Source organism: Ictidomys tridecemlineatus, chromosome 9, assembly GCF_052094955.1.
Source record: "Ictidomys tridecemlineatus isolate mIctTri1 chromosome 9, mIctTri1.hap1, whole genome shotgun sequence".
NCBI lineage: Eukaryota > Metazoa > Chordata > Mammalia > Rodentia > Sciuridae > Ictidomys > Ictidomys tridecemlineatus.
Window position 1 is genome coordinate 19,269,583 of NC_135485.1, and position 139,591 is coordinate 19,409,173.

General features: G+C 38.7%; 1 protein-coding gene, 2 non-coding genes and 1 pseudogene across 4 annotated transcripts; 3 read left to right on the plus strand and 1 right to left on the minus strand.

Moving 5' to 3' along the window:
* Positions 1–9,470: 9,470 nt before the first annotated feature.
* LOC120892453 (U6 spliceosomal RNA) lies at positions 9,471–9,577 on the minus strand. Its single transcript, XR_005737177.1, has one exon. It is a non-coding gene; the product is annotated as a U6 spliceosomal RNA (small nuclear RNA).
* Positions 9,578–15,361: 5,784 nt separating this feature from the next.
* Positions 15,362–110,475, plus strand: Rbpj (recombination signal binding protein for immunoglobulin kappa J region). Of its 2 annotated transcripts, none has more exons than XM_021722041.3 (11): positions 15,362–15,986; positions 71,733–71,771; positions 81,503–81,598; positions 88,390–88,555; positions 91,900–92,074; positions 96,344–96,481; positions 96,615–96,727; positions 104,076–104,216; positions 105,321–105,476; positions 106,004–106,107; positions 106,250–110,475. In XM_021722041.3, exons 1-11 carry the CDS (start codon positions 15,769–15,771, stop codon positions 106,563–106,565), a joined length of 1,662 nt encoding a protein of 553 aa, XP_021577716.2. In that variant the 5' UTR covers positions 15,362–15,768; the 3' UTR covers positions 106,566–110,475. The 2 variants fall into 2 exon arrangements, with proteins under 2 accessions (XP_021577716.2, XP_005318966.1); XM_005318909.3 differs by having other exon boundaries at positions 15,973–16,219.
* LOC120892484 (small nucleolar RNA SNORA51) lies at positions 54,985–55,115 on the plus strand. Its single transcript, XR_005737200.1, has one exon. It is a non-coding gene; the product is annotated as a small nucleolar RNA SNORA51 (small nucleolar RNA).
* LOC101957583 (ribosome biogenesis regulatory protein homolog) lies at positions 100,235–104,059 on the plus strand (annotated as a pseudogene).
* Positions 110,476–139,591: the final 29,116 nt, after the last annotated feature.

The following is a 139,591-nucleotide window of genomic DNA, read 5'->3' on the forward strand; positions in this document are numbered from 1 at the left end:
GGCAAAATGAAGTGGAAGTCATATTGGACTTTCACCAGCGCTAAAGCATTCACGCTAAACTTAACACACCCAACTCTGATTGCAGTATTTATTTATGTTTTTAATGTAAACCTTTTAATGAAGAAGTAAGACTATTAGAGAAGTGAAAGTGGCACAAAATTGTAGGCTAACTGATACAAGTAAAAAGGCTCTAGACTCAGGTAGAAAGATGGCTTCCAGTCTGGGGGTATTCACTTTTGTGTTTTGGGTGGTGCAGAGGGTTGAATCCAGGGACTCACATGTGCTAGCTCCTGCTGTACCCCTGAGCTCCATTCCCAGGCCCACTCTGTCTGCTTCTGACCTGGCTATCCTCGGGCAAATCATTTGACATTTAGGACTCATTTTTTGCCTTTAAAATAGGGATGAAAAATAAAATAAAAGAGGGATTAAAAATAACCAATTTACAGATTAGGGTGTGAATATTGGATTGGGGTGAGGGGTTAGTAATTGATATCAGTCATTGTCCTTTTATATTTGGCAGCCAGAATCTCAATGCCCATCACATTTCTGATCCCACATAAGCCTCCCCTCCAAAAAAAAAAGGTAGAAATATCCAACTCTGTAGTTCTCAGAGTCCCTTATTTCAACACAGTGCTAGAGTCTAGCAAGTGAACTTAAAATTGCATAGATTGTTGGTACTCCATTCATCTTGTTTGAAAACCTTCCTTTAAGAAATGCAACTTCAAAGTCATTTGGGCAGCTTAAGAAAATGGAATTTACTATTCAGTAAAGGGAATTTTCTAAAGAGTTGACCTACATAAAATCAGCTTCCTTCCCTCACTACATCTATTTCTCCTGTTTAACCTCTTACATAGATCTTATCATTATTAAAACATCTTACTTATTTGTTACCCTTTTATTATCTGACTTCTTACTTGAATTTTTGAATGAAAGCCCCCTGAGGGCAGTGACCTCAGCCTCTTGTTCAGCTGTCTTCCCAGAGCCTAGCACAATACCTGGCTCATAGTGAGTGTTTAGCAAGTATTTATTTTTGAATTGATGGATGTCAGAAAAAAATCCCATAAGATGAAAGGAGGACACTAAAATGTGATTTTAAATAAATATCTTATAGATATAGAGTGATTGAATTCATTTGAGTTTAAATAACCAATGCAAAGTAAAGCAAATCTACCTAACCAAAAAAAAAAAAAAAATGTGAAAGAGGGAGAGGGTGAATGAAACCATCAGGTTCTTGAATGATAGAAGGATTTGACAGAGTAGAAACTATAAGGAGACAATGTAACTACCCGCTGGCAAATTTAGAAGGTTACACTAGGACAGCTTCAGCCTATCAGGCCTGTGATTGTAGGCAGAGGTCTATACAATTAACTTCTTAAGAAAGTTACAAATGAATACTCTAAAGTATCCAAACAGGAAGGGACTTCTGATCCAAGGACTACCTCATGCCAGGCCTTTTGCAATGAGTGTTACATGTGTTACTTGTTATTCACTACCAACAGATGAGGTGAAAATTAATATTTTTTATCCTCCTTTTGCGAATGGTCTTAGAAGTTAAGGAACATATGAATTTGCTATAGACAGATCTGATTGCCTGCATTACTTGACCTCCATTAACACTTATAAATCCAGATAGAACCATGGTATCATTTTATTTTCAGATTCTACTTTGTTCTGGGACAGATAACTTTGATTGCTGTTTAAAAAAAAAAAAAAAAAAAAAAAAAAAGGTTGTTTCTAAAATATTCCTGGAATGATACTCAAAAACCTAGTAATAGGATTTTAGGATTTTATTTGGAGAGGGCTACTGGGTCCCTTGGGGAGATCATGGCCAAGGGGAGTCTTATTTTTCTGTACATATAGGGTCATCAGAAAAATATAAGATTACATTTTAATTTCAGATAAGCAATAAATAAGTTTTAGTATAAAAATGTCAAGTGCTTCATGGGACAAACGGGGAAGCTTTGTTTCAGGACACTTAAAATGGACTCTTAATCAGATCTGACTTGTTTGCAGTGGAACTTTTGAAATGAGCTTCAGGCACACCCAGACTAGATTCTAGTTGACCTTTGAGACATTGTTAAACTCTGCTGACCTTCTGTACAACCGACCCCTTTCCCCAAAACTACCCAGAGACAGAAACCAGACCTAATCTCTTCCTTAGAAGATAGCTTAACTCTTGTCAGCACTAATCAAAAATCCTGACCAACAAATGATTTCATTAATAACTCTCTCGTGGCTTAAAGCTATCAATACAGCCACCATTTTTGCAAAACCTCAGAGCATATATTTAAGTCAGTTAGAATCTGTGCCTTTCTGCATTGCAATCTGACTATTCCCAAATAAAAGTAATTTTTTTGTTGTTGCTGTTCTCAACTAGGTTGATTTTATTCTAGATTGGCAATACTAGAAGCGTCTTTGTATGAAATTCAAATGTAACTGGGTGTTCTGTACTTTTATTTGCAAATCTGGCAAGTCTATGTATAGTCCCTTCTATAAATTTCAGATTTTGTTCCATGTACTTGTATTACCCATTTTAAAAATACTAGAAATTTTTAAAATAAAGCTGTTTCTGTAATTCATCACATTTTTAGGAGGAGTTTTGGTTAAAAGGACTGGAATGAAACGTAAGTTAAAAGTTAAAATATAAGCCTTAAGGATAATTTTGACAAATAACTATAAAAGGACTACATTTTCAAAGATGATTTTGAAGGTGTGCATGTGGGGGAAGGGTGCAGGTGAAGGGGTAGGTGGGAATCTGAAAACACTTGCTGGTGGAATTGTGGTCACTGGAGATTGGAGCTTTAAAAAAGATACCGTAACCATGGGTTCTGGGACAAGGCTAAGTCAGGAAAGCCAGAAAAAGTTTCTGAATTCCAGGTTGTCTTCAGCTGGGGGTGGGGGGTGGATGAGTGGGTGGGGGTGGGGGGGTGGATGGGTGAGTGGGTGGGGTTTTAAATAGATGGACCATTAGAGTTGGAAGAAAAGAAACTTTGAGGCATTCTTTCAATTTTTTCATCCTTTCTTTCACATTTAAAAAAAAAAAAAAGGTTCAGTTTTCAACTCTGTTCCTTCCCCCATTCCCAGCCCCAGGATCACCAGCTCTCTGGAGTAGTCTAGAAGTGGTGTCCCGTTTCTTAGGTCCTCAGGAAACCTTAGCACACTTATCTAATTGTCCTTCAAGTGCCCCCTGCCTGAGGCCTTAGGGCTCTAAGTCATACTGGTAAACAGGGAGAGCATCAAGCAGGTTATAGAGACAAACCCCAGCAGTACACAGTGCAGCTGAATCTGTAGCTGTGTGGATTTAGGAAAGCTACTTAATTCTTCGGGACTTCCAGAGAAATTCCTTCCTTCCTTATTTTCTCTGGGCCGTAACTTCCTTTAAAATGGGAATAGGTCAGGATGTATGGTGGCACATGCTTATAATCCAGGGACTCTGGAAGGAAGATCACAGGTTTGAAGCTAGCCTGGACGATTTAGTCAGACCCTGTCTCAATAAAGTGAAAAGGGCTGGGGATGTACCTCAGTGGTGGAGCTAGAGCACTCGACTAGCACTCGCTAGGCCTTGTGTTAATTCCCAGGCCTGGAGGTGGGGTGATCAGTGGAAGGCCTATTCAGGGTGAAGAAAGATCCAAAAACTCGGGTCCTTTGAAGTCACTTGGATTAAGTTGCTGCATAATAATTCCTGCTATTATTTTTATCTTAAAATAAGATAATTTCACTCCTAAAACCTTAAGGAATCTAATCCTTGTCAGAAATATAATCTCAAATTTATCATGAAGTTAGTGAGTGAATCAATTAACAAAGTGTCCTGTGGAGTTCATTTTATTATTTAGTTGCCCCTACTTGGACATTTATATCAGCCTATGATCTATGATGCTAAAGTTCATGATCAGTTCTTTATTGACATACACTTCACAACCACGTAATTCAATCATTTAAAGTTCACATTCAGGGCAGGGGATGTAGCTCAAGCGGTAGCGCGCTTGCCTGGCATGCGTGCGGCCCGGGTTTGATCCTCAGCACCACATACAAACAAAGATGTTGTGTCCGTCAAAACTAAAAAAATAAATAAATAAATATTAAAAAAAATTAAAATAAATAAAGTTCACATTCAGTATTTTATAGTATATTCACAGAATTGTGCAACCATCATCACATTTTAGAACATATTTATTACTCCAAACGAAGACCTGTGCCCTTTAGCAGTTACTTTGCACACACTCATCCATTAGCCCCGTATAATCACTAATCAACTATTTCTATAGATTTGCCTTTTCTGAATATAGGTATAAACTGAATGATAGAATACAGTATCTTTTTGTGGTTTGTTTCTTTCGTTTAGCATATTGTCAAGGTTTCGTAATGTCTATCAGTACTTCATTTCTTTTTATGGCTTAATAATATTCCATTTTATAGATATACCACATTGAATTTAACCATTCATTATTTGGTGGACATTTGCATTGTTTCTTATTTTTGGCTATTATGAATAATGCTGCCTTGAATGTTCATATTTTTGTATGGGCATATGTTTCACATGTTTTCAGTTTTTATGGTTATATACCTAACAGTAAAATTGCTGAGTCATATAAACAGTGTTTTTCAAAATGGCTGCATCATTTTTAAGAAATGTCTTCTTTTAAAAAATGTCTTTTGCCAATTAAAAAATTTTATTTTCAGTCCTGGGGATTGAATCCAGGGCCTCATGCCTGCCAGGTAAGCCCTTTGCTTCTGAGTGGCGCCTCCAGCTCCCTTTGCCCATTTTTAAATTGATCTCTTTGTCTTTTTTTTTTTTCAGTTTTAAGAATCCTTTATATATTTATCTACTAGACCTTTATCAAATATATGTTTTACAAATATTTTATTCCTTTCTGTGGGTTATCTTTTCCATAGTTTTTTTTTTTTTTTTTTTTTGTGTGTGTGTGTGTGTGTGTGATGCTGGGGATCATACCCAGGGCCTTGTGTATGTAGGTAAGCATGTACCTAGCCCTTTTTCACTTTCCTGATAGTGTCTTTTGAAGCACAAAAGTTTTTAATTTTGATGAAATTAAGTTATCTATTTTTCTTCTGTTGCTTGTGCTTTTTGTGTCATATATAAGAACCCATTGCTAATCTAAGATCATGAAGACATACCCTTATGCTCTTTTCTATAAATGTTATAATTTTGGTTTTTAAGTTTAAGCATGATCTATATTTTAAGGTAGTTTTTATGTATGTTGTGAAGTGTGGACCCAATTTCATTCTTCTGCATATGATTATCCAGTTGTTCTTGAGCCATTTGTTGAAAACACTATTCTTTCCCCACTGAATTCTTTTGGCACCATTTCCAAAAATCAAATGGCCATAAATATGAGGGCTTTTTAAAGATTCTTAGATCTATTCCATTGATCTACATGTCTGTCTTTAATCCAGTACCACACAATCTTCATTAATGCAGTTTTGTAGAGAATTCAAAGTGAAGAAATGTCAGTCTTCTTTTTAAGATTGGCTATTTGAGCTTCCTCTAATTTCCATATAAATTTTACTGAATCAATCTGTGAATCAATTTGTAGGAGGCTGTCACCTAAATAAAAGTACCTTTTGATCCACAAAGGATGTCTGTCCATTTATTTAGATCTTCTGAAATTTCTTTCAATAATGTTTTGTAGTTTTCAGAGCATAAATCTTGCAGTTCTTTTAAAAATTTGTTCCTAAGTATTTTATTCTTTTTGATGCTATTATAAATGGAATTGTTTTCTAAATTTCATTTTGACATCAGGCACAAGGTGCACACCTGTAACCCCAAATGCTCAGGAAGGTGGGACAGGAGAATCACAAGTTCAAGGCCAGCCTGAGCAATTTATAGTGAGACCCTATATCAAAATAACATTAAAAGGCTAGTAGTGTAGCTAAGTGGTAGAGTGATTGCTCAGCATGCATGAGACCCTGGGTTCAACATTCAATACAAAAAATAAGAAGATAATTTTCAGTATATTTATTGCAAAGAAAAAGAATTCAATTGACTTTTGTATCTTGATCTTGTATCCTACAACTTTGCTGAATTTGAATATTAGTTGCAATTGTTTTTAGTGAAGCCTGTAGAATTTTCTATATATAAGCTAATGTTATCTGCAAAAGAGATGTTTTTACTTTCTCCTTTACAATCTGATGTTTTTTATTTAGTTTCCTTCTCTAATTGTCCTGGTTAGAACAATTAGTAAAATGTTGAATAGAAATGGTGACAGTAGACATCCTTGCCTCTTCCAGCAGTTGATGGGAAAAGCACAAGTCACACCTTTAATTATACTGTTAGTCACACCTTTAAATAAGCAATTGACTGTGGGTGTCTCATAGAGGCCCTTCATTGGATTGAAGAAGAACCATTCTATACCTAGTTTATTGGGCTTTTGTTTAGGATTTTGTATAGGGCTGTTGTTAAGGATTTTTGTATCTAAAAGAGGTATATTGAGTCTATGGTCTTCTCCTGTTACAATCTTTTTGGTGAATTTTTTTTTTTTTTAAATAATAGACAAGGTAAAAACCAAATGAGTATTAGTTTTCATCTTGGCTGGGCTAATCATCTTCATCCACTCCCTGTTACCAAGTCATATAGTTTTAATTTTTTAAATATTACAGCTATTTAAAATGAATCTTTCCTGCATGTCTTACCATGTATACTTTTGTACTTAACTTATTAAAATTATCTGATACTCTGAGTACTTGACATAAAATATCCTTTATTAGTTCAAATTTCTATAGCCAAAAAACAAAGAACTTGCTGTCAATCATAAGTCCCACTTCTAGGTGTAAATAAATAAATAAATCCCACTTCATTTGTAAAAATAGGGAGGAATCCTCAGCATTGTCCTAAGGATGGACTGAGATGATTGATATCCCAGAGAGGGTTTGAAACACTGTAAACTCAATCACATTTATTGTTACTTCACAAATTATATATCACAGCATTTTCTTGAATAGAAAGTTACTCCATGGCATGCAACCTCTTGAAAAGCTTCTATTGCATAAAGACTAAATGCCTTTTATAATCTGTTTTTAGCAGTTATTTTTCAGTTCTTTTATCTTTTTCTTTCTTTTTTCTTTTTCTATTTTTTTTTTTTTTTTTGCCTAGATTCTGTGAGTTGTTTCTTATTTTGGAAACTTGGAAAGTACCATGCAAATACAGATATAGCTATGCTAGTTAAAAATAAAATACTTAGAGTTTGTTGGTGAAGGAAAATATGATGCTATGTAGGTATAACTGCTTGATGAAAATCAGATTTGCATTTCAGAAGAACATTTCTGGAGAAATTTAGATGAATTGAAAAGCTGGAGCCAAATACTTCTCCCAGATGATAGTTTATAACTCTCATTGAAGTCAAAAGTAATTCTGAGGGTAGAATTTGGGCCACGTGTTTGGAAAGTTTGAAGGAAAAAAAAAGGCAGCATGCATAAATTTCCAAAACTTTTCAAAGTAGTTAGATGAGAGGCTATTTGTAGTTATGAATTTGGGAAATGTTTCCTCCACTGGCAAAATATTCATAAAACTTTAATTTCCACAGGATGCTAGTCATGATAGAATTTAGTAAAATAATCACTTAAGTAGTGAAAACTACATCCAGGATAGTACCAGTTATATTACCTAACATAAGAATTTATTTAAATTGTTTATCTAATGCATTATTTCAAATGAAATATATCATTTTTAGATTGAGATAAAACTTTTCAAGAATACCTATTTCATATCAATAAGTCCATATTTAGTATCTATTAATAGCTTATCAGAAATTACCATAGAGCTTTTTTCTTGCAGTAATTTCACAAGAGTTCCTTTTTCAAATTCCACATGTTGACATCATGACAATTAAAAATTTTAAATTAATTAAAATTAAAAATGGACAGAATGACAATTTTTATAAGAGGTATTGTACAACTTTGATTATGATGTTCAAAAGGGTTATAGGTTAGTTAGCTGTCTTTGACAGAGTTAAGTCTTATTTCATGAAAATTGTTTTATATCTTAGTATGCATCAGAGTAGAGGTGGCAAGTCTTTAGTCTATTTTGGACAAGGGTACTAGCCACAAAGGTCATATCTATACGTTGATACTTATCATTACACCATCTATGACACAAACAATACAGATGCAAAGAGTGAAACCTACATGACAGGCTTTCTTTGAAAAAGTGATTAAGACTATCTTTATCAAGGTACAAGGTTAAGAGGCCAGAGAAGAACTGCAGGGATATTTTTTTTCTGTTCTAATGATTTGCTATATAACCACAATCAACCTTTTAAAAATAAAGATAATATGTCAGCCATATATTAAACACCAATACCTTACTCAAACACAATTCATTCCTTTTAATTATCCACTTTGTTATCTAATTTTATCCATGTAACAAAGCTCTAAGGCAGGTGGTATTAGACTATCCAACAGATAAGAAAAGTGATAGGTAGCAGAATTTCCTAAGGGAAATAACAATTTACTTAGTACCTATTGTGTGCTTAGTATTTCATGTAATATTTCAATTAATTCTCAAAAGGACCTTCTGCAATGAGATTATATTACCCATTTGCAAATAATTGTTCAAAGTTGACCTGCTAGTTAGTGGTGGAGGCCCAAGGACTTGGTAAAAGAGCTAGTCCCAGTGTTTTTTTCACTCAGATCCCAGTTGTTGTTGTTTAATGGTAGGCATTTAACACTGGCTTTACACTGCTGCAATATACAATACATGACAAAGTACAAAAAGTCTAGGAAATAAGTAGGGAAAGTTTAGGGAATCAAAATTTAAAATTATTGATTATAAACAGAGAACTGGAATTTTATGATTCACATGGTGTTGTCATTTGTGTAGCTAGTGATAACTCTCTTTATTTTTTCACATTACAAAAAGAATGAAATAGATCAATCACACATGGAAACACTTTCTTTCAATTATATTTGCAATGAAAACTTCTGACAAATTACTAGATTTGTACACATGCCTCTCAACAAATGTGCATATGATTCCATTCACATTCCATATCACTAGGGTAAACGGCCTGTTCATTTTCTTGTTTTACCTTCTGGAACTGCAGCACATGTTAGCAAGCTAAGCAAAGCTTAACTCTGGCCTGCATAAACATCAAATTGCCAGGGCCAAAGAATCCTGGAAAAAAAAAATCAAACACAATTGAAAGGAAAGGGTGAATATTTATTTTTTGTTTCTCAAGTCCACCTGAAACCCACTCAGTGACTCATTTTCAGTTCTCATTATTTCTTTTAATCCTGGAGTTAGAGCTTATTTGCCTTGTAGAATTGCACAATCTGGAGGAATCCTTGTTGGCATTCTTTCAATCTCTTGTGTATTTTACTAACCTTGGCTAACAAATAGTAGAAAAAGATAATGTTATGAACACACAGGAGGGAAAAAGATGAACGAAAACTAGTTTAGAAATGTCTGTGCAGCACAGGGCTCCTAATCTATCTATCTTTCTTTTTTTTCAAGTTGTAAAAGTATGGAATGCTTTGTGAATTTATGTATCACCCTTGCACAGGGGACATGCTGATTTTCTCTGTATCATTCCAATTTTAGTATATATGCTGCTGATGTGAACACCAGGGCTCCTAATTTCTAACGTGAGTTATCAGTGAGGCTTTCTTAGATGCACCATCGGATCATGTTCATATCCTCAGAGGCTCCCATCGCCATTTACAGCAGGTTTCTCATACTTTTTGGATATGTGAGCCTGTAAATAATAATAAAGATATTGTCACTCTGTATGGGATGTACCAAAGACATGAATTAAATCATTCTATTTGGCCTTTATATGTTTGACTTTTGAAGTGCAAAGGATCTTTTGACATGTTTCTTAAGGATTTTGATGAGATAAATGCAAGTTATAATGAATAATAACAGCTGGCTGTGGTGGCTTGGGAGGCTGAGGTAGGAGGATCACAAGTTCAAAGCCAGGTTCAGCAACTTAGGGAAGCCCTAAGCAATTTAGCAAGATCCTACTGTAGCAATTATATTACAGTATTGTCCTATGTCCTTTAAATGTAGTAACATTTTGAATCTCCACAGCACCCCTATGAAATTTATACTATTGTCTTCACTTTACAGGTGAGGAAACTGCCCTCTAAATCACTTGCTTAAGGTCTTACAGCTGGAAACCCATTTGCAATGTGGCACTAGAGCCAGTGTTGAACTGTGTCACATGTTTCAGAAAATAGTAATGACCCCCTAACTAGCTTGAACTGCTTCTTGCCCACTGAAGACACAGTCAGGGTCTCCCAAATTCATCATTTTTACTACTTAAATATTTCACTTATTGAATTGAAAAAAAAAAAGGACCTATATGCCATTACTCTCTGGATTAAAACAAACAAACAAAACCCCTGGAGTTAAGTTGTACTCAAGTTTTATAACATGATTCTCAAAGCATAATTCATGAACAAAATATCCATCAGAATCCCTGACACACCTATTACCCCTGCCTCTTCTTCAGCACTCATTTAGAGTCTTGGAGAGTGGGACCCAGGTGGTTTTGGTGTCCGTTAACTTTTGAGGACACAATTCTATCAGGTCCTTCTTAGATGCCTGCACCTCTTCATATGCACCAATCCCCCACCTGGGCTTCCTCTGAATGTAAGGGGTGCTTTCACACCTCTGAGTCTGTGCTGGCAGTTTCCTGTGCTTATCAAGTTTCCTCCTCTTACTGTCAGTTGAACTCCCACTCCAGTCAGAGTCAGCTCAAGAGTCATCTCTGCAAAGGCTTTCCTGGGTCTACCAGGCAAGAAGAGTTAGCCGCTTTTTCCATTGTATTCCAATGCCATTGATTCAGACCTCAGTTCTAGCAGAGTGATTCTGCAACTGGTCTGTGCACTTTGGTAACCAGGGAGTCCCCAGGGGTTAGGGTCTTTGTGTCTATCTTTGTCAAACACTGAAGATGCCTGACCTGAAGTGGTAGATACAATAAACATGCCGATTGAAAGGACCACGAATTCAGTTCTGCCATTTTAATTGCACTGAGATAACAGACCATGTCTGTAACTTTTATTAGAAAATAATTCCTCTAGAGTAGAAGAAAGGAAAAAATTTTGACTGTTTTTTTTTTTGCTTATTTCACATTTATTCCACTTTTTTTTTCTATTTTCCCCTCTTTTTCTTATGTTTTATATTTTGAGTGGGCAATACATACACATGTACAGAGTTCAAAGAATCCAAGAAAATAGAGAAAAGAAAGTAGAAAGTGAGAAAATTTAACTTCTCACCTACATTTGCCAACAGTTGAGCCTCTTGTGGGGAGGTAGTCACTGTTATTTTTTAATGTATTCTTCCAGAACTATTTCAGACACATATACGCAAATATTAATATATGTATCTATCACTATTTTGCATGCTTTTTAAACTTTATGATCCATTCATGTAACTTATAAGCAGTCTCTGAATATGAATGGACCCATATTATTCCATTCTATGAATTTATTGTGATTTTAAAAAATAAGCCATCTCTTGGATGGAATAACTACTCAGCAGCAGAGCACCTGCTGAGCTATATTCAAGGCTCTGAATTCAGCCCAAGACATACCTTATTGACATTTAGGTTGTTACCAGTATTTTTTTTTTACCTTCAATAATAATGCAATACATAGGTAATTTCACACATGTGTGAGTGCATTTGTAGGATTAAACTTCTAAACATGGACTTGTAGGATTCATAGGTAGTGATAAATATGGCAAAGTGGTTTCCATAAAGATTACATTCATTTCCACATCCACTAGCAAGTCATCAAAATAGCTAGTTCTTCATCTCCTGCTAAGTGTTTTCTTTCCTGAGGTTCTAAAATGAGAGTACAATAAACTCTTTATTAAAGGAAGTGTAACCTCATCTACTGATCTCAGAAGTAAAGACTAGTTTCTTTCTTTTTATTCTTTAGGAAGCTCCATACACTTTTTTTCCTTCCTGGGTAGGCTGATACTGGGGTGGTCATTGTTGGTGTGACCCCAATATTGGTTTTGAACCAGGAGGCCTAGTGAGTTTTCAGAATCATTTCTACTATGCCCTAAAGTGGGATACACCCTATTTCTCCTATTCCTGAAAACTTACCATGTACCAGGCATTGTTCCAGAGGCTGAGGCTTGAACAATGAATTAGACAGGCAAAAGTCTCTGCCCTCATGAAAGATACATTATAATGGGAGGAGGCAGACAGAGAACACAACACAGGAGTATGAGCTATGGTGTTTCTTTGTGATGAATGTCATGAGCAAAATGAAGAAAGAAGAGGGTGAGGACAATGAGAGCCATTCTAGTGAAGGATGGTCAGGGAAGACCTCATGAGAAGGTGACATTTGAGTTAAGACCAAAGGAGGGAGCCATAAGGTGTCTAAGTGAATGGCATTCTGGGTAGAGAAAAGAACCAAAGCCTGGGGTTGAGAGTGTGCCTGGTGCGTCCCAGGAGCCGCAAGGAAGAAGGGTGGTTGGTGCTTAACAAGTGAGGTGAAGTCATAGAGGTGAGATGGCAGGCTGGGTTGCAGCGGTCTTCACAGTGAGATGGTAAGACCTTTGTACAGTTCTAGAGGTTATCTCAGAACGGCCCACAGAGAACAGACTGAGGGAAGGTAAGAATGGAAGAATGGAGCACTAAACAGGAAGCTTATGGTGAACCAGGTGGGAAATGAGATGGATTAAACTAGACTGGTGTTAGGACAGTGGGTATGTTTTGAAGGTGAAGTACTATGGTTTGGATATGGATGAAGGGTATTCCTTCAAGGTTCATGTGTTAGAATCTTGGTCCCTGAGGTGATGATGTGAGATGGCCCATGGCGAATTACTTAGGTTGTTGAGGGTACTGCCTTCTGAAGGAACTAATGCTGGTCTCATGGAGTGAACAAAAGTAAGTTGTTAAAAATGAAGACAGCTTGGTGAGGTGGGCTTCTGTAATCTCAGTGACTCAGGAGGCTGAGTCAGAAGGATTGCAAGTTTGAGACCAGCCTCAGAAACTTAGTGAGACCCTGTCTCAACATAAAAAATAAAAAGGGCTGGGGATATAGCTCAGTAGTAAAGTGCACCTGGGTTTAAAAAAGAAGAAAAAGTGAAGAAGACTAAGTTCCTTTCCAGTCTCTGGTTTTCTCTCACCCCATGCAAGTGATCTCTGTTACCCATGTGTTCTTACCATTTTGACAACATTTGCCATTAAGTCCTTACTAGAGTCAAGTAGGCATTTTGTTATAGTAACAGAAAATGGATTAATACATGCAAACAGCATGTTTTCCTGCATGATTGGATTTCAGGTGTGAGAGACAAGCAAGAATGTCTCCAGGATTCTTAGCTGAAGTGGAAGGAAGGAGTTGCCATTTATTGAGATGGGGAAAGGTTGTGAGTGGAACTGTTTCAGGGTGAAGGTGAGGTGTTACGATTAGATTTGTGGTTACAATGGCTTTCTGAGTTTTCTGGGACTCTCAGGTGGCCTTGGTTCCAAATCAGATCATGGCCTGTCCTAGATCATGGCTGAAATGCCTTTTTGGATGAAGGTTTCAAGGAATGTATCCAAGGATACTGTCCTTTCTTGAGCTCTTCTTTTCCAAATCAAACTTGCAATGATATATTGTATTAAATGTTGTTACATTTCCTCTTTCTGTGCCAAGTATATAATCAAAAGAAATAGTCAAATACAAATACACAGAAAACCTTGAAAACAACTAAAAAATTTGATTTCCCTGCCACTATATAATCAGCAGAACTCGGGCCTCTATTAGAGGATTCAGTGTTCCAAATATAAAAATTAAATTCAATTCTATATTTGCAGATCCCTGATATCAGCAAAGCACTAGTTCCTGAACAATGCCAGGCTAGGCTGGTTGGAAACCACACCAGGTCAATCTGAAAAGCAGCTGACTGGAGAATGTAATCGGGAACTCATTAGACATTATCCAAAAAGAAGTGATGCACTTAAAACGATAGTCACTAAAGAACTTAATGATTCCTAAAACGGGGCTGTTTATTACAACCACTACAACAAAAGCATGGAAAGGGGAAGGAAAGCAAAACCATTACTTTAAGCCACATTAGTGGGACAAAAAAAGAACATAGTGATTACTTTATAAGGCTAGGAAGAAACTGAAGGAAAGAAAGAAAAAATTAGTGTCCTTTTTATACCAGGCAACAATGTGAGAGTGCTGGATCAGATTTTCTGCGCCCCCCCCCCCCCATTTACACCACGGCCAGCAGGAAGATCAGAAAACCATGCACTGCTAAAGAAGAACATTTGCTAAAGGAATATGAACTTGTTTTAAAGCAAGTGAAGTGGTGGCCAGACTAGGTGACTCAGAGGCATGACTCAAACCCGACACTTGGGGGCTGTCTGTCAGCTCCTGGAGGCTGGGGGCGCGACGTCTAACACGTTTCAGGAAAGTACCAGGCTCGTGGAGGGCGACAGGAAACCTCCCGGGAGTCTGGGCTGGGGCTCCTGCAGCCCTAGAACATAACCTCTCACTCTCCGCTTCTGGGGAAGTTCCTAATCTCCAGGCTCCCCCACCCACCCATTTTTTTCCATCAAGTCTCCCAGGGAGTGTGTGTGTTTGTGCGCTAGACCTCGGGCCTCCGTCCCCCGCCCCTTGCTCCCGGCCACGCGCCCACTCGCCCCGCCTCCGCAGCAAGCCGCTCCCTTCCCACCCCGGCAGCGCCCGCCGCCCGGGCACGCGCGGCACGAACAGCGCCTGGAGCTGCTTAAGACACCTGTCCAGCCTGGGCTCCGCGAGATTTGACGCGAAAGCATAGGCAACAGGGGGGCACGTTCTCGCGAGGCTTAGAAAATTTCCCACGGCCTATGTTGTGTCTGAGCGGAGTAGTGGAAGGCGGTAGGAAGGCGGTGTAGCGTGAGACTGGACTGCCCGCATTAGGCACATGCGCATTGTCGTTTGCGCGTGCCGCGCCAATCCTGCAGCGCCTTCAGCAGATTTCAGGCTGCGGATTCCAGTTCTCCGGGTTTTGGGGCTCCCTGTTGGAGGCCGTGCTCAATCTGGGAATCTCTAGGAAAGAAAAGGGCGAGGGAGGGGGAAACCAGGTGCTGCAGGTAGGGGGGATAAGGGGCGGGGTTCCGGCCCTGCACCTTGCCATTAAATGCCTAGCCGGCCTCGTTTGCTGGGGCTTTCGGACTTAGGCCGCCTGAAGAAAGTTTCGGGCTGCATGCAGTGTCCTCGGCTGCGTGAGGCCCACGAGAGCATCCGTCTTCTGTGCATCTCCATAAACTCCTGGGCTCACAGGCAGCTGGAGGCTCCGATGTGCTCCTAGAGAGGCTCCCACTGCAGGCAGCTCATCTCTCTGCTCCGTTCATCAGGAGCTTTAAGCAGGTCTGATTCAAGGGTGACAGAGCGTGGCTTTCAATTCCAGCTCAGGTTTCACTTCTGGAAATAGCTACTCAGCAATCTGGTGTGTGTCTGTGAGGTGGACGTTAGGGGTACTTTTGCCAGAGGCCTCCGGCTGACATTTTGCACCCAAGAAGAAGGAGCGAAGGCGACAGAGCTCAATTGCAAAAGTTTCCCATCTACAGAGCTCTGGAAGGGTTGGACCACTTTGTAATCATGCCCGTCTCCCCAGTTGCATGGGGGTCGAATGAATGAAGGTAGTTCCTGGTATGTCACTCTTCTGAGCCCCAGTCTTATAGCTCCTGCATCTATCGCTGAGATTAGTATAAAGGAGATGTCCAACGGACGTCTGAATGAATGAAAAGGGCTGGGAATCCAGAGTGAGCGGGAAGCCACAAGGAAAACACCCACTTGAGGAGGTGTTTCATCTAGGCCTGTGAAATGCGGCACATTTTCCCAGGACCCCTCCTCCCTACCCCTCGGCCCCGCCTCCTGACCCTTCCATTCCCTGTCCCCGTAGTAATCCCCTCCGGTTTTCCTCAGTCTCCACGTACGTCCCTGAGGGCGCGTCCCAAAACCCGGATAACCGGAGCGCTCCCCATGGACCACACGGAGGGCTCGCCTGCGGAGGAGCCGCCTGCGCATGCTCCATCGCTTGGGTAGGTTTCCAAGGAAGGCAGAGAGCAGGATCCCCTACTCCGCGGGCGGCGCGAGGCGTCTGGCTCTTCGCGGCGGCTGCTAGGGGAAAAGGAGCGCGGGGGCTGGGTGGAATCAAGGAGTGAGGAAAGAGGGAAGGGGCGGGGGAGAGGGACCTGGGAAGGCGTCAGGGGGAATCTCGCGAGGGTTGGAGTTTTGGCGAGAGTTTGTGGAAGATGGCGCCTGTTGTGACAGGGTAAGTCTGGGGGAACCGAGCGCTGGGAACCGGGAAAGTTGCAGGCGTCTGGCAGCCCGTGGAGGGCGGCGGGTTAGAGGGCCGCGGCGCGCCTGGACGCCGGGGGCCGCGGGAGTGGCGACGCGTGTGCCGAGCGCGGCGGCGTGTGGCTGTGCGCTGCCCGCTCTGCGCCGCCGTGGCTCGGGCTCCGGCGCGTGAGGGCGGGCGGCGGCGGCGGCGGCGAGGCCGGGGGGTGCGGGCGTGAGTGCCGCCGGGCGCGCGGGGCCCGCGGGCGCCGTGCCCGCCGCGCGCCTCCCGCACCGCCGCCCGCGGGCCCTGCCTCGGGGCCCCGCGCAGCTTTGTTCCTCGCGGCGGTCGTCGCCTCCTCGCCCCTCCGGTGCCCCGGGCCCCGGGCGCTTTGTCTTTCCGCGCTGTCCCCCCGCGACTCTCTACCCCCGGCCCTTTGTTTCGCTGCCTTGGGCGCTTTGTCTGCCCCGCCGCGCCCCGCATCCCTTCTCCATCTCTTTCCCTCCGCTGTCCTTCCTCCTGTGCCCCTTTGTTGTGTTCCTCTCTTCTTGGTGGCCCAGTGACCTGCCACAGCCCAGGCACCAGATTCCTGTTTTTATTTTTCTTTGTCTTTCTCGTGTGTCTCCCCTCTCACCTTTCTCTTTGGCCTGGGATCACCCCCAGAGGCTTTGTCTCCCTCATATAGTGGCTTATTTTCCCAGTACCCCCCTTAGCCTCCCATCTTCGTGTGATTTGTCCGCTGCCTACCGTGTTTGTCTGCTGAACTGTCTCAGCCCCGGGGACTCCATCTGGTGCTTCTAAGTGCGGACAGACTCTAGGGCTTGTTGTTTTGTGAGTCTGAAGGATGCTTGGGGATACTTAGTTTCTTCCACCGCCCCCTCCTCTCCTCTGCACCCCTTTCTCTCGGGGCTATATGTACCCCCCTCGGGGAGGGGGTGGTGGTTAAGGAGATTCCGGTTTTCATTGCCATCTCTTTGGGTTCGTGGTTGTGCTTGGAAACAGTAGCCCTGGAAAAAGATCTAGTCTCTTGATGGTTATCCCCCGCCTCTCTGCCCCTTGGTGTTTCTGATGGCGTTGGCCAAGGGCAGCTGTCGTAGCTTTGCATCTGGTTTACCTGCTGCTGGGTGGCCGGGTATTGCAGAACGAATAGAAGTAGGCGAAAGGTGGCTCTCTGCTCCCCCCCACCCCGCCTCTATCCTACCGATGTTTGAGAATAGTTTCAGATATCCATGATGGAAATTCATTTGGTATGTAAATAGGAATTGAGCGAATTTCAGTATTAAAACCTTGTGAATGTTGGGGTGGACAATTTGAGCATTTTCCAGAATCTAGTTGTACAGTTTATTTTGCCAATAACTCTTGCTTCATAAAGCGAGTTGTCCTGCTTGGAAACTTGATAAAAATGATTTGCTTTTTCTTAATCATGAGAGTTCACATTTTACAATCGTTGTAATTTGCAGTTATTGTTTACAATTTGTGCTTTTTGCATCTTCTGTCCCATCATTGGGATTAAACGCTGAAGAGTGCAGTTTCTGGTTGATGAATACTGCTGTTAGAATCTTTGTGGAATATGTTAATCACATGTACTCAAAAGATATAGAAGTAATAGCTTTAAGTGAGGTTATCTTAAAGGCAGTTCCTGATGTTAAAGGAGTATTAAGTTGTTCTCAGCTCTTATTGTTACAATAATGTTAAAAGCTTGGGATTATATCTGTGGGGGTGTGGTGTATTGTAAATAAGTGGCCTGAATTATTCTTGTGCTAGGAATAAAAAGTATTAGGTTTACCAGGATTATTATTTTTTTCTACTAGTTGATCACTACTTTTAGAAGATACATTACTGGTAAAATCTTTTGGAATGTCATTTGATTTATGCACTGAGGTTCCACACAAAGTGGTCCTGATAGAGGATATGCAAGATCTGCTAAAAGGAATCCTGGCACAGTGGAAAGCTTTTGTTATTGTTGTTGTTTGTTAAGACAGTGATTAGAATTAATAGGTTGACTTCTGATTGAAGGAAAACCATACTTTCATGATTGATACCTGAGGTGTTTGTGAGAATTTGCAATCTCAGTTCATGAATTATTTTTATCAATAACTATTGTCTCTCTGCTTGTTCTTAGTATGTAATCTTTTGAAGATAAAATCATGAGCATACTGGTTCTGACTGTAAATAAAGTATAAATACTATGTAATAATAGAAAATATTTTGCTCTGATTTGTGCATCTAAGAATGATTACATAGTTATCATAAAGTCACTTTTACAGTTTGAGTTGTGTAGTTTCTAAATACTGTTAAGAATTTTATGTCATAACCAAATAAAACAATGCCTTTAATTTATGTCAAACAGCAACATATATGGAAATATATAGGATAAGTTATGTTTGGGAAACTTTCATTTCAAATATTGACTATCAAAACTTTGAATTATTATCTGTAAATATTACAATGAGACTGCAAGGAGTATATTTTTAGAAGATAATATCAGGCTCATTTGCAGTATGTTCAGATCTGTTCTAATATATGTTTCTAGGCATTAAATTTTTAAAAGTTTGTTAAAAAGTTACTTCTTGTTACCAACAGATGTTTACCAATGTCTTTTAAATGGGTAAGATAAATTTTTTTTTTTTGTGGGGGGAAGCCACTCTTGGCAGATGTAATTGATTAAGTAATCTTTCTTTGGAATCTTGGATGAGTAAAGCATTCAGAAAAGATGACTTTGTTTGAAAGTTCTTATAGATCTTAATTCTGGTGTTCAGTCATTTTTAGAATTAAGACTTGGCTTTAAAGCATTATTTTGCATTTTGCTTCTTCCTAATACTAAATTCCATGTTATTTCAACTAGGGGCAGTATTTTCTCATGGATTGACTAAAAGTTGTTATTTTTGGCATCTGGCTTTGTGATTATTTCCAAGTTATTTTACTTCCCCTGGGCCAGTTTCCTAACTCTGTAGTAAAATGGGGATTGTAATAACTTGCCACATCTGCACAGGATTGCTGTGCCTTAAGATTTATAGAGCGCATCCTCGGATGAAAGGTGTGGTTAACGTCTACGAATTGTTACTGAAATAAGCTAATGTGAAGTAGGTCATATTTTATAGGAAGTCAAGTAGGAGGTTATGAACTAAATTCTTGGCAAGTTACAGCAATGATAGTAGGATTAAAAAAAAAGTCCAAATATGTATTTTAGTTTGGGTAATGAAACAGATACTCTGCCCCCTCCCCCAATTTAAGGGAGAGTGTGGACAAGCAAAACAAATTACAGAGTGGTCGTTGTGTTTTGTAAGAGACTAAAGATCTATCAAACTCAAATGTAATAATACATTATAAAATTATGGGATGCCTTCTGTTGATTTTTTTTTCCTGCCTGTAGTAATATTTTAAAAAGATAGCATGAAATGTTTTCGCCTGTTAATAGTAATGACAAATTTTGCATGTGTCTTAGTATTATATATTATATTTGTCATTTGTTCTCAAAAATATTTTCTAGTCACCAGAACTATAATTTCAGACTTGATACTTTGTTATAGGAAAGTGGTTTTTGGAGGACACTGTAGATATTTACTGAAGGAATGAAGCCTATTGCTTCTGTATTTCTGGTGGTGATATTGGATTGATTGTCATCTAGTTCCCCAGGCCAGGATTTTGGTTTCATGTCTCATTAAACCTTTACTTCACTACCATAGTTCATGCTCTTGTCATATCTCACCTGGATTATAGCAGATGTATAGACAGCCTCTTTCTGCTTCTAGATCCACACCCATTTTCCATCTTACACATGGCTGCAGAACATTTGTTTCTGTAGAACAAATCTGATCACTCCACTCTTTAGTTTAAAAACCTTTCAATGGCTCCCCCTAGCAGCCGTCATTTAAAAGAGGCAACAGAATGGAGAGTTTTGAGCTTATATTTAGGATTTAATCTGCTCTGATTTCATTTGTCTCTGCCTCTTCAAACCTCAATAGCATTGTCAAATTATCCTATCTTTACCTCTTTCGTCACTTGCAGGATAATTATTCCTAATTTAAAGAGTTGTTTTGAAGATTAAATTAGATAATGCATGAAAACATTTAGTAAAATTCTTGGTACATAGTAAGTGCATATAAAAATGTTTGCTGGCATGGCTTATAGGTTCCTCGGAATGTATTTTGTTGACATCTTCAGCTAAATTGTTTGCCTTTTTCTCTTTCTTTTATTCATATTTAAGAATTTGGAGTTCTCTATATAGGCCCAGAACTTTAATGCATAAGGATTTATCAAAAGTACTGGTCTTTACTAGGTTATTATTCAACAGTAAGATCAGGATATTCTATACAGATCCAAGAGACTAGGTATGGTGTTCCTGCTGTGTGTTATTAAAGGACTGGTGTAATTCTTTGGAAATGTCTTATTAAATTGTAATTATCATATTCAAATGCTGTTCATTACTTGGTGGCATATACCATTTTTTTTCTTAATCATTTATGTATTCTTAGAAAAGTGCCAGCACATGATAGGACTTCAAAGAAAATATGATTATATAGGCAGAATTTGAGATATATCTACTTATAGGTGTTTTGTATTTAATTTTGATTATGTAAAGGAAAAATTCCTGAAATACCTGGAGGTATAATTTTCAGCCATAGATAGTGTCATTGCACCTGAGAAAGTTATAGTAAGGCTCTTGGGGAAAAGTACTTTTTTTTTTTTTTTGAGTTATAATTTTTTTTAATTGTTGGTCGTTCAAAACATTACATAGTTTTTAATATATCATATTTCACAGTTTGATTCAGGTGGGTTATGAACTCCCAATTTTACCCCGTATACAGATTACTGTATCACATCAGTTACACTTCCATTGATTTACATATTGCCATTCTAGTGTCTGATGTATTCTGCTGTCTATCCTATTCTCTACTATCCCCCCTCCCCTCCACTCCCCTCCCCTCCCCTTTTCTCTCTCTACCCCCTCTACTGTAAATCATTTCTTCCACTTGTATTATTCTTCTCTTACCCCTCCTTTCCTCTTATATGTAATTTTGTATAACCCTGAGGATCACCTTCCATTTCCATGCGATTTCCCTTCTCACTCCCTTTCCCTCCCACCTCTCATCCCTATTTAATGTTAATCTTCTTCTCAAGCTCTTCGTCCCTACCCTGTCCTTGGTTACTCCCCTTATATCAAAGGAGTCATAGAATTTGGAGGGAAATGGATGGCATTAGAGCAGATTATGCTAAGTGAAGCTAGCCAATCCTTAAAAAGTACTTTTTTTGATGGGGGGATTACCAGGGATTGATCTCAGGGGCACTCGGCCACTAAGCTAAATCCCCATCACTATTTTGTATTTTTTATTTAGAGACAGGGTCTCACTTGAGTTGCTTAGCACCTTGCTTTTGCTAAGGCTGATTTTGAACTCTATCCTCCTGCCTTAGCCTCCTCAGCAGCTGGGATTACAGACATGTACCACTGTGCCAGGCAAAATTTTATTAGAATGCTACATTTTATTGTATGTACAAAACAGGCAAGCTTAACTTTCACATTTTGCTTATTATGTGGTTGACTGTCAAATATTTCTCAAAAGATTTCATGTTTAAAAAAGTGTTTTAAGTACTTCTAGATGCATAAACCTTAGGGCACTACAGACAGCATTTTTGGGGATCCATGTCATAAAATCACTTAAGAAATTTATGATCTAGAGGAAGACTCAGGTTGTGTGGACAGATTGTATTTATGTACCAGGCACATTGTGACTATTATGTCAGGTAAAGTATGTGCAGTTATAATTAGAAAGGTCAAATAAAACAGGTGTGGTAGGTGTGATTTATAAATCATAAAGCACTTTATACAGATATATTAATTATCATAACAGTTTCTTCTGGTACCCTTTCATGGGCAGGGTTCAAGATGGACTTTTTTATACTGCAGCCTGTGGTTTGTGGGTCATGTTTTAGAAAAGCAGCATTGTATTTAGTACAGAGGACCGCAACCTTGGAAATATGTGCTTTGGCATTTTAAACAGACATATTTGGTAAATTACTGCTTTACCACAGATGTTGTCATTGAGTCACCCCCAACTTTTTGGGGTCTACTTCTTACAGCTCTTTTCTCTGCTTGGACAGCCATAAAAATGTAGGAATGTTGAATGCCCAGCTGCTACCATCTCTCAGACACTTACCATGATCATAGTTCTGGAGGCCTCTTAGGCCTGGCACAGCATCATGGTGTTGCTTATGCCTCATTAGGTCTGCTTTTGCTTCAGGGGCTGAAATGATATCCCAGTGCACTTCTCCAACATATCAAACTTACTTAAGGGCATGGGGGAGGGGCATACATCGGCGGTAGTGTAAGTTATAGTAATTACCTGTGTGTATAAATATTTGTGTAAGTTTGTTTTGTTGACGAAGTGCATGGAAATAAGCATGACAGCTTTTCAGTCAGATTGGTGAAGGTCATGGTAGTCTTGGAAATATTTACACTCTCTTAACTTTACCAAGGGGAAAAAAAAAAGAAAGTTGCTTCTTTGGCATTCTAAGTTGCAAAAGCCTTGCAATGAAAGTGCCACAGCTGAGGGATAAGAGATGAAATGCACTAGAAAATCAAGTTGACTGTTGCTTTTTAATTCCTCTCCCCAAGTTTCTTTTCTGTATTGAAATCTTAACTTGATTGTAGAGCGAATGTACACTGTTAATTAGATGATAATAATAAGTGTAAGAGTAGTTTCTCATAAAAAGTTTATATAACCAGCAAAAGTGTTTGTCATTCTATAAAACTTTTATAAATGTGGTAAAGCATTATAGAAGTTCAGTATTGCCGTATGAACTATAGAACCAGTGTGTAGGGTATTTAATTATTATGAACAACTTATTTTGGGGTATAACCTGATATGCTATAGAACATACTAATTTTAGACTAGTTTGCATCATTGAAACAAAAGTATTTGTTTCTTTTTTTTTTTTCTGAAAACTGAAAACCTATTAAGATCTTTCCTTATTTTGCAAGCATACCTTTTCAAATAATATTTCTGGTTTGAGTGTGAGAAAATTTTTCATGCAAAAATATTATATAATTCTGTACAAAGTTCCTAATTACACCAACTGGAATAAGCAAAAACATTCAAGGTTGTCCCAAGATTCAAGGGAATGATTATGACCATGCTTTAGTGGCATATATGATAATATGTAATAAATCCAATAAATAAAATACATAATAAATATATTGTTTTAATAACAACATATATTATAGTCTTATTAGGTATAAAACTGCTTTGTGCCTGCCCTGTACAGATGAATATGTGTGATTTGGTATATGACTTAGTGGAAAGTATATGGATAATTAATATTTAAGGGAAATTATTGTAAGTGCCGTGACAGATGTAGAGTGTTGATAATGGAAACAGGTGTGAATGATTGTGTCAGGTGTGTGTGTGGGGGAGTTCATAGAAATGGTTAGAGTTGGCATTTTAAATTAAACTGGAAAGTGTTTGGAGGTCTTTTGGAGGACCTTGAGTCCTAAGCTAAATATTTGAATATCAATCAGGGATGCAGAGGAAAGGGGTAGGACATTGGATGACTTAGATGAGGTGAACTTGGATGTAAATAGTAGGAAATGGATTGAAATTTGTGGCTACTATATAAGAGAAACATGGTCTTAAAGATAGACCTAGGATAGAAAGGCAAAAAAAAAAAAAAAGGCTTTTTTTGAGGCATCGTGGTATGGGGATATAGGGAAATTTGTAATCAGTGTACTGTCATCCAAATATTATTGTCTGTGGCAATTAAGAATGTCAGTTAATCTAAATCTTTTCCCCTTATCTAGAAAATGGAAAAATACTTTATAGTATTGATGCTAGGATTAAATAAGGGATATAAAATTATTAGCTCAGTTTAGGAGTAGTAGGTGTTCAATAAGTAGATTCTTCTTTCCTTTTCTGAAGTGTGGAATTGAAAAGAGAAAATGGGAGGAGGGATACAGCAAGGAAGGTAGGAAAAAACCTCCAACTAATTGAAACCTGGGTGATGTAATAATTAGAAATGGAAAAGTCTGAGCGAGGTGAACAGGTTTAAGAGAACCTATTTAACAGTATTTTGTATTTTAGGTTAATAATAAATATTGGATACTTATTTTTGCATATCTCTGTTGTAACACCTAACATTGTTCTACTGTCTATAAATTTATCTATACTGATTATCTACCTGTCTCTGTATTTAATCTCTCAGTGAAAAGGACAGGACCAGTGTTTTACTTGCATAATTATGGAGCAATTACCATCTGCCAGATGCTACTTGCAGGATAAATGAATATGACCTGAATGGATTTGGTAGTGTATAACACTTACCACTAGGTGGCACTTAGTCTAAATGATAAGGCTGACATTCAGTATAGATTTTTTTTTTCCTACTTTAGAAACTGACACCTGCCCCCTGGATTATGGTCACTCTTATTCCTTTTGTGGACTATACTTTTTGAAGTGTTGTATGAAACCTATACTAGATTGAAAACTCCAACTCTTAAAAAAATAGAAAAATGTAACTGTATTAGAATATGTTCTCTAGAAAGAAGCTAAAGGGAAGTTCAATGAAATTTGCAAGTTGACCAAATTCTTCATTTCTGAATGTGCTTGAAATGAAGCCTGGTGGTTGGATTTTAGGCAGTATTGTTTGTTGATAACACTTTGTGGATTGCTTTAAAGGCGGAGACTAGGAATTGGTTTCTTAGATGAAAGATGATCAAGTGTGGTCTGTACTGATACTGAAGTATGATTCTGTACTCCCAATCCCCCTGCCCTTTGTTCTCTTGATTTATATTCTATGTGTTGAAGAATTACATGTAGCATAGTATCCTTTATGACATCCTATATAAATTATTATATAAATTATTAAATCCATTAGATTCAGGAAATTTCAGAGCTAGGAAAGGCGTTATTATATATTCTGAACATTTAAATATAGACAAAGGCAGGTTAGATTATTTATAAGCCAGCTCCTTGTTTTTTGGCAGGGCGCAGGAGGTGAGGCATATGCTGGTCTTTTTACTCTTTTCTATTTATACTGCTTGGTGCCTTTTAACGTTTATGCACTCACCCCTTCCTGTATTCCCTTTTTGCTACAGTATGCATGGACCAAGAATGCAAATCCTTCAGCTTCCAAGCACGGTTGGGAAAGTGCTACTGCCATTGTTGTTTCATAAATGTTGGGCTTGGAGTTACTTCTTCTTTCTGTCTTTACTTTCTTCCAGTTGTTGCTGCTTATGATCTTTGTCTTCTGTTTTTAACTGGTCAGGCTGGCCTCTTTAGAAACATAGTTGCCCTCGTTGCTCACCTTTAATGCCTTCTCACCACTCTGGTTTAATTACTCCTACTCAGGAACTGGCTAGGTGCCTTTAGCTCATGACAGTCTTTGCCTCTTGTGTCTCTAGCCTCTTGATTCTGCCACTTGCACTAATTATGGTTGGTTGTTTCCAGAGCCTCTGGAGGAAAAGAAAGGCCATCTCCAAGGAAGAGAAGCCACAAATTGAAATTTTATACTGTAAAATGGACTTATGAACTTGTTGATGAACATACAGTGATTTTTGTAGTGTATTCATCAAGACAATATTAACTCCCTTGACTACAGAGTTCATTAAATCTGTTGTATCTGTCATCTATGCTCATACATATGTCAAGGAAATGAATTAAATCCTTTTCAGCCTTCCAAAGATGGGAGTTATATTATTTTGTAATTCACAGCTTATAATAATGTGTGCCATTAAATGGTTAGCATTGAATTAGTGGGAGTTGAGGATTGACTATTATAATATTTAAAAAAAAAAAAAACAACTTGAATGGATAGCTGTAGCTTTCGAAGGTTACTTCATGATTATTGGTAAGTAAGCCTTCTTTGCCTTGGTCTTTCCCTGCTGTATTTAATGTGATACAGGATTTATTTATGTCATTTACTTAAATAGGTAGTTAATTAGTTGTAACTCCTGAAAATTATAAGTTAATAATGAATTAAGTATTTTTAAAATTACGTTAGAATTTAAACATACATCTACATGGTAGGTGCAAAGTTTTTTGTTTTTCATAGTTATTTCTGGGAAGTAACTGTCTTGATGTGGACATTTTTCTTTTGCCTGCCTGCCTCTCTGTGTGCCTGGATTAAATCCAGGGGCCTTAAACATGTGGATATTTCTTTCCTTTTTTTTCTCTTTTCTTTTTCTGTGATTGGTCCGAGGGTCTCAGGAATGTCCATTTTTCTTTTCTTTCTCTTTCTTTCATCTCTTGGCTTCATTCTTTCCTTCTCTTCCTTCCTTCTTCCATCCATCAAATGCAGGACCTTGAGTATACTAGTTGAGTATACTACTACTAAGCTGCTCCCCAGCCCTGGAAATTTTTCTCATCTGCATATGGTCATTTTGATTTTTTTTTCTAATTAGAAATGTTTATCGTAAGAAATTAAGAAGTTATTTAAATATCACATAAAGTGAACCACTGTAGTCCTACAGCAAGAATAATTACTGTTAAGAATTGGGCTTTCACTCAACCCTGCGGCATCAACAGAATGGGCAAGTGACAAGGTCTTCATACTGCCAGGAAGCTCCATAGTCAATGAAGGGACCAGAAGTGACATGATAAACAATACAAGAAAGCCCATTTGGGCACAAGCCTGAAGACCAACCCTTTTGGAGGTACTTCCCATGCAAAGGGAATTGTGCTAGAAAAAGTAGGGGTTGAAGCCAAACAGCCAAATTCTGCCATCAAGAAGTTTGTTTTCAGGGTCCAGGTGATCAAGAATGGCAAGAAAATCACAGCTTTTGTACCAATGATGATTGCATGAACTTTATTGAGGAAAATGGTGAATTTCTGGTTGCTAGATTTGGTCGAAAAGGTCATGCTGTTGGTGACATTCCTGGAGTCTACTTTAAGGTTGTCATTTCTCCCTTTTGGTCCTATACACAAAGGAGAGGTCAAGATCATTAATTTTGCTGATGAAAACAATAGTAATAAATTTTTATATTACAGAAAAAAAGAATTGGGAGTATATTCCTCAATTTTTTTTAATGGAAATGCTTACACTCTATTAATGTTAAAAATATCAAAATGTTAGTAAACAGTATTAAGGGGATCAGGTAACTGACATTTTGACATTTTGAGGGAGATGGTATCTCCTTTTACAGAAGTCTGAAGGTTGGGTATTTTAGTAACTTAACTTAAATCCATACAGTTTTACTTCTGCTTTTGCCTTTGATTCCCTACCCTATACTGATGGTCTTGTGTTTGTCTTTCACTTCAAACACTTCAAAGTTAATTACTGGGTGGCAAAACAGTTCCAGATATAAGTGTGGTAGAAGTTTTTAAGGAAAAGAAGATTATAGTCTTTTCTATTAGATTACTTTAAAAGTAAATTATGTTTTCTAGAAGTGCAAAGTTAGATTTGATTAGACTAGTCTTTGAACACAAAAGATTATCTGAAGTAACATTATTTACCTTTTAGTTAACTTTTTTGTTTGTTTGTTTTTTAAAGACTGGAGTCTTACTACTTGCTTCTCAGGCTGGTCTTGAACTCCTGGGCTCCATTCTTTTGCCTTAGTCCCTTGAGTAGCTGGGATTACATTTGCATACCACCACTCCAAGCTTCTATTTAACTTTAAAAATAATATTGTCAGAACTCTGGCAGTATTGTCATTGTTAATTTTCTTTTTCTGCTACATATTTTTATTTTTTTTCTTTCTAAAAGAACATACATACAAATGCTTTCATAATCTTATGGTGAGAAATGGTTATAACCAAAACACAGAATCAAAGGAAGATAACAAATTTGACTTCATAAAAATTTTAACTCTTGGGCTGGGGATATGGCTCAAGCGGTAGCACGCTCGCCTGGCATGCAATGTGTTCGGCCTGGGTTCAATCCTCAGCACCACATACAAACAAAGATGTTGTGTCCGCCAATAACTAAAAAAATAAATATTAAAATTCTCTCTCTCTCCCTCTCTCACTCTGTCTTTAAAAAAAAAAAATTAACTCTTCAGGAGGCTGAGACAGGACAATCACAAGTTCAAAGACAGCCTCAACAAAAGGAGGCACTAAGCGACTCAGTGAGACCCTGTCTCTAAATAAAATACAAAGTCGGGCTGGGGATGTAGCTCAGTAGCCAAGTCCCCTGAATTCAATCCCTGGTATGCAAAAGAAAAAAATATATTTTTAAACTTCTATGTAACAAAAACAAACAAAACTGAGTAAGTGAAAAGCTAAGAGAAAATAAGGTATTTAATATCAAGAATTGACAAAAGGTAATATGTGGAAAATAAAAGTTCATTACACAAAATAAGATGTATTTCATTAGAAAAATATGGATAAAGAATAACTCATAAGGAAAATGAAAATGGGCAATAAATTGATGTACAAAACAGACTATACTTCAAAATGTCTGAAGTTTTCACATTATCAGAGTTGCCGGATGTATCTTGGGCAGCAACATAAATAATAAGAGAAACACTTTCAAAACGGCCACTAAGAATAATAGGGAGCCATACCTATTGATACCCACAGTCATAGATGAAATGCTATTTAAAAACCCAAGCAAGTAGAAGAAAATACTGTTTAATTAATATAGGCCAATTTATGTGAGGAATGTTCTGTTCTGTTCTTTCTGATTTGAAATGCTACTTTTACCATGATGTGTTATAATGGTCTTAACAGATTCCTGGTGTGAATTCATATTTACCTGATGTGTTTTCAGTTTATTCTGTTACCCGAATGTAGTGTTTGGTAGCTCAAGAGATCTTTTGTTGCATTTAGACATTGGCATAGTCTGGTGAGGAAGTTAGTATTGTGATGTTTTACAGAAACATAACCAAGTTCACCTGCCAGCTGGTGGAAGAGTCAAACCCATATCTCTGGATTTTAATTTTATTGCCATTTTGTAGTATGAATATCTTGTAGTGATATATAATTTAGCATTTGATGCTGCTACTGGGTTCAGTCTTCTTTTTCTCTCCCCTGAGCATGGTTAACTCTTAGTCATCATAAAACACATGACTGGCTATACTCACTAAGCACAGGAACTTCTCCCTTAGTACAGGCAGAGAATAAATTGAGGCAGGAGGGTAAAACTGTGTAGAGAATTGATTTGTGTGGAGCTTTTTTTTTTTTCCCCCTTCATTTCAGTATGATTTTGGGAAAAAGGTTTGTGGAAAGAATATAGACTGGTGGCTGTGAAACACATCTATTGTCTACTAATTTGGTGATTATCTCTGCTTTGATTTTTTTTCAAGCATAAATGATATCTCTGGCATGGCAGGGAGCTTAGAAAATGATCCTAGCACCATGTAAATGAAAGGTATTACTATGAAGAGTGACTTAAGATTCTTATGGTTTGGTAGTCTAAGTACTGTTAATTCTTTCTGTTATACTGGACTATTTTTAATTTTATTTTATATAAAACTGTTCCATAAATGTCATTTAAAAATCTTTAATGTCAAAATTTGTTGTTTTTCTATCTAAGAGAGCAGCTGTGGATGTGGCTTAAAAACTGATGAGTATTTACAATGATGAGCCTTTATGGAGCAATGAAAGACTGCTTACAAATTGTAGTCACAGTTGGGATGAATTCTGTGTTTGTTATTTCTGAAACCCTATGGGTGAATGTTTTTTGAAGGGGAGTGAATTTGTGTGGTACAATTCTGAGTGTTTGTATTCTAGTAATCTTAGCTTTTGCTCTTTCCCTCTTTTAACTTTGAGGGAATTTAGAATATTTTCACATGACTGTTTAATGATTTTTTTCCTCCAAACACATTATTTGGATAAGTGTAAAGGTAAATTGTAAATTTAAGATGTTTTATGGACATGATTTTTGACATCAAATAGTTTATAATAGCTTTATGGATGACACTTTACCTCCTTCTACTGTGTAAAACTATAGATGTTGGGTGGTTTGAAGCCAAGTATTTTTTGTTTGATATATTTAGTTTATACATTTGAATAGTTTTTGGCCACAGTGCCTGTATCCACTTTTATTTAAAAAGAAAGTGGTTTTAAGTTGGGCATGGTGATCATGCCTATATTCCCAGTGGCTCCAGAGGTTGAGACAGGAGGATAGCAAGTTTAAAAGCAGCCTCAGCAGCTTAGCAAGACACTGTCTCAAAATAAAATGATAATAATAGGACTGGGGATGTGGCTCTGTGGTTGAGAGCCTCTGATTTTAATCCCTGGTACCATAAGAAAAGAAATAAAATTAGTTTTAATATGTTATTGAGACAAATAATAACTGTAATTATTTAAAGTTGTTTTACTCTGAGGTGCTAAAAATAACATCTGGAGTTGAACTACAAAAACAAAGGGAGTTGTGATATGTTCTGTCAAAATATTTTTTATATTTCTTTATTTGATAACTTAAACTTATAGTTTATAATATACTACTACTTTTATTTTATTATATTAAAATATTTAGAAGATTTTCAAAGAATCTTACAAAAATCTTATCTTAAAAAGGGTTAGGGTAAGGTGGTGCATGTTTGTAATCCCAGCGGTTTGGGAGGCTGAGGCAGGAGGATTGCAGGTTCAAAGCCTGCCCCAGCAAAAGCGAGGTGCTAATAAACAACTAAGTGAGACCCTGTCTCTAAATAAAATACAAAATAGGGCTGGGATGTGACTCAGTGGTCCAGTGCACCTGAGTTCGATTCCCGGTACCCACCTAACCCCCCTCCCCACAAGAAGAGTAGGGTAGCAATAGATGAAAAAAATGAGGATTCCCTGGCCAAAAGGAAAAAAAAGAAACTGGGGAACCCACTAAATATTTGAGATTATGGTCAATATATCTGAAGATCTTATACTATATTTGCAAATATCTTCACTACTTTTATATATTTAAATAATCATAATTTTACTTTCTTTGGAAAGTCAATGTTTAACATACTTCCTGATCATAAAATATTGAGTACTGAAGATGTTAAAAATACAGGTTGAATGTACAGGTTTATTGGTTGTTACTTTATAATTAATTAATTTATTTTTCACAATGTTGGGGATGGAATCCAGAGCCTCACACATGCTAGTCAAGCACTCTGCCACTGAGATATACTCCCAGCCTTTAAATTTAAAAAATCTTGTTAAATTTAGTTTCATTCTTCCTAGTGGTTAAAGGAATTTAAACTGTGACAGTAACATCTGTTCTTTTATTGTGTGGATCATGTTTTCAGGAGGATTTTTATGCACATTAAAAATAACAATTTTTGTGAATTGTAGTTATTATCCACAGTCACTTTTAGATATAAAAACATACCCAGTGAGTTATTTCTGATTCATAACCAAATTTTAGAAGAGCAGATGTATACTACCAATGGAATAATTAGCCAAAAAATATTAGGGGTTTAGAGATCCTTTGTGTAACATTTAACATTAATTTCTTGGCTAGTTTATCTGATTAATTAAAGTTTTGAAGCAGTTAGAATTTCTTTTCTTCTCTTGGGACTTCATAGTTGTCACGGGTAGCTGTAATCACTAGGGAAGTAGAAATATTATTTCCATCAAACAGATGGCTTTCCTAGCACTGGTCCTTAACAGTGCCTAGTAAGGTTCATGTATATGTTGGCTGATTTCCCAATCACACCAACTCAATGTACTTTTGAAAGATTGCACTTGGTAACAGATGACATTGTAGATATTAAAATGACTTAGTGAACTATACATATTTCCAACTTTGGGAAATGCTTTAGTTAACCATGCCTCAAGGGAACAGTCTGCTCCAATGAGAGGAAATCACTTATTGTTGAATACTTCGTTTCACTGATCCCTGGATATTCTTTTGTTCAGCTGTCCCCTCAGGAATTCCTTTCCTACCTTTTCAACTTTTTGACTTTCAATAACTGCCATTAATGTGCCATTTTCTTCTCTGCATAGTCAGATGACTACCTCCATCCAATACTTTGAATCATTGAAAAGCTTACAATTACAACATTGTATCTTTTTTTTTTCTTTTTTTTGGTATTGAAGCTATGGTGGTGACTTTGTTAATGGGCTACTTTCCCTTTTTAAATGTATCTGTTTTCCTGCTCCCATTAGAAATTTAAAAAAAACAATTGGATATCTGCATATGTATTTATGCTCCTGAAATTTACAAAAGAGTCATCTATTAAGATTCTAAAAATTTTGTAGGTTGTATTACTCTGTAGTTTTTTTTTTAAACAGTCAATTTGAAATTTATTTTTTTTAAGAGAGAGAGAGAGAGAGAGAATTTTTTAGTATTTATTTTTCAGTTCTTGGCAGACACAACATCTTTGTATGTGGTGCTGAGGATCGAACCTGGGCCGCACGCATGCCAGGCGAGCGCACTACCGCTTGAGCCACATCCCCAGCCCAACTCTGTAGTTTAAGTAGTAAGAAATGTTTAGTCTGTTTTTAAAATCATAATAATACCTAAAATGACTGACATTTTGAAATATGTGAAGGCAGGTTACCATTGGGAAGAGAGGGTATAGCATTATTTCTCTAATACAGCTATTTGGGCAAACCCCAAGAGTGAATAAAAGTCATAGAATTTTGCCATGAAGGGAAGAATTCGGATGCTTTACACATATTACCCGCAGAACAGTAGTTCATTTGTTGAGATGGCACAGAGATAAGTGGATGGGAGAGGAGTTAGGTTAGTATACTAATGCACTGAAGTTAGGTTAGTGTCGGGAATTTTGTGTTAGCCAAAAACTTTAGTTGAGTTTGAGGCCCTTGTGAGAGAGGTAGATATATGTGGCCTGTTATAAAATATACTTGAAGACTATTAGGTGGTAACTGGAACCTTGAGAAGCAGAGACAGACCTCTGGAAAGCATCAACATTTAAGGAATGAGTCTAGTGCCACAAAAATGGAAACATAATTCTAGAAGGGAGGAAGCTTGTCAGTTGTGTCAGACACTGCAAAGAGAGCAGGTTAGATAAAACCAAATGTTGATTAGATTTAAGACATCAAAGATCTGGCAAGAGCAATTTTCATGGACTGGTTGGAGTTGTAAAATGGTTTGTCACAAGTTGAAGAGTTAGAAGTAAGGAAATAGAAACATCTTTGAAGAGTAGTGGCTCTGAACTTATTGTGGGAGGATGTGGTTGGTGCAGTGGAGCTTTAAAGGATGAATAGGCTTGGCTTTTTTATTAGATGCTTATTGGAAAGAATACATCAAGAGGGTGAGGTGGCGCATGCCTGTAATCCCAGCAACTCTGTATGCTCTGAGGCAAGTTCAAAGCCAGCTTTAGCAACTTGGCAAGACCCTACGCAACTTGGCGAGATCCTGTCTCAAAATTCAGAACAAAACAAAACAAAAAGTCTGGAGTGTATGTAGCTCAATGGTAAAACATCTCTGGGTTCAATCCTTGGTACCAAAAAAAAAAAAAGAAACTCAAGAAGAAACTCAAGGTGGTTTTTTTTTTTTTTTTTTTTTTTTTTTTTGTGTGTGTGTGTGTGTGTGTGTGTATGCGCGCGCGCGCTATGGATAGAATACACGTCCTCATTAATGCTGCCACTGAGCTACATACCCTGCCTCTGGTTAATTCCTGTGGTTCTCCCCCGCCCCCAAATAAAGCAAATAAAGATACTTTTAATAGTCATTGGTAGAAACCCAGTTTATCTTCGCAAGTAATTTTTAGTAAGAGCAATGTTTTTGAGTATCAGTTGCTTTCTCTATCTTTCTTTCTTTCTTTTTTTTTGGTTTGCCTCTGTCCATATACTGCAAGAGCTTTGTGACACATAGAGCATTTTTTTTCCCTCCTTCCTTTTCTCCTTTCCTTCCTTCCTGTCCTAGATTTTTGATTGCATATTCTTATTAGCAGAAGGTTAACATGTATCCTAATACATATGAGTGTGTTAATTACAGTTAAATATTGTACTGTACTAATGAACAGAAGTGTATATGTCTGTATATGTATATATACATATGTATGTGAATTATATATGTATATTTGTATATATACATATAAATGTAAATTTGAAATTTTGAAAGATATTGTGGTAAAGATAAAGCAAATAAAGATACTTTTAATAGTCATTGGTAGAAGCCCAGTTTCTGTTCACAAGTAATTTTTAGTGAGAGCTGTGTTTGAATATCAATTGCTTTCTCTCTCTCTCTCTCTTTTTTTTTTTGGTTATGCGGAGAATTGAACCCAGGGCTTTGTGCATGCTAGGCAAGGGCTCTATCTCTCAGCAATATCCCCACCTTCATTTAAAAAAAGAAAATTGTGGTAAATTGTAGTATAATACACTTTTTTTTTTAAAATTTTGGTGAATAATTTGTGATGGAGTCATCCAAAGACTAGTTCCAAGTTCATTATTAAAATATAAATCAAATAATTTTTATAGCTGAAAATTTACTGTTTAATATTTACTCTAAATGTTTTGATTTACAAAAATAGGGCTGGGAGTTTAGCTCACTGGTAGTGTGTTCTTAGCATATCAAAGAATCTTTGATTTTGATCCCTAGCACCACCCAAAACACAAAAATTACCTGCATAGTATATGAATCTGCTTGTCTTCTTTGTATGAAAAGTAATCAATTTAGGGGAGCTCTTTTTATAGAGAAAATAAGTAACTTGTCAATGTTCACAACCTTCAAGTACTTTGCCACTTGGTAAACAGCAAACCTTTATGAGGTATGACAGAGTTTATTTTTCCCTGTCTGGTGAAGATGGGTTGTTTCATAACACTAACCTTATCTGTGATATCTGGTAGTACTTTGTGCCTTCTGTCTTGAGTTTCTTAGGTTGCTAATGAAAGAATAAATGAAGGTCTTGTGTGGTTGGAATCTCACAAGCTTTCCTCAAAAATCTCATCTTATTTCTGCTGAAGCAGCCACGCTTTGTGGTAGATAATGCTTACTGTTTTTTCATAAAATGTTTTTATTACAGAAATCAAAGACATCCCTCCATGAAGATTGAGAACTTGTCTTTTGGGGGTTTTGTTTTGTTTTTGGTACCAGGGATTGAACCCAGGGGCGCTTAACCACTGAGCCACATCCTTGGCCCTTTTTTGTATTTTATTTAGAAACAGAGTCTTGCTAAAGTTGCTTAGGCCTCACTAAGTTGCCTTGACTGACTTGGGTTCCTCCTGCCTCAGCCTCCCAAATGATGGGAATACAGCCATGGACCACCACATCTGGTGGCTTTATCTTTTTATTCAGTGTTTTGTCCCTCTCACCTAGAAGAGTGCCTGTTTGATAAAAGACACTCAAACCAGGTAAGGTAGCGCATGCCTATAATCCCAGCAGCTTGGGAGGCTGAGACAGGAGGATCATGAGTTCAGTAACAGCTTCAGCAATTTATCAAGATCCTAAGCAACAGTGAGTGAGATCCTGTCTCAAATAAAAAGGAGAGAGGGTACTAGAGAGATAGCTCAGTGGTAAAGTGCCCTGGGTTCAATATCCAATACCAAAAAAACCCCAAAATAATAAATATTAAACTGCAGAATAAATTTACTGTTAAAAATGTTTTCTTAGAAAAATTTGCATTTTATTATGAAGCCAACAAAAGCTATATAAAGGTAGAGTATATTAGAAAAACCAACTGTACTATCAACTTTATGGAAAATTTCCCACACTAGGTAAGTTTTCTAATACGAGTCTTCCCGTGCTGGTGATCTTCAACAGTATTTTCTATGCATATTTATATAATAATTTACTAAAAGAGAAATTCATCTTAGTTTATGTTCATATTTTTTTGCCAAGCCATACTTTACACACACACACACACACACACACACAGTGATGGAAAGAACAAGTCTTTTCTCATGGTATTTGGCTTCTTATCAGACACTATTAATATAAGAAACCTCAAAAGAGGCACATAAACAAATGTAGTTAAATTCAGTGAAATTTTCCAAAGTACTGAATTGAAAATCAGGACTTTAAGCCTTGCTGGTGGAAAAAAACCGTAAAACTTTTAGAGATAGTGATACACGTTTTAGGTACTTAGTTTTTAAGTATCTTGCTAGTATAATAACCTAATATTGTCATATGCTAATCTTTTAGGGTCTAATTTGTATGTAAAAAGAGGTCCTTAATAGATGTGAATCTGTGTTTTTAAACAGACATTTTGTTACTTCTGTCATCTTGATTGTTTTGCTTTATCTGATTAAACATTGCTTTTGCTTGGTAAAGAGGGAATAAATACTTGGAGGAAGTGGAGGCACACTTATGCTATTTATCTAGTGTGCTTAAATTATTAATATTATCTCTCATCACCTGTTTTCTTTATGCAGAAAGCCTTCACTTGCTTTTGAGGGTTCAGGACACTAAACTAGGTTATATCTATAAAACTAATTAGGCACATATTTTATGAGACTTGCTGAAACAAATCCAAAAGAGCACCATTATTAACTCTTCACATTGTGGAGCATTTCCTCTTCACTTCAGGTAATGATCATCTAGCAGGATTGAATGAGCCCTCGCCATAGATTCATATATTTTTGAGCACCAACTCTGTTCTAGCCATTAGGATACAATTACGAAAAAGCAGATCAAACCGTACCCTTCCCCCAAAAAATGTGTAGTTATTTTCTTGTGAAAATTACTTTTAGACTAACCCAGTGGAAAGTGTTGCAATTTCTAAAGCCACTAAGTCAATCACTACTTAGAACAAAACACCTTGAAAGTTACATTTTAGTGGGTGACATAGACTAAAAACAAATAAAATAGTAATTGAGATAAAGGCTTTCAGAGAAAAAGTTGGAAATACTACAGGGAATATCAGTAAAGTTGTGCCTTTAAAGTATTTATGGAAGTTTGCATTGAGATGGTGACTATTGAGCAAGGAATCTTAAAGAGTGATTTGGGGAAGTATGTGTAAGTAAAGGGAAAGAACATGCCAGGTGGAAGAAACAGCAGATATAAAGACCCACAGGCACAGGGTTCCTGGATTAGATGGCATATGAAATAAAGACAAGAATCAGAGATGTTGCCATAGTTGTTGGCCTGGATAATGTTAATTACAGGGTTTCCATCATTTGATAAAAGAAACAGGTTTGAGATATGATTGTGAGATGAACATGTATGCAAATGAACAATATGCTTTTATGGACTCTGGATTTGGGGGAGCTGACAGATTAAAAAATTTTAGGCTGGTGGCGGGGATGTAGCTCATGGGTCAGATGCTTGCCTAGCATGCCCAAGGTACTGGGTTCAATCCCCAGTACCACAAAAAAATGAAAAACAAAAAAATCTTTGGCTAGTCAACTCTTAATAAGAAACATGGTTTTGAATAACTCTCCATTGCTTTCTTTCCTGAGTCATATTGGTAGCCATCATTCTTTCTTTTGCTGTAGACTTGACTATACCAGGTACCTTATATAAGTAGAGTCATACAATATTTGTCTTTTTGTGATTGGCTTATTTCACAGGGTTCATCCATGTATAGCATTTGTAGGTATTTCCTTCCCTTTAAAGTCAGAATTGTACTCCATTGTGTATGTGTGCCCCATTTTTTTTTAAAAGAGAGAGAGAGAGAGAGAGAGAGAGAGATAGATATTGATTTAATACTTATTTTTTAGTTATCGGCGGACACAACACCTTTGTTTGTATGTGGTGCTGAGGATCGAACCCGGGCTGCACGCACACCAGGCGAGCGCGCTACCGCTTGAGCCACATCCCCAGTCCCTGTGTGACCCATTTTTAAAGTCCATTTATCTCTTGTGGAGATTTGCATTGCTTATGCTCAGTTTTTTGTTTGTGAGGGGGAGTCTTAATCATTTTTAAAGATTATAGAGTTAATTGTTTAATGAAGAGTAAATAGATGAAATTAAGTTTAATAGAATTCTTATATAGGTCTGTTGTTGGATAATAGTGTTTGTTGCCACCAGAATAACTGTAGAAACACTTATATTATTCAACTTAAATGTATTTGGACTATAGGAAAAATGGCCTAAAAGGGTATCTTATTAGTAGTGGTAGAAACTGTAATGGCAAAAAGTATAGTATTAAGTAACTGGACTTAGAAAGCCTAAGATTTTGAATATACGATTGTTGGATTTATTGTGAAAATTAAGTAATATATTCAAAATTAAGTGTCTGAAACAAAGTATAATACATTATCTGGTTGAAGAACTGATTGAAAATAATTGTGTTGTTGAATTAATTAAATAAAACAGTCCCTGCATCTGATGATTTACCTTAAGTGATAGCAATATCATAAAATAGGGATTAGTGAGTTTGTTATTGAGGTAGTATTATTTACCACTTGTGAAACTGTCTCAAATTCTGATAACTTCATAGCAGAACATTTCTAATTTCAGTTCAAATGAGACCAATAACGTGAGAATAAGCATACAAGGAAGTTTCTCTTTTTGAAATTTCTTGTTACCTAGAAAACATTGACTTTCTAAGTTCTCTATAGTCAGTGACTATCTAGCAGAGTTGTAATTGTAGTCCTAAAGCCTGAAATTGTGATTTCTATTAGTATATTTTGACACAATTTCATCTCAGCAGAATGTGTTTTGGTTTGGAACACATCAACATAAGATTTTCCTTGGTATTCCTTTCTTATTAGAATATACACATAAAGTAGCACTTTAAACTTTTACAGCAGTTGGTGCATTGGAAAATGGAAAAGCATTAATACAAAATTATGAAGGTTAATATAAAATCAAAACAGATCATAAGAAGACCCTTGGTGACTTGTTCTTTCTAGGACAGCTCTTTACCTTTATTTATTTCTTTTTCTCCATCTTACCTTAAAAGAAGAACTAATAGAAGGTACCTGGTAATTTAAATGAGATGCTTAGCCTGTGAAAAGCACTATATAAGTGTTATTTGTTAAATTTAATTTATTATTTCTGATCTGTATGTTTGAAATGTAGAGACATTTGATTATGTTTTTAGCTGAAGTTGCCTTTTTGTTTTACCTCTACAATGTTTGACTATAGGATGATAATATTAAATTACTCTCTAGGAGTTAGTGGAAAATCAAACTCAGTTTCTCTTATTATGCACTTACTATATAGGTTACTTTTGCGATCCCAAAGCTTGTGGGATTTCTTCCCACAAGCAAATAAGCAATTGATTCTATAGCAGACCCCATCTGGCATCTTCCAGTTCAGTTCTGAAGATAGCATCAGATCCCATGGTTTGAAGTGTCAGTCTCCAAGGATGCCCCCAACTGTTCAGATTCTTTTTGGTCCCTCTTTGCAGCATTTCTTCCTCCTGGGTATGCACTCTCTCTGAAATGGAAGACTTATGATCTATTAGCCAAAGTAGGTCATAGAACTTCTTTATAGCCAACTCTGAGACAAATGTGGGAGAAGATCAGCCTATGACCACATTGGGGAAGAGAAATTCTAGCATCTATGACTTGTCTTGGTGAAGGAGCAGGTGGAAGGGTGGCTGAGGTTAGAGAGAGTTTGTTTTCTGAGACCTACTTCTTAGGCCTAAAGCACCCCAACATTATAACAAAAGACTTGATTTTTCACCATTATGTCTCCGAAGCTGCTTCAGGAATTGAGGATAAAAAGCTAAACCTTATCAGCTTGCTTCCAAGTAATTGATGGACAAAGTTTATGTAAAATTCAAGTATTTGCAGGATGCAGAGGTGCATGCCTATAATTCCAGCTACTCAAAAGGCTGAGGCAGGAGAATGGAAAGTTTTAAGGCCAGCCTGGGCAACTTAGTAGTGAGACCTTGTCTAAATAAATAATAAATAGGTAAATTTCAGATGTTTGTATATAAATGATAGTATCTGGTGTAATTCATTAATTCAATATTCAGTATTTTCTTTTGAGTTTTTTGTATATCTTATGCATATAAAAATTCATGTTAAATGCCTACTTAGCATAAATAATGTTTTATGGGCATTTAATATGTCCTATTTTATTTTTCATGTATATTCATCTATTTCATTTTTATCCTTTATTCTTGTATTATACTTTTAATTATTATCATGTTACGTTAACTGTATTTTACCCACTGCTCCTACAGTTTAGAAATGGGGTGGAGGGAAAATAGTATATGCAAAGGCCCAGAGGTCTGAAACACTGTGGTTTACTCTGAGAGAGATACATAGTTCTTATGTGATTGAGGCATACACTGTATTAGTGTAGAAGAGAGCTGGATCAGAAAAAATCTTATGAGAATTAAGTTGAAATTACACCAAACCCCCAACTTGTACTCTTTTATGTCTTTGCTCTTGTCAAAAAATTAATTTCTTTAAGAGGAAGTCATCCTAGGTATATATTTAAAATTGCCAGATTTTCTGTTATATCTTTAAACCATCTGTTTTATACTGAAATTTCTGGTGGTTTAAGATTAAAGAATAAGATTCAGAAAAGAATAAAATAAAATTAGAAACGTGTGACAGATTAAAGCCTTGTTTAGTGTTTTTTGATTTTTATATTTTTTAATTGCTAAGCTTTCTTGCCCCTTGATAAGAATAATATGATTGAAGAAAAAAAATTAAGAAGTTATTTATCACTTAGAAAGTGATAATTGTAAAATCATGTTAGCAGGTTATGATCTGTATTTAGGAAAACTCATGACATAGAAAAGCTTGTATTTACATATATTGAATAGCTTATGTCTGCATAAATATGTACTATGTTATAATGTATACACACATATACACAAAACCTGCTATGTGTTGTTGTAAGCAAAGTTTGAAAAACCCTGTTTCATATTTCTGTATGCTTATTGACATTCTGTATATATTTTAGATAGTCTAGTCATTTATTCTTGGTATTTGAAGAGCCACTGCCTTGTCTCCTCCCTTCCTGTCCAATTCTTTGGGTCATCACTATGCCAGAGACTGTTCTGTTTTGTATTTATTGATATTTTTTTTCCTACCATCATGTGAATGTTATTTTTGTCCCAGTTTTTCAAAAGGAGAAGATAAAGTACCCAGAAGTTAACTAAATACCTGGAGGTTAATTGTCTTGTCTGAAGTCACAGAACTCTTAAGGGGTAGATCAGGGAATCAGATTCAGGAAGTCTTCTCTTTTAGAGTTCATTCTTATAACCACCAAGCATGACTGCCATTCTGCCACCTGTGTCAAGGCACTGTGATAAGGGCTAGAGGTACAGAAGTATATATATCTTAAATAGTTCTTGATTGCCTGGAACTTAATGCATTTATAAAACTTAACAAATGTATTTATAGTTTTTTGTCTTGGTTAAAATATGTAAATATATGTGCACAGAAATATGTAATGTGTAAAAACACTATACAACTAACTAAACACATGTAATCAGCATATCGTCATATTCTTGATTTCAATATTATTTGATGACTGCTTCCATCATATGGATGTGCCATAATTTAATTATTGTCCTGTTATTGGAAAGAAATATGTAGGCATTCCTTGTGAACATTATAATACATTTATTATTGTCATTTCAGATTACTATGTGACACTGGATAAATGCATAAAAGTATAAAGTTGTTAACATGTTTCTAATTATATTCCTAAAGCTAATAATGCTTTAGGTGTAGTTTGCAGTAGGGCTTTTCTTACATCTTCATAAATACTGGGCATAATAATTTCAGTAATCAAACCAAACAAAATATAGTTGTCCCTTAGTGTCCCTATGGGTAGGTTTCAGGACCTACCTAGGATATCAAAATTTATGGTTGCTCAAGTCCCTTGTATATTCAGGTGTGATGTTTTTGTGTAATCTGTACACACTGTATACTTTAAATCTCTAGGTTACTTGGATAATTTCTAATACAATAGAAATGCTGTGTAAATAGTTATTATACTATATTCTTTAGGAAATAACGATGAGGGAGCGAGGAGGGAAAGGAAAAAGTCTGTCTATATGTTAAGTACAGCCATAATTTGTTTTCCAAATATTTTAAAACCTAAACAGTTAGTTCTAATCTATAGATTTGGAGCTGACAGATCAACTGTAATCAAAGTATAATAATTAAAAAATGGTGTCTAGTTGTTAATTTAAAATCATCTTCCTTCAAAAGTTTTACAGTCCTTCGTACGATCATCATGATGCATTTTTAGAGTATTTTGAGGAATATATATAAAGTTGTTAATTGCACATGTAAGTTTCAGTACAATATCAATATAATTCCTCAAATAGGTTAACTTTAAGAATGGAAAGTTGGGTTTAGCAAATATCATTTTTAGATTCTTAACCTATTAAAATCCAGAGTTTTTAGTTCTGTGACTGTTTCAAAGAAATTGATACAGGTGCATTCAAATATGTTGGAAATCATAATCTATAACTTTTATATAAATATTCATTGTTATATTTATAGTTAATTTTTATTATATTATCTATAATTACATAATACATTATATTTAGGTTTTTATAGGTTTTCTGCCTCTGGGATGAAGGGAAAAAATAAGTTAATATCTTTTCATAGTGTTTTTTTTTTTCCTATTTCTCCTGAAAGAGTCATATGAAATATTTACTTTGACTTATGTTCAAGCAATACTGATGTGCCTACTATTTTTTAGAGCACATCATCCATGCCTGCCATCAGTTCTTTATGTGTAGCTGTCACTTGTGTATTGAGAGTGTGTGTGTAACATTTTTACTTATTTAGTAGTCATTATTCCTTCTGTATTCCAGACTTTGGTGGTGAAATACTAGGTTTACAAAAGACAAGTTCTGCTCTTTAGACTTCACAGTATAGTGAAGGAGGCTGTAATAACTGGAATGGAAATGTATTTGTTTCTTCTATAAAAAGAACAAGATGAAGTGTTTTATACACATTTGTGTAAGATTTTTAATAATTAATTTTGCAACTAAAAGAGGTAGTTGGGTGTCACAATTTTTGATGGATTTTTTTTGTTATAGTCCACTATTTGAATATTATGCTTTTATGGTGAATTATGCAAAAGACTTATGCTGATCATTTGAGTTTCTTAAGGTATCAGATTTTGAACCCTCAGTATAGTAATTCTGCAAGATTGTTTCAGCAATTTAAAAAATGGTGTCAAATGGTTTCTTGTTCAATTCATCTAACTTGTTAGGAAACATTGGCATTCTAGTTCAGTTTATCACTTCTGCAATTAATTTTGGAACGCAGTGTTACTGAATGGTTTCCATTCAAGTCTTAAAGATGCTTAGGAGCTTCCTGTCCTTAATTTGGGGGATTTTTGTCAGTGCCTTTTATTATTCTTTTAGTCATTATTTGAAACATTGTTAAGAGCTATCCATTGGCTATTGTGTATTATCACTGCTAATCTGACTGCATGCCTTCAGCCTCCCTCAGTTAATAAATGATTTCTCTTCATTTGAGGATAAGACTTGTAGCAGTCCAGGGAACAAGATGTAGCTGAGAAAATAGACATTGTACCCTTTTAAGGAAAATATCTTTTATGGTCATCTTCTTTTGTCAACTGAAATTTTAATTGATAACTACCATAATTTAGGTCACCTTAAAAGATTGAGAAGTGCATAACTTTATGGATTTAATTTGTAGAAATAAAATGAAGTTTCAAAATATTATTCTGATCTTCCATGGTGGCTTTTAATAAATGTGCATGTAGTTCCTTACTAAAACATAGACAACAAAGTGTTTATGTAGTTATAAATTACAAAACAGAGTAGGTTTTTTGTGAGGAATTTACATAATTAGATTATTTCCATTTCAGCCATGCTTGAAAAATAAATTTATGTATTTGACTTGATTTTTTTTCTAGTTGCTTCTGAAAGAAAGATTGATATAACTGTGTGAATGGGTTTTGCATTTAAACATTGTGAAATTAGATACTTGTCCTCTCACTTTCATCTCTTAACTGTGATGTTGAGCACTTGGCTTAAATCTCTCTGATCCTTAATCTCTTTATCTGTAAAAGGAAGGTAGATCAGGATGAAGTAAAATGCCATGAAGTCTTTAGCATGGTATGTGGTACATTATTAACAAATGTTAACACCAGTACCATTCCCTTCCCCCAAATACATTCTACAACAGTGTAGCTGTAGGAAAAAGAAATGCAGAAATTCCAATTGAAGATCCAGATTTAAGTCTTAATTCTTTTATTTTACTATATATGTTTTCTTGGGTCAGACATTTTTTGGGTTGTACTTTAAGTACAGTCTGCTTTACCTATAAAATAGGGTTCTGAAAATTAAATGAGGTAATGAGTAAGTCTTTCTGACCTACTTTCCAGTGGTTAACCTTTTTTTTTTTTTCCCTTGTGCAGGGGAGGAACTGTGTTTCAGGAGCATGAACCTGGTAGTTGTGTGTAGGTTACAGTACACACACATACAGCACCATTAACTGATTTTAAGTAGGAGCAGGCAGGAGCCAGAGGATTTCACTAATGTGGTGAAATTATCAGTTTAAAAAGATGGCTGAAACTGCAGACAGGAATTTCCTTGGACCAGGTTCTTTGTTCTTTTTCTTCATTAGTTTATTTCTACTTTGGTCAGCTTTTTTCCCACACGTGATTCTGCCACCATTGTTAGCTTTCTGAAGCATGGTCTACATTTTGTAATCTGCATTCCCCATAATCTGTAATCAATCTAAATCTTAAAAACATAATGTTTTCCCCCCTGACACTGGACTTGAAAGTTTTTCATGAGCTGACTCTATCTTTTCAAGGAGGAAATAGTTTCACTTTCTGCTTAGCATGTGTTCTTTGCCCTAGCTGGGAAACTTTGTCATCTTTGTGTATTGACCTTTACACCAGTTGTTCCATATGCCTAGAATATTAACAGAAACTTTCTCATCTTCTTTCTTTTTTTTCTGGAAAGCCATCTTTATGGCTTAGCTTTTTAAAAGATTTCCTGATGGATCATCCTAAAGTAATTTTCATTGCTTTATGACAGTAAATTCATGTATTTATTGATAAGATTAATCAGTTCGACTTTCTTTGCATAACTCAAGTATTCTTTTTGGTAACTGGATAGTATTAAACTTGCAGCAGAAACAGTGAATTCTTAGTAGATTTAAAATGATGCATAAAGCCAGGTGTAGTGCTGAAAGCCTGTAATCCCAGTAGTTGAGGAGGCCAAGGCAGGAAGATTACAAGTTCAAGGCCAGCCTGGGCAACTTAGTGAGACCCTAATAAATTAAAAGAAAGGGCTGAGAGTGCTACTTAGTGGTAGAGTGCTCCTGAGTTTGCTATGTAGTACTGGGAGAAAAAATGTGATGCACATACTTCTTACTATACCTTAATAATGGAATAATAATGTTTTGATGTAAGAGAGGTGGGTTGTGGTGAACAGGAAAGAGGGACACGGATACCTGCCAGAGCAGTCAGGCAGTAAAACTTGATGGATAGCCATTCTATAGAAAGTAATTTTTCCTCTGCTGTCATTCCATAGCAATTAACACAGAAGACTTCTTGTGATCAAATCAAATGTGTGTAGGGTTTTTCCCCACACATGGAACAGATAAACACAGTACAACAGACAAACACAGTACTCCAGTGGATACCATCTGTCTGTCCTCCAGTTCAGTTCAGTTCTGACACTTATCTACCTGGAGATAACATCAGATCCCAAAGGTCTAGGGCTTTGTCCTGGAGACTGCCCCTCCCACATGCCTAGCACAAGTCCCAGGTGGTTTTTTCTATTCTTTTTTTTTTTAAGAGAATTTTTTTTTTGAGAGGAGAGAGAGAGAGAGAGAGAGAGAGAGAGAGAGAGAGAGAGAGAGAGAGAGGGAGGGAGGGAGGAGAGAGAATTTTTAATATTTATTTTTTTTAGTTCTCGGCGGACACAACATCTTTGTTGGTATGTGGTGCTGAGGATCGAACCCGGGCCGCACGCATGCCAGGCGAGCGCGCTACCGCTTGAGCCACATCCCCAGCCCCTTCTATTCTTTTTTGATAGACTGCTCTGAACAGGACTGCTTCAACTCCATCTTTGAGTTCCATTAATTTGCCAGACTAGCTCACAGGACTCTGAGTAACAGCTACGTTTACTGGTTTATTATAAAGGATAATAAAAAGGTGGCGAGGTAACTAGGGCAAGGTATAGGAGAAGGGGCTAAGAGGTTCCATGGGGCATACTACACCCTCCAGGAACCTCTGAGTGTTCACCTATCTGGAAGTACTCTGAACGCTGTCCCTTTGTGTTTTTAGGGAGGCTTCATTACATAGACCTGATTAATTAAAACGTTGGTCATTTAAGGTTAAATCTACTTAACCTTCAGCCCCTCCCCTTCCTAGAAGTTGTAAGTAAGGGGTAAAGTCCCAAGCCTCTAATCCTGCCCTTATCTTTCTGGTGGCCAGCCCACATCCAGAGTCTACAAGGGGGCTGCTTGCCTTCAGTAAACTCATTAGCATACAGAACCACACTTATCACTTTGAAGATTCCAAGGATTTTAGGAGTTATATGCCAGGAAACAGGGATGAAAACCAAATTGTATTTCATGGTATTAGAGTCAACTATCTGTTCATTTATATGCATTCTGTTAGAAATAAGCTTTAGAAACTGGTACTCTTTTCCATTTAATGACTACTTTGCAGTAAGTGATTCAGTAATATTTACATCAGGACATTGTTTGAAGGAAATCCTGTCACTTAACCAGTTCCCTTTAGTACAGTGGTGTAGGTGATTTCCAGTTCTCAGTCAACTATTCTATTCTCAGTCAAGAATAGAGTAGTAGTTATTTGCAAGTGTACCTGGTTCCTCGCAAGTCTTCAGACATGTTTTTTAGTTATTTTCATTCCTTGAGAAGAAACTGAAGAAGTAATTGGGGTAAAGGGATTTGTGGGACTCACTAGAAAGATCTCTAAAACAATGGCTAACACCTGGTGCTTCTCATTCATACAAGGGTTCACATTAAAAATTACAGTGTTACATGGTACTAGCAGCACCCTTTGTTTTTGTAGTCATGGCAGCTTAACACAGCACCTTAGTGGCTTAACATACAAACACTTAAGTCCTTATTTTTTGTTTTTGTTTTTAAGTCATTGAAATTATGAGACTATCATTCAAATGGAAGCATTATAGTTCTTCGGAACCATTATGATCTCAAAAGGAAAGGAGAATGCTAAAGATACACTGGCTGAGGTGTTTTGAGGTGCACCGAAGTGTTCCAAGCTGTCTGTGACTTACCTTAACATGTTCTTGAAGTACCATGGCGTGGATTAAAAGGTATGCTTTAGAAATTTCCCAGTGACCCCAGGGTCATGGGTAGAATGAATGCTCAGATTCTATATCTTATTATTGTATATTTTAATATTTAGATTGCAAGTGGTTATAGATTTATAGTGCTATTTTTGTAAAAAATATTGAAATTTTTATGATTGATTTTTTTTTTTTTCCTTTTTGAGATAAGGTTATGGAAGACATGAGGGTAGATATTTTCCTTCAGTTTTAATAGTAATAGTGTAGAAATAAGCTATAATTTATTTTACCACATAGTTTAGGGATTATTCAGTGTTAGTCTGTAATTATCTTTCGGTTTACATCATAGAATAGTTCTCTTCAGTGCCGTCATTTCATGGTAGCCTGAATAGGGTAAATTCTTCAGATAGAGTACTAATTTGGCCACACAAAACTGTTCTATTTAGGCCATTTATAGTAGAGTTTTGTCTTTTGCACAGAATTTTCATTTAGAGGCAAATGAATGAGTTTTAAACTATTTCTTAACTGATATTAAAAAAATTTTTGTACTATATGGCTGCTACTAATTTTGCTTTTTTTTTTGAAGAGTGGTACAATTGAACCAACTTAGCGAGAATGCTGAATTTATTAATATTATATCAGATTCAGCATTCTTAACCTATTAGTTAATAAAGGAAACTATGTTTGGAAGAGAGGTATAAGTCATAGATAGAAAACATGAACAGAAATACATTGGTAGAGTCCACAACTTTTGGCAGGTTACCTTGTGCTATAAGATCCTTTTGGTATGTCAACAGTTAAATTCTTTTTTTTTTTTTTTTTTTACTTGGGATTGAACCTAGGGGCACATAACCACCGAACCACATCCCCAGCCCTTTTTTATGTTTTATTTAGAAACAGAGTCTTTCTGAGTTGCTTAGGGCCTACCTGAGTTGCTTAGAGTGGCTTTGAACTCGGGATTCTTCTGCCTCAGCTTCCTGAGCCACTGGATTATAAGCGTGCACCACCATGCCTGGCCAAAAGTTAAATTCCTAATGGAATTTAATTATTAAAACTACACAAAACTTTTATAATAAAATATCCCTAGTGGTAGTGATCTAATCATATTCCAAGGTAGTCATGTGCTTAATTAGCCAAAGTAGTCATTCATTTCAACTTGGCATTTTATATGTAATGGCATACAATAGTGTCTATCCTACAGAAAGATATTTTGGAACATAATGGTTTTTAATGTATTGTTTACAAAATATATTTCTCTATAATACTTGCTACTTAAAGTGTAAAATTTCTTCTGGGTTAGCACATGGTCCTCCATTTGTTTCCTTTGAACTTCAGAGGGATTTTGATGCATAGCCAGAGTTGGCAACTTCTCTTCTTACCCTAAAAGTTTATAGGTTTTTGTTTATGAGCTTAGGGATCAACTGACCTGTGTTTCACATCTAATGCTTACTTTGTTATCTTGATAGGTTGTGAGAATGATCTGGAAAAAATATGAATTTATGTATAAAAAATATAGACATAAGCATATTATTATATAAATCTGCAATATCATTTTATGTATTTGCTATACATAGATAATTGTAAACATATACTTATGCAGGGTTGGGCACATGGGACAAAATGGCAGATCAGCTGTGATAGCGATGATTTTTACATGCCAAATCAGGATTTGTGTGTGTGTGCATGCACATTCTTTTCTTTTTTTTTTTTTTTCTGCCCTGATTCTTTTTTACTTTGTCCTGTAGAGTAAATCAATCGTCATTATTTGGGTTTTTTTTTTGTTACCAGGGATTGAAACCAGGGGCGCTTAACTACTAAGCTACATCTCTATCCCGTTTTTATATTTTATTTAGAGACAGGGTCTTACCGAGTTGCTTAGGGCTTTGCTAAGTTTCTGAGGCTGGGTTCGAACTCCTGAGCTACTAGGATTACAGGTACAGGTGTGTGCCACTGCACCCAGCGGTTGGTTTTGTTTTGTTTGTTTTATCAGTGAAAGAAGGTAGCCACTAGAGACTGGTAATTTATCTATGGTTCTATTACTCTGCTAGGATGATTTTTGTGTTCTCTGAAGCTTTGTTTTTCAAATTGTTGGTTTCATCCCATTTATTAGTGGATTAAGAAAACATTTTAGTGGTTTGTGACCAGCATCAGAGCATATTTCAGAATAGGAATGTGTCAATGCACTGGATGTAGAAAAGAATGCATTGCTTTTTTTTTTTTAAAGCTTATTCTTCAATTTTTAAAGCAGTTGAAATGAACAAAATCTATGCATATCTAGTAAGTGTACATTGATTAGTTACGTTTTTGTTCTAGTAAGTGTATGCCTCCTATAGGCACAGAGTTCCTCAGAAATACTATTAGCTTTATATTGTTTTGCTTTGTTGAAAAAAAAATGACCAGGATACATTTTAGTCTGTGGTGAAAGAGAATATGGTGTGCATATTCTTCCTGTACATCATCTTCAAAGGTCACTCTTTTATCTTTTTTGTTTGAAGTAAAGGTTATAACAGGAGAATAGGGAGTAGAAGAAAAAATGAGAATAAAACAATACTAGCTTTAGAGTGGTATTAACCAAGGCTATTTTATCAAGTAGAGTAATATTGTATTCTGCCTCTTGGCATACATTTTGGTGTTTATCAATTCATAGACCAGTGTTTTTCATACACGTTCTGAAATTAATTCGTTAAGTTTCTGCCCCCCACCCCTTACAGAAACAGAATAGAACAGAAAGTTTCATGAATGTATCACCTGATATAGTTTTTTAAAACTCTGTCAAGGGTAGGCATTGGTACTGGATTGGACAGATGTTCTTGTAATGAGTAACTGGAAAGCTGTGTGGAACTCAGGTCTTATAAATCCATGTTTATAAATCCATGTTGCCAAACTGATGTCGGCTACAAAAGCCTGTAGATAGCCATCACAAGTATTACCAAATCAGTGGTCTTATTTCTGATGGTAGGGAATAGTTAATTAGCTATGAAACCTATGTTTTATTATTTTGTGAGTATGTGTGTATTGTTTGTTTGCCCTGGTAAACATGTAAAGGTTTATAATTAAGAATTTACAATAATCCAGCCAGGCATATGCCATAATCCCAGCAATTTGGAGGCTGAGGCAGAAAAATCACAAATTCAAGCCCAGCCTTAGCAATTTATTAATGTCCTAAGCAGTTTGGACCTTGTCTCAAAATAAAAAAAGATCTGGGGATGTGGCTCAGTTGTAATGTGCCTCTGGGTTCAATACCAAAGGGGAAAAAATGAAAAAGAAAGAAAGAATTTATAGTATTTCCTTAGTTGTGATTTACTCTTACTTTGTATTGATGTAAATGATTGCTATAGTTAGAAAAAAACCCTGATGATACATCTTAAAATTCACTAAATTTATTTTATGTGTTAGGATTTGTTCCTTTAACAGGCAACTCTTTAATTCAGAAGATAAATATAAAGCTATAGAAATTCAGCATACATCAGATATATATTACAAATATTTAAGGTGGTCAGATGTTTAAATGTAGAATTTCTGTGTGTGAGGATTTTGATAATATTTAAACTTTTATTTTTCTTGAATTAGTGCATTTCCTCTTACAGTGGCCTTGTAACAGCAGTTATTTATAGATCTGTTGAAGATAATCACAGTATCTGGTGAATATTTTTTAATAAATAAGGTAGGGCAGTATCATCATATGCACATGTGTTTTAAGATTATGTCAGAAATACTATTTTTTTTTTGTCTTCAGAAAACAGAAGATGAAGACTTTTTCTGGTAAATTGTTTCATTACAATGGAATTTGTACATTAGTTTTCTACACTTGGGAGTTGAAAAAACGGAATAATTCTTGCCAGAAGAGGAGGGCAAAAAATAAAAGCTTGTTTTATCTTTCTCTTCAAGTTCTTGGAAATCTTGTTAAAGTACATAGTTTCTTTTCCAAACTGGATATGACATACTCCTTAGAAATTGTGTTTTGAAATATAGGAAGTAAAGCCTGCTAGTCATGGATTAACTGCATGATGGTAGTTGCTAGTCTTTGTACAGAAGTGTGCAGGCATACACTGTTAGTGGCAGAGCCCTTGGATGAAGCTTCAGCTCTGTTGGTCCAAACAGACCAGGCTATGTCACCTGTCCCAGTATGCCAATTAAAGAGACAGCAGTGATGAAGGGCAGGAAAGGAGCTTTTCACATGCCGTGATCAACTATGTCTCAAGGAACTGACAGAAACTTTGAGGTTTTATAGAAAAGAGCACAAAGGCGGGTTGTATGGCTCAGAAGCTTGTATAGCTCCTGAGAGTAAATCATTTTGGTCAGACTATGATGGGGATGGGTTCTGTGAGGCTTTGGGACATCCTCATCACCTGAGGGCATGATTTGGTTCCTCACCTGAGTTATTGCCCCAGGTTTTGTTGTGGGCGATTTTTCTTTCTTGGGGGTGGATCTCACCTTGGGTTATCTGTTCTGCTTGCAATTGCTTGGGGGTAATTTCAGTCCCTTGTTATAAAGATGCTTATCAATCAAGATTGTAGTTCCTGGAATCCAAGGTAGCTGCAGGAGAATGTGACTCAGAATGAAGGAGGAAAAAGAATGAGAGAGGGGGGAGGGATGGGGCAGGCAGGCAGATGGAGTCAGAAAGGGACAATATGGAGTGTTAGGTCAGCGACTTAGTCCTCTTTCACTAAGAGATTCTGAATGTGAAGTATGGAAGAATTAAAATTCCTTTATTCTGTTGCTTTGCTTCCCAAAATTCTCTCCATCTCTCAACTGCTTCTGGTCTTACCCAGTTCTTCCTACTCTATTTGGGTAGGTAGCCCTGTTTGGCTTTTCATCATTAAGATCATTGATTCTTTTTCTCAATCATGTTTCCCAATCACTTCCAGCTTCACCATATCTTACTTTATCTTGGTCATCTGTCAGGAGCTATGAGTTTTCATGTTGTCTTCTTGTGGCATTTGTTTCTTCAGATCTGTGTCCCTTTTCTCTGGTTATCATAAATGCATGATACCAGCTTATAGTCTTTTTCTTTGGTGCTTTTTTGTTTGTTTCTAGGTAATAGTTGAGAAGGAAACTAAACTATATTCTAGTTTAGTTGTCTCCAACCTGATATGAGTAGCTAGAGATGCACCCCAACTCCATATCTAGATTTAGAAGAAAGAGCATATCATGAATTCTGTATTCATTATTGGATATTATTTCAGCTGATTTTTGGTTATAAAAAATAAGTTAGAATCACCTTTCAAAGATTAAGATGAGCTGCTGTGAGTCTATATTTAAAATGATGTTTTAGCTTCTGAAGATAACAAAACTTAAAAATGTTTTGAGTAAATGGGGTATTATTGTTAGCATTAAATATGTTCTCAAAACTAATTGATACCATCTCTCATTACTTTGAAAAACAGTACTATTTTGAATGTGGTATCTGGGGTATCTCTTCAAAGAGTACTTTATAATTCATTTCAAGTATGAACCTTATTGAAAAAGTGAAATATACTGTGTTAGTACATGTCAGAAAAATCAGGGAATCAGAAAAACATCTGTTTGAAAAATACAATGAAGCTACTTTTTCTTGAACTGTGGAACTGCTGGGCATTATAAGGAAAGCATGTAGATGAACAGGAAGATGTGTGTGTGTGTTCTTTCTTCAAAATGCCAAACTTACTGTTTAAACATGGAGCACAGTTTTCATTAGTGGTGTAATTAGGCTCACATAGGTGAGAGTTAGTGAGCAAGTGAGTCCCTCCCTCCAGGAGGAACCCACAGTAAGATCAAGCTGACCTTCTTCACTGGTCTTTGGGCCTTGCTTTATCAACTGTATGTCAGCATATTATCTTTAGAAATAATGACTGTAAATGTGCTACTTTGGAGGAAGGACAACTGTCTCCTTTTGTCCTCCTACCCTTAATTGTTATAAGGAATCCTGGGGTAGGACTGTTGATGCAGAGGTAAGATAGAACACTTTGGAAAAAGTACTTACTTTGAGGGCCTTTGTGTTTTGTTGATACCAGTACTGTGATAGTAGTGATGAGTGTGATTGAGTATGTGTTTCTCTGTGTGAATGTATATACACGCATATATAAGAGTTAGTGGTAGCAGCTAAGCAACTAGATTAGTAAAATGTGCATTAAATTTAGCTTTATCAGGACTCCTTTGTTGTTGAAATATCTGTGGAAAAACTAACCTGTCAGTGAAAATTCTAGCAGAGGCATGGAACATGGGTGCATATATAAAGCAAGGAGGGTTTGGAATAAGTAGGATCCACTGAGAGCATTCACCTTTGAAGTACATGCTGACATTTCCTCTGCAGAGAAACAATTTTCAATCTTTGCTATAGTTCTGAAACCTATTCTTTACCACCATTAACTGATTTTGTTTATTTTGTTGGTACTGTATCCCTGGCCCCTGGGACAGTGAATAGTCACAGCAGGTTCTCCGTAAATATTTGTCAAATGAATACAATTTGGATAACCCTAGATTGGGGGGGGGTGCTTGTTGCTTTGTTTTGGTGCTGGAAATTGAACCTATGGGTACTTGATCATTGAGTTATATCCTATCCCTTTTTATTTTGAGACAGGGTCTTGCTAAATTGCTGAAGGCTTCACTAAGTTGGTTTGGCTGGACTGGAACTTGTAATTTTCCTGCCTCAGTTTCCCAAGTTGCTGAAATTACAGATGTGTGCCCACTGTACCTGGCAACACTAAGTTTTTAGATTTACATCTATCCTGTCATGGCATAACAAGCCTTTCTCTTATTAATCATCTCTTAATTTACAAGTGGAGAGAAGACCAGGTATCTTATTGGTGAACCTCTAAATTTACAAATGGAGAGAATGACCAGATATTTAAAGAAGTAATTTTATTTTGAAATGATCTTAGTTTCAGTATATATTTATCACTAAATTCTTGTAAGTTTGGTGGTGGGTCTGAAGACAGAAAAGTCTCAATTGTGTTATTATACTGACATTTAACAAATATTGTGCTTGAGGTGTTCCACGCCAAGCATTTTGCATTTATTAGCTCATGCTTCACAACAGATCTCCAGTATTCCCATTTCACTGACATGGAGAATGAAGCTCTGCAATACCTATGAAAGCATTGAAGTGGGGGTTGTTTTGTTGTTGTTGTTATTTGTTTTTGGTCAAAAGGCAGGCTTTGGGGAAGCAAAACTTGGAAATAGTGTACATAATAATTGAACAGATCTTTCTTGCCATGGATAGATGTGCAAGCGTGAGGTTATTTATAGGGAAAGCCAGATTGTGATCTGTGCTCATGTTTCACAGAAGAAAGGCTCTGTATTCCAACTAAAACATTTCCATATTTGGGACTGACCAGATTTGGTCTGTTAGGAGGTGGACAATTGCCCTTTTATGGCCACCCAGATCCTCCATTGCTGTCTTGTTTCTCTTTGACTTGGTGGCTCTGACACTCCCTCAAGCAGTCTTGTTCTCCTCTGTCTTTTGTTACTGCTCTCTTGGCTCCAGTGTTCTCTGTCTCCTTTGCTCTCTATCCGCTCTTTGTACTCCACAGCTCCCTTCTCTCTTCCTTTCCTCCCTCCCAACTCATTACTTGCAACTTGAGCAAACAAAAGAATTTCCTCTGCATTCTGACTATAAAAGAATAATAATGTGAACATTGAATAAAGTCAACTTTTGAGTCACAGAACCAGGCAGGCCAAGTGAGAAAGTGATCTGGCCAACAAAGGTCAGTTAGGAGGATGCTATAAAAATAGCATAAATCTTAGATCCTAGGAGGCTGTCCAAAGTTAAAAGAACTGACCCAGGACAAGTAGTATTTTGTTTTCAGAATAAAGAGCTTGTTGACCTCCTGGTGCTTACCACAGGCTGTGTTTTTATGCTGAGTATATACAAAAGGGAGGCAGAGAAAACCTATCCTATAGACACCCCAGCCCAGGCCTCCTGCCTGGACTGTATTGTGAATGGGGGCTATGGAGTTGAGGGAAATGAGCTTCTTGAGCACAGTGACCAGACCAGTACACCCAGGTTTAGTTCTTGAGGACTATTAGAATCAAACCAAGACATTCGCAGCTGTCTTAATCCACTTTGTACTGCTGTAACAAAATACCACAGACTGGGTAGTGAATGAAAATAGTATATATCTTATTGTTCTGGAGGTTGAGAAGATTACCATTGAGGGGCCACATCTGGTGAGGTCCTTGCCTGCAACATTGTAACATGGCAGAAGGTATAAGGTGGGCAAGAGGTTATGCAAAGGAAAGGGAGGGCAAGAAGAGGCTAAACCCAACTTTATAACAAATCCTCTCCCACAATGACAATCCATTTATGAAGACAGAGCCCTTGGGATCGAAACAACTCCCATAAGGACCCGTCTCCGAACACTGATGCATTGGGGATTGAATTTCCAACATAAACTTTGGAGGATATATTTAGACTATAGCAGTAGATAAAAGGTGAACATTAAAAAATAACTTCCTTTCAACTTTTTTTTTCTCCCTTTCAATTTTGAGTTTCATCCCAAAGTTCTAATTTATACTTAGAATGAAGGATCTTTTCAATCTGATATTTCTCTTCATACCTAAAACTACTAACATTTTTAAATAACAGGAAGCTAATTAATCAACCAAATTATTATTGGCTTAAACATTGTGGCATATTAGATATTAGATTATTATTACAGTAAAGAAATTACCTTTGGTGAAATTGCTGGAGACCTACACATTATATATGCAAGTTTTTCTATCAGTTGGTTTTAAGCAACAAAACTAAATGAAGGAACTAATAAGGTGTATACTGAGAGCCCCAATTAGATCTGGATGGAACTTCATAGAATCTTTCAAAAGTTCGGTATTTTGAAGTGTCAACATGCTTCATAAAGAATGGCTTTGTTGAGCCAGGCGCCGTGACACACACCTGTAATCCCAGCAGCTTGGGAGGCTGAGACAAGGGGATCCCAAGTTTAAAGCCAGCCTTAGCAACAGCAAGGTACAAAGCAAATCAGTGAGACCCTATCTAAATAAAATAGGGCTGGGGATGTGGCTCAGTGGTTGAGTGTCCCTGAGTTCAGTTCCTGGTACCAAAAAAAAAAAAAAAGAATGACTTTGTTGAGCAAGTGACAGTAACCTATAACATTGTATTTGGGGGGAATTCTCATAGGGAAAATAGTTTTATTAAGATGAGAAATTAATCATTATTTTTAGCTATTTGAACTTGGTGAAACGTTCTCTTCTCATTGAAAGATTTATAAAGTTAATATGAGCTCATTCATAATTTTTTTCTCCATTATAGAAACAAACTTCAGAGGCATTTCTTATCAGTTTGTTTATAATCCTTATTTAATTCAGAAATGGTTTGTCTAAATAATGTGGTTTAAGAGCTACAGTTCCATAATAATTTTTTGTTGCTTTTTCTTTAACAGATGATTTGCTATTATTATTGTTCATTCACTTAGTAAGCACCACTGTGTACAGAGTTGTATTTGAGAACTTGATGTTTACTATTGCATGCATTTAAGTCAACCTAAATGTGAATCATACGAATTTATTACTTTGGCCATATGTCTCCAATGTGTGTGCCTGCAGTAAACAAACAAAATTGGCTAGCATAAAATATACAGCTTAAAATAACCATGGTGCGTGTCCAGTTTATTATGGAAAAAGCTTGGCTTTTTTTTTTTTTTAATTGCTAGGTTACTTTAATTCTTTAAAAAGCTTGGATTTGATTAATCCCTAGAGCTGGTAACACAATTAGATTTTTCTAGTTTATTTAACTTTACAGCATTCTTTATATTCTCTGTTTGGATTACTACAATGTATAATCCTCCGGATTTGGCAGTTTTAATTTGCTGAAAAATAGTTTATAGGTAAATAAAATGATTTTGTGAAACATTAAATAAGTTTTTATATGACACTTTTTTAAAAAAAAATATGAAAAACAAATGGTCATCATCAGTGAGTTTTAAGAGGAAAAGTCCTCTTGGGGGAAAGGCAAGAAAGATGAGTGGTTTGTGCACCAGAGTATAGCTTCCGTATGTATTTATCTGTGGGACTTGTTGTCCTCAACCATAATATGATCAATGTGTGGTCAGCCCTACCTTGTAATTCTCTGAGCTTCAGTTTTCCCTTGTAGGTTAAAATGCTGACTCAGGATTGTTAGCAAGGCTTAAATGAGAAATTATACAAGGAGATCCATCTATTCCTGTGTATTCTTTTTTGTTTGCTCTGCTGTATGAAGACTGAGGAAGGTGTGGGTGTAAGGGATAAAGAGAGTTTCTTCTTATGGAGTAAGGGAATGGAGATAGATAAGAGAATTTGGATTATAGATAATGGCATTTGTTAGTGAAGTGCTTGTGGAAGGCAACAAGGAGGGAAGAGGTCCGGCACGCTACAAACAGACAAGAGAGACTCCACTGTCTTTAAGGAACATGCATGTGCAGAAGGCAGGGAGAGGAGTATTCAGAATGAAGTAGCTACAGTGGAGCTAATCTCCAAAGAAAAACTACTCTATTTTTTAATTCAGTAATTTCATTTAAAGCAGTTGACTAAGACAGTAAAATAGTAAATTAATTCTGTAACATAACAGCTTTGCAGTTTACATAGTTTAAATTTATAACACAACAAAGTACCAACTAAGTACATAACATGAATGAAACAAACTCTGAAAGTTAAGTCTCTTCCTTCCTGTAGGCCTTATTCTTGTCTTCCTCAGTGCCACCTCCAGTTATGCTATTGAACCAGATTCATTTTGCCTGCTACACAGTATGCCAGTCACTGAAGCAAGCCTTGAGAAAGTTTATTTTCAAGGCAGCCAAGCATGGAGACAAGACAATAAGTCTCAAATCTCTCTCCCCTAGGATAAGGTTTGGGAATATTTATGGGATAAAGAAGCAGAGTGTACCGGATGACTATAATCCAGTCACTTGGGAGGCTGAGATAGGAGAATTCTGAGTTCAGAGCCAGCCTCAGCAATGGCGAGGCCCTAAGCAACTCAGTGAGACCCAATCTCTAAATAAAGTACAAAATAGGGCTGAGGATATGGCTCAGTGGTTGAGTGCCCCTGAGTTAATCCCTGGTACCAAAAAAAAAAAAAAGAAAAAAAAAAAAAAGCAGCAGCAGCAACAGAGTATGAAACAGGGCTGGGGAAAGGTGAAGGGAGATGAAGTAGTCAGTGGCTCACCCACACATAATCCATCTTCATAGCTCTTCATAGGACAAAAGTTGAGAAAACTACCCCATTAGTGTGGTCTCAGAGTGGCGACTTTGGCATTCTGAGGTCAAATAGTTCACCCGTCAGACAGACATCTGTATAGGCCCAGATGAAGAGTGAGCCAGATGTTATCTGGTAGAATGAGCTAGTGCTCAGCTGAGTGGTCTCTGTAATTTTTAAAGTCAACTATAAGCAAGTAAGTAAAAGGAAGCAAATCTGGGGAGGTTTATTGAAGTGTCCTCTTGGTTTCACTTAGATCCTCAAAACCTTCACTCTTGTAAATAGTGCAGTGCCACCATAAGTTACTGATGATCTGTGCTTTTAATCACTACTTAATGATCTCACCACTTTCATTTTAAACCTTTCCTTTGCTTGTGCCAGGCAGAGACTCCTTTGATGGTTATAAAAGAATTAGACTGCATGCAGGACCACCCAAAGGTAAAGCAGCGCACATACATCCATACGTTTGTGTATGTATGCATTAGTCAAGGTTTGGCTCTCACAGGAGATGTCATTAGATTTCCTGAATTCTGTGTATTTAGGAAACATTTCTTCACTTTCCATTAATCAAAGAAAGATTTGTTCTTTACTCATATAACTTTAATCAATAGGTGAAAATTGGGAAGGTAATGAAAGTTTTCTTTAAAATTTTTTTTTGGTTGACCTCCCTCCATCCCTCCTCATTTCAAGCAAACCAATTTAAGCTATATCATAGAAAGTTTTAGTATACTTTGTAATCCTAGCATTAACATTAATGTCCTAGCTGAGCACAGTTACACACACCTGTAATTCCAGCAACTTTGGAGCCCAAGACGGGAGGATTGCAAGTTCAAGGCCAGCCCAGCGTCAACAACTTAAGGAGACTCTCAGCAATTTAGCAAGACCCTGTCTCAAATAAAAATAATAGTAAGAAGAAAAGGACTAGGGATGTATGTATCTCAGTGATAAAGTGCCCCTGAGATCAGTGCCCAATACCCCTCTCAAAAAAAAAAAAAAAACAACACACACACACACACACAACTTGTCACCCTTTTCACATTTTCATATCCAGAACTGAACTACAGTTAAAATTCTATCTTAATGAAGATTATGTGGAAAATCATGAATATTAAACTATTTACATTTTGAACAAAATTTGCCAGTATGTGAATTTGGGTAAGGCAGGTACTAAGCCAAGTTTCTTCTATGTCTAATGAGGGATAATCACACCTGCCTTATAAGATGCATGTGGGTAGAAAGTAATGATGTTCATATAAAGTATGTACCATAATGCCTATTTTCCTTAGCTGCTGTTGTGTTGTACCTCCACCTGGAGAGGGACCATTTTCCTTCTTAATTGCTGTGTGCTCCAAGTATATAGTTTAGTAATTACTACATAATAGCCATGACATAAGGAAGGAGTATTGCTGGCTAGCTCCCCAGAGGCCCTTCTCGTAGCCCCTCTGGTGTCTGTATCCTCTATGTAACTGTATTCTCCATGGTAACTGAATCTGATGGACACCGGAAACTATTTTTGCCTGCTTTTGATTTTCATATAAATAGAATTTTGCAATATTATACCTTTTAGGTCTGCATTCTTTTGGTACTACAACATTGCAAATGGAGTAATAAGTTGTTTGATTTTGTTACATTAATAGTACTGTGTTGTGTGATTGTATAATTTTTCCAGACATTGACATTTGGTTTGTTTCTAATTTGGGATTATCATATCTAATGATGTTGTGAGCATTCTATTACATATTTTTTTGATATCCATTTGTTCACATTTACCTAAATTCTCACATTTAATATTCAGAAGAGTCTCCTGAAGGACAGGCTATTTTGACTATTTTTGAACTATTTTTGAACTTAATCAGCAATAAAAAATCTAAGGTCACAGCAGATATTTTAAAATTTGTTATTGGCCAAGGAGTAACAGTAATTTCTCAAGTATACTTTAATGAAGGGAAAAAAAATGGGTTCTTCATGTTCCACCTAATTGTACAATACTGTGTCTGAGTCTGAATCCAGAAGCTGAATCAAGATGAATAGAACCATTACAGCGAAACATTTCTTTTCCGTCACCAATATTTCCATCTATGTGATGATAGCTGAAGAGTATACTTACTTGGCCTTTATCTACCAATATTATAGGTTGAATTTTCACTGGATATTTGTAATATTTTATTTCTAGGGTATTGAGACTCAATATAGAGTCCAGGTTTAAAAACAGATTCTTTGGCTAAATTATTATTATTTTTTTAAACTGCTAATTACATTTTTCTATAGTTTGTTAATTCTTTAGAGACAAGAACTAATTCTGAGATGTCTTCTGATACTCAGCTTACTTTTTTCTCTCATTTGCTTCTCCATTAGTCTCCTTGGCCCTTTCTGCTGAAGTCTCTTCTTGGAGATCTGATTAGTCTTCCTACCAAATGCTTATTTACCTGTCCTGCACAGTGGTTACCAAATAACTGGACTCCATTCCCACACAGATGGACTACACACTAAAAGTTGCATTTATTTTCAAGAATAGAACCCTTGGAAAACAGATTAAGAAGTTTTACATGTAGTTGTACTCAATGGGCAACCTTACATTTCATGGGAAGGGAAAGAAATATCTCCTTTACTTTTGCTGTTTCTCGTTTTCTTATTTTTTTTTTTAGAGTCTCATTAATGTTGGAAAGAGCATTTTAAAAGCTGAGAAGACTATAATAACCCTCAATTGTCTGGTATTTTTCTTCCTAGAACAATTTTTTGAGTTACTACCTAGCCTTCAGAAATTCAGGATTACATAATGCCACTGACAACCTCAAAAATTGCTGTCAACAATTTTATGGAAAGAAAATATTTTATTTTCTTTATAAACAATGAAAATTGTTTGTAATTTGAGGTGGCAATGAGAAATATGAAGGAAAGTATTAGGAAGAAAATTATGTCATTTCATCTTGTAGGTATAAGCCAGTTTTTCATGATTACTCTATTTTGCATATAAGATGTTCTGTCTGTCCTAAGCAGTCTTTGTGGAGAGAGACACAGGCCACATACAAGGGTTGTCGTATGTTGACTGAGCTGCCTGCCTTTCCTAGGGAGGTTTGAGTTCTAAGACAGACTTATCATGCCATCTCTTTCCTTTACATCTTTGCCTTGGTAGTAGTAAAAATCATTTATATACACATATATTCCTTGGATTCTTTTTGTTTTGGCATCTACTTAATTTGCTTTTTCTAAGTTACTGGCGAGCTGCTGGTAACAGTAATATAGGGCCCTCCAAGACAAGCCTAGTAACATGCTAAGTCAGTGTAAGGCAAACCTAAATATATATTATTCTTGTAAGATATTCACAATGTAAAATTAAGTGTACAGTCCAGTAGCATTAAGTACATTCACATTGCTGTACAGCTGTCAACAGCATCAGTCTCTAGAACTTTTTCATCGTTCCCAACTGAAACTCCATGTCCATAGTAATAATTCTCTATTTCCCTTTTTGCTGCATGTCTTCAGTTCTTAACTTCTTGTAGGATTGCTACATATTTGTTAACACAGAGAAAATCAGTTTACTTTGAAGTTACAAATGAATTACACCCCTATCTACCACTTATTTCCTAAATGTGTGAGTTTGGGTCAGACTCAGCTTTCCTCCTCTTTTCCCCTATCTTATCTTTAGAATGGAATTCTGTTTTTTGGTGACGGCTGAGAGGCATACTGTATGTAGAGCACCCAGAACCCTGCTAGGTATCCAATACATGGGCACCTCTACAGTTCATTTGTGTTGATGAATTAGTGGTTACCCCAGAGCCTCTGGTGTAGATGGCTTGCTCCTTGTTCTTCATCTTATTCCTGGTTTTGTATGCCTAGTTAGCAGTTGTGGAATGATAATAGAGTTGGAAAGAATTGAGTGTCTTAATTGTCATATGTTTTATAGAAGCTGTTATATTTCAGAAATATGTGCCCATACATTTGTTCATTCAGTAAACATTTATTGAGCACCTTTTGAATATCAGGCACACCTTCCCCTGACAGCCATCATTCTGCTTTCTGTTCCTGTGAATTTGATTACCCTAGGTACCTCTAATACACTGTTTGTTCTGTGTGTCTGTCTTATTTCACTTAGCATAATGTCTTCCTGGGTCATCCATGATGTAGCATGTGCTACAGTATTTCGTTCCTTTTTGGGCTAAATAATATACTTTGTCTGTATACACCTCATTTTGTTTATTCTTTGTTAGTGAACATTTGAGTTCTTTCTACTTTTTGCCTAAGGTAAAAGGTAGTTGCTTTAAACATAAATGTAAAACTATCGTTTTGAACACCTGCTTTTATTTCTTTTGTTCATGTGCCTTGAAGTGGAATTGATGAATCATATGATAACTCTGTTTAATTTTGAAGAACCATATTGTTTTTTATAGTAACTGCACTGTTTTTACATTCTCACCAGAAACGTACAGAGTCCCATTTCCCCCACATCCTTACCAACCTTGCTTACTTTGTTGTTGTTTTTGATAGTAACAGCCATACCAATAGGTATAAAGTGGTGTCATTGTGGTTTTAATTTTCATTTGGCTTATTAGTGAAGTTGAACATTTTCATGAGCATATTGCCTTTTGGAGAAATGTCCATTCAAGTCTTTTTAAATTGTTGTTGAGTTGTAGATAACATTTTATGTATTCTGGATATTGGTCCCTTATCAGATATATAATTTCAGCTACTTGTATTTTATTTATTTGTTTGATTTGGTACCAAGGCTAGAACCCAGGGGTCCTTCACCCTGAGCCACATACCCAGCTTTTTTTTATGTTTTATTCAGAAACATGGTCTCTCTGAGTGCTTTTAGGGCCTCACTAAGTTGCTGAGACTGGCTTTGAACTCAGAATCCTCCTGCCTCAGCCTCCTGAGCCACTGGGATTACAGGCATGTGCCACCACACACCACAGTATAAAAATATATTATTTTGAAGGGTCCATTTCAGTTTCATTGTATTTGTTAATGTAAATGTCATTCAGTAATCCAACCTTAAAAGAATAATGGTGTTTTATCAAGTGCTTAGTTGGTGAGAGGCACTCTTGTCAGAACTTTAAATGTATAAACCTTTTAAATTCTCACAAGAACTCTGTGTGGAAATAATTTCACCTATGTTTTCAGATGAAGAAACTGAGGCATAGAGAATTTAATTAACTTTTCTGTTCCAGGTCTCACCGTGGTTTATTTTGCACTTTGTTAGGATTTGGATTGAAGCAAGCCCTGGGTCTGTGTGCTTATCACAGCATTTGACTCTCTCCCCTGACTTGCTATGTGATCAACTTGTATGTGCCTCATCACATGGCACCTTTTGGTCTGCTTTACCTCTACCATACATCTTTACTTTCTTTTTTCTTTTTTAAAGATGGACACAATATCTTTTCTTTCTGTATTTTATTTTTTTATGTGGTGCTGAGGATCAAACTCAGCAAGTGCAAGGCAAGTGCTCTACTACTGAGCTATAACCCCAGCCCCTACATCTTCACTTTCTGTACTGGGTGAGGGGATGGAAGACAAAACAAGAAGGCAGGGGGCTGGGGATGTGGCTCAAGAGGTAGGGCACTCGCCTGGCATGCGTGAGGCCCGGGTTTGATCTTCAGCACCACATACAAACAAAGACGTTGAGTCCACTAAAAACTAAAAAATAAATATTAAAAAAATTCTCTAAAAAAAAAGTTAAAAAAAAAAAGACTCCTAAAAGTCCCATGGTTTGAAAAAGAGGATCTGTGTGGCACATTCTTAATATCTTAAAAAAAAAAACACCCTTTGTGTGTCCCAATATTCTGGGCTGGGGATGTGGCTCAAACAGTAGCGCGCTTGCCTGGCATGCGTGCGGCCTGGGTTCGATCCTCAGCACCACATACCAACAAAGATGTTGTGTCCACCGAGAACTAAAAAATAAATATTAAAAATTTCTCTCTCACTCTCTCTAAAAAAAAAAAAGAAAGAAAAAGAAGGCAGGCAGACTTGTGATGATCAGAGAATCATGACTAAAATTCATGAAACCATGTGACATTTGAAAAGGCAGTTCATAAAATTAAGGTGCTTGAAGAATATAGTAGCAAAAGTTAAGATTGGGTCCAGTGTATTAATGCATGTCTGTGATCCCAGCTACTCTGGAGGCGAAGGCAGAAAGATCACAAATTTGAAACCAGCCCATACAACTTAGCAAGATCCAAAACAAAAGGACTTGAGATGTAGTGGTAAAGTACTTGTCTTGCATGTGCAAAACTCTAGGTTTAATCACTAGTACAACGCCCAAATTTTAAAAAACTAAAAAGTCAAGATTGGAACCTACATGTTTTGCATGTGCAAAACTCTGGGTTTAATCACTAGTACAACCCAAAATAAAAATTTTAAAAAACTAAGAAGTCAAGATTGGAAATTCTTAATGTTCTTTAAATTGCATTTCCTTTGTGGAAGTGTAGCTTTTCCATAAAGATACAAATGTGGTTCTTTGAGTCTGGCATATGTTTTTAAGAATGCTCTCAGGAAATTTGCTTTCTAAGACAATTTTTATGAATTCTTATCTTTGTTTTTATTTTCTCTGTTTTTATTTCAAGTCCCTTGTATTCTAGAATTGATACTGAGTGGGTATTGGTGGATGAATAACAATTTCATTTTGCTATTCTCATGCCAAACTTAATTAGTAAAGGAAAAATCTGTCAAATTATGTAATACATTCTAAAGCAAAATGGAATTTTCATAGCTGTCCACCATAATCATTAATAATTGTATATAGGTTGTATCTGTGTTGTGTATATACATGGAAGTGAAGAAAGATGTGCATCTCATTCAAAATTAATGCTGCTACCTGAATAATTTTTTGCTTGTATATGTGGGCATAAATGGGAAGTGCTGTGTAATCAGCAGACTATATTCATTGTATATATGGATTTAAAATTTTTTTGTTGGTACTAATGATATTTTATTGAACATCTTCATGCATACTTTGCAGTCACAAATTATCTATGTATATTTCTATAATTGAAATGGCTGAGTCAAATGACTGCAAATGTTGAATTATAATAGATATTGCCTAAATGTCTTCCAAAAAGACTGAATAAATTTATACTCCTAAGGGTATATGATAGTTCTGTTTCTTCATTTATATACCACTAACACTGGATATTATCAAACTTTAAATCTACAGCAAGCAATTCTTTAATAATTATCTTAACAACATAAAAGCTGTGCCAGGAAGCTGACCACAGAGCATCTTACATGCCACCTCAAAAAACATCATGTGAATGTTTTTTGATTTATTTTTCACCATCAGGTTCTATAGCAAGTAGAGTCAGGCCAGCATCTTGATTTAAGAGATGCGTGTTTCTCTGGGTGCAGCTTTTTTGTTTTGTTTTCCTGATATAACTTCATTTTATAGAAAAGTTGGAAGAATATTAGAGTTCATCTAGATATCTCAAATGTTAACATTTGCAACTTTCACCTTGTCACTGTTCTCTCACACACACACACACACACACACACACACACACACACACACACACACACACACTCTACATGTGCCCAGGTGAACTATATTTCCCCAACCATTTGAAAGAAAGAAGTAGACATAATATCTTTTTCTCTCTAAATTCTACATCAAATGTTTCTAAAAGTTAGGACCTTCTCTTTTATTACCATTGTACTGTTACAAAATTGGGAAATTGAAATTGATTTGGTCCTTTATCTGTAGGTTTATCCAGATTTTGTCAGTTGTCTGAATAGTGTCTTTTATAGCAAAAGTAGTTTTGGCACCATATGTTGTATTGTCCAATTGTTATGTGTCTTAAGTATTCTTTTATCTGGGCCAGTTCCTTAATTTTGGATAAGCTGTTTCACAACTTGGATTTGTTCCTTATGTTTAGAATCAGGTTCTGCATTTTTGGCAGTAATATCACAAAAGTAATATTGTGTTTTAATGTATCATATTAGGGGTATTTGGTATAGTATTCTCAGTCTCTTGTATCTGTCTCCCTGTTCATTTCTTTTGGAGGGGTAGTTCTGGGAATTGAACCCAAGGCCTCACACATGCTAAACATATGATTCTATCACTGTGGTAGCCCCATTCCGTGATATGTGAAATTGGAGTAGTTTGCCCAGAATCTGATTGCACCTCTTTTTGAGGCTACAGATTTTCTTTTTAAGCCATATTTTTTAAATATAAGATCTTTATATAAGATATTAATGGAGGTCATTATTCTCACAATTTACTTATGCTATCTACATAAGCAGAGCTTTTTGCTATTTCCATTGGAAGTCTTCTTTAGATATGGATATTTGGAAAGACAACCTTAACCTGTACTATTATTGGAGATTTTAGATAAAAAGCCTCATGCCAAACATAGTTGGAGATGATGATTGATAGCTCTCATTTTTCTTTCCACTTTTCCTATTCTTTATAGAAACTGCTGGGAGAATTTTACAAAAAGAAGGGGTTTTGTTTTGTTTTTGTTTCTTGATTAAAAGAAAAGGTAGGATGAAGATACTTCAAATATTAATAGTCCCAATTGCACATAAGTTTCATAGGAGCATGTGTCTCTTGTTCACTGATCCATGTGAGTGTGAGTGCATGCACACACACATACATGCACATACCAAATACCTGTACTTGGCCCTTGCTACATATTCAATAAATACTTGCTGAAGAACAGATTTGGAAAGAACATTACATGTACCCTTTTCTAATGTGTGTATATACATTTTTTATTTATTTTTTAAGAGTTAGTTACTAAGTAGTTTTTCAGCACTATATGCTTTGTTCTTGTTTCTGTTTGCTTTTGTTTCTATTCCTCCTACTGGTGGTAACTGCCTTGAAGGTGTGAATTTTGGGTTTCCTGATTTTTCCCTAATTTAGTGCTTCTTTATTTCTCTCTCTTAAATCATGGTTCAGAAAATCCCAATGCTTTTGATTGTATAAAATTAAAAACTGTTTATTACAGGTTTAGTGTAAAGTTCGGTTTAATTATGAATTTAGGTAGTTAATGCTTTCTTCTGTACATTGTTTCTTTCCTTATTTATTTTAATCTCATTTCTGCATTAAGTAGAAAATTTGGAAACTAGAAAGAATTACTTTAAGTTCTACAATCCAGAAGTTTCCCTAATGATTTGAGCTTATTTTTCAAGCCATCTGTTTATTTTCAAAACCAAAGTTCTAGTACTGTTCTAGACAATATTCTAAATACATGAGGGTTTTTGCTTTATCTTAATAGTGGTGTAATTACCAAATTGTTCTGTATCTTAAAACATTTTTTTTCTTGTTTGTTTCCCCTCCTTTCTTGATTTTTGACTTGGTTTTCTCATGTGAAATATCTTTTAGCCAGAAAAGGTTTAATAATTTTTTATCATATTTGTCCTCAGCACATTTGTGGTCATATACTTACTTCACAGACTGAATATAGAAGGAAGTATATCTTGTGTGGGAGGAAACACTGCTGTACTTCCTCCATGAACAGAAGGAAGTACGAGTATATAAGTTTAATATGTGTGTAAGTTTTCCACATATTTTGAAAATTCTAAGAGATTAGAGGATATATGGGAACCCATCAGGTAGGAAGTGTCATGTTTAATGAAATTGCAACTTAAAACAATCTATCACAAACTTTTTTTTTCTTAAGAGAGAGAGAAAGAGAGAGAGAGTTTTTTTAATATTTATTTTTCAGTTTTTGGTGGACACATCATCTTTATTTTTTATTTATTTTTTTAATACATTTTTTTTTTAAAGAGAGAGAGGGGGAGAGAGAATTTTTAATATTTATTTTTTAGTTCTCGGCGGACACAACATCTTTGTTGGTATGTGGTGCTGAGGATCGAATCCGGGCCGCACGCATGCCAGGCGAGCGCGCTATCGCTTGAGCCACATCCCCAGCCCAATCTTACACTTTTTGATATATAAAATTAGATTTAGCTACTGTGATTAGCATTTTCCCTAGCTCTTCTCATTTGGGGGAATATAAGATCATTATTGTCTAAGAAGGGAAAGCCAGTGCATTAAAAATAAAATGAATTTGCTAATTTAAAATTATACTGATGACATATATACACTGAAGATATAAATTTTATTGAGCCAAATTATTATATGAGCATACTGGGTAAAGCAAGCACATGTTTCATTCACTTTCACTCCAGTCTGAGGAAGAAATATGTGAACATAGAACAAGAAGGGAGGGGCATGGTGCAAATCAACAGTACTCTAGCTGATTTTCGCTTTTTACTTTAAAAAAGAAAGGCCTAGAATCAGAACCTTTTCACTTTACATATTTATCGGGATTATTACATTTAATTAAAAGTACATTTATGCAGAATGTAGAAAATTTGAGAAACCTCATGCAAATGCAGTGTTGACAATCTATAATCATCAAAAGAGAAATTGAATAGCAGTGTAACTCATTATTTTATGAAATTAAGAAGGTTCCCTGGACACTTATAGGCTTACATTTTTTTCCTTTGTATTGTGAAACATAGCCTATACCTATTATAAAATGATGGTTTACATACAGTGGTGTAAACTTGGCCCAGCTTATTTCTAGTCACTTGTTAATTTAGATTATGTAGGTACACAGATGTTTTTCAAGGTAGATTGCAAACTGTACTTGCCCATCTCCTAATCTTTAGGTTATAATTAGTCTCGGTAATTGATAGTTGGTTGCTATTTTTCTGCTGAGAAGTGATTATTTTGGTTGCATACTCTATATATTACATCATGAATTTTATGGACTCACCAGTGATTAAAAGGGAAGGCCTTCTTTTTTCCAGTAAATAATTCTCAGAGTTTTATGTTAGTCATATATCAGATTAGTTAATGGAGCTAGGTCTTGGTCAGTACAAGATACTGTATGTATCTTAGTTTAACTTGACATTTTTTTCATATATATGCCAAAGAGGATTTATTAAATGATCAAAATTTAGTTGCATCATGCCCGTCAGAGTTGTACATTGTGAATCTAGTACATACTTTGTGAAATCTTCTTGACATCCCATTTTCTAATTCTTCCCACACTCCATTAAATACAGTAACCATTAGTTAAATGAGATAAACAGGAATGTGATGTCATGTGTGTTAAACAGAGGGTCAAGATTGCACACAAAATTATTGGAGATAACTTTATTATGTACATAAGAAGCAATTTGATTTCAATTTTTATGATTCCTGGCCTTAGAATGGCACCTAGGTAGAAGATGATTCATGGTTTTGTGTGTTGTTTTCCAGTCTCAGCAGTATCTCTGTTGCTCCGATTTTCTGTTGATGCAGGAGTGATGTTGTGCAAGCATGCTTTGTAATTGTTAGCTTGATTTAATTAGTATTTTTTAAAAAGGGTCTTGGCTATTTTAATTGTCATTTACTTGTGAATGTAACTTTTCCAGAATTTTAAGCATGTAGAAATAAAATTTAACATTTGAATTTTGAGTGTAGTGACTCTTAGTAGTCCTTAGTAGTTCTAGCTAGAATATTAGAGCTAGTAGAAAAGATGGTGGCAATATTGAGATTTTTATTTTGTTCATTAACTGTCTAAAATTTTTACCGCTTGAACCCTTAGGTAGATTCCAACCAAACTTCACTGTGCTTCTAAGAAATATGGTTCTACATGTATAATAATCTTTGTGGGTTTTATAAGATATTCTGTATCTGTCTGCTAATGCTAAGACAGTTTTATTGTACCTATATGCTGTAGTGGTACAATTAATCAGTTTACGGATTTTCAAAAAACCTTTCCAGTAGAAAAAGATTCAGTGCTGATTTTTGCTTTTAACTCCATAGCTGTGATTCATGGATCAACCAATAGTTGAATGTTTTGAATGGTCTTTTTAGCTTGCCTTGCTGGTGTTACCATTAAAACGTTGTGTTTTGTTTCTTGATTTTAAAAATTGAGTATTTTGTAGTATAAAAAATCAAAAGAAAACTAATGAGAATTCTGCTCGTAAGAATGTATATTTGCTCATTTTGTGCTATTTCAGTTAAAGCCACTTTTTGATGTTTTAGAATTAATTAAAATATGAAAATATTAGGTATAGATACCTATCACTTATAGATATTGAATTCATAAACAGTGTCAGTGTCACTATGACATTTATTTAACTGCAGGAAATAAACCAAATAGAATCCTAAGACTTATCATCAAAGTTAATAGTCTTGTGGAGCTTCACAAATATAGTACAGATATTATAAGTCAATAAGCCTTCACAGCCTGTAACTGTGCTTCTGAACAAGTAACTGCTTATAACAGCAGTCTTGCTTATAGATAAAAACATCTATTGGCCTTTCTCTTCAAATGCAGTTTCATCACTGTCTTTCAAAAGAGAATCAATCACATTTTCCTGTTTCAGAAGAAATAAAGAGATTATCACCTAAGAACTAGTTTACTCTTCTTGTACTTGTCTCTATTGGTTTTGTAGTTGCTTTATTTAGTTCTTTGGCTTAACCATTTATATCCTTAAAAATTGTTATTTGAGCACATACTGTTTTTCAGGAACTGTTCTGTATATTTTCTATATATTAATTAGAACATCAATTTCCACCTTTAATTCTCTCAACACTACTATGTCCTTTTTATTGATAGGAAAACTTAAGTTTTGTAGAATCACAACTAATTTCAGTTACACAGCAAGTAAATGCCAAATTATGAATTTGAACTCAAACAGTCCTACTCCAGAGCCTCACTCTAGTGTTGTGTTATCATTCCATCCTGAATTCTGTGGTTTTTCTTTTGCTTATGATTTTCCCCTTGCCTGCTCCCAGTTAAGTGAATGCCTATATGCTAACCCATTTAGCACATTTCTCTTACAGGGCCTAATTAATTAGACTGTAAAACAGTTGTCAAAATCTGGGTTTCATTCTTAAGTTGGCCTACCACTTAATTTACTTTGTGACTTTGGACAAATTGTTTTCCCATCTTTAAGATGAGGCCAATATATACCTTATAGAATTGTTTTATAATGATAAAATATGGTAATATGTAAAAAGTATGTAGAGCCTGAAACATGGCAAACACTTGTGAATGCTGTATCCCCTCTTGAGCTGAGAGTATTTTTCTTAGTGCTGCCAATTATGAGAGACTGGGGGATCTTTGGTTAGTTATATTTTTAAATTTTTTAATTTTTTTTGAAATGTCTCTAAAATTACAGAACCTGTTATCCTCATCTGATCAGTGTTCTCCTTACTTGAGTAGATGTATAAGGCCTACTTGGGGTATGCTGCTTTTGTTTTAAGAACTGTTTTAAAGTGTGTATTTTGTTATTTCCTGGTGCAGTTGATTGCTGGATTATTTCTCTTTCCACTGTTACTCAGTGAGGTTGAAGTCATAAAGGAAATTTCATGGTACCTAAAATAACTTACTATGGAGTATCTCATGCAGTGTGTTTAAATTTTTTTTTTTTTACTTTATTTTCTAGGAAATTTGGTGAGAGGCCCCCACCTAAACGACTCACTAGGTAAGTATTATATTAATCGTCTACTCAAACATTTTATATGCATGGAGATCTTGTCATTTTAGAAACTATAATTAGGTGCTCTTAGAAATCATTCAAATATTGGTATCTAGAGCATAAAAACATTCCCATCCCCCCAACTTTCTCCTCTGCTTCCCTCAAAAAGAAACAAACAAACAAAACAGAAATAATAGGATATAGTTCAAAGAGGAAAGATGAAACCATTTTGAGAATTAATTTGTATGGTGAATATAACAAGGGCAACAATATAAACAAAACTTCTTGTATCTAGAAGTGTTTAACCAGTCACAGTTTGCTGATTACAGATTTAATGATTTAAAGAATTTTAAGGAAAACATTTTTCACCGTTTTAAAGAAAATATGAGGTTTTGCCTGTTTTTAGGCAAAACTGGCTAGCGTTCACAGCGCAGAGACCTGAAGAGGAAAGAACAGTACAGAGAGTTCCAGAGATTGGCAAAGGGTTCTTTCTCTTTTAGTTGTCAGCTTAGTATTGATCAGCACACGTATGTGAGCAATCACCCACCGGTGGGGAAAAACATCCAGAAGAATTAAAGGAAACAATCCCTAAAACTCAATTAGGGCTATGAATTGTACTTCTTTTCAGTGAACAGAGGAAAAATAATCTCATAATTCACAGAGCATCAGCTAAACTGAGAAGAGTTTGGCTTTGGTGTAAAATTAGGCCCAGACTAAGTGGCAAACTTAAAGTAAGACTGAAATGATCTTTTCAAGTAACTATGTACCAGAACAGAGCTCAAGAATATAAGAATGAAAAAAACCATGCAGCACTAACAAACAAAAACAAAAAATATGTATACATCAATCATACAAAGAAGCAGGAAAATATCCAAAATGAGAAGAAAAACCAGTCAAAACCAACCCAGCAATGACATAGATGACATTAAAACTGTTATTATATGCTTGTGATCAATATGTTGAAGAAGCTAAGACTAAGAGTTAGGAAAATGGTCAGATGGTAAATATTTTGGTTTTGTGTCATATACAACTTCTGGTATAACTCAACTCTGCTGGAGCACAAAAGCAGCCATAACGGGTCAAGAAATTAGTGTTTCTGTGTAATGAATTACAGATCTATTTCTAAAGCAGACATAGTGGGTTGGATTTGACCTACCAGCGGTAATAATAAACAACTAAATAACAATTTATAATTATTTGGTAGAGGAGAGATGGAACATTTTAATAAAGACATGGAAGATACATATTTTTAAGAGACACAAATGAATTTTCCAGAGATGAAAACAACTATAAGGTGCAAAAAATACACTTGGTGTTAATTTCAGAGTAGATGAAGGAGAGAACAGCGAACTTGAAGACATAGCAGTAAAAACTATAAAGTGAAGCAAACAGGAAAAGTCTGGAAAAAAAGGATAAGCATTAGTGAGTGAGCTGTGGTCTGTCTTCAAGCATCCTTATTTACATGTAATTGGAATCATTGAAGGAGAGGGTGTGACTCAAGTGATATATGAGGAAATAATGGCTGAATTTTTTTTAAACATTGTTAAAAACTTTTAAACCACAGATCCAAGAAACTCAGTAAATCCCAAGTGTGAAACTACACAGAAGCACATCAGAATCAAATTGATTAAAACCAGTGATAAAGAGAAAAATCTTAAAAGCAACAGAGACAAAAGACAAATTATTTACAAAAGAGCAAAGGTAAGGAAGGATGATAGCAAGTTTTTCATCTGAAACTTTGCTATGGATAAGACAGTGAAGCAAGAGCTTCAGGTGCTCAAAGGGTTTGGAAAAATGCCTGTCGACCTAGAGTTCTCTACCCACTGAAGGCAAAATAAAACTTTTTAAGACATACTAAAAATGGAAAGAATTTTTCACAGACAGGCCTGAGCAAGAACAAGAACAAGAAAGGTGACATCACTACAGATTCTACAGACACTTAAAGGATAGCAAGCAAATATTGTAAATAACTTTATGCCAATATATTCAACAGCTTTTGAAGAAAGACACAAATTCCTTAAAATTAGCAAACTACCTGAGCTTACTCAAGAAGAGGTGGGTAATCTGAATAACCTTAAATCTAAAGAGATTGAATTTGTTTTTATAAACTTTTTGACAAATTTGCAGAAATGTTTAAGAAAAGTAATTATGCTATTTCTTCACATAGTCTTCCTGAAAACTGGAGAGCAGGACATATTTCCCAGTTCATCTTGTGAGAACAGTATTGCGTTATTACTAAAAGCAAAAACATTAGAGGAGAATGCACCAATATTCCATGTGAAGAAAGGTGTAAAAAAAGTCTTAATAAATTTTTAAATGAAATCCAACAATATGGCTAGACCTAGTGAGATTTATCTTAAAAATGGGAAAAGTCAGTTCAACATGTTAATAGAACAAAGAAGGAAAATCACGTGGTTATCTTAAGGGATTTAGAAAATGCTTTTAACTATCATTCTTGATAAAAATGTATAATATGGTAGAAATAAAGGGAATTTACTAACAATCACAAAGGATACCTCTGAAAAACTACATTTATTACCATATTTTTAATGGAAGACTGAGTATTTCCATCTAACATTAGGACCACACAATAAAGTTCTCTCTTATAACTTTTAATTCAACATTGTACTCAAGATTCTAATCATTACAAGGCCAGAAAAAGAAATGAAAAATTTAAAAAAGATGTAAAGAAAGAAATAAAACTTCATTTTCAGAAGTTATGGTCATCTTTTTAAAAGCTACTATAATTAATCAAGTTTGGCAGGGTGGTGGAATACAGGATCAACATAGAAAACTCAATTATGGGCTGGGGATGTGGCTCAAGTGGTAACATGCTCGCCTGACATGCACAGGGCGCTGGGTTCGATCCTTAGCACCACATAAAAATAAAATAAAGATGTTGTATCCACCGAAAACTAAAAAATAAATATTAAAAAATTCTCTCTCAAAAAAAACCCCCTCAATTATATTTCCTCATATTAGTAATGAATAATTGGAAATTGATCAGGTACCATCAAACAATATGTAATTCTTAGAGAAAAGCTTGACAAAAGATGTTCAAAAACTCTGCCATGAAGATTACTAATTATTGCTGGGAAAACCTGAATTACTAAGTAAATGAATGCTCTTCTGACAGAAGACTATGTATTTGTTAGAAGTGTTTTCTTCATGAATTGATCAATGGATTCGACACAGTCCCAGTTAGAGTTCCAGCAGCTATTGGACAGGCTATTTATAAAATTCATGTGAAAATGCAAACAAATTTAGAATAACCAAACATTCTTGAAAAAGAGCAGCCTGATTTCAAAAGTTGTTATGAAGCCACAGAAATCAAATGTAGTCTTAGGGAAAGATGGTTATGTAGATCTTTGTAACAGAATAGTAGCCAGAAATTGTTCTTTGAATATATGCTCATTTGTTTTCCAATCAAGGTGCAAAGGCAATTTAGTTAGATAAATGATAGTCTTTTTAACAAATGTTTCTAGAATAATCTGTTATCCATATGCTGCCTCTTCACAGAAAATAACTACCATTCATCCATAGCACCATATACAAAAATTAACTCAATATAGACTTAAATGTAGAATTCCAATTAAAGTTTGTAAAAGAAAACAGGTGGAAGTATCTTGATCTTTGATCTTGACCAAGCAAAGATTTTTAGTATTAATGCCAAAAAGCATTCTGTGGAATGAAGAAATTGATCATTTACTTCATGAAAGTTCAGAATAAAGACTTTGTGTTTAGACAATGAAAAGAGCTTTCAGAAGTCAACAAAAAGAAAATCAACTAATTTTTGAAAGGGATAAATGATTTGAAGAATTGTCTATAAACAACACATACCTTGTGGCAGATAAGCTCTAAAGAAATGCAAGTTAAAATCAATTAGTGTTTAGTCCTTGGGATTTTGTAACCTTATGTCAGAAACTGGTAAGCTTATAAATCACAAATTCAACTTCTCATAGTCCTGGAGTCTGTGAAGCCCAAGATTAGGTGTGAAAAGATTTGATATGTGGTGGAGGGCTGCTTCTCAATTTATAGATGACCAACTTCTCCCTGATGAAGGCATTAATCCTGTTCATGAGGATTACTTTATGACCTGATTACCTCCCAAATGCCCCACCTCCAGACATGATGGCGTTGTTGATTAAGTTTCAACATGAGAATTTGACACAGATGTATTCAGTCTGTAGCAGTGAGATAACCACTTTACACCTATTAAAATGCCTTAGATTTAAGGGATTGATCATATGTGGAACTACTATTTTTATATACTGGTAGTGGGTATATAAAATGCTATAATAATTTTTGGAAAAAAATTGAAGTTTAACATATCCCTACCATATGGCCCAGCCATTCCATCCTTACACATTTAGTCAAGAAAAATGAAAACGTGAATACAAAAATATTGAAGCACAAATGTTCATGTTAGCTTTAGTTGTGATAGCCTTATGGACATAATCCAAATATCCAGCAACAGGTGAATGGATCAACAAAGTGTAATATATTCTACAATGAACTGCTATTCAGCAATGATAAAAGAATGAACTCTTGATACAAACAGCTACTTAGATGAATGTTAAAATAATCATACTCAGGTTTTCTAAAGAAGTCAGGAAAAAAGTACGTAAACTGTATGATTCCATTATCAGAATTCTAGAAAGTACAAACTATTCTATAATGGCAGAAAACAGGCCACTGGTTTTCTGGAATGGAGAGAGGCAGGAGAAGAGATTAAAAAGAAGCAGAACAACTTTGGGAAATTGTGAATATCCTTGTGTTCATTGAGGCATTGGTGTATACACAAATATGAAAACTTAGCACATTGTACACTTTAAGTACATTTTACTCTATTTCAGTTAAATCTCAATAAAGCTGTTTAAAATTTTAGTAATTTTTATACTTTAAAAATACTTTGGCTGGGGTTGTGGCTCAGTGGTAGAATGCTTGCCTGGCACATGTGAGGCACTCAGTTCAATCCTCAGTGCCACATAAAAATAAATAAACAAAATATTTACTTCTATCATGGAATTGGAATGAAATTTGCAGGCATCCTAGGAACAAGACCTCCTGTTTGGCTTTAGACACCAGTAGATGCAAACTCTTAATGAAGCCACACTAATGTTTCCTTAATATTGCAAAGGTCCCAGGACTTTGTTGACTATTGGTACTATCCCTAAATTATCAATTTCACAACTAGCCTTTTAGGAAGCGATAATTCTCAGTAAGCTTCCTTGGGGGAAAAACAAGGAGGTTTGAGTCAGATCAAATAGTTCAGAAAATATAGCATATAAATATCCCCTTCTTGAAAATTCACCTAAGATTCCAAATAGTCCTGCTGTGAAAGAATTGGTTTAACTTTGTTTTATCTAGTTTTGGTAAAACTTCAGTGGGCACACTCCACCATAACTATGGTGAAGCTCAATTCAAGAAGCATTGTCTGAGATGATGTAAAAGATGAAACTGCCAGAATCTGACAAAATGGGGTAGTTCCTTAAGGGATTTTGCCAGGAGGAAGGAAGGAGTTGGTGTGCACATGTGTAAATTTGAATTCCTTTTGGCAGCATTCTGAAGTACAAGAAGAGGCCATACCCTTGTGTAGTTTTTAACAAGAGGTTGAAGCACCTTTTCTAAGGAAATAATGGCAATAGTTGGAATACACTGACACTTCTGTATGTCACTGTGTAGGAGCTAACTTTAAGTTTTTTCCCCCACTTGGAATACACTGACACTTCTATATGTCATTGTGTAGGAGCTAGCTTTAAGTTTTTCCCCCACAGTAACTCGCTTTACTTCACAAGGGAGAAAATGCTGGGGTAGTAAATGACAGTTAAGATTCAGACATGTTGGGTTGGGGAATGTGGCTCAAGTGGTAGCGCGCTCACCTGGCATGCGTGCGGCCCAGGTTCGATCCTCAGCACCACATACAAACAAAGATGTTGTGTCCGCCGAGAACTAAAAAATAAATATTAAAAAATTCTCTCTCTCTCTCTCTCTCTCTCTCTCTCTCTCTCTCTCTCTCTCTCTCTCTCTCTCTCTCTCAAAAAAAAAAAAAAAGATTTAGACATGTCATGTTTCATAGCAAATCTGTGCTCTTAACTACTACAAAACTTTTTTTTCCTCACTGTGGTAGGCATTGTGCTGTACCACCAAGCCATACCCAGCCCTGTTTTTTGTTATCCTTATTTTGTTAGTGGGTTTGGGGATCAAACCCAGGACTTCATGCACACTAGGAATTAACCCCCACCCCCCATTCCCCTAGCCTTTTAAAAACTTGTTTGAGATAGATCTAAGTTTCCCAGACTGACCTCCAAGTTGGGATTTTCCTGCCTCAGCCTTCAGAGTAGCTGGCATTACAAGGCATGCACCCCCATACCCAATAAAACTTTTTTGTTAATATAATTTTGTTCTCAAGAGCCTAGGTTTGAATTCTGGATCTTCAGTGTTATTATAGGAGAGTTATTTAACACATCCCCCATTTCTGAAGTATGCATAGTGTGTCACCCTTGAGGTTGTTGGCTTCTGTTAGTACAGAAGTTTTAATTCTTGATGATTATAATTAATATCTTTATAGAAAGAATTTGTGACTGCCTCAAATATTATATGGGTCTTGCCCTTAAAGACTTTGTAGTCTATTTGGGAAGACAAGAAAAGTAAACATGAAAACTGATAAACATATAATCAGGTAATTGTTAAATATTAATAGATAGTATAAATGCAAATAGATATAATTTGGGAAATTCATTTGCACCTAAAGATTTTTCTTTTTAACTAAATAACAACTTCTTTTAAGTTTTATTGCCAGCAACTTTTGTGCCAATTTTATCAGGTTATTGGCTTTCTCCAGACTGTGCTTTCATGGTCATCCTAATACCCAGCAGGCTCACTGGAGTGTTAGTGGGAGTTGGCACCATTGTTTTTGAATTCCAACATTAGCTACTCCTTTAATATTGATCGTCAGTGGTTTACCTGTCCATTGTCAGCTTCCTTTTCCATTCCCTGGTGGGTGTTTTCCAAATATTTATGCCTCTTTTCTTACCCATTAGATATCATAATATCCTGTCATTTTACAAGTAAAATATTTGCAGCCAGCAACACACCTTATTTCCTTTCCTAGCTGGCATCACTTAGGTTCTTGTTACTAATACCTCACCTTTTGATTGCTCCCCTCTCTTGAAGTTGGGCCCTTCTACAGCATCAGATACCAGTCTTAGTTCTATCTCCTACCAGTTCTGTCTCCTCTTTCTCCCTTTTATTTTATTTTTTTGAAAAGCCAGGGATTGAATTTAGGGCCTTCCTTGCACATGTTAGGCAAATGTTCTACACTGAGCTGACCACCCCAGTCCATTACTGGTTCTTCTCCATTTCCTTTTATACATTTATTCTTGACTCTTCTGTGTCTGCATTGTACCTTTTTGGAGATTTCATTTATTTTTGTGGCTTTGCTTGACAGTTACATACCAGTCAACCCCATTTTTGCAGCACGGACCCTTCTTTTGACCTATAGGTCAAAAGTATGTTCACAACAGCGTACTGAGTACTTCCAACTTGGAAGACCAGAGGCCTTTCAGAGTTGACATTTGTCAACAAAACCTATTAATATACATCTACTTTTCTCATAACAAAAGCTGTAAAGAGTTCTTAACTATTTTTCCTGACTTTTCCCCTACTACATCCTATTATCTTCTTAGTGTGACAGCCTTTTTTACGTGTTTGTCTCATCTCTGTCTTCTAGTCCTTTCTCTAGTATTAACTAACAGGAAATTAATTACGTATCTAAAAATCTGCAGGATCTCTCATTGCCTTTACTTGATTAAAAATCCAAATTCCACAGCACATTTTTTTTATAATAGATTCAGATAAAATTGAGTTATGATCTTGTCCCAATTCACAAAGGGGTAGATTTTTTAATGTTTATGTTTTTTCTAGTTTTCTTACAATTTTATTACCTTCTACAACTTTTGTCATCATTTGATAAGAAATGATATTTGAATGATATTTATACTTGGTATTTAAGTTTATAAACGTCCAGTTTTGAGAGCCTTTCATAATTTGACTATCCATTTCATAAGCATTATTCACTGCTATAGCTCAGATCATAATCATCCTGAATTTTTTTCAGTTCCTGACTATACTTAGTCATTACAAAACTTTGGGAAAGCAGTCCAGGTGGTATTAACAACACATTTTGGTAAATTATGAGAATTACATGAAATACTGCTAAGTTCTTAGTTAAGGGACTGCACATAATAAATACTCAAGAAACATTTGCTACTGCATTTCCTTGTTGTGGTTGTATTACTCCTCAGCTGGTATCCCACTGGACCCAGTGTGCAAGTTGTTTGTGCCTGGACCACACTACTCCAAGTCCGTGAATAGAATGCCTTCTTTTCTTCTCCTCCCACTTCCTGTGTCTACTTTTCCGTTAGAGTTCTGCTCTTCTAGGAAATTTTACCTGACAAATAGTTTTCTATCATGCACCCTCTCCTTTACATGCGCATCTGTTTATTGTGGCACATTTTATACAAAACTGTTTCAATCATTATATTCCATTACCATTTTGACCTCAAGTTCCTTTTTAGTGTATAGAATAGTTCTTAATTTATTTATATTCTGGTATTATTTGCTGTGCCTTATAACTAACAAGTTGTTTGTTTTCAGTCAGTAAATATAAATGCTATCATAGGATATATCATTTGATCCAAACAGCCATGCTGTGTTAGGTAGATGGTGTTAGAGCTCCAGTTTTCAAAGAGGAAACAGGCTGGGTGAGATTTTTTTCCCAGGCCACTTCTTATGTAAGTGCTAGAAAACTAGAATTTCACACATTTAATAACTCATTATGTAGACGTTCTCTTGTGTTTTACATTTGTCCTCCCTTGCAATCTAAATAGAATAGCATTTAAATTTGGTGAAAGTATTTCTTGGTGATATCTTTGAAATAATCTTGGCTTTTGTTTGGTGATGTGTAAAACACTTCAAGAATTGGGATTTGTTGATTCATAATTGGTATGATTTAATCTCTGTAGACCTTAATTATTTATAATATTTGGTAAGATAATTGGTTGAGTAAATGTATGTAAGACATTGAACTTTTAATAGAACATTTGCTTAATAAATGTGTAGTCAGAATAGCTTGTACTTGAAGGACTTAATATTGTAGTTTTTCAGAATTAATCCAGTTTTTCATTTGAATTAGGCTTCATTAAATTTTATACATTTAGCAATATCCTTCTCATAATTATATATATTTGTATGCAAATGATAAAGCTTTTCTTAGTCCTTATATGGGATTGTCTTTTTAGGGTCATATAATAATAAATGTGAATGACTTAATGTTTTATATGGCTTTTATATTCAATGAAAACCATTGATTTTAACAGTTGGAGAAGGAAAGGTGGGGATGGAGCAAGATTATAAATTATTTAAATCCACTTAACCAGTGTAAATGTTGATTTTTAGTTATTCTAAAAGTTGTAACTGAGGTTTGTTCCACATGATAAATACCAAAGAATGGAGAAGTTTGTTCTTTAAAAAACAAAGTTTAGAGTTGAATAGGAATAGTATGTACTGTTCTTCAAGTTTCATTCACAGATTTTTCTATATTGTTTCTGTCTTTAAGTTTCCTTGTTTAAAAAGTATCACAAGCAACCCTCTTGTTACAAAGCAAAGTAAAAAAGAAAATATTTTATCAAAATTTAATAAAAATGTAATAGTAGTAACTTGTAATTTGATTTTAGGGAAGCCATGCGAAATTATTTAAAAGAGAGAGGAGATCAAACAGTACTTATTCTTCATGCAAAAGTTGCACAGAAGTCATATGGAAATGAAAAAAGGTAAGATTTACCTTTTTTCCTCCCTGGTAGGTAGTTAATTGTAGTTATCATAAATTTGTAAATGATGGTTAATATTCATATCTGAGGATGGTTTCTATTATTGGGTTTTTTGCTTAATATCAAGAGACGGGAAAAGGATTTATCTCTTGAAGGGGAAAACCAAAGCAACATGTGGCATACTGAAGCCAAGAGAATTTAGTGAAGATCATCTGGCTAACTCTCTGATTTTACAAAATGAAGTAATCCACAAGTTTTCTTTTTGACTGTTTCCCAAGTGTTTCAATGATATATTAGCTGATTCACAAAGAAGCTTTCTTTTTGGTGGAAAAAAATGTAGTTTATTTATGAACAAATGTAACTCCCAAAGTACCATTTTAAATGAAGAAGGCTAAACAAACTCTTGATCCTAAAACTGGCTGAGCTTAGTTTGTTGAGCAATGGAGCCATTGTAAAGAGCTCCAGGCCCTCTCCCGTGGTTGTTCTAGTTGTTGTTGAGTAACTGCCCTTGCATGCCATGGAGGTGTTATGCCTGTAGTCTCAGCTGTTCAGGAGGTTGAAGCAAGAGGATCACTTGTGCCCCAGAGTTTAGAGGTAGCCTGGGTAAAATAGCAAAACTCCTGTCTCAAAAAAGAAACAGGGAGGGGGGCTGGGATATTGTCAGTGATGGACAACTTGCCTAGCAAGCCCAAGGCCCTGGGTTCCATCTCCAGTACTGTAAAATCAAAAAGAAACTTCATTCTCATACCACCTGACTGTTGTCACTACAGAAATTATCTATAAAGTTGATTAGCCAAAATTAAATTAAAGCAAAGTTATCTTTAACAGAATTTTCACAATATTATATGAATTTCAATATTTTTGTGTTTAATTTTGGACTTTAAGATTTTGTCCCATCCTGTAAGCAAGTGCTCTACCCAGGAGCTATGTCCTCATGTCCAAAATAATCATTATTTATAATGCAGTTGTTTTGCGGGGTAAGAGGTATGGGGGAGGGAACCCAGGGCCCTCAGACTTGTAAGCATGTGCCCCAGCACCAAGCTTTACCCATTTTATTTTTTTCACTTGATTCCTAAATTTTTTTTTCAATAGTCTCTTGAATCTTAAAGAATTTTTTGGATTTACTTTCAAGGCACCAAGTGAGATGGGAGAAAGAATGAAGATGCAGATTTGGGATTTGGGTTAAAAGGAATGAGTGAATCTAGCACAGTGGCACACACCTGTAATCCCTATAGCTCAGGAGGCTGAGGCAGAGGATCACTAATTCAAAGCCAGCCTCAGCAATTTAGTGAGGCCCTAAGCAACTCAGCATGGCCCTGTCTCTAAATAAAATATTAAAAAGGGCTGGGATGTAGCTCAGTGGTTAAGAACCCCTGGATTCAATCCTTGGTACACCACCCCACCCCCACCCCACTCCACATACATTACCTTGCAATAGAGGGGGAAAAACCCATTAAATTTACCTGATGTTTTAAAAGTAGTCTAGTAAAGAACTGTTAATGCTAGGTAACTGGCAACTCTGTTGAGGAGGCTTCTTTTGAGGATTAGGTCTGACTGGTCCTTAACTCACTGCTTGCTCTCTTGCTCATCCAGGTTCAGGTTCGTTTTTGGTGTTTATTTTTGTATTTTGTTTTGTTTTGGTACTGGGGATTGAACCCAGGGGCACTTTGTAGTATAATTGAGTTACATGGCCAGCTCTTCCCCTCACCCCTTTTTGAAACAGGGTCTTACAAATAAGTTGTTTAAGGCCTTGGTAAGTTGCTGAGGCTGGCCTTGAACTTTTGTAATCCTCTTGCCTTGGCGCCTAGCCCATTCAGGTTCAGGTCTTTTTGAGGAGTTGCTGAGGCATAGGCATGAGCACAGTCTGTTTGGCCATGGCTCTTTGGCATGTAAAATAACTCCAGTGAGTGATACTACAAATATTTGGAAAGGAATTTTTATTTGAAATATTAAAATTGAATGGGGAGGAAGGAGGAAAGAGTAAAAGGTGGAGAACATGAACTGAAATCCAATTCTGTGTATGAACGGATTTATCAAAATGAACCCAACTACTATTCATAACTATAATGCTCTAATAAAATGTTCTTAAAAATTATTCTTGATATTAGCTTTTATGCCTAATAACTAATACTTATTTACATAGCACATCCATTATCCTGTTTGTGTTAGTAGTTGGTTTTAATTTTTCAGTAAAGAGTGTCTTACCAAGACAAAAATAAAACTTTTTAAAACATTGTTTTGCTGGGTATAGTGGTGTGTGCTGTAATCCCAGCAGTTCCAGAGGCTGAAGCAGGGGGATTGCAGGTTCAAGGCCAGCCTCAGCAATTTAGGGAGGCAATAAGCCACTTCGTGAGACCTTATCTCCAAATTTAAAAAATTCTTCTAAGGGCTGGTGGTATGGCTCAGTTGTTAAGTGCCTTTGGGTTCAATCCCTGGTACCCCCCCCCAAAAAAAACCCCCAAAACATTGTTTTCTCAAGAGGAAATATTAATATGCCATTTGACATATTAACGTCCAACTTTATTCTGATAGTTAATAGTGAGGCTTTTGAGACAATTAACAATAAAGCTTTCTAGACAGACTGTGATTCTGAAATAATAATAGGAAATGCATTGATTGGAGTAACTGATATGTAAAAAGGTTCTGAATGTGGCCCTTGGAACTGAATAACCATCAAAGTTTAATGATTCAGCAAAGGTAGTCAAAAGATATAAATGACAGGAGTTTGGATTTTTGTCTGCCCAAACTACTTGTACATATTGGGCTGAATTTAAAAACCACCTTTGATTCTGTGAAGTGTTTCCCAGATCTCTTCTTGAGATTTGAGGAAAAACTTGTTGAATCATTCTCTGATTATTTGAATTTATGAAATTAAAATATAAAATGTGTATATCGCCACCAAGTGGCAGAGAAAAGCATTGTTATAGTTGTTTAGAATTATTAGGAAAGATGAGAAGAGAAAGGCAACATTGTTTCATTGAATCCTTATAGCAGCTATTAAACTCAAGCTAACTCCTTACTGGTTAAACTCCTCACTGAGTGTTTAGTTCATGTTGACCAATTGTCCATTTTTTAAAAAAATCATTAATTTCACATATTATCATAGAGATTTATTTAATTTTTTCTCCTGTCAATTGTATGGCCTTTTGTTTTCATCCCTATTCCCTTTAATTTATTTGTCTATATTCCTTTTTTTGTGTATGTGTGTACACCTCCCCCCCCACACACACTATTTTTTTGTACTGGAGATTGAAGCCAGAGGAGGCACTTTAACACTAGCTACATTCCCAACCTTTTTTATATTTTTTGAGACAGGGTCTCACCAAGTTGCTTATTAGGGCCTCAATAAGTTGATGAGGCTGACCTCAAACTAGCAATCATTCTGCCTCAGCTTTCCTAGTCTCTGAAATTATAGGTGTGTGCCACCGTGCCCAGTTATGTTTTTAAATTGACTGCTGTATTACTATTGAAGTTTATAGAAATGAGAATTTGATTTATTCACTGATTTTTGTTGTTGTTGTTTGTTTTTGTTTTTTAGGGGAAGTGGCACTGTTGGGATATTTAGGAAATGATTTTTACCAGCTCACGATAGAAATCTTCTCAATGTTAAGATTATATTCAATTTGCTGTTTTCTTATCACAGCTTTTCTGAAAAGGGATTGATATATAAACAAGGTCATCTCATAGGCCATTAAAGAGTCTTCATTTTTTTCTTAGATTTATTAGATGATTGTAAAGCCGGGTATTGAGCATTGAACCCAGGGGTGCTTAACCACTAAGCCACATCCCAAGCCCTTTTTATTTTCATTTTGAGATAGGGGCTCACTAAGTTGCTTAGGCCCTTGCTCAGGGCTGGGACTGGCCTTGAACATGCAATCCTCCTGCCTCAGCCCGCCCACCCCACCCCCAAGTCACTGGGATCATAATCCTACATCACTGTGCCTAGCAGGAGCTTTTTTTTGTCGTCGTTGTTTGTTTTATCTGTTTGCCTAATTCATACCTTGTTATTTTCATGCATTTTGACATAGCACTCCTGAGAAAAACAAAACTACTCCTTCTTTTATTGTTTTAGCCCTCTCTGTTTTTCAGATATGAAATAAAAATATATTTTGAGATGACTCTTTGAGATTTGATTGCTACATTTGCTATACTATCTTAAAAGTTCAGCTCTTCAAGTTTTATAGCTGGTGTGCCAATTTACTAAAGAGTCTTAATATTAGTGTTTAATAAAATACTTGAAAGTTTCCAAAATTGATGCCTTGTCAGCCTCCTCAGAGCATACTAGCCTAAGTATCTGGATTTGTGCCATGATAAGCATTGGGTGACTCCCAGCATTAGAAACCAGAACAATCCCTGATGTAGACTTAATCTGAACCTACTCCAAAACTAGCTCAGTTAATCTAGGCATTCCTCCAAACTTAGAGTGACCTGAAACTGGACACACTACCAAAGCTGTGACCTTTATATTCATGCCTTCAGTGTGTATAGAGAAAGGTACTCTTCTTTTGGTTTAGATAAATATGAGAAGCCTACAGAGGCTTCCCTCCTTACTCCATTTGATTTCTAGAGCCCACTTGGTCTATCATTACCCCTGGCTTCATCTCCTATTGATCCCCCTTTTCTCCATCCAGCTGCTTTTCTGTTTCCCCACTGTCAATCCTTGTTCCTACTTCAGAGCCTTTTGCACTTGCTCCCCATTCTGTGGAAATGCACTTTTTTCAAACATCCCCATGATTTTAGATTGTGACATAAGGTCAAGTCCTTAAATGTGATTCACATTTCACGTATTTCCAGCACTCTATCCCTGCTTCCCCCGCCCCGATACTTATAACCAACTAACAGAGTATACATGTTATTTTAATCCTTTTTATTGTATCTCTCTTATTAGAGTATACTTTCCACGAGGACAGGAATTTTATCTGATTATTTTGCTTGTTTGATTTTACTACTAATTTCCCAGTGTCTGGTATACATTGAAGATGTTATAAATAATTTGAAGAAATAATGAATATTAAATAAATTGAGCTTAATTTTTATAAATTACTTCTGAAGTAGTTTTGATAGTGTTGAAAAAAGTGGCTATCCTGAATGTTGAGTCAGTTCTTTGGATATTGTAGTAGATTCTCAGGGAGAAGCAAACCAGAAGTTACACTTCTTACCTGTAGGACGTCCAAAGTCACATCCAGCCTGCTAGTGTCTGAGCACACAGCATTTGTATGCATGAATACAGGTGCATAACAGTTTTTACATTTAGACTGCCCACTTTTGGTCCATGGAGTGTAAATAAGTGTAAATTGCTTGCCAAATTTTAAAATAGGAATTTCATACAAAATTTGATTTCAGATGCCTATCAAACAGAAGGTGTAACAAATACCAGGCCCACATATTCTTAATTCATCAATGCATGAGTTTATATTCACACAGTTGGCCACTCGATATTGTTTTCTTACAATTAGAGCCACACACCAGTAGCTGAGTATCATTGCATTTTAAGCTCTTATTTTCTTACAGTAGAATTAACAGAGTTAAGAAACATTTCTCTTATACTCATAACTATCCAAAAAGTAGGAATTACTGTGAGGACTGTTTTTGTTTGTTTTTTAGAAAGAAGAAGAAACCTATTTATTTGGATAATTAAAGGATAGTTTCTACTGGTTTATTGTACACTTGGTTCATTCAGTTATATTATGTGGCCCCTTCTGAGTTTTCAGGCCTGTGGGAAAAACATGACATAAATGTTTTAATGTATATACGTGTCAGCAAGTATAATTGAGCAAAAGTGAATTGCACCTACATAAGGACTGGATTCATAGCGTGAGCTACATAAAATATGGGGTTTGAACTAGGCTTTGAAACAATTTTTTTTAATTGCCAGAGATATTATAAGGAAGGTGTTCTAGGTAGGAAGAATTTGTGAGGGTGGTTTTGGGCTACTAGAGAAGCAAACTTGCTACTAGTCTCTGAGTTGGAAGAAAGGAGTATATTATTCCTTTTGTATGTATTATTTCTTAGTTATTTACAGTGCACAAGATGTTCCAGGTGTAAGATACATAGAACACAAACAACACTGCTTTCACAGAGCTCTCATGCAATGATTCAGTTTGCTTTCAATCTTTAATTACTTAGTTTTATTAATATTTTAAAAATTTATACTTGAAGCGTTGCTCTAAATGCTATTTCCCAGGTGAATTAGCAAATAAAGTTAAATGTAATATACATAGAAATAATAGTATTAATAATTCTTTGTGGGGGGACGTACTGTGGATTGAACTCAGGGGCACTCAACCCCTTAGCCACATCCCCAGCCCTTTTTTGTATTTTATTTAGAGACAGGGTCTCACTGAGTTGCTTAGTGCCTAGCCTCCTGAGCCATTGGGATTACAGGCATGCGCCACTGCGTCTGGCTAATTCTATTAGTTTGAGTAGACCTCAATTAGTAATCACAGATTCTATGATGGGATGTCAGGTTTTGTATATTTATTTGATTTGTTGAACTCAAGTAGTTTAAACTTTGAGCTATATGAAAAGTTTTCTGCTCTAAGAATTATATAGACTAACCAAATGCATGACTTCAGTATTTTAACCTGAACAGATATGGAAGTTTTTATTTCTATCCTGTGGACATGATTATTTGCATAACAAAAGGCTTCACTGAAATTTTTCATTAGGGGGTTCACTCAGCACCATTTCAATGTGGTTTTCGTTTTATTTGTTCAGGAAAAGGAAATGTCTTGAATCTAATTACTTTGTGTTTTGAGGGTTTTTTTCCCCCCCCCTCCCCAATTATTTTTTAGGTTTTTTTGTCCTCCTCCTTGTGTATATCTTATGGGCAGTGGATGGAAGAAAAAAAAAGAACAAATGGAACGCGATGGTTGTTCTGAGCAAGAGTCTCAACCATGTGCATTTATTGGAATAGGCAATAGTGACCAAGAAATGCAGCAGCTGAACTTGGAAGGAAAGGTAAGTCAAGGCATTTGGTTCCCTGTAAAAGTGGCACCAGTTTCCATATTCATTTTTATGCAAGTGATTTTTTAATGGTTGTTAGTGACAAATTTATTGTATATATAAATCAGAACCAGAAATATTCCTTTCACATATCTATAGTCTCAGTTGTTGACATCTAAGGTGATAGGCAGAAAATTTTTGCAACTAGCTAGCAGTTTTAGGAGGCTGCAAGTCAGATATCCTTCGGAGTTGATGAATTTAGGAAGCTAATTATTTATCTTCTGTCAGGAATGTTATCAATGAAAATGCATCATCAGTAATGTTTTACTCTCTTAATCTTTTTTAAATACTACTTCTTAGCAGTGATACAGGCAAATTCTTGGTGGGGGAACTTTTATCTGGATCATAAAGATTATACTTTACCTAACAGCAATGCAGAGCAGAGCTGTGCTATAGACAAGAAGACAAGCTTTAGCACTAGTCAAACTTTGAGAGGTTTTTCTTCAAACAGTTTTCAAGGGAAATAAATTTATCCATTAGTTTTATTAATTGTATTTTGTATTTTTAGAAAGTAGGAACTACTTATTTCCTGAGTACTGATAAATAATTTTTTAGTCATTTAGAATTTATTATTATTTTCCCTTAATATTAAAATTCAGAAAATGGTTTTGGTCTCAATGATTATATGAATGTTTTTCAGTGCACAGAGGCCATTTCCTCGTTTAGTACATCTTTTTTGAACATCTTGGTTTTACTGTGTTGTATTTGGCACTAGGGATTGAGGCTGGAGGATGATATGGTTTAGTTTTAGTCATTTTACAGAAAGTAAGTACTAAAGCAAGACACTTTCAAATCTATTTGTTTGTTTCATTGTAGTTATTATTGATCAGGTTTCTTCATAACATTATTATGGATTTTCAGTTAGTTTGGGAACATCAGAGCTTCTGCTTACCAGTGTTTATAATTTTTTAAGTTCAGCTTCATTATTCATTTTATCCAATTCCAGCTTCAGTAATTTTATCTTTCATGGAGGTAATACCAAATAAACCAACCAATAGCATCACTGACTACCTTTCCCAGCATCATGTTATAGTACCACCATGTTTAAATCCTATACCCTTAAGTGCTGCATCAGTGTGAAGATCTTTTTAGTATCCTCTATTATATCTTTTCAAATCTTCTGTCATTATACCTTTTCCCAAGATCTGCACATTAGCAGAAAAAAACATCTGGGAGCTGAGCATTTAACTAGCTTTTAAAACACCTGCTAATAGGGTAGTACAGTGTCTGTATGCCAAATATATTTAATTCATGTTAAGTTTAATTTTAATGGAAAATGCTATTAGAGAAGTATGTATAAAGTAGTACTAGATTACAGTCAGTAGAAAGTACTCCAGGCAGAAAGAGCAACATAATCATGTGCTTGGAGCAGAAGGGTGTAAGAATATGGTTTATCCCAGGTGGACAAAGACTTACTGAGTAGAGGAGATTTGTTACAGCCTAGTTCTTATTTTTTAAAAAATCACATATTCCATATTCTTATTGATAGCATTATTTTGTTTCCATAATCCAATTTTTTTTTTCTTGCATTAGATCTGCTATTTTTCATTTCAGGGCAGTGTTTTATTTATTAGCGATCTTGTCTTCAAATAGTTGTTTTTAAGTTAACCAATGTTTATTATTTCTGGAAAGATTATTATATGCCATTTCTGCTCTGGAATCCCACTAGCTAATATAATTTAACCTTTTAGTATGTCAGAGCACTTGTAATTTAGTTTTTGTTTGCTTATTTTCTTGGAGTCTTAATATTTTCTGTGAGTCAGTGACTTTCTCCTTTTTTCTCATGGAATATGAATAGTATGTTGTCAGTGGCCTTTGATTTTTTTAAATTATTTGTTTATAAAGTTTTGATTATTTGTTTTAATTATTTGTTTATAAAGGTATGATTTTTGCTGACTCTTTTACTGTAATTAAGACTATTTTTTTTTCTTTCCAAGGAGATACATATGTGTACTTTTTCTAAACAAAGTCCTTTATTTGTAGGTCTGAGGCCCCAGCCTGCTTTGCTTTTTCCTTAAATGTTTCCCAATCTATTTATACTAGATTTCATTATTTTTCTCTTTCCTGATACAGATCATATCCATTAAGGTTAACACTCAAAATTAAATGATCTTAACCTTTTTAAGCTTTCCCATTGGAATACAATTCCCTTTATCTAGATAAACATTTTCATTTTTATGCTTCTTGTTACCATTTGCTTTAGTGCATTGGTACCCATTTTAATAAACCTCACCTTGTGTTGCAGAATTTCATTGTTTGGGCTTAATTTGACCTTTAGTGCTGTCATTTTTAAAAGTGCAGTGAACCCATGGACATAGTAGCTACATGTGTCAACTTCTGAGAGTCTTGCGTGAAAAGAGCTAGGTGACTGAAAAGTACTGTTTTTATTTTCTTTGTTTACTGTTATTAGTGTTGTCGTATTTTGCCTCCTGCAGAGCAGTTTCCCCAAAATTTTTCCCAACTTTTGAATGTATAAAAACTTGAGTATGGAGTATTAAATTTTCTTTTGTAGCTTTCACTATTGAGAAACAGAAATACTACAGTATTGTTAAGTACTATTAATGCTGCCTATTAGTAAAACTGCAGACAAAAAAAGCCTGGAATTCATAGGCTGTTTCCTAAATGAGTGGCATTTGCCCTGTTTTTTCAAAGGAACACACAGCATAGGTAGTTGAGGCACTTTTTAATCATAATCTTGGGTTTTTTAAAAAATATATATTTTAGAGTATCATTTTACCCTATCAGGAAAAGTATGTCAGTAATTTATGTACCTCTTCAGGGCTCAAGGGAATAGGAAAGGTGTTAGAGCTGTTAAATATAATTGAAGTAGCAGTATTTTGAAGTATCCTTGCTGTTTTTGAAAGTGCTGAAAACTTTGTTTTCAGCTTCCTGTATAATGTTCAGTTTCCATATCACTGTGGGGGACCAAGTTCATCTCCAGCTCCAGAAGCACTGTGTGGGTACCTGACTTGAACTGGTCCCACTTTCATGGTTGGGATCCGAATTCTTGGTATTTGAGCTAAACATTGCTTGTCCTTGTTGAGTGCTGGTTTAGGAAGAGTCATACCTCTTGCTAGAGCTCGTTATATGCCGCCACAGTTTTTGTATTTTATTGACTTCATAAGGAAGATTTTGTATTTTCTGTTCAGAGATCAATTTTGATAATTTTTACAGTTGACCTGTGGGCTGCCCATTGGAATGATTTCATTTAAACCTGATCAAACCTAGTCATGGCCCCTGTTTTAGATATATAACCAGTAAGATTTTGATGCTATTAATACTTTACTTTTCTTTCACAGAACTATTGCACAGCAAAAACATTGTATATATCTGATTCAGATAAGAGAAAACACTTCATGCTGTCTGTAAAGATGTTCTACGGCAACAGTGATGACATTGGCGTGTTTCTGAGCAAACGGATAAAAGTCATCTCCAAACCTTCCAAAAAGAAGCAATCATTGAAGAATGCTGACTGTATGTACACTTGAGTTTTCTTCTTTTTCCTGAACTTTCACCAGGAATTGATAGGACACACTTTTTTTATCCACCAGGAATTGAGAAGACACTGCTTTTTCAGTAGCCAATTTATTCTTTTTTTGTGCGCGTGGGTGGGAGGGTGCCAGGGATGCTTTACCACTTAACCACATCCCCAGCAGCCATTTTTTATTTTTATTTTGAGAAAGGGCCTCCTTAAATTGCTGAGGCAGGCTTTGAACTTGTAGTCCTCTTGTCTCAGCCTCCCAAGCCACTGGAATTACAGGTTTGTATCACTGTGCCTGGCCAATTCATTTCTTACTAGTACTTTTGGGCCTGCCTGTCATATTGGGGTGTTTTGTTGTTGTAAGTGATGGTACCCAGTAGCGCCTGGTCTAATGAAGTAGTTCTGAACCAGAGATGGTTCCTTATTGCTCCCTAGACGTATTAAAGAAAATGGGACATTTATTTTCTTTTCATTCTTAGTTACTAGGAAAGAGATGATGTTTGCATGTGATGTCTTGGGCCAGTGACACTAAATGTCCTGTAGTGTCCAAGATAGTTCTCATTCCATAAAGAACTGATAAATTAACTGGTTATGATAAAGACCCAGAATGTCAAAAGTACCTCTTTAAAAAAACATTGAATGAACTTTCGAATGCCATCCTGAGAACCTAATCAAAATTTTAACATCTCTAGCAGAGATTGCTGTCTCATCAGCAAATTCCTAGACTACCAAAGATACATGCTATGTATTTGAATTGTACATGTCAGTACCCGTGCACAATTTTTTAAAATTTAACTTCATTTTGGAAATTTTCAAATTTATATAAAAGGGAGAAAAAAGTATGATTTAATAATTCACCCAACCTCAATAGTTTTACCAATTTTATTTCATCTTCTTCATCACCACCGAAACTTCTTCTTTTTCCAGCTGCTAGAATGTTTTCATGGAAATTTCAGACATATTGTCCTTTCAACCAAATTTTCTGCAGTAATGACTCTTAACACATAATTTTGTTTTAAAACATCATTACACCTTACAAAATTGACTGCGGTACTTTCAAGCCATTTAATATCCATTCTCTGTACAGATTTATCAGTGTCTTCTCAGTGTCTTTTTTTCAGTTGTTTTTTTGTTTTGCTGTTTTATTTTACACTTGGTTTGTTCAAACTAGATCCAAACAAAGTTCAGCAAATTTTAATCTGTGATGGTTTCTTATCTTACTCATTTTTTCTTTCTGTGACATTTATTTGCTGAATAAACTGGGTCATTTTTCCTGTGGAATTTCCCATATTCTGAACTTCGCTGATTATATTCTGTCTCTCATATTATAAACTGGTATTTGAATTTTTCAAATTAGTTGATGCCAGGCATGGTGGTGCACATCTATAATCTCAACAACTTGGGAGGCTAAGACAGAAGAATTTCAAGTTCGAGGCCAACCTCAGCAACTTACCAAGGCCCTTAGCAATTTAGGAAGACGCTGTCTCAAAATAAAAAAAATTAAAAGGGCTAGGGATGTGGCTCAATGGTAAAGCGCCCCTGGGTTCAATATCCAGGACCATAAATAAATAAATAAAGTCTGGAACCGTGAGTAAATAATAAATAGGCAAGCAAGCTGGTCATTTTCATCTGATCAGAAAGCATATAATATCTGGTTATCCCTTTTTTGTCAGGTTAGATTGATTATAGTAAGTTCAGTTGTTATAGTAAGTTCAGTTGTAACCAAATGGCTATCGTAGCCATTACTTCATCAGGGGCTTCAAATGGTGATTTTTTTCCCCCCAATTGTTTATTCCTAACCTGCATTTGTTAGTTCAAGTTGTTTTTTCTACATAGAACTTTGCCATATCAAGTATTTTTGCCATATCAAGTATTTGCTTCAGAATGTAGTCAATAGAATAAAAGGCAGGATAAATGCTTGTTTTCTAATTTGTATAGTAGTATTCTTAGAAACAGTGAGGTTTCAGTGGTTTGGTTTTGTTTGCCTGAATTTCATTTTGTTTTATTATGCACTCATGGGCTTTTATGGTGGATATATTTTATTCTACCCAGCTCTTATTAGTATCATCATTTACTTAATATTTTGGAAAATTTCAGGCACACTAACGTAAGCAGAGTTGCATAATAGGATAAAACCCCTGTGTTCTCCTTTAACTTTAATAGTAATCTTACTTCAGACCAAATCTCACTTTATTTTCAGCTGTACCCCAACCCTAGGCCCACTTTTCTCTCTTCTAATTTTAGTTTGATGTAAATCCCAGACATTATGTCATCTGTAAATATCCCTGTGTGGCTGTAAAAGATGATGTTCTCCTGTAATTACAGTATCATGATTACATAAAAACAATATATAAGACAACTCTAAGAAAAAACACTTTTTTAAAATGTCATCATATATAGTCTGTGTTCAAAGTTAAAATAGTCTCCAAAATGTCAGTTTTCAATTGATTTGAATCAAAACTGAAATTTTCCGGATATTAAAATATATATTGTGTGGAGATGTCCTTGTGTATTCTTTAACATACACCCTGCCTTGCAGTATATTTGTTCAAAGATTTTAACCATTGATGATTTCCACATCCCGGATTTTGCTAATTTCATCCCTTAGGTATAGTTTAATGTATTTTTGTGAATTGGTGCCCAAAACAGCTGGACAGTAGTTAAAGTGAAAGACAGATTTCATTCAGTACTATTGCTATAATGGAAAAAAGACCTAAGTATAGAACTGAATTCAATTTTGAAATACAACAGTCAAGTAGGGATGTATAGCCATGGAATAAAGTGAGGTGGTCAATGGGTAGGAAAAATACAAAGAGCAGAGACATCAAAGGTAGGGGAATCTTTGCTAAACTGCCTTAGCAGGAATCCTGCTAAAGGCAAGCAAAGGTGATCACATATCAAGAGTTGGGGCATGATTTAGAATTTGCTACAACCTCGTAAGCAAACCATTTGTGTTAGTCAGCTTTGTGTCACTGTGACTAAAATACTCCATAAGACCAACTTTTGAGTAGAAGTTTGGGGATCATGGTTTCAGAGATTCGGTCCATTGTCAACGAACTCCATTGCTTTGGGCTCAAGATATGGCAGAATACCATGGCTGAAGGGCAGCAGGAAAGCTGCTTACCTCAGGACAGTTGGGAAGCAAAGAGGAGGGGAAGAGCCAAGGGGACAGGATATGGTCTCCAAAGGCTGTTCCCAGTCACCTACCTACCTCTTTCAACAATACCCCACTTGCCTAGAGTTACCATTCAGAATAGCAGTCCTTTCAGATTATTAATCCATAAAGTGAATTAATTCACTGATTAAATTATGGTTCTTATAATCTAGTCATTTTACTTGCATTGGCACAAGGGCTTTGGGGGATGCTGAAACACAGCAGACTCTAAAGTTTGTTCAGAAGAGAAATTTTGCATGTGGTTAATCTTAGAATCTTGATAAGATTTAAGTTTGTTATTTTGTTGTTGCTGAAGGGCAAGACTACTTCACGGATGGTCATGTGTCTCTTGTATCAGGAGACATATAATGTCTGGTATTCAGGCTATTTTCAGTTCAAATTACATAGTTTTATTTAACATCTTTAATTTCTGTATTTATATTGAATATTAATTTCTTGAAGGCAGAGAACATATTTCACTTTCAGAATGTTTTCCTAAGTTACATGGAAAGTAACTTTCCTAACTTACTTGTTTTGCACATCTGAAGTAAGTAAAAATTTACTTATGGTAGGTTTCATGCAGTACAACATTTAAGGTATTTTAGAAGACAGCAGTGTTTTCTAAAATCACAACACAGAAGCAAATGCTTCTCTATGCATATATTCTGTAGGGTAGAACACAAGCCTTTTTTCTTTCAATGATATTTTTTTCATCAGTGAATTTAGGTACACATGGTTTAAATATGTAAATGGTATTTTAATCTATTTATTATTTTAAAAATGATTTTTCCTATAATTTTTCATTAAGCATATCGTGCAGGTCTCATTTTAAAATGACTTCTATGAACATATTTTATATCATTTAGCTTAACATTATTAATAGGGGTTAACTTGACCTTTTTCAGTGTTATCTGTACTTTATCAGACTAAAATATTTGTCATCAGAATCTGCATTCTGATTCAGATTATACTTTATATTTTTATAATATAATTTTATATATTTATTAATTTATAATAAATAGTCATAACTTGCCAAGCAGAAGTCCCTTCTTATTCTCTCACTCCCACCACCCAGTCACATAAACAGCAGTTGTTTTTTACTTTGCAGTATGCATTGCCTCAGGAACAAAGGTGGCTTTGTTTAATCGACTTCGATCCCAGACAGTTAGTACCAGATACTTGCATGTAGAAGGAGGTAATTTCCATGCCAGTTCACAGCAGTGGGGAGCATTTTACATTCATCTCTGTGAGTATTAAAATGTGCATTGTTAAATACTTTTGATAATGAGTTATATGGGTATGTTAATTTTTGTCATTTTCCCATGCAGATAATAAATTCTAAAAGATGATAATTTGGTCTCTTTTTCTATCCTCTGTAGTGGATGATGATGAATCAGAAGGAGAAGAATTCACAGTCAGAGATGGTTACATCCATTATGGACAAACAGTCAAACTTGTATGTTCAGTTACTGGCATGGCACTCCCAAGATTGGTAAGGACTTACTTCTGCTTTAGTGATGTGTGAAGTAAAAATTAATTCTTAAAACAGGAAAGTTCTAACATTCAGATATAAAAATATACCTCAATTTTATGCTTTTCAATTTTAAAAGGTAATGTCAGTTACCCCTATTTCTTATAGTTCCTAATCATTTCTTTTTCTTTTCTTTTGAACTCAGGGGCACTCAACCACTGAACCACGTCCCCAGCCCTAGTTTGTATTTTATTTAGAGACAGGGTCTCACTGAGTTGCTAGGCACCTTGCTTTTGTGAGGCTGGCTTTGAACTCATGATCCTCCTGCCTCAGCCTCCCAAGCTGTTGGGATTACAGGTATCTGCCACCTTGCCCAGCATCCTACCTAATTTCTGAAATGGTTTAAAGACTAGCCTATTGCTACAAGTGTTTTGTTTTGTTTTTTGTTTTGATGCTGGGGACTGAACCCAGAAGTACTGTACTACTGAGCTTCATCCCCAGCCCTTTTTATTTTTTCACTTTGAAACAGGGTCTTGTTAAATTGCTTAGGGCCCCATTAAGTTGCTTTGTGTAACCTCAGACTTAAGATTTCTACTGCCTCGATTTCTGGGGTCAGTGGGAATACAGGTATGTACCGCCATGCCCAGCTACAAGTGCATTCTTAATGACCTCCTGTTAGGCTCCTCCTAACAAAGTTTGTGGCAGTTTCCTTTTGGTTGTGTATCTGAACGTGTCGATAGAGGGCACTGTAAGTTACAGTATTTTTTTATTCCTTACTAATGCATATACACTGTTACTCTTTGTGTGTGTGTGTGTGTGTGTGTGTGTGTGTGTGTGTGTGTGTGTGTGGCACCTATTTTATTCTGCTATGGGATCAAAGTTTTCAAAAGCATAGAAATTCTTATTCCTTTCAAAATATAAACTTATTTTCATTAGCTTACTGTCTAACAATATAGATTTGTTAAAAATAAATAAAATTTGGTATTTGGGGGGGAAAAGCATAAGAATTGGGGCTTTTTGTTTGCTAGAGCATCTTGAAACTGTAAGATTATTTTTCTTAGTAAAATGAAAACAAGTCCCTTTCAACTCTCTTCCTTTTCTCAAAGAATATGATTCAGTTACACTAAGGTGACAGGGATTTATAGGTAAGTTTGTACCAGATGCCATTGAAGGTGTTGGGCAAGTGGAAGAATATTCAGTAATACTATTCTTTATCATGCTTTATATTTCATTGATTTCTGTTTTCTGGGGCTTGATTTCAGCAGAAGCAGATGGGGTCTGCAGATCTCTGAATAAATGTATCATTTATTTATCTATTTTTTGTTTTATTTTTCTATTTCATGGCTATACAAGAGGACTTATTTCCCATTCAATATAATAAGCTAAAATATTAGCTTATTACAGATTAATTGGATTATAATACAGTTAATCTATAAAGCATTGAAGTTGCAACAAATTATAACAAAAATTGTAAAGGTAGGGAAGAACAGGTGTAAAAAATAAAAAGAAAGAAGCAAACAAAAAAAAAGTCAACAATTGTTCAGCTCTTTTCTTCTAGTTTATTGGGTATTACCCTATTCCAGAGATGACGTTCATTTGCTTATACTAGAGGAGCTCAAGTTCAGAGGCTTATACCTCTGATCTGCAACAGCTTACATGTGGACCATCTAGAAGACAGACCCAAATCTTAAGTGTTTTCACTTAAGGTTTCATGCAAAGTAGAAGCAGTCTTCCTTGCTTGAAAGTCATTATTCAAAGTTATAATAAAAAATTAAGGGATTTATTAGAAAAAAGTTGCAGCACCATCATTAACATACTGATACATGCCCTTCTAGAAATTCTATAATTGAGAAATTCTGACTGCTTTCCTCAGAATCATAGGTAGAGGTTAGTTAGTACACTACTTCCTATACCTCTTGATATGCAGTTTGATCTCTACTGATGTGCAGTTTTCAACAGGTACAAACATTCTTTTTAGCTCTTATATGCTCTTAAAAAAATTATCCTCAGCAGGTGTGGGGTTGCATGCCTGTAATCCCAGTGATTCAGAACATCAAAGTTAGGACTATCACAAGTTAGAGGCCAGCCTCAGCAAATTAGTGAGACCCTGTCTCAACAAATAAAACAAATAAAAAGGACAGGGGATATAGCTCACTGGTATAGCTTCCCTGGGGATTCAAACACCAGTACCTCCCCCAAAAGAGAAGGAAGTTGTTAATCCTACCTTATTATCTGAATTTTTTAAAAATATTTATTTTTTAGTTATAGTTGGACACAGTACCTTTGTTTTATTTATTTTTATATGGTGCTGAGGATTGAACCCTTGCACATGCAAGGTGAGTGCTCTACCATTGAGCCACAACCTCAGCCCTGAAAGTTGTTCTTGATACTTCCTAAAATGTTAGCCTCATTGGAGAGCTTTGCTTGGAAACACTGTTCTTCCCTGACCAAATTTTGGTGGAATAAGTGTCCTAGTGAAAATCTGGTGTTTTAGAGTGCTCTCAAAACAGATTGTGTATGCAGGTCAAGTCAACTAACTAGAAACTATTAACCCCTTAATTGTACAAACTCATCAGTATGTCAAGATACTCTAGGGTTAGGAGCATATAAGATTTGTTCTATTCCTTAGGTGTTGATGTGTTGAAGTCACACTAGTAGTCTTTGCTCTTTGTGCCGTTTAGAATGCACATCACTCCATTTGGATGAGCAGCCCAATAACAGAATCAGCCAATGTTTACTGGGCAAGTACAGTGTTAGGAAAATGAATAAAATAAGCTTCTATTTGAGGGCTGTATTCTCTTAGTCTCTGAAATATAGTGATTGCACCAACAAAATGTACAAAACCAGCTTGCTTAGAGGAAAGGGCCTATTACTCAAGCAGCCCCCAATGTATAATGAATGTACAATTCACCACACAACATATCTGAGTTGTAATAAGTTTGTAATCCCTTTTTTCTCAAAATTTCTTTCTCTTAGTAATTAAAAACATTATTGGGGTAAATTTTTAATACCGTCTTTGGCTTCTTTATTGGTGAGAACAAAGTCATTCATCAGTGTCTAGGTCTGAAGTACTGTTGAGGAAAATGAAAACATACCATGTGTGGTCAGTGTGGGTACTATTACTAGCCAGTATTGAAATAACAGGCACACAGATTATAGTTGTAGAGTTAACTGGTTAAGATGTTAAGTAATTCTAAGACTTCTGGGAAGCTTGAGATTTACATCATTTTTAAAATCAGTTATTTCTCTAAAATCCAAACCTCATTAAATTTAAATGTAGCCCTTGAACATTGAATTAAAACATTGTGCTTGAGTTTAATTAGTCTCCGACTATCTTAGAAGCTATAATCACTGAAAATGTAGTTTCCCTTTTAACTTAAAAATTACTTTTGGTAGGATGACAAATATTTTGACTAAAAATAATGCAGAGCTAAAAATGTGTAAACATGAGGAACCCTAACTAAAGATTAGAGCTGTCTACAGTTGTGGCTTAGCTGAAGTAGGATGATCTCTGAATGTCAGTGAGGCATGAATGAAGTAGTGAAATCAGTAACATTGCACAATATTAGTAGCAGCACTGTGAGCACCACATTGATTAATTCAGTCCTCACAGCTGTCGGGGAGTAGTTGCTGTGAGGACACAGAACATTACAAGGTAGGTATGCGCATGCATTTTCCACACAGTCCTGAGCACCTTCTGAAGTGTGCCTGGCACTGCCCAGAGGCTGGAAATAACAGCAGCAAACAGGACAATTCCTCTCTGTGGAGCTTACATTCTGGTAGAAAGCTAGACAGAAAATATCTTAAAAGATTTATGTAGTGATAAAAAGGCCAATTAAAATGAGATAAAGAGGAGAAGTGACTTAACTGTTAACCTCAGAGCTAGGGGACCGACCTGGAGCCAGAAGTGGAGGCGCTGCTGGCAAAGGCGGAGCAGGAAGAGGTAGAGAAGCGGCAGCGCACCACAGTGCACAAGTATCTGGAGCTGGAATTTGACCTGGGTAACCTGCTGGCTTTCAACTGGAACGAACACACACACACACACACACACACACACACCAGTGCTCCAGCAGGTGGGATGCACACACACACACACACACACACACACACACACACACACACACACACACACACCAGTGCTCCAGCAGGTGGGATGCACGCCAGAAGCCGAGCTGCGGGCCTTGGCACAGGACAATACGCAACTGCTCATCAACCAGCTGTGGCAGCTGCCCACAGAGCATGTGGAAGAGGCACTGGTGGCCTGGATACTGGAGCCTACCATGTGCCTGCCCGCATGAGAAGCTGCACGCTGGCAGCAGTTCACATACCTTAAGGACATCCATTCTGAGAAGAAAACCAATCTGGTGTGGGACTAGGTGAGCTGCTAGTGACGGCAGCCGCGCTGGGACTACAAGCGCGCCGGGGATGACTACAAGGAATGGCTGATTGAGGTTCCCAATGGCGCCAACCCCCTAGAAGACCAGTTCGCCAAGCGGATTCGGGCCAAGAAGGAATGCCTGGCCAAGAACAAGCTGAACCGGCTGCGTAATCTGGCTGGTGCACACAAGATGCAGCTGCCCAGCGCGGCTGGTATGCACCCTACCAGACACCAGAGTAAGGAGGAGCTGGACCGCGCTATGCAGGTGGCCAAAATCACCACCGCCTCTGGGACACTCGCCTCCCCAAGGAGTTGGCTTCCTGGGGTTCAGGCAAGAAGAGGAAGTTTCAGTCCCTTTTGGGGGACTTTGGAGTGGAGAGAAAGAACCAGTTGGAGCTACTTCGAGTCATGAACGGCAAAAAGCCTCAGCTGGATGTAATGAGAGCCAGCAGCAAGCAGATGAGAGAAGAGGACCAGGAGGAAGCCGCCGAAAGGAGAAAAATGAGCCAGAAGGGCAAGAGGAAAGGGAACCCGCAGGGTCTTGGAGGCTCCTGCCCAGCCAGAAAGGGAAGAGGAAAGGAAGTTTGGGAGGCTAGATGCATGCTGGGCCACCTGGTGTGGGTGGCAAGAGAAAAGGAGGACAGCACCAAGGAGGAAAGAGGAGGAAGTAACGCTTCATTCACCCTTGGACCTGTTCTGTAAAGAAAGAACTGTATGCTGAATGTCAAGTTTTTGGTACTATTGCAGGGCAGGACCACTGTCTTCCTTGAGTTTGAGGTTGAAAGGACAAAATTGTCCTCCCCTCAAGAAAGTATGTAAGTGTTCTACTGTACAGATTAAAGCCTTTCCCACGAACGAGACTTTAGCTAGTGATGAAGGGTATATTTGAGGACACAAGAATTAGAAAAATAATTTGGCCATTTTACCTTTGGTTTACGGGGTGAAGGAGAGTTGGTGACATTTCAGAGACTTATGGTAGATTAATGTATATATTTCAATATTTGTTATTTTTGTAATAAGTTTTATGCTTATCAGATCTGGGAGGGGAGAGGAAAGATGACATTTTCCTAAGTCGACTTAAAGAAACTGTGGGGCTGGGGCTGTAGCTCAGTGGTAGAGTGCTCACCTAGCACACATGAGGCACTGAGTTCAATCCCCAGGACCACATAAAAATAAGAAGAAAAAAATAAACGGTTGTGAAGGTAATTTTTTAAAAAATGAGATAAAGAGGTGGAGGATTAGACAGGGCTTAGAGAGTTCATGGAAGTCTTTCTAAAGTGACAGTGTTTGATCAGAGACCAAATGGAGTCAAGGAACTGGTGAGGAGCACTTGAGCCTGACAGAATGAGTCCAGCAGAAATTAAGACAGGAATGTGTGAGGGCCAGTGTAGCCAGAGCAAAGAGAGGCAGGTGCGAGGGCAGGAAATGAAGCTGCAAAGTTAGCTTGAGAAGATCTTTAGGGTCCCTCTCTGTCCAAGGTAAAGGACTTTATCTTACTTTCTTATGATAGAAGGCCACTAGAGGGTTTTTAAACAGGATGATGGCCTATCTATGTCCAGAAGGATAGTTCTGATTACTGTGTGGAGAAAGCGATAAGGATGTGGCAGTAGAAGTCATTTATTGAATTCTTGAGTTGAGAAAGGATCAGTTTAGGAAATTCAAAATCCTGCTTTTGCTATGTTAAATTTTAGTTGCATATATTGGACATCATAAGATAGAAATGTTGAATAGGTGATCTTGAACTTCTGGCCTCAAGAATTGTGAGAGAATATATTTCCTTTGTTTAAAAAACAGTATATTGATTAGGTAGTTAAATATAAAAGTTAATGTAGGAGAGAGAATAGGCCTAGAGATTTAGAGTTGAGAGTAGTCAAACTCTACATTGCATAGAGTATAGATTATTAAAGGAGAAGTCAGGACTTAGCACTGCACACCCTACAGGTTGGTGAGAGCACTGTGGCTCCCAGAGGAGAATGTCTCTGCCATATGCCTCCAAGAAAGTGAAGTAAGACAATGAAGGAGAAATGCCATGAGGTCATCTGTCTGAAATCCTCAGTGGCCTTCATGAGTAGTTGTAATGAAATCTTTGAGACAAGACCGGAGAGATTACAAGAGATGGGTCAGTGGAGAAGAGGCCTTTGCTCTCAAGGGAAAAGAGAAATAACAGTAAGATGGAGGGACAGGAATATGCACTCCAGAGAGGGATTTTTTTTACTCTTGATTTTAAAATGAGAAATAGTTTATAGCTGTTGGGATTGACCAATACAAAGGGAAAAAGAAATTAAAAGCAGTTTTACTATCCTCATCTTCATTTTTTTAATGATTTCCTTCTATGTGTTAAGTGTCATTAAGGTCTGTTAGTATCAGCTAACCATATGTGTTTTGTGGACTATTTGGGTTATAAAATTTTGAGCAGCTTACCTTATCTGTCTGAGCCCATTTTTTGCAAAAACTAGTTTAGTTTACTTTCTATTAAGTATGTAAACAATGGATATAAAATGTCTGCACTGACTAGCACACCCACAGTAGCCATCTAGGGATTTTTCTCTTTCATCATTGTAATATTTGTATATTATTGGGAATATCATCAGAACTAGCTGGTCCACAGACCAGAAGCATTAACATCACCTGGGAATTTGTTAGAAATGTTGTCAGGCCCCACATGAGCCATGTCTCATTAGAACCTATATTTTTCACAAGAACATGAGATGATTTATATGTGTATTAATGTTTATCTAGAAAACAAGTGGTCTGCTCTTTTTTTTTTTTTTTAGATTTTCATGGAAGAGAGTAACAATTTCCACATTCTGACACGCCTGCCATCTTAATGCATTATTTTTTTTATTCCTAGCCTTATGTTTTTCTGTGTAGATAAGGACATTTAACTGTGATATTTTATAGCATAATGTTCTGTGTGTTCTTGACACTCTACAAAATGATAACTCTTTTCATGTGTGGATGACCTTTTATTTTTTGATTATTGAAATATAGATAATTAGGAAAGTTGATAAACAGACAGCATTACTGGATGCAGATGATCCTGTGTCACAACTCCATAAATGTGCATTTTACCTGAAGGATACAGAAAGAATGTACTTGTGCCTTTCTCAAGAAAGAATAATCCAGTTTCAGGTATGTCTTAAAATTACTGCTGAAATCTAAAATATGCAAGTAGGGCTGGGGGTGTAACTCAGTGATACCTAAGGGCGCTGGGTTAGATCCCCAGCACAATAAATAAATGAAATGTATAAATGGATTAGCAGTTTACAGAAACATGAAATTCTAATTTGTTTTTAATTGTATCTAAATACATGAAACTGTATTCAGATATTTATCTCAGATCCAAGGGTCCTCAGACATGCCTGTGATTCTACCTCAGGGAGAAACTTGAAACTGTAAAATGTTTCAGGGGCTTTAGGGGAACAGAGAGCCCCCTTGTAATTTCAAGAAATAGATTTCCATGTGTTTAGAGAATCTTCTGAAATTATGTACACACATTGTATAGGGAAAACATTTTTCTGAAAGAGGATTCAAATTTTCATCAGATTTACATTGGGATCTCCCAAGATAGTAATGACGACATGATTCAAAAGCTAATTTTTAGCTGCATCAAACTCAGGTTTCACAAGAACATTATGAGAAGGGCATGTGATTTAATAGTACGGTTACAGTTTCATCTCCTTTGTAAACTCCCATTCCAGAGAGATGGTCACACACACTAATGAGTGACCTGGGTCCCCTGTCTAGGTGTATTATGGCAGGAGTAGGAGGTCGCCAGTCCTGATCTTTGTTTCTTCTGCTGAAAATGCTTCAGCTTCCAGCTGTCCTCTAAACATAAGGGGCTCCCATGGTGTCTGTGTCTTACAGGGCCCTTAAGAATTTTAAGCATCTATTTTGCATCTCAGAAACTGATCTTGTATTAATGAAATTGTACCAGTAATGTGTACTATTAAGGGATATACTGAAGCGTATTATTAGTTATTTAATATATCACTGAAATATTTTATAACAAAAATGTCTGTCTGGTTTTCATATTAATATTCCATTGAAGATATAATATAAATATGAATATGAATATGTGGATATATAAAATATGCTGTCAAAGCAATATACTTGAGTTCTCCTTGTTTAATGACACTCTGTAAAAACTATAAATACTCTGCAAATGTTGTTGGAAGTTTTTAATATGCCGTATTATATATAAAACTCAGTTTCTGAACATTCTTTCTCCATAAGGCCACTCCATGCCCGAAAGAACCAAATAAAGAAATGATAAATGATGGAGCTTCCTGGACAATCATTAGCACAGATAAGGCAGAGTATACATTTTATGAGGGAATGGGCCCTGTCCTTGCCCCAGTCACCCCTGTGCCTGTCGTAGAAAGTCTTCAGGTGAGACCACTTAGTCACAATGTAACTTAACTTTTTGCAGCTGTTTTCAGCTATAGCTTGGCATAGTTTATTTCATAGTAATTCTGATTTTTTTTTTTTTAATTTTGCAATCTGGGGATTTTGTTACACATTATTTGTTGCAATAAAAGTGAAACTAAGGTCCGGCATGGTGGCATATGCCTGAAATCCCAGCCACTTGGGAAACTGAGGTAGGAGGAACACGAAGTTTGAGGCTGGCCTCAGCAACCTAGCAAGAACCTGTTTCAAAAAATAAAAGGGGCTGGAGACGTAGCTTGATGGAAAAGTGCCCCTGGGTTCAATCCCCATTATCAAAAAAAAAGAGAAAGGAAGAAAAGAAAAATAGGAACAACATGCATGCAAAGAAATTTAAATAAACTTATATGTTATCTTGGGATATTTTTAGCTAGCTTTATGATCAAGGCTTTTAAAATAAACATAGATGTTGAAAGATGAATGAGAACCTAATTTGTGTACTTTAATGAAAAATGATTTTCTGTAAATTGCAGTTGAATGGCGGCGGGGACGTAGCAATGCTTGAACTCACAGGACAGAATTTCACTCCAAATTTACGAGTGTGGTTTGGGGATGTAGAAGCTGAAACTATGTACAGGTACATCATCAGAGGTTGTCAGGGTGGGATACATGAGTTATTTTCTGACATCCATTGTATTTTATTAAACAACGTTGTTTCATTTCTGAAATGTTTTACTGCTTTTAAAAGTGCTTTTAAGTGATTTATTTTTCCTTCTCAGATGTGGAGAGAGCATGCTCTGTGTTGTTCCAGACATTTCTGCATTCCGAGAAGGTTGGAGATGGGTCCGGCAGCCAGTTCAGGTTCCAGTAACTTTGGTCCGTAATGATGGAATCATTTATTCCACCAGCCTTACCTTTACCTACACACCGGAACCAGGGCCACGGCCACACTGCAGTGCAGCTGGAGCAATCCTTCGAGCCAATTCAAGCCAAGTGCCCCCGAACGAATCAAACACAAACAGCGAGGGGAATTACACAAATGCCAGCACAAATTCAACCAGTGTCACATCATCTACAGCAACAGTGGTGTCCTAACTACCGTCTTTTTGCTAGGACTTAAACTGACTTGAGTGTGGCAAAAAGTTGACAAAAAAAGAAAAAAAAAAAGAACAATCTTTTGTGGTTTCTTGGGAAAACTTCATACCAGGTGATACCATTAAAAAACCCATTACCTGCAAGTGCTGAGTTGAAATGCAGAAGCCACAGTAAAACAGAAAAACATCAGTATGTACAGACTGTTGGAAATCAAGTTTTTCAGCTGTTTTTTGTTGTTCTTGTTGCTGTTGTTTGGTTGGTTGGTTTTGTTTGGTTTTGTTTAAATGGGCAAGAATAGATAATGTGGCTGGAATAAACATTAAGCAAACTAGAAGGCACAAATCTAACATAGTTTTTATGGACCAAGGAACTTGTATAAGCTTTAGTAAAAGGTACATTTTCACCATACCTTTTTTTATATCACAGTATATAGTATACCTTGTTACCAAATAGGTTGTTTTCCCCACCCTCCTTTGAGCTTTTGCTCTAAAGTACATTCAGGTTCCAAGCCTGACCACTTGTTTAATTAACATACTCTTCCAGGTTCTTTTGGTCTAAGGCTGGAACTTTTTTTTTTTTAAGCTGAAATCTTATGACTTTTCATGAGGTGGAAGTGTTTTGATTTCAGCAAGTCAAATCTTGTAAAGGCCTGCTTTTTTTTTTTTTTAAAGATTATATGAAGTCTGTGCAAAAGCTTTAAAGAAAATGCCTCTGCCTTGCCTGCAATACATGCAATGTATGTTAACTTAGTCTCTATTCTCAGACACTGTTGGTAGTTATTTCTGTATTTTCCTTTTTTTTTAAAAAAAAATGTATTTATAGTGGTAATCGAAGAGGTTCTAACATTTACATGGAATTCAGTGTGGCCATTTAGTCATTACTGAGTTAATGGCGCAGAACATGTTGGTATTTGAAGTGTTTTCTCCCCCTTTCCCGTACATCCACACATCTGTGTTCCAGGGTTTGTTCAGGTTACCCCCTCCTAATCTTGTACATAACTTGTATTATGTGTAAGTTAAACGTTTTATTTTGAACTCAGAATGTTCCCAGTGATTTAATTCAGCAGGGTGTTTGCTACCTTGTTGGTAAATGGCAAAAAAAAATATCATGAGAAGTATTTGCTACCAAGTGGTAGATGGTGCCCTATGGTAGAATGAGGAAAATCTCAGCAAATGTTTTATTATTACCTTTTTTTTTTTTTTTTGTAGCCTAGGCAAGAACATCATTGTAATCTTAAAACATATGATGCTTTTATTAGATGATCAACTAAAATAGCTGGAAGACATACCTTAGAAACAGATAGTTGTAAGTTTATGAAAATGCAAATGTAACTTATGTTTTTCTTTTTTCTGTCTGCCTTTTTCTGTTTTCTCTTACTCCATACCGAGTGTCTCCACAAATGTCTCTTACTCAGAAAAGATTTCCTTTCAGTTAAGATTTGCTTGCATTCAGGGCTGTGTCAGCCTTGCATGCTAACCTTGCCAGTTTATATTGCTTCCATTCCTGCATCTTGGTTTGCCTTTGTTCCATTTCTTTGGAATTACAGCAGACTCATTGGGTTACATTTAGTAGAGGAACCACATGTATAATGTCCTGGGACACCGTCTAGTTATACAATCATCCTTCTTAGAGTAAAAACTACCTCTAGATTGTGGTAAGCTTTTACTGTCCCGTAAAACAGGAGCCACAAGTACCTTATGAATGCAAAACTGTAACTTCCTACAGCATTTCCAGTGTCTTTCTGGTGTCCTGGGCTGTTTTCAAAGTTTCCATTAATAGACTTTTAAAAAATCATTTCTTAGCATTTTCTTTCAGCTTTGTTATCTTTATCACTCCTTTGCTTCAACTATGCCACTGTAAATAATATTCCCGACATCTTTAAATTGCCTTTTCCTCAATTTTCAAGGGGAAAGTCATTTGTAAAACATGTGAGGTGGTTAAATCAAAGTTACTGCGGTTTTCTCTTACTGCAAGCCTTCTTAATCACCCCAGGCTGCATGATTTTATATATAGCCTTTCTTCTTCAGATCTGCTCAACTCACTCACTCACTCCTGAGCGAATCCTGCCTCACACTGTCTGTCTGTTTCAGTGATGAATGGCAGAACTCATTGTGGCCTTATCTTTCTTTGTTGTAACTGCTCACTAGCTTTTTCTTGCAGAGTTGCTTGTTTCTGGGTAGAGTTTATTCTCTCTGTCTAGTCACAGATGTGGTCATTATACAGTGCTTTTGTTCAGAGTGGGAAGTGTTTTCAGTGCTGCTTTACTTTTAGTGGGCCACAAGTTTCTTCCACTTTCTAAATTTGGTTTCTAGTTAAGAAATCAAACTAAATTAACCAATAACAAATGAGATGGTTTTTGAAGAACAAACTCCCTTACCCAGCTTTACAGCTCAAAATAATTTTCCAAGTTCATGGCTTTATTAAAATGAACTTATGCTTATTTTAATGTTTATCTCTTATTGCTGTTCTTTTGTGTCTGTTAATAAGATAATGGAAATATTAGACTGAAAACCCTTTCACTGTTTTTTTAAAGTCCAGGAATGTACTTATTATTGGCATTTCCCCCCCTATTTTATGCCATTTCATACCACAGACTAAGGAGTAAAATGATACATCTGTTATAGCTTGTTGTTCATCAGTATCTTTTGTCAGCTGCTTTTTAAAATCCTTCTCGTGGACTGGTGAGTCATTTTCAGTACACAGTTTATGTCAGCCCTGTCCTCCAGTTACAGTACAATATGTCCCATCCCTAGTGGTGGCATTGTTAAGAGGTGCTGGTCATTTACCCTCATAAAGACTCTCCTCGAGTGGTGAATGCTTCAGTTAGAGTGTAGTGTTTTGATGTTTTTGAATTTTGGGTTTAGAAATGAATCTTATGCTCCTGTTTTTCTATGCAGTTTCTCAAAATATGCATAGAAACTGAGTCTGTGACCCCACACATTTTTATTAGTTGCATCAAATTTATCACATAGATTCGGAAGGCAAGCTAATGACTTTAAATGTAAAATGCCCTTTATATTTTTGAATGAATTCAGAATCAAACACTAGTACAATATTTAACTTGCTGCTGACTTTTCTGAAACCATGGCAACTAACTGCACCTCACATAGAATTAATTAGTGAAATATTTGTCACTCTTACAACATAGACTTACTGGCCATCATAACTGGTTAGGTTTTTTTGCTCTTATTTTTAATGAAACCGGTACCATCTGTGTGCTCGCAGAAAATTCCCAGTGCCATTTTTGGGAACTAACCTAACTAGTCATGTACACCAGAAAATCCATTGGGGCAGGGGTGCTTTTTGAAACAATGCTATTCAATTATTAACCAAGTTAACTTTGATTTCAAAAGCAGCTGTGTTTCTGATGAGTACTGAACAAATGTGTGTAATTTTCTGTGCCAGACTTTTGACTTTGTTTTCAAGCACTGTAATATGGGATGGATGGTTAGAAACAATAATATATTAGGGTTTCTATTTAACCCTTTCAGGACTGAACTGTATTTCCTTCATTAATTTTTCCCCTGTGTCGTGGTAAATGTTTGCCAGCATTCAGTACTGTGTTGGTCCAGATGTAGGTTTATACGCTCATTTTTAGCTTATTTCTTGTACCTTGCAGCATGCTCTACACATTCAGTCCTTAAGGGGTTTATTTTACAAACTGTGCGCCTGTAAGGTTTATTAGCAATAAGATAGAAAATTGAGCAAGTTTATACCATAATTTTGTAGAAAAAAAAAGAATCTGCTCAGTTCCATATTTCATCCATGAAAAACCTGCAATACGGGCAGTTTCAAGGAATAAATAAAAAGGAAATGTAAACCATTGTAAAAGTCTTCTGTTGGATGTGCCTGATGCATGTATTATCGTCTTTGATTTCAGAAAACTTCATAAAGATAAAATTAAATTCTCTATTAGTTTGTGTATTTACAATCTTACCTTGTCCTCTACATCACATCAAAGTGATAATTGTGCCAAATCAATTCCTTTTTCAATGTTTTAAACTAGTACTTTAAAGAAAGGTGATTTTTATGGAGAAACAAGATGTACCTCCTGTTTAGGATCATTTAAAAGCTGATATCAGTGAATTTGAAGCATCACAAGTAGCAACAACTTGCTTTTCCAGCATGGGGTTATCATTTGGTCTGGTATTCCAAAGAACACTCAGTGGTTTGTGCCTTTGCAGGTGGGACTCCGAGAAGTAGCGACAAAGTATTCTTGGTTTAACATGGAGACAGAAATTTGAAGAAAGAAATTTTATAATGTTTAAGTCATAACAAGTTCAGTTCTTATCTCCCTTCCCAAAGAAAGACTGTAAGGAGTTTTGTTAAACACATCTTGCTTTTAAAATAATGACTTGAATAATAATTTAGTTTGAACTAAACTTGTGAGGCCTCTAAAAGTTGCTACTGACAGTGTGGGTCATTTGGTTTATAATTAATAACAATATTGTAATTCTTGCTTTAAATAGTATATGATCACTTTTTGAGCAGTCTTTTCAAAGTTATATTAAATATATTGTCTGTCGTTGAACCACTAATATGGTCACTTGCTTTGAGGATGCAGGAGGCAAGGTTTCTACATCTAGTAAAGTGAGTGCTCACAGAAGTAAGTCTCCCCTTTAAAAAAAAAAAAAAGGTACACTAAAAAGAAACCCTAAAAGAATTAGTACTAGGAAACAGCCAAAGGAGAGATGAAATTTGCATGTTATATTCAAATGAGGAGTTCAGACTCAGGCCAGGGCTAGAACCTGAAGCACAAGGCCCAGATAGTGGGAAGACCCAAGCCCTGTCCAGATCTTAAGATGACATTAAGGATAAGGTCGCCTATTTTCCTATATGAGTGTTAAATAAAGAGTTCAGAGCTGTAATCCTTGTGTATGTGGAAGTCATGACTAATTTTTGGTTTATTGAAAGTAGAGGTAAGTAGTCTCTGGTGTAGAGAAATAAGGGTTTAATGGCAAGAAATATTCATACTAAATGCAAATAGGTTATTTATAAGTGTTGGGTTTGCAGAAGACTTTAATCTGGGAGGTGGACCTCTAACATTGTATAGTGCGAGCATCTGCTGTAAAGTTAATCACTGGAGCTCCTGCTGGCACGTGAGCGCAGTTCCTGCTCTCCACCTCCTCTGCTCCACTGCCCTCATTCTGTTCAGGCCAGTGTGCAGGTCACTTGTTTCTCGCTCCTTTGCCTGTTGGATCCTTTCTGCTGGTGCTGGACAGAGAAGAGCTGCTACTATCTACTTAGTCCAAGTGCCAGTGTAGAAACAGCCCACCTGTGTCATATAAGAGAGTTAGGACATGGCTCATTCATTCCTGCAGGGGCCGTGGGAGCTAGCTGATGGCTTTTCTGTTTCCCTAGAACTTCTCTGTACAAAGCTGCCCTCCTCTGTGTTGTTCTCCTTAATCTTTCCCAACTTAAATTCAGATACTTATATTACATAATAAAAAGTTTTAGGAGGAAAGAATAATTGTGACTTTGAAGACTGTTGATCAGTGTTATCACTGATGTCAGGCTTTTGTTACTGGTAATCCTAGCAAGCAGAGCTCTTAGGAGCTAGGAATATACTAGTGTCTAATAAATTTCTAAGGTGCATATTGTGATCTTTGGTAAGAACTTCAGCTGCAGGATAGTGGAATGTGCAGCTGTTCACCTGGAAGCACAGATATCCATGCGTAACATTAATCTAGTACAGAAGATGAGAACTGGTTAGGACAAGTAGGGATGTTTAAATGTTTGGTAATGCTTCAGGCTGTAAGCCCAGCTAGGGTTTAGATACTTCTTGAAAACTTTCTTACTAAGGCATGTATTAGTTCAGCTGCCAGCACAGTCCGGTTCTGGTGAGGGGCCTCTTCCTGACTTGCAGGTAGCCACTTTCTCTACTATCACATGACAAAGTGGTTTATTAAAAAGCCCACCGTGATGATCCTGTTTAACCTTAACTTCTCTAAGTTTTATTTTGCAATAAGGTCCCGCCTTGTCCTTCAGCCTGCAGCCCACCTACCTCAGCCTTCAAAGTAATGGATTACAGGCCTGCCACCACCACACCTGGCTCCCCACCCCTTTTCTTTGGCCATGCTGTTTATGGAACCTAGGGCCTTGTGCTAGGCAAGCACTCAGTCACTGAGCTACATTGCCCAACCAATCTAAATTACTTTCTGTCTTCAGACAGTGAAATGGAGAAATTTCTAAAAATCTGCTAGTTACTTGATAATATTTGGATTTCCTTCATTTTAGGTCCTACTAGCATTTCTCAATAGTTAGCTAAGATGATAAGTGAACTTGGACTGAGGGGCAGGGAAGAAGCAAGATTGAGGGCAAACTCATATCGGTGACCTTGTATATGGTGTTTAATAGCCATTTTCAATCACTACAGCCCTATGAGATAATGTGCCTAATTTTAGAGACGAGACAAGCTAGGGACATTTAAATAGCCCATTTAGTGTTATATGTGAAATTTAGTGCTGAGCCTTCAGATTTGGACCCATATGGTCCAGAGTTGCCCTCTTGAGTGCCACACAAGTTTTCTCCCATCAGCACTCTAAGGAGCTGAGGACTTGGGGTTATCAAAAGACTCTGAACAGTTGTGTGTTCCACAGGCACTTTAGTAGAGGCCAGTCTAGTTCAACCTTCAGATTTCATAGATGAGAAAATCAGGCCTAGAGAAGCTGAATAACCTGTGATTGTGGATTAAAGCATGTTTTGTAAATTCAGAAGTGCTGCCCTGTTGCCATGGTTTTTGTTTATAGTGTGCTAACCTCTTCTAGTGTTCTTAGTCTCTCTGCCATGTCTGCAGGTAAACATTGCACAACACTAGGGAGAGTGATCTTGGACACCTCAGAACATTGTCCCTTTCCTAAGTGAAGGTACCGAATCTTCAGCCATAAATTGATCAATAGCCAATTGTAGCTTCAGGCGAGACCTTGTTTCTGGTACTCATATTGGCTTTAGAAAGATCAGAACGGAACTCAGAGGACAAGAGTATGGAATAATAGCTTTGCCCTCAAGTAGAAAAAATACCAGTCTGCCATTGGTTTATCATATGAATAGCTTCTGCTGCATTCTCCACTAATTGCTCATTTTTAAGTGGGAAAATCCAGTTATCAGACTCATTGGCCTCAGGGTTACTTTTTATCCTGAGAAATGATTAAAGACCCTAAAGAGCTTTTGTATTAAAAAAAAAAAAAAAAAGGAAATCCAGGGCTGGAGTTGTGCCTCAGCGGTAGAGCGCTTACCTAGCTTGTGTGAGGCCCTGGGTTCGATCCTCAGCACCACATAAAAATAAATAAATAAAGATATTGTGTCCAACTAAAAAGTAAATATTAAAAAAAAAAAAGTCCGGTTATTAGATAAGGACACACAAAGAGCCCTTAGCTGTGTTCTGGCCTGGGCCTGCTTGTCTACTTTAGCCACAAAATCCGGATTTCTGCTTCAGCTGCCTTAAGGCTCAGAGGTCCCTCTGGTTTGGGTCTTCAGAATCAGCATGGATTTAGTGCTCAGTGATGGATTTTTTGCTGATTTTTGCTTGTTCTTTCAAGAAAACAGTAATGCAGTTGTTGTGCATGTAGTACCCCAGAGATTATTAAACGTTCACCTTCAGCACGATAGCTGTTACTGACACTCAATCCTGGTGCGCAGCCTGTTCAGGGAGCTGGGATACATTCCTTCTTAAGTCACCCTCAGAATTCAGGTTTGTGGGTAAGAACAGCTGGTCATGTGAGCCTGGCTCACTTGCCTGTCCCTTTTGTACATTCAGAAGTTACTTAAAAAGGAACCTCAGGGCTCTCTGGATTCTGCTGTAAGAGACCTGGATTTTCAGTCTGTGGAGGAAGAGATTACCCCAACAGGAAGCCAAGGTTGCCAGAATGGAGGACAGATGTCGGCAGCTGCTGTGGAGAACCACATGGAACAGACGATGATAAATCCTTTTGTATGTGCTAAGTGCTTTATATGAAAGTTCTTGCTCCTCAATTTCTTTGAGCCAATATGCTGGGCAGCTTTTGAAAAGAATTCTGGGTCCGGAGCCACATGATCAAAACCTTGCCCATCTCTCCAGCCTTCCCTGGAAATGTCCCTTCTGCAGGATCACCTCTCAGAACCAGGCCTGTGTTCTTACCCCACTCTACTGCTGATAGTCTCAGGGCCACTGAGCAACTTCCTGCCAGGTTCTGCCAGTGCCTGGGCAGGGAACAAACAGATCCAGTTGGCCTTGTTTTGCAATGTGAGGAGGACTCCAGGAGAAACTTCCCTGAAGAATGAAGCTGAAAGAAGGGAACAGTCCCAATTCAGTTTCTTTCCCTTTTGGATTCTGCTGTTGTACGTTGTGGAAGGACCTCCCATGAGTATTCCTGGCCTTGCCATCTGTGTCCCTCTTTGCTGAGGTAGTCAGTCCAACTACCGATATAGCCATCACGGGCCATCTAGGGGAGAGAGAGAAAATACTATATGAATGTACAGTTAAGAAAGGCCCAGAGATGAAACCTGATTATCAAAGGACCTTAGCAGCATGTAGGGCTACATGTGTGTGAAAATCCACGTTCTAGAACCATTGAGTAATGTTCCATATAAAAACATCTTTTATGAGTACATTGTTTTGCATCAGGAACGCTGTGCATACATCTCAATCAGAAGATGGTTGAGTAATTGACACTTGTCCCAGTTGTCTGTCTGGATCTGTTTCAGCCACCTTGAGGTAACTACCACCTGGGGACAACATTCATGGGGCAGAGTGAGCACTGTGAGCCACACAGATGGAGAGATAAGGGAGTGGACAGGCCCATCCGGGAAAGACCACCAAAACTGACCCAGCTGGCTGTGACTGGTGTACCCATATCCCCCAAAGGCTTGCTCCTGTTGGGGAACCCCTCCTTAGAGAACTCTGAGGGGAGGCAAGAACTCACAGATGAGCTGAGGAAGCCCACACAGCAGTGTCTTTGTCATCTGGTGAAGGAATGACCTCTGCCAATAAGTAAAACGGGGAAAACTGGGGGAGGAAATGAAGAGCTCATTTAGGTATGTTAATGTGGAGATGCCCACTAGACTCCAAGTTAAAACAAGCATAGGTCTCGGGGTGAAGTCAGTGGGACAGACCCTTGGGAACACCTGTGGATGATAAAAAGCCACAGTCATGACACCATAGAGGGAGGAGTCCCCTTCCTGACCCCAGTGTCTGTTTAAAGCAACTATAGTGCAGAGGAACCCCCACGAGTGGCCAGTGTGACTGGTTTCCAACAAGTTCGCCAGAGATAGGAGTGATTGACAGTACAGAGCTTCTTTGTGCTCTTAAGGTAGTTGTTTCTAATTAACATCATTATTTTCCAAGTCACCTAACAAACAGCAATCTTGAAATTCGCCTGACCCTTAGTTAAGCATGGAGTTTTTCTTTAACCTGGGGAAGGCCTCAGACCAGATCACCCTGTTTCGGATTCAGTCAGATTCTCTTTGCAGGGCTGTTAAGGTGCCTGTCTGCGTGACACAGCCTTGTGTCATGAGCCCCAGAGCCTTTTAGCGTCCAGAACGCAACTTGCACCCAAGAGTTAACCAGCTCTGAACAATTCTTGAATTTTAAAAATATTTTTAAAAAACAAAAAACCTTGTTTCAATTGGGTTCCCTTACTTACAGGACAATTCTCCAAATTCAAAGACTAACATCACAAAAACCTAAATGAACTGCGTCTGAACTGAGATTTCACAGGCGGCCACCCACACCCTGGCTGGCTCTGCAGAGGAACTTGCCGGCAGCTTGGTTTCTGGAAGGCCACATGTTCTGTCCCTCACTGTGAGAGGGGAGCCAAGAGATACACAAGCGCCCTCTTCAAGTCAGGTTGCAGCCGCAAGGTGACAGAAGCAAAATCCAGAAATGTGAAGGGCCAGAAAAGAACTGAGGTGTTCACTCCTCTTACCAAGGTGGAGAGAGTTGGAAAACACATGCACACCACACACAGCACAACACAGCTGCACACTGCAAACCTCAGAAAATGTTCCAATAGCATCAAAGAGTCTGTTTCTAAAATATGATACTTTGTCTTGGGACTGTCCGATGTTAAGGAGGCCAGAGGGGCTGGCACAACAGACTGGGAAACAGTATCCAGAAGGTGCAGCATCCAGGAAGTCAAATGAAAAGATTAAAAATGAGGGCATAAATCAATAAATGGGCTAAGGAACTGAACGGGCACTTCACAGAGGAAGAAATACAGTCAGTCAAGAAATATAAAAACAATGTTAAACACTTATAGCAATTAGAGAAATGCAACTTAACAACTACACTGAGATTTCATCTCACTCCAGTCAGAATGGTCATTATCAAGAATGCAGGCAACAACAAAATTTTGATGAGGATATGGAGAAAAAGGTACACTCATACATTGCTGGTGGGACTGAAAATTGGTGCAACCACTTGGGAAAGCAGTATGGAGGTTCCTCAGAAAACTTGGAATGGAACAACCATTCAACCTAGTTATCCCACTCCTCTACCTATGCCCAAAGAACTTAAAATTGGCATACTATAGTGACTCAGCCACATAATGTTTATAGCAGATCAATTCACAATAGCCAAAATATGGAACCAACCTAGATGCCCTTCAACAGATGAATGGATAAAGAAAATGTGGTATGCACACAATGGAATATTACTCAGCTATAATGAAGAATGAAGTTATGGTATTTTCAATAGGTAAATGGATGGAAGTAGAGACTATCATGCTAAGTGAAATAAGCCAATCCCCCCAAACTAAGGGCTGAATGTTCTCCCTGATGTGTGGAAGCTAATTCACAATTGGGGGGGGCAATGGGAGGGAAAAACTGAAGTTCATTGGATTAGACAAAGGGGAATGAAGGGAAGGGATTAGGGATGGGAACAGGAAAAGCGAATGAATCAGTATATCTTTCCTATGTTCTTATATGAATCACAGCCAGTTTAACGATTAATGTACAAGCACAAAATTGGAAAGTTATTCTCCATGTATTATGATATGTCCAAATACATTATGCTGTCATATATAACTAAAAAGAACAAATAAAAATTGAAAAAGAAATAAAAGAAGAGGGAGCAGTCTGCTGTCCAGAAGTGGGTGAAAACCCCAGGACTTGCAGGACTTCAAGGCAACGCTATAATAAAGCGCCCTGCATCCAGCTAACCAAACCAGGGGTTGTGGATTTCTTTTCTTCCCAGATACTCTGGAAATAGAAAGTACTTCATACGCCTTAACATGCTGCTTTCAATCTCTTAAGGGATCCTTATATTGATTACAAATGTTGAGAAAGAAAAACTAGGCCACCAGAGCTGTGGCACCTACCAGTCCTCCTGCTTGTCCATGGTGACGCCAACGTGCCTGCGCTTTGCTCTTCACGCACTCTTGGCCAGTGTTCCAGTCACTTAACAGAAAATGTTAAGTATCCTATTCTGAAAACAAAGTCCCCTCGCCCCTCTCTCCCACCACCAGTGGCCACCACCCTGTTGTCATCTATGGAAGCACCATCCACATGGACATGACTCCCACATTCCTGCTCCCCACCCATCTTCTACATGGTGAATTATCTCACAGAACTCAGGAAGCTTCCCCCCAGGAGCAGAGAATATCACGTTGAACTGGAAGTTCTCTCTGTCTCTGCGTTACAGATGCTCTGCTCAAGGGAAGCCAGTTAGGGCTTTTTGAGTTCTTGCAAAACATCTAAGAATTTCACCCAGGTGGTGGGAGGTGGGGGATCTTCAGTGGAGGGGTTGAACTTGGAAGGTATAGTGGAGCCTCCAACTATACCCAGTATGGTGACACACTGAATTACTGCTGGCGATAGAGACAGAAGGTCAAGGGCATAGAATGTAAAGAGCCCCTGAGTCAATCGTGGGACCAGGGAGAGAAGACTGTATGGGGTTCATTGGCCCCAGCAAGAGCTGGCTGGCTCAGAGGCAACCTCCTTGGGGAACAGGTGAGGTCACCGGAAGCCATTTTTCTAAGCAATGGCTTCGGCTCCTTCATCTCTGGGGGCTCGAAGGTATCCCAGTCATCAGGAGATAAGTCAGCGTTCCATGGTCACACAGGTGTGCAGGGTCTCACCAATTCCAGAGGAGCCCAAGTAGGAGAGCCCTGCATCTGGTTGTTCTCACACAGGGCAAGGACAAGTAGAAGCAAATAATGAACAAATAAATAAAAGTTCAAAAGCAAACATTGACATTAACCAGAAGATTCCTTTGAACCAACGGAGGGAAGGCAGGGGGGGCGGAGGGGACATGTGAAGTCAAACACAAGTCGGGCTGAGCTGCAGTTCCATGTCCCTGCTGGGGAATTGCAGAGATTGGCAATATTGATTGTTCATTTACTTTCAAGATAATCAAGTCACAGGTTGATTATAAAGCTGCATCTCAATGAGTGTGTGCCTTGATTTTTACTTATTATTATTATTTTTAATCTCCCATCAGCCTGCCTGGACCAGCAAAGTGGTGGACACAGGATGTGGCCCATGACATCCATCCATCTGTTACTTGTCAAGGCCACCAAGGACTCACAAGTCAGGCCTGTGACAGAAAAAAAAATAAACTGCCACATCTAAGTCTAGGGCTCAAGGAAGTGGGCCCTGGGAAATGAGATTCTGTCCCTGTCCCCATCTCAGGACCTTCCGCTCTAAAAGCCCATTGATGTAAATATGCTCAGCTCTGGATCAAGGAGTAGTGAGAAGGCAGGGACAGCAGGGCAGGAGCACTGGACCTGAGCTTGCCTGAAAGTAGGGCAGGCCACTCAGGTGGGCAGGGAGGGACTCTGCTTGGAAGCATGTCCTTTATGGGTTACAAAGGAAAAACTGACCTCCTAATCCCACTCCAAGAGAAATAAAATCATGAGCCCGTGCAAAGTCCAGTGGTGTTTAGGGCCACTCTATTTATAATGTCCTCAGGTTGGGAACCAGCCTAATGGCCACCAACCATTAATAAACAAGCTGCAGTTTATCCATATGCCATGGGCTGAACCCCCTCTGCACTTATATCCAATAACTGAAGAGGGTCTTCAGCCATTCCTAAGGATCTTGAGCTTATCCTGGATTATCTGGGTGGATCTTGAATCCAATGGCAAATGTCCTTGAAACAGACACACAGAGGACAAGAGGAGAAGGCTACGTGAAGATGGCTGAAGTGAGGGACACCCGGACCCACCAGCAGCTAAGAACTTCCCCTGGAGCCTCTGCAGAGAGCTCCACATGCTGACACTTGGATTTTGAACTTCTGGCTTCCAGAACCAAGAGAATACATTTCTCTGCTTTGAGGCTACCAAATTGTGGTAGGACATCATGCCACCTGCTGCTGCTCAGTGATAAAAGAACGGAGTACTGACACATACCGCAGCTGGACTGTCCTCAAGTGCACTGCGCTAAGGGAAAGAAGGCTGCGGACGCTGGGACCCCATCGTGGCACCTGGAGAGGGACAACTTCAGGACCGACTCCTGAGCCAGGGTTGCCAGGGCCAAAGAGAGGGAAGAGCCTGGGAAACAAAGGGGCTTCAGGGAGCGTCTGGGGTGAGGGGAATACTCTGCATCTTGATTGTGGTCATGGTTACACAGCTGTCTGTGAAACTCATGAATTATATACCCAATAAGATTTGATTCACTGGTTGTAAAGGGTACAACCAATAAACCTTATTTATGTATTTATTCCCTTTCCTTTTCTTCTTCCCTTCTCTCCCTCCCTCCCTCCTTCCTCCATCCCCTCCACCCTTTCTTCCTTTTTTTTTTTTTTTTTTTGCTGTGCTGGTAATTGAACCCATGGTCTCACACATGTTGGGCAAATGCTGACCTAAACTTAGCTCTTTTTATTTCAGTTTCAAGGCAAGGTTCTTGTTCAGTTGCCCAGGTTGGCCTTGAACGTGCAAGCCTCTTGCTTCCTGATTTCTTTTTCTCTCCCCCCCCCCCTTTTTTTTTTTTTTTTTTAGCACAGATTAAACTAAGGAGTACTCGACCACGGAGCCACATCTCCAGCCCCATTTTGTATTTTACTTAGAGAGAGGATCTCACTGAGTTGCTTAGTGTCTCATCATTTTTGAGGCTGGCTTTGAACTCGTGATCTTTGTGCCTCAGCCTCCCGAGCCTCTGGGATTACAGGCATGCACCACCACACCTGGCTTTTGATTTATTTTTTAAATGAAGGAATGCCAAGACAGGACTCTCAAAATCGTAATATGTTCTAGGTATTTATATTTAACAAATCAACATTTGCAACACCTGGAATAGAAACAAGGGCAGCAGATGTTCTTGAAGGTGGTGTCAAAGATGTGATTGTGGCCATGTGTGAAGGTCAGGCCTAAGATGACCAGCCCTTGTGACCATTGCCCTGGCACAGGACCTGACCAGAAGACCTGTCAGTTATGGTCTTGGCCTCCCATTGGATTTTTCCTTCCTTAGAGACACCGGCCTTCTGTCCAACCATGATCGCCTCACCTGGAAGTCCACCTACACACGGGGACAGTAGGATGGGAGGCAGGATGGCCCAAGTCTCTGGATATTGGCCTCCACCTGTAGTAGGTACCCATGAGAGTGTGTCTCTCTCCTCTCTCTCTCTCTCTCTCTCTCTCTCTCTCTCTCTCTCTCTCTCTCTCTCTCTCTCTCTTCAGCCTTGGATCTACTGTCATTTGAAAAGTCTGAAGTGGTGGGGTGCCACAGTCCGGCTGCAGCAAAATAACCGGGGGGTGACGAGCAACTTGTGTAGATTGATGCAGCAGGAGTGGGAGCCGTTTATTGTAGGACAGGAGGGGTATATATACATTCCACACAGCTTATCTAATTAACATAAACTAGATACAGCAGTCAACCAATAAGAAATCTCCACACTTAATGGCTCGCTGGAGTTACTTCACAAACCACTCCCTCTGGCAAAATGCCAGGCGCCATCCTGACTTGTTTACAGACCCTAACAGTGGGGTCTCTTGTTCTCTTGATGCACCACTCAGTGATACTTCTCAGGCTCTAAGCAAAAGCCTCAAGTTGGGGAGATAGGAATGAAATTCTGCAGGTGGGTCCCTGAGGAGTGACAGGGAGAGGGGAAATCCTACTTCCATCTTTTGGTTCCTGGGTGAGTATTCCAGCTCTTAGGAATACAGCAGCACACTGTGGCCTTTGATTCAGTGTACATCCCACATCCTGAGGGACAGTCCCCAGCCTACAGTGTACTTCCTTGCACTCCCACCTTAGCTGGGCCACTTAGTCCATCCATCATTCTGTTGGACCGGCTGTTTCTGGGTGATGCAGGGCTATGGTAAGAGCAATGGATCTTGTACATGGCTAGGATGCACCATCACACTTCTTTGTCCTGAATCTGTCCCCTCATCTAAAGCACTGACATATAGGCTCCCACCCTGTAGTGGTTAATTTGAATTGTCAACTTGATTGGATGAAGAGATGCCAAGGACCAAGAGAATTATGGGCATGTCAAGAAATGATTGGCATGTGGGATAGCCAACTGAAATGGAGACCCTCCCTAAACATGGGCAGCACTGACCAATTGGATGGTGGCTTGGATGGAATAAAATGTGGAAGAACAGGGAAGCAGCAGCAGATGCAAGCTCAGTTCTTCTTGCACGGGTTCTTGATTGCTGCTGAGATCCTCTGAGGATATCGGACTCTTGCTTCTTCACCCTTCCAAAGTGGACTCTTCCAGTGATTCCCCAGAAGCCTTTGGTCTCAGACTGGGGTAGCACCATTGATCCCTCTTGTTCCGGGGCATCAGCCTCTTGGACTGTGTGGCTACTGGTCCTTCCAGCTCTCTAGCCTGCAGATGGCCATGTGGACTGTCCAGCTTCTTGTCACGTAAACCAACCTCATAAGTCCCCTTTTTATAATCATACTTCCTGTTGATTCTGCTCCTCTAGAGAACCTGGATGAATACACACGTCCTGGGGGGTGGCACTGGCCATGGTGCTTTGGGCAGGAGAAGTAAACTTACACCTGGTCTAAGCATCAAGTCTGGAAAGGACAACAGTCTCCAGGGTAAAGGAGACCTGGGGACAGTCCCCTGTCATCAAGGGTCCCCCTTTCTAACTGCTTTTAAGAACCACTTCTGGGTCCAGTAGTTTCAGCCTCCCTGTGCCTCCGTCACCAAAGCCTGGGGCGATGGCTTGCAGGCAGAAAGTTTGTTTGGGAAAGTGATCCCAAGAAACAGTAATGGGAGCTTGAGAATGGCGGGAAAAGGAGAAAGACCGCGTAGAGTGCATTACCAAGCTGAGCACTGCCACGGACACTGGGAACCATCTTCCAGTCCTGTAGAATTTCTCTGGCATGGCCCGCTCAAGGGACAGAAGAGGATCCCCCTCCCCAGCTGAGGGACTCCCTGGGGTTAACTCCCTCACACTTCTGGTTTTGCAAAAAAAAAAAAAAAAAAGTCAGAATGGCAGAGTGGGTCCCCACAGGTTCCCACACAGTGGCAGCAGCAAAGTCCCAGGAGAGAGTGAGCTATGAACAGTACAGGGCCACCGGGTCACAGTGTATCAACCAGCAGTGACAGCAACGGCTGGAGGAGAGGGCTGGGCAGAGAGATGGCGAGGCAAGCTTGACACAGAGACCCTGCTGCAAATGTTTCCCAATGTGAATTGTGCAGTGACACTCCAACATTGTCACCATATGTAAAACAAGTTATAGGTTAGGTTTTTTTTTTTTTTCCCCCAGGCTAGGAGTTGGGGCTATGTCTGATGTTTGCCAAGAAACTGGCCATTTGTAAAAGAAATATACGAACTAGACATGCAGCTAAACAATCAAGGCAAAGACCTTACATTCCAGGAAGTGTAAGGCCCATCAAAGTCTCACACTGTCCCGGGCAGGAGGGGAGTGAGGAAGAACACATGTCCCTCCATCTGCTCTGGTCACGGAGCCCTCTTCTTGACTTTTGTCCTGAATGGCTCTTGCCTCCGTCTGCCACTATCCTTTTCCAAGGCCATCACCTTGTCCTGCCTCTGTCACCTGTCCATGGATTTCCCCATCTGCCTTTTAACCGCTTTAGCACTTAACTTTAGCACTTAGCAAGTGCTCAAGTAAGTGTCAGTGAGGAGATGGGTGAGGGAGGGAGGGAGCTGAATGAACGGATGCTGTGTGCGTTGCGCCCTCTGGCAGTGCTGCCCAGGACCAGGCTCGGGCTGACAAGAGGGAGAGCACCACCCAGCAGAGCAGTGCCCGTCAGCTGCCCAGCTGACACCCAGGCCAGGGGAGGGCTGGCTCCAGGAAGCCACCGAGGAGCTTTCTCTGTCCCCAAAGTCCTCTAGGTCCAGAGGCCTCACGCACTTGGTTGTGCCAGGTGTCTGAGGCATATGGGACCCACAACACTGCCCGGTGTCTGACCCATGCAGACATAGTCTCTGAAGCAAGACTTCCTGGGAAGGTGAAAATGGAAATGTCATAGAGGTCACCCTAAAGAGTAATTTCTGGAATTGCTGCCCAGAAACTTAAATATTTAAGGTAGATGACAGTATAAGAATTCTCCCTGAGGCAGGGAGGATGGATATTTCTTCCCGTTACTATCACTTGTTCTTTTTCCTCTGAAAATAAAAATGTCAGCATCCATGATGAGCCTCCAGCCTAGAAGACGATGGAAGCAAAGTAGGGCATTTTCCTAGAAATAAGGCACTTGGCCTCTGAGGATATTAAATGGACATGGGTGAAGCCAGTGTATCCATCTCTCATTTGACAAATATTGAATAAGCACCTACTATGTGTTGGGGCTTTGCTTGGCACTGGGTGTCACCTCCAAGATGCTGCCCACTAATTTGTTTCCCTTTGGACTTCCTCTGCCATTTTGACATATGTTGTAGTTGACAGCATAGATTTGTAGCTGGGTTCTTGGGTTTGACTAATGGTTCAGACACATATTTTTCCTTCTTTCCTTTACTGAAAGTTGGGCAAGTTGCTGGACCTCTCTGTGCTTCTTCATTCTCAGTTGTGGCTGGATGGTACCATGTACCACAGGATTATAATAAGAACTGCATTAACACTTGCAAAGTGCTGAGACTCGGACCTGGCATAAACAGCTCTCTACAAATGCTTATTATTATTTTTATTACCCTTGCCATATCTTGGATGGCATATATCATTTGTACTTCCTCCCTGGCCTCTCTCCCTCTTTCTTTACCTGACCCTAGATTTTCACTGGGAGTTAAGTTAGTTTACTTTCATCACTGTGATCGAAATATCCAACAAGAAAAACTTAGAGGAGGAAATGTTTATTTTGGCTCAGTTTCAGAGGCTGGCTCCATTGCTCTGGACTTGAGGTGAGGGGGGGGAAATCATGGTGGAAGGATTTCTGGTACAGGAGAGCTGCAGGCTGCAAGCCGAGGAGAGGGAAGGGCAGGAAGATGCACCTTCCCGGTCTCGCCCTCAGTGACCCACCTCGTCCAGCCAAGCCACCTGCTTCGCTTCCACCCGGGAAGTCCACTCAAATTACTAATCCACCAAATGAATTGATCCACTGATTATAGCTCACATAAACTAGTCAGTTGGCCACTGGACATTCCTGCATTATCACATGAGCTCTTTTTTTGGGGGGGGGGGCACCCCCTACCCAACACATCATGGGAATGACCTGCCCCTTCTCCGCCCATCCTCTTGGTTTGTGGTGGAGCTGATGACCCAGGTGTAAGCCAATCAGAACACTGCATTTTTCCTCCCACCACGATTGGCTCAGGGGCCGGTCACGTGAAATGAGTTGGTCCAATCGGGTGATTCCCAGGACCTTGGCTGCAGCAGCTGGTGTGTCACCTGCGAAGGAGTCCAAGGCCGGAAGAGCCTGGCTCAGACTCGGAGACTCCAGGAGTCCTGGGTCCCCATCACAGCACCAGGTCCATCTGGGTAAAGAGTCAGATCCAGACTCCAGACCTTCTGCTGCCAGGTCACCTCCCCATCTGTTCTCTGGCTCAAACCAGGACTTGTTTGTCTCGCCCAGGGAAGGTCCTAATCGACCCATCACTAACCATTGGACACCCACTTAGAGAGTGACGGCCACCTGCCGGCAGAGGGCAGCCTGCGACCCCTGCTGTCCCAGTTGTCAGGAGCCTTGGGTCCCCCTCCCACAGGACGCTAGGGAGGGAGCGCTTCTGTCTCCATGCGCTGTGGAGCCGGGGTCTGCCGCTCTGGTCAGCGCAGATACCGGCCGGGGCGGTGCTCTCCACTCTCTGGAGCCGCAGGAACACACCCCTAGATGAGCTGCCACCTCATTCCCCAGCCGAGGGAGGCAAGGATGCGCGGAGGTGCCATCGCTCGTAATGATGCCCACTGGGCTGCAGGAAACCCTCAGAGGGCCTGGGCAGTTGGGGCACCTGGGTCTGCATGGGGTGGGGGGATTTAAGCTGATAGGCTGAGTGTGACTGTCCCCATAGTCCAAGTTTGCTGGGATCCACATAGACATGCTCTGGATCCTCGTTTTCCTTTCTGGTCCGCTGCTGTGCCCTCTTCTGAAAGCTTCCCTTTATAACTGTCCACAATCAGAAGGAGAAGTCACCCCTTATCCACAGGAGAGGTTTGGTTCTGGGATCCACCTGCTCTCTGTGCAGCCAGTCCCACCAACTCCTCTCGGGGACACAAGACGCTTAACTCTTATCACATCAAGTCAATATAAGTTCTTTAAGATCCTGGACTCCATGGCCAAACTGCCTGGGTCCCCTCGCTGGCTCTACCATTTGCCAGTTGGATAACCTTGGGCAAGTGACTGAACTTTTCTGAGTCTTGGCTTCTTCATTTGTAAGATGGGAATAATAATTGTACTTACTTCTTAGGATCTTTGTGGAGATAAGGTGAGGTCATGTGTGGGAAGAGCTTTCCTCTGGTTCCTTGAACAGGCTAAGAGGTTCACACCCCTGGGCCTTTGTATGAACAGTTCCTTCTCCCTGAAATCTTTTCCCCGGGTCTTTGCCTGGTTGTTTTCCTTGCTTCATTCAGGGATCTGCTCAGATATCAACTGTGAAAGAGGCCACTGTGCTAGTCAGTTTTCCATTATTGTAACAAAATATCTGAGTTGATGGAATTAAAAAGAGGAAAGGTTTTCTTTGGCTCATCACTTTGGAAGTTTCATGGTTGGTTGGCCCCATTGATTTGGGGCCTGTGATGAGGTAGCACATCATGGTGGGAGCATGAAGCAGAGAAGACTCACTTCCCTCATGGCCAGAATGAGAAAAGAGAGAGGAAGTGACCAGGATCCCAATATCCCCTTCAAGGATACGCCCCCAGTGACGTAACTTCCTCCTACTAAAACGTCCACCCCCTCCCAATAGCAGCAGGGACTAGCAACTAAACCTTCAACACGTGGGCCTCTGGGGGACACTTACCCAAACCCCGGTGACGGCCCTAAGCACTCTTTCCTCAGGCCCTCAGCACAGCTACCTCCCTCTCACCCCTGCTTTGTTTTCTGCAGGTTCTTTCTCCCAACCCTGCACAGCTTCACTGCCCTCCTCTCCCAGGGAAAGGCGAGGCCAGGGCAGGGCAGGATGTCTGTCACCGGGGCTGGGGCACACAGAGCAGGTGAGTCTTGGCCACACGGCCAAGGCCCCCACGGGGACTTCCCGACACGTCACAGGGCAGGGTGGGCAGGGAGGAGGGGGGATGCTTGCCAAGGAGAGGTTGTCCAGGAGGCACCTATTAATTCTCACACACGCGCACGCACCTGTTCCCAAGGACAGACGTCCAGACTCAGAGACTCCACATCTATTTTTAAGGAGGGGACCGTTGCCTGGGCACCAGTGCAGCCATCCTAGCTAGGGTGGGCTTCTGCGGTTCTGTGAAGCAGTGGCAGCTCTGATCCCCAACCAGACTTTGGGGAAAATCAGGGTCCACCCCGGGACCATCGGTTTCTTGATGGCCCTTCAGGAGCCACAAGGAGTCTGGGGGAATCTGGAATTTGATCCCTGTGCCTGCCTGCCTGCTTTGGGGGCAGAGCCAGACCTTCCCTGATATGCAGGTGGGGGACAGTGAGGGCGGAGCTGGAGTTCTCCGCAGCACCCCTCAGTGACAGCTGCAGGTATTTTTAGAAGCATAGCATGCACATGCATGGGGCACGTGTGCACGCGCGCACACACACACACACACACACACACACCCCTGCTGATTGGGCGGCCTCACCTGCCAGGCTTGTCTGATCTCTGCCTTCTGGGCCTCTGCATCACTGGGAGACCTTCTCTTCCTGTTTGCTCAAAGGCTATGAAGAAGTTGCCGTAAAACCCAGCCACAGCAGCACATCTTTCAGCGAAGCTATAACGTAGTTTATTGATTGGAAATTCTCTGAACTCTATTTTATAATCTGAACTTTCTAAATACTAGTAGTCCAAAAAGTAGTTTGTGTTCATTTTTTTAAAAAAGAAGACTATTGTCAAGTCTTTAGAATTTATTATGTTTCCATAATTTTCTGCAAGTGTGTGTGTGTGTGTGTGTGTGTGTGTGTGTGTGTGTGTGGAGTTAAAATTCCAATATACACAAGTAAAGATAATTTTGATACTGACCAGTAGATGGCAGCAAGTTTGAACTTGGCCTGGGAAACAGGTTTCCTAGTGTTTAATGCAACAAAACCCTCAAGTCAGCCCGAACACAGGAAAGACTAGCACAGGAAAGGGAGCTGGGGGTGGTGGTACTCACCTGGGATCCCAGCAACCTGGAGGCTGAGTAAGGAGGAGGGAATGTTTGAGGCCAGATTCAGCAACTCAGCAAGGCCCTGTCTCAAAATAAAAAATAAAAAAGGGCTGGGGATGTGGATCCTCAGCACCAAAAAAAAAATTGAAAATTAAAAAAAGAAATCAAACTACTTTGGATGAAAACACAAAAAGAAATGTGGCCACAGACCCTCGTCGTAATGAATACCTTTTTAAAGTCCATCCACACCTCTACAGTTGATGACATTCAGAAAGAACTAGGTACTGAATGCCTGCTGCTATGTTCTGGGTTTTGGTTGTGGAGCTGGAGCACAGGGTACATGCCCACTGGGCTACATGCCCAGTTCCTTTTATTTTTCATTTTGAGACTAGGTCTTGCTAAACTGCTGAGGCTGGCCTTAAACTTGCCATCCTCCTGCCTCAGCCCCCAAGTCCCTGAGATTGCTGGTGTGCGCCACCACGCCTGGCCACTGCAATGTTTGTTTGTTTTTTCCAACTGTCCCACAAGGGCCCCAGTGAAGTCTCAGTCCCCAGCCTGTGAAACCTGTGGGAGGTGGGGGAACCTTCAAGAGGTGTGACCTAGCAAGAGGAAGTCCGGTCACTGGATGTGTCTTTGAAGGGGAGGTTGGGACTCCCACTCATTCCCGTTCCCTCTCTTTGCTTCCTGGCCACAGCGAGTGGACAGGCCTCCTTTGCCACTGGCTCCTGCCATGATGTGCAGCCACCGACCCAAAGCATCAGGGAAAAGCAACTATGGACTGAAACCATGAGCCACAACAAACCTTTTCCCTTACTAAGTTGGTTATCTCGGGCATTTTGTCACAGTGACAAAGACTAACATAGGCTCCGTGCCAGGGAGGGCAGTCACGGCAGACAGGGCTGCTGTCTAAGCGTGATCCTTCGTCGTTCCCCAGGACAAGCGCCCTCTGAGTGATGTTTTTAAGCAGGTGCATTGAGGTGCAAAGCAAAGGTGAGACAGCCCTCGTGCAGGGAGCAGGGACCCGATCAGAGACCAGCAGGCTTGGGCTCTCCTAGCAGGATGCCGCTGGACCCTCCCTCCCGCTGATTGGTGGAGGGTGGACAGGTGACAGGGGTTTCCTGGAAGCCCAGGCAGCACTCACTGGCAGAGGGACTGGCAGCAGTGTGAGGCCCAGGCCCTGAGCAGCAGGGAGACAGAGGATGGGGTTCAAGTGCTGAGATGGTACAGAGGCCCTGGGGCCCTGGGCTGGGGCAGGCTCCGCCTATCCCAGCCGTCTGCCCTAAGATCTGAACCTCCTGGAGATGGGAGCAGTGCATGTCCCATGCACAGATGACCAGGCGTCTCAGCAGTCCTGCTTCAGCCGGTCTGTGGTGGAGACTGAGCTGACTTCTAACTAGCTGGGGGGTCTGGTGCTTGAACTATATTTCGAATACCAAGGGCTTAGCGTCTCTTTCAGCTGAAGATTCTGCATTGGGATCCTGTCACTGAAATAATTCTCATTTTGCCTGTAGTAGGGGGGAAAAATTGGGGTGCTGATACTTCTGTCGGGCCCATCCTGTGGTGACCCATCCTGATTCTTTACAAGCACTATCTCATTTGATCCTCCCAACAGCCAGTCTGCAATTGCTTCATCATCCCCACTGTACATAAAATCAAAGAGAGGATCAGAGAGGTTAAGTAACTTCATCAAGGATGAACAGTTAACAGGTCGAACCTTTTGGATTCAGTGGCCCAGTGTGCATTAGTTAATTATTTAAGTAATTAATTAATCCAAAGAGAGTAAAGAAATTTAGACATCAAATAACATTTTACTAAGCACTGGGGACATATGGTAGGTAGAAAAGAAGCTGCATGGGCCTTCACGGAGCTTCCTGTTCAGTAGGAAAGGTGGGTCTTTGAGCCATGACACCGAAGTGGAGACAGACCCTGAGCCTGCCACGCCTGGCTGCCACCATTGCTGCTGGCTGGTCCAGGGTCCCTCATCTCCTGTCTCCAGAACACAGTGATCTTCCTGTTCCCCTGTCCAGAACACTCTTTCCCAGTCCTTTCCATGGCCCCTGCCTGTTGCTCAGGGTCAGCGCCAACCAAGTTGCCCCACGAGAGGCTCCTACCCCCTGCCCCGAGGGCGGGAGAGTGGATGGTGGCCAAACCCCTGGGCCTGCCTTCCAGTCCTCGCTTCTTACTAGCTGTGTGACACGGGGAAAGTGACACAACTTCTCTGAGCGTCAGTTTCCTCATATATGAAAGAGGAGGGAAGAGTGCCTACTCTGTGGGCTTTGCTGTGGGGATTAACTGAGAGTCAAGATCCACAGCGTACCCCGAGCAGCACCTGCCGCAGGGTAAACTGCATGGAAACCTGCTCTCCTGCTTCTCAGCACCTTACCTAATCGCCTGCCCCCTTTCATCCAAGTCAATCATGTCACCCTGGTTTTTTTTTTTTCTTCCTTTTGATCCGACTGTGGATGTGTTCACCTGTGTGTGGTCTGTCTCTGGACCCCTGATGGCTGAGCCAGGAGAGTGGGCCAATGTCAGGTCCCCGGGTGTCTCCAGTTGCTGGAGCCGCCGTCAGCCCGTGGTGGCCTCTTGGTGACTGTGTGTGAAGGACGATGCAGGAGCAGGAGGAGTCTAGGGCTGTGGGGGCCGAGGGGTGGCCTTCTGCAGTGCTCCATGCTGACCTCACCGTGTCCTGCCCCCAGCGTGAGAGCCGCAGCCTCTGCCATTAAGAACAGTTGATAGAAATGGATGGGCACCGTGGGCCCGGGCTGACCTCTTCCTTGGGCAGTTCGGACCTTCCTGGAAGATCTTTAGAGGCTGTAAGCCGGGGAGTCAGAACTTGAAGAGCATGTAGTTATTCAAGGTTAGAGCCGACAGTCTGTCCTGCATCATGTGGGTCTGTGTCATATCTTTGACATTATATTTAAACATGGGCTTTTTTATTTAATAAACAAAAGGGCCCTGAGAGAGTCTCTGGAGCCTTCTGCTAACATTAATCATCTTCCTGAACACATACTGCCATTTGGACTGGGGATCTGGCCAAGCCTTGAGGGAAGGGCAGGGAGGAAAGTCCTTATACACCCAGCTAGAACTGCCACCAGCTTCCAACCTGTTCCAAGCAAGGAGAGAAGAAAGCCAACACGTAGCTTTTGCTGACATCTTCTTGCAGAATTTTGAGGCTTCCTGAAAAATCAGCTTGTGCTGGGATAAATCTGCCTCACTCTAGGCTGTTAGAAGTGCAAAATAAAGAGATTCAATAAAGATGTCCCCAGCCTGTCAATGCCATGCTCATCTGCTTGCCGATTCCTGAGACCCTAATAGCAAAGTTATTCTTTCCGCAGAGACAGTGGCTTGGAAAGCTCATTTGTTTGGGAAAGGCAAATCTACAACTGAAAATTAGTTTAAAAGGTAAGGATTTGACCTAAGACCTTAGGATGAAGAGTTCTGATAGGGAGAAGACAGAGGGGAAAGCATAAGGGACACAGAGAAATGGTGGGAAACAGGAAAAGATTCTGCATCAGTCAGCTATTGCTACAGTAATGCTGTGTAACAAACCATCCAAAACTCAATGGCATATATTGAGCACAGATTTCTCCCTCACTTATGTATTTATCAACTTGGGTTCAGCTGATCTGGGCAGAACCCTGCTGTGCTCAGCTCCAAGTTGGAGTTGACTCCAGATCTGCTCCACATGTCTCTCATCCTGCCTGGGCCAGTTGCAAACTGAGGCATTAGTGAAAACATTTCACATCTTTTTGAACAGGCTTAAAACTTGCCCACTGTGACATCCAGTGTCATTCTTTTAGCTAAAGCAAGTCGCACAGCCAAGTCCAGTATCTATGGGGCAAGGAAGGATATTCCCCCAGAGGCTGGGGGAGAAAGCATATTTGATGAACAGTAACTGATTCCTACATAGGCGGTTTGTACCAGCCTCGCCACCTGCCTGGAATCACATTAATATCTTTCCATTGTCTTGGGTCCTGACGGAGCTATGACCATGAATCTCAACTGGGGCTCAGGGTCTTCAAGTCCTGTACCCCAGTTCCCCCACCTCACCCAGACACCAGAACTTCACCTGTAAAGGGCACTTCACTCTCTTAAACTCTATCCCCCCAAACTCCAGGCCATGAGCCCCGCTTACTCCACTCCTTGTGCTGACAGGGATCAGATTTCACGTTCCTTTCCAGACCTTTATATGCTTGGATTGGGTCCTGGGGCCCGGGGCTGCCCAGGGCACGTGGATCACCTGAGAGATCCCCGCAGAAACAAGGAGTCGGGCGGGAACTGGACTTTCAGAATCACTTCAGTGAGATTATTTTGCCCAGAGGAAATTCAAAAATAGAAGTTATTTTCATGGTCAATAAGTGTGGTTTTAGTCTTGTCCGGCTAAAAGGAAGTAATTGGCAGGCAGGATTTTGCTGGCTGGGGTGGTGCTGGTGGTCCGATCACAATGGCCAAGGGCAGCGAGCCTCTAGCCAGCCCAGGCCCCAGGGAGCCTGCGGGTGGCAGCGTGGAGACCTGCGCAGCCGATGCCTGGTGGGGAGCACGGCCTGGCCTCCCGCACTTACCGCTTCGTGCACCCGTCAGTCATTGCAGGGGCCGGTGCAGCTGCTGGGGCGCAGGCTGGGGCCGTTTGGGTGTTGGCTGTGACAACAGTCAGTATCTCCCTCGCCACGTGTCTGCACGTGTCTGCGGAGAGCCATTAGGGCAGTAAGGAGTGGTTTCCAGCGTTTCAGAGAAGGAAAGCCCGGTGGGCCCATTTCCAAAGCTTGAAAGGACAGGACGGATAGGGGAAAGGATACCACTGTCCTGCAGGAACCAGCCCCATCGGGCTTCTGTCCAGGCGACCCTGGGGCTGGTACACATCTTAGACAAACCGTGTGACAAGAACCACGGGGAAAACCAAAGGGCACCAGACCTGCCTGTGCCCCCAAGGCTTGCAATCTGAGGGCAGACACAGAAAGAGCCTGTTAGGAAGTTTTCAAAGGCAGAGTGACTGTAGGGGTGGCAGGTGCATAGCCATGCCTTGCAAAGCCACCAGTGAGGGTCAGGTGGTGGGTGCAGGAGTCCGGAATCCAGCAAAGAGTTTTTTTGAGCATCTACTCCCTGCCGCTTTCCTGTATATGGGCTTGCCAGGAGGAAAAGCAGCAATTCCAACCACGTCTCCTTAGTTAATAATCTTAGTGCTTTTGAGAATTTGATATAAGTGCTTAAAAATGTTCTTTGTGATTTGTTTGGAGATGGACACTGCTCTCTTCTCCCATTTGATGGATGATAAAACTGAGGCTCGGGGGCAGAGGCTGTAGGGCGAGGGTTTATCGACATATACACACAGAAACAAAATTTAAAAACTGAGACATGGGGAGGTGGTTAATTTGCCCAGGGGCTCACGGCCAGCAGGGGGAAGGACCCAAGAGCAAACACGGGTAGGCTGGCTCTGGTGCCTGGCGTATTTGTGCTAACACAAGCAGCTTTTCTCCTGTTTCCACAGGATTGCTCTTCAAATGAGCTAGGATGGGGGGTCAGCCTGTGGGGGTCTCACCAACCAGCCCTGCCACTGTCAAGCAGTTCTTGGACAATGGGCCTCCTCAGTTCAGCCCCAGAGAGAGAATCTGAGGCTGATGCTGTGAAGGTGAGGTAACATCATATACCTGTGTCCCCTCCCCAACACATGTCACCTTTCTCCCTGGCAGTGCCACAATTGCTTACCTAATCCACAATGTGTATGGAACAAGAAGGCGGGCACCCCTTCCCTGCCCTTGACCTTTTGAGTCCTTGACCAGTGACTCAGTCGCCCTTCCAGTGGCTCACAGGCAGGGGGCTGTGGTTAGAGACCTGTTTCTCCATAATCTTGGTTTTGGAAAAGAGGTAGTCAAACCTACTAAAGAATAGAAATTTCCAGAGATTTGGAAAATGCATAAGTACCACCTGCGGAGTTTGCAAACAATGTATATTCCAGGCCCTCGGGATGGAGCCCAGGAATCTGCATTTGACTAAACCCTTCCTGTGTTCCTCCGCAAACTAATGTTTGAGACACTCTCTTCCTTTACTTTTACCAGGCAATCCCTGCAAAAACGCCCTGGTCTGGGAAGAAGTCCTATTTATATAGTTAGAAGGACCTACACTTCCAAAGGGCGGGGCCACATGGCATCTGGGAGCTCAGGCTGGCAATTGCCAAGCCATGGTGTTCACATGTGACCCGAGTCCTGCCTTCCTTCTCTGGCACGGAAGGGGGCTGCATCTGCCTCTGGAGTCTGGCCTCCGCATAGGTTCAGGTTTCCCTTGTGCCCGTTCCCCGGGAAACTGTGCCTGACTGGCAGCTCTTGCTGCACCTCAACAATTTCACCAAAAGAGTCCGGACCCAGGCATCTGCTGGCGGCCTGCAGAGGACTTTGTTTCCAGCTAGGGAAGTCCCTGGGTGAATCTAGACCTGGTCTTGACCGCCTGTCCTTGCTCTGAGGGGCCAATGGGTGTGTGTGTACTCCATGGTGAGGTGGCGCTGGCAGGGCGCTCCATCTCTTAAGGTCTCAACATAAAATGAGGTTCGTACCCACCTGCAGGAGCTGGTGCACCCAGGAGCGAGGAGGGAGACTGTGCATCTGAAACTGCTTTTTGACCAGGGGCTTGTATGCCGTCAGATGTCATTCACACACCGAGGGAGACGTGAATGCTTCGTGGGTACGATGATTGTACCTCTTCACAGAAAACTATGAAATTTAGAGACAAAGTCTCTGAACACTAGTTTAGGTTGAATCACGTCTCTCCAAAATCTCTATGTGGAAGTTGCAATCCCTCAGAACCTTAGAATGTGACCTTAATTGGAAATGGAATCGTTACACGTGCGATTAGTTAACGAATGCATTAAGGTGGACCTTCATCTAAGGTGTTCTATAAGAAGAGGACTTGCCTATGGAAGAACACCCTGTGAATCGGAAGCAGCAGCTGGACGGTGCTTCTAGCCCAGGGCACTAGAGATGGCCCGCAACCACGAGCGTGGGGCAAAGCCTGGAGCCGCTTCTCCCTCACGTCCTAGGAAAGAACCAGCCCAGGTGACTCCTTGGACCCACAGGACTGTAAGGCAATACATTCTGCTCTTTAAGCCACCCAGACTGTGGCCCTTAGCTCTGGCAGCCCTGGTGATCTCAGTCATGACAACGCTAGGGTCTGTATCTCCCTCCCCAGGTGTCTGCATGCAGACTGAGGCTGTGATGGTTTGAGGCTCCCAGCCACCCCAGGGCTGTGATCTCCAGAGAGCCTCTGTGCTCTCGGTACAAACACAGTGAGACCTGGTGGAAAGGGATATTTAGAGCAGTCTTAGAGCACTAGAAATGTCCCCCAGGGTAGTGGGGGGGGCACACTATGCAGAAGACATGAAATACAGAGATGTACTCAGACAACACAACCCTTTGGGGTGTGTTGTCTGAGTACATCTCTGTATTTCAGCTTGAGTCTGTGTGCCTTCTGCTAGGCCCATCTCCTTCCCTTTGCCCTCCTGTATGACGACCTAGGTCTCAACCCCCAGCACTCAGAGCCTTGGTTTTCTTGCACTCCTTGTATATATCTAGCTGTGGACCCTGGTCAAAATTTGTCTTTTCCTACAGTAGCCTCGACAAGTGTTTCACCTGGGAAAAACACTTAGATAGACAGGCTAATCCCAAAGATATGTCTGTCCTAATCTTCAGGACTTACGAGTACGGTACCACCATCCAGGTGAGCTGACCCTATAATCACAAGGGTCCTTATAAAAGGGAAGGAGGAGAGTCAGAGAAGGAGATGGGAGGGGAAAGGGAGAGGAAGGAAGAGGAGCAAGATTTGAAGCTTCCACACCGCTGGCCTTGAGGATGGCGGGAGAGGCCAGGAGCCAAGGAATTCGGGCAGCCTCAAGAAACTGGGATGGTTAAAGAAATGGATTCTCCCCTAAAATTTCCGGAAGGAATGCCGCGCTACTGTCACTTTGGTTTTAGACCCAATGAGACTCTGTCAGATTTCTGGCTTTCAGAACTGTAAGATAATGAATCCGTGTTGTTTGAAGCCACTAATCTCATGGTGATTCTCTGCAGCTGTGCCAGGAAACAGAAACATCTGAGATCTTTGACTCTACTCCAAGAGAGAGGCCACAGGGTTGGGGAGGTGATGGAGAACCATCACTCCTATCCTTCTTTCCAAATCGGCTCAGCATCTATTTTGTGACTGCTGGTCATGCCCTCTGTGTGTGCAGCCACAGCACAGCGCCTGTCATATTTGATTACTTCTCTCCCAGGCCTCCTTCCCCGTGGCCCCACGACTGCACTAGGGATGGCCCCCAGACAGGGCTGCCAGACTCAGCAAGTAAAAAGACATTGCACAGGACATGCACATACTGAGAACTCATTCACCGTGAATCTGAGCTTCAAATGGAAGTGGCATTTTGTGTGTGATCTGGCCACCCACCCTAGGGAGGCATTCAAGAAAACACGTGCTGCGTCAGGTCTTGGGATCCAGGATCTATTGGCTCCCCCCTAGAGAATTTCTCAGCTTGGCTGAAACCCCCCACTAGCTGTTTTCCTCCCGCTGTCTGGTTTATTTGCCTCTTCTCGCTGTCTTCTGGCTGCAGCTATGCTCTGTCCTTAAGGACCAGGCGGGAAAGCCAGATGCAGCTGAGGGAGGAGGGACCTGGAACAGGTGTGCGGTCTTAGCCCTCCTCAGGGGCCGGCTGGAAGAGGCCGTCTGAGCCTCCATCTTCCCTGACCGGCTGGGGCTGGTTCTGGGCCTGGGGAAGAGAGTGTCCCCCGACCCCCAGCCTGTATCCTCCAGGAGGGGTGGTGTTTCGATTTGCTGGGGCTCCCATCACAAAGTAGCACAGTCTGAGTGGCTGAAGCAACAGAAATTTATCCCCCCACCCCAGTAGTCTAGAGAGGACACGTCAAGGTCAAGGGGTCAGCGGTCGACTTCTGGGGAGGGCTGTCATCTTGGCTACCTCTTCGCCTAGTGGTTCCTCTGTGAGTCCCCTTGTTTAATTGATTTTTCTCCCAGTGTTGGGGAGCTAACCCAGGGCCTCCCATTTGCCAGGCAAACACTTAAGCAGCCCCAGCCCCAGCCTGGCTGTCCTATTCTTCTTTTAAGAACACCAGTCCGATTGTGTCAGGGCCACCCCAGCGGCCTCATTTTTACTTGGTCATTTCTGTGTCCAAATATAGCCACATCTGAGGTATTAGGGTTATAGCCTCAACATATGAATTTTAGGGGGACACATTTCAGCCCATGGCAGGAGGCCTGTTGGACATACCGTCCCCAGGTCTTCCCATAGCTAAATGCCGTGGCCTGCGGGGAAGGGGGTCCATGTATTTCTCACCACAGACCCTTGGACTCCTTCCCTTTGTACAGAGGAGTGAATTGCATGAACTCCTAACTGAGCTCCAGGCTGTCCAAGGTGCCTGGGGACAGGCTTGCTGGTTGCTACTGATCCTCTGAGCTGATATCATACAAGTTCCAAGGGGTGAGACTTTCTGGAAATTTCCGTCAGGCAGGAATGGGGAGTCAAAATGGCAGGAGGTAGGAGAGACCTCAGGTCTGGGGTAGTGAACCCTTCCACAGGAGGTTTGGGAACTAAGAATATGTAGTCCTGTAATGCAGGGGTGGAGCGCATGCTGGGGCCTTGGTTTGTCAGATAGGAAGACCGGAAAACTCAGTCTCCCTGCTGGCTGAAGGAGGCCTGTGGTGATTGCGGGGACAAGCCAGACCAGGGAGGATGGGCTTCTGTGTGTGGTAGGGAGTCCTGCTGCTGCTGGAGAGAACAATACCCAGGCCCCCAGCCAGCATCTCTGGCCCAGCGCATCTCTGGCAGGAAACCCTACAGAGAGAGCCTTGCAGCAAGGCCAGGAGGGCCTGAATGATGTATGATGGTTTGTAATTGAGAGCATAATGGAAAGTGGTCTGCTCTACCAAAAGCCAACGGCTCAGCATTTCTGGAAATTAAGGTCCTAGTCTTTTACCTTGTGGATTGAAGTCATTGGCTGGTCCCAACAAAAGCTGAGACTGCAACCTTATCACGGATTATTGGTCTCTCAGTGGATTCACGTTACTGGTTTTCAAACTGTGTTCTATGGATCCCAGGAGGTCCCACTGGGAAAGGTCTCAAAGTCCCCACTCCTTTCGTTCCCATTTTGGAATTCCATAGAGTTGTTTTGGGGGTGAGGACGGGAAAGGGTTTTCTGTGTTAAAATTTGCAAACCCCTGATCTAGCCTGAATGTTTTATAGATGAAGGTTCTGTTCATAAAACATGTTTTGAATGCCTTCATTTTCCATGTTCTTTGCTAAATTTGGGGGTTTCTCAGTACTGAAGCACAAAGCAACCAATGCTGACCAGTAAACCCAGGAGCCCCGTGTGGACTGTTCCTCCCCTTCACTGGCGAAACCCAGGAGTGTGCCCATGTGGGCTTATGTTGGTTTCTAAGAGTCAGTTGTTTCATTTTTCAGGATACCTGGTTATAAATATTCAAAATGCATCCTTTCCTAATTACTACATTTAGTGGTCATTTATGTGCAGGGTGGTTTATGCTTCCTCTACTTGCGTGGTAGCACTCATACAAGAGTGTGCTCTTCCCATCTCTTCCCAGCTCCTTGTTTGGATGATGTCACACTGATAACTCTAGATTGGCCATGGTGGAAATATTACACCACAGAATTCGGCGAACTTGCCATAAGTTAGGGCTTTCTTTCTCTTGTAAACTAGGGAGCCTACCCTTAGCCATCATGGCTAGAACTGGAACACAAAGCAACCCTTAAACCAATAACCTGCAGGAGGGAAGGCTCTGATCACGTCTGGCACAGCTCCATGATGATTCATTCCTTGAAACTGGATTTTTTCTTCCCTTGAACATAATATGGTCGATGTCTGTGTGTAGAGGGGTTTCATTAGAAAGCAGTAAGGAGTGGGATGGAGAGAGGAGCCGGTGTTAGAAATCTCAAGTATACACAGGCATGCTCGAGAGCTCGGAGGAGGGGAATCCTTTCTGATAGAGGAACACAGAGGACGTATGGGGAAGCGAACAGGTGATGTGAGCCAGGGAGAATGGTAAGTTTTTATGAGAATGTGCTGAAGATAAGGGGGAATATTCCCAACCAGGGGAGACTTGAGTACAAGGAAGGCTGGAGAATAGCAATGGTTCCGTTCTGACTGATCTGGAAGGAAGGTTGGGAAGGAAACATGATCCCCTGTTGAGGGGGACTCTACGGAAAGGTGACAGGTGAAGGGGAAACCAGCCATCTACACTGCAGGCTGAGTTGGCCCGCGCTGTCTCCTTTCTGATAATTCTGAGAAAACAGATCTGTCTTAGTAACGTTGATGATTTGCCAAGCCGTGGAAGCTCGTTCACCGATCCTATCTCTTGGCTCTCCTTCGAGATGGTCAAGTGTATTATCTTCCTCCTAAAAATAAACACAGAGAAAGAGCATCCAGGACACAGGCACAAAAACTCAG

Excerpts from the sequence above, each read along its gene's own strand:
- Rbpj (XM_021722041.3), top strand. The coding sequence starts at position 15,769 with ATGCGGCACATTTTCCCAGGACCCCTCCTCCCTACCCCTCGGCCCCGC. Across the intron at positions 96,728-104,075 it reads GCATGGCACTCCCAAGATTG|ATAATTAGGAAAGTTGATAA; the intron begins GTAAGGACTTAC and ends ATTGAAATATAG. Across the intron at positions 105,477-106,003 it reads CTGTCGTAGAAAGTCTTCAG|TTGAATGGCGGCGGGGACGT; the intron begins GTGAGACCACTT and ends TGTAAATTGCAG.